The sequence below is a fragment of the Loxodonta africana genome, chromosome 3 (assembly GCF_030014295.1).
Source record: "Loxodonta africana isolate mLoxAfr1 chromosome 3, mLoxAfr1.hap2, whole genome shotgun sequence".
Taxonomy (NCBI): Eukaryota; Metazoa; Chordata; class Mammalia; order Proboscidea; family Elephantidae; genus Loxodonta; species Loxodonta africana.
The window spans coordinates 10,273,781-10,391,917 of NC_087344.1; the positions used below are offsets into that span (position 1 = coordinate 10,273,781).

The 118,137-nt window shown below is 41.9% G+C and overlaps 2 protein-coding genes across 6 annotated transcripts; one reads left to right on the forward strand and one right to left on the reverse strand.

The window, feature by feature from the left end:
• Positions 1 to 6,643: 6,643 nt before the first annotated feature.
• Positions 6,644 to 47,174, reverse strand: LOC100665267 (zinc finger protein 14-like). Its single transcript, XM_064279824.1, has 6 exons — positions 47,026 to 47,174; positions 29,273 to 29,335; positions 28,326 to 28,422; positions 10,198 to 10,324; positions 9,106 to 9,268; positions 6,644 to 8,516 (listed from the first exon to the last, which is right to left on the reverse strand). Exons 1-6 carry the CDS (start codon positions 47,172 to 47,174, stop codon positions 6,644 to 6,646), a joined length of 2,472 nt encoding a protein of 823 aa, XP_064135894.1.
• Positions 47,175 to 58,829: 11,655 nt separating this feature from the next.
• LOC100665551 (zinc finger protein OZF-like) lies at positions 58,830 to 100,129 on the forward strand. 5 transcript variants are annotated; one of them, XM_023540439.2, is made up of 6 exons: positions 58,830 to 58,978; positions 64,087 to 64,335; positions 87,222 to 87,324; positions 87,852 to 87,978; positions 88,930 to 89,080; positions 89,669 to 100,129. In XM_023540439.2, exons 3-6 carry the CDS (start codon positions 87,322 to 87,324, stop codon positions 91,200 to 91,202), a joined length of 1,815 nt encoding a protein of 604 aa, XP_023396207.1. In that variant the 5' UTR covers positions 58,830 to 58,978; positions 64,087 to 64,335; positions 87,222 to 87,321; the 3' UTR covers positions 91,203 to 100,129. The 5 variants fall into 5 exon arrangements, with proteins under 5 accessions (XP_023396207.1, XP_064136495.1, XP_023396208.1 ...); XM_064280425.1 differs by having other exon boundaries at positions 87,222 to 87,273; XM_023540440.2 differs by lacking the exon at positions 87,222 to 87,324 and having other exon boundaries at positions 87,772 to 87,978.
• The last annotated feature ends 18,008 nt before the right edge of the window (positions 100,130 to 118,137 follow it).

The following is a 118,137-nucleotide window of genomic DNA, read 5'->3' on the forward strand; positions in this document are numbered from 1 at the left end:
TTTAAGAAAGAGAAATTTATTATCCCACAGTCCATTTGGTTACAGGTCCAAATTCAGGGTGTCAACTCCAGAGGAAGGCTTTCTCTCTCTGTTGGCTCTGGAGGAAGGTCCTTGTCATCCATCTTCCTTTGGTCTCAGAGCATCTCAGCACAGGAACTGCAGGTCCAAAGGACCTCCGGCATTGTTTCTATCACCAAAGCCATATTTTCCAACTACCAATCCTTCTTGTTTCCAACTTTCGCATTTCAATCACCAGTAATTATTGATGCATCCTAATTGCATGTTAAGTCAATTCAGACTGCAGAAGCTGATAAAAATCTTCAATTTCTTCATCTTTGGCCTTAGGGGTTGGTGCGTGAATTTGAATAATAGTTGTATTAACTGGTCTTCCTTGTAGGTGGATGGATATTATCCTATCTCTGACAGCATTGTACTTCAGGATAGATCTTGAAATAAATGTTCTTTTTCATGATGACTGCAACACTATTCCTCTTCAAGATGTCATTCCCGGCATTGTAGACTATATGACTGTCTGATTCAAAATGGCCAATACCAGTCCATTTCAGCTCACTAATGCCTAGGATATCGATGTTTATACATTCCATTTCATTTTTGATGATTTCCGATTTTCCTAGATTCATACTTTGTACATTCTAGGTTCTGATTATTAATGGATGTTTGCAGCTGTTTCTTCTCATTTTGAGTTGTGCCACTTCAGCAAATGAAGGTCCCGAAAGCTTTGCTCTATCCATATCACTAAGGTTGGCTCTACTTTGAAGAGGCAGCTCTTCCCCAGTCATCTTTTGAGTGTCTTCCAACCTGGGGGGCTCATCTTTCGACACTATATAAGATAATGTTCCACTGCTATTCATAAGGTTTTGACTGGCTAATGCTTTTCAAAAGTAGACTGCCAGGTCCTTCTTCCTAGTCTGTCTTAGTCTGGAAGCTCAGCTGAAACCTGTTCTCCATGGGTGACCCTGCTGGTATCTGAATACTGGTGGCATAGCTTCCACTATCAAAGCAACAAACAAGCCCCCACAGTACAATAAACTGACAGACACAGGGACTAGAATGCTAAGATCATAAAATGGAAAATCAAGAAATATTGATAAGAATGTGGAGAAACTGAACCCTTCATGTATTGCTGGTGGAAATGCAAAATGATAGAGGCATTATGTAAAACAGTTAGATGGCTGAAAAAATGGTGCGAGGGTGACATTTGACCTCCTCTAACTTCACAAGTGAGAGAAGCACCTTCATCAGCCCCTCATGCTTGGTATTGAGAAGGATTGACACAGTAGCTGCAACAATGGGTTCAAGCATAACTGCCATCATTAGGATGGCACAGGACCAGGCAGTGTTTCCCTCTGTTGTACATAGGGTTGCTATGAGTCGGAACTGACTCAAAGCACCTCACATCAGTGCAAAACTGACTCCTGTGAACCTCCTCTCTGCAACCTTTTTAGCAATTCTCATACCAGGAACCCTACCACGGCACTCTTTACTTCTCTGCTGGGTTCTATAATTCATTGCAATGGCCACACAGAACACACAGACAATACTCATAATTATGGCATTTATTAGGGAAGTAGCAGGTTACAACTGAAGATCAGAAACGACTCAGGATACAGTTCTTCCATCAGGACAGTCAGTGTCTTCTCCAGCCTGGCCTTTGGCCAAGCCTCTGCCCTGCTTGGCCAAGTGTTACAAAGGTCTTTAGCTCCTCTAGAGGCACCCCACCCTGCCAGCTAGCCTTCTTCCTGAAGGTACTCAGCTTTCTCCCTCCATGGGCCAAGGAGCTCACTTCACCACCTCCTGCTGGACTCCTGGTTCTGCTACCTCTTCTATTGCTCAATCTCTGCCACTGCTTCCTGTTGTCTTGCCATCATCAGTGTTACAGCTGTCTCCTGGGTCTAGTAAGATCTCAGTGCAGGCATCCTAGGTCCATAGGATGTGCTCTACACCCATCTCTTCTGGGTGGTAGTCAGGTCCTCCTCTGCTCTGGGATTGGCTCCTTTTAAGCCTAGTGGGATGGCAAAACTAACCAACCTTCTTGTTAGGGTTCCATTCATTGTATTTGCATGGTCCCATTTCCACAGGATTCCATGCACCTTATCTGCATTAGCAGCAAGCTGTCCAATCCCCTTGGTGGGCCACAGCACCTTATTTCCATATTTCCACCCAATCACTCTATGGGGGTCACAAAGACCATGGCTGTAAGGGTCACATTAAGTAATTCACTGCACTGCAGGACTTCCTCAAGAAGTTAAACATAGACATCCTACATAATTCTACTACTAATTATATTAAAAAAAAATATTCAAGAGACTTGAAAAAAGCAGTGCAACCAGACATGTGTATACTAATGTTCACTGCAACACTATTCACAATAGCAGAAAAAGTAGGAACAGCCTTAATGTCCATCAATGGATTAATGAATAAACAAAATGTACACACCTACAATGGGATACTATTCAACCATAAAGGGAAATAATGTCCTTATACATATTATAACATAGATGAACCTCAGAAAACATTCTGCTCAGTAAGTCAATCATAGAAAGACAAATATTGTGGGATCGCACTTATATGAAATACCTAGAATAGGCAAAGTATAGAGATCAAAGTTCAATAATTGTTACCAGGCATCAAAGGAAGGGGGAAAGGAAGCATCATTGTTAAGAAAGTATTGAGTTTTTCTTTATGGTGATGGAAAGCTGGTAACAGATACGGTGGTGTTTGCACAACGGCATTGATATAATTAGTGCCACTGAATTGTACAGGTGAAACATGCTGAATTGGCAAACAATGTGTTATGTACAGTTTTATCACAACAAAAAGAAAAAAATCTGCAGGTGAATGTTGTACATAAGACAGATTAAGGAGATCAAAAAATAAAAAAGCAAGGTCTAAATCTTTGGCTCCAAGCTTTAAAAAACCCAACAATTCTAACAGATACTTTTGGACAACTGGAGAAATTTTCTTTTCTTGTGTGGGGATAATGGAGTTTGTTTTTAATCATTAACTGTTTCAGTGTAATAATGTATTTATACGTGTAGACAAATGAGACAATATATTAACCGTTCATAGTCTAGATCATGGGTGCTTCTTTAATGGAAGTACAGATTTTATCTAAGAAATTCAAAATAAATACATAGAAGAAATTCCATCTGTCAAAACTCACCTTGTTCATGGTAAATTCAATTTCAACTAATGCTAGTAAAATAAATAAGCACAGAGAGTCTTTCTTCTTAGATAATCCCATATTTTAAAGCTATGTAGGATTATCAGGGCCCTGGAATGGAGCTGAGGTGGAGATGACTTGAGAACAGGTGAGTAGAGCTTTTTTTGTCAAGGGCACAAATGTTGCTTTGAAGAATTTGGGAGGATGGAGCCCAGATGATGAAACAGCACTGCTCACATTTCCCAACACGCTTCCTCTTGCAGATCCAAGCCCAAGGTGGCTATCCTGATCCCAGCAGTTTTGGATGAACTACAGGCTAGGCAGGTGTGGGCAAAAAGAGCCGAATTCTTGGAGGAGCGGCCATAGCTCTGTAACACCCACTAAGGTTGGAGCAATCAGGAACCAGCTAAGGGTTAGCGAACTATGACCCTACATCACTACCTTTGGACCCTCCCAATCCTCTTGCATGGTGGCGTGATGATTCCACCTGCTACAGAGAAGAGAAAACTTACTTCAGTCATGAGGACAGAGGCAGTGAGTGGTAAGAGGGCTGACTAACAACTGACCTGCTAGCTCTGATATGCCTATCTACTTCCAGGTTCCACACCAGGACACGGTATGGCCAGGGCCTCAGGAATTGTAGTGTTGAGTAGCACTGGCTACTTCCCACGTCTGGGACCTGAGGAGAATTGTTATTTTCCTTCTGCAGAAGACTCAGTTGGGCCCTAGGCTCAGAACAAGCTAAGAGTGGTAGTCGTGGTATAGCCAGGAGCCCCATACACATAGGCCTGTGGTCTCCTCAGCAAATGCAGGGCTACCAGTCAGATGAGCCACCCAACTGAACATCCTTCCCTGACAGCAGTGACAAACAGAACTGTACTAGGTTCCTTTAGAAAGCATCGGCTCCAGATCTCAGAAGCAATTGTAATTATACACTGCTGGAGAGAATACAAAATGGCACATTCTCTTTAAAAAACAGATTGGCAGTTTCTTATAAAGGTAAATATACACCTACCATATGATAGCAATTACATTCCTAGGGTATATGCAAGAAAATGAAAACTTCATGTTCACATAAAAGTCTGTGTAAGAAAGTTTATTTCAGCTTTGTTCATAAAAACTGGAAACACAACTGTCCTCCAATGGTCAATACACAATGGTATGTCTACACAACAGAATGCTACACAACAAAAAATACCAAACTATTGACACTCATCAACATGGATGACTCTCAAAGGTATGTTAAGTGAAAGGAGCCAGAATGAAGAATCCACATTGTGAATGATATGTATAAGGACATCTGCCGGGGGTTCTAAAAAAGGGGAAGGTATGACGGGCAGCATGGAGGAGGTACTGGAGGGAAAAATGATACCATTCTGTACCACTGTGCTACAGACTACCACACTTAATGCATTTTTCACCTCATATAACTATATAGGAAGCCCTGATGAAGTAGTGGTTAAGAGCTATGGCTGCTAACCAAAAGGTTGGCAGTTCGAATCCACCAGGCACTCCTTGGAAATCCTACTCTGCCTATAGGGTTGCTATGAGTCGGAATTGAAGACAACAGGTTTCGTTTAACTACACATTTCAAAAGTATTGAATTACTGTTTTCGAATTTAAAAAAAATGTTAAATTTTCTAAGCAATGACAATGAATGTAAAAAAAAAAGTGAAAATTAGGGAAAAGCAAAATGAGAAATTAATCACAACCTCACCTTTACAGAAGAATCCTTGTTAATGTTCTAGGATGGACTGTCTCTATAAACTGGTCTGTAGGCATTTATAAAATGTAAAACATTTATGTGTAAACATTCACATACTGCCATCATGTACATACCCTGTCTTTCATACATTATGCAAAAAAATGCCTCTACTCTAGTCCAAATTTTTGAAGTAAAAACTCATTTAGTGGCAGTTCAATTTTCTAATGTGTGGTCAGGAATTTACTGAACTCCCTTACTGGTAGACACTGACTCTCATGGTATCCACTATATCACTTCTATCAATAAGCACCATCATGGCACCCATGAATTTCATAGGATGATTCTACAAGAGGAACTGTTGCATTAAGGGAAGGTCTAGTTTGAAGGTTTCTGCTACCTGCAGGCTTGGTATAGTAGAGGGTCAGGAAAAAAGAGGAAGACTCTCATTGAGATGGACTGACACAGTGCTCCAACAATGGGCTTAAGTATAAAGATTGTGAGCATGGCACGGGACAGGGTAGTGTTTCTTTCTCTTGTACACAGAGTCACTATGAGTTGGAATCAACTCGATGGCACCTAACAAGAACAGCAGCTACCTGCAGTCACCATTTCCCAGGCTCCTTACATGAGCAATCAGTGAGGCAGATCCCAGTTCAGCATGTGGTAGAGTAGTGCTGGATAAACCTCCAGGACCAACATTCTGTTGTCTATCCCCATTAATACATGAACTCCGAACTTCTCCAGGCCCTGCAGTGGGTGTCTGAACCAGGTGGAGTAGCATCCACTATTCCAGAGCAGCCAAGCAACTGCAGTGTCACATCCTGCCTGGAATACACTCTTGGATTGTCAGAACTACCAAGACTAGAACTCTGTCAATAAGAACAGGCTCAGTGCCCGTGTGGGACAGAAATTCCACTGCAGCTATGTTAGGTTCGGCGCTGTGGAGGCTCACCATGGCCTTGGGACCTCAGAATGATCAATCCTGCCATGCAGACTCTGCTTTTAATACCACCATTTGAGAGAGTAATTTTCTGTGGGTTGACTTGGTTAAAACTTTTCTGTGCAGCTTCCTCATCAGTAAACCAGAGTTCATGATAGTAGCATGGAGAATAAATGGGATGCAATAGAAAATGTGTCCACTACAACACTAAACACACAGTATAATCCTGATTCTGTTAAAAATATTGGTTTTCATAGGAGGACGGGTGAAAGGAAATAATCAAAATATCAAGAGTTGTAAAAAGAGATGAAACCTGTTCAACATCATGGTATATACAATGAACATTGTTTCTCTCCAGTATACTTACCCATACGTGTTCCAACGGATTAAGGACATCTGAAAACTTCCCCATATTCCTTACAATCATAAGGACTTCACTGTGAGTTAGTTGTTTACACAGGAAGGAATAATAACGAAAGACTTTTTCACATTCCTTACATTCACAAGCCCTCTCTCCACTGTGAGTTCTTAGACATGTAACAAGGGATGAAGAGTGACTAGAGTCACACAATCCTTCCATTCATATCTCTGCACTGTGAGTACTGTGTGTTTAGTGAGCTTTGAGGACTGACTAAAGGCTTTAAACTCATAAGTTCTCTCTCTACTGTGGGTTGTTGAAAGATTAGTGAGGTGTGCCAACTGACTAAATGCTTTCCCACATTCATGACATTCATAAGGCTTCTGTCCACTGTGTGTTCCTATATGGCTAGTTAGGGATGAGGAATGACTAAAGGCTTTCCCACGTTGCTTATATTCATGAAGGCTTCTCTCCACAGCAAGTTCTTCTGTGTTTACTGAAGGATGAGGACTGACCAAAGACTTTCCCAGATTCCTGACATTCGTAAGGTTTCTCTCCACTGTGAGTTCTCATATGATTAGTGAAGGATGAGGAATAACTAAAGTCTTTCCCACATTCCTGACATTCATAAGGTTTTTCTCTACTGTGAGTTCTTATATGGCTAGTGAAGGATGAGGACTGACTAAAGGTTTTCCTACAATGCTTACATTCATAAGACTTCTCTCCGCTGTGCATTTTTATATGGCTAGTGAGCGAGAAAGAATAACGAAAGACTTTTCCACATTCTTTACATTCATAAGGCTTCTCTCCAGTGTGAATTCTTAAATGTTTAGTGAGTGATGTGGAACAAGTAAAGACTTTCTCACATTCCTTACATTCATAAGGCTTCTCTCCAGTGTGAGTTCTGGTATGTATAGCGAGGGACGAGGCCCAGCTAAAGGCTTTCCCACATTCCTTACATTCAAATGGCCAATCTCCACTGTGAGTTCTTGTATGTACAGTGAAGGAAACAGAATGATTAAAGGATTTCCCACATTCCTTACATTCATAGGGCTTTTCTCCACTGTGAATTCTTACATGTTTAATGAGGGATGAGGACTGACTAAAAGATTTCCCACATTCCTTACATTCATAAGGCTTCTGTCCACTGTGAGTTCTTATGTGTCCAGTGAGGTGTGAGGATATACTGAAGACCTTCCCACATTGCTTACAATCATATAACTTCTCTCCACTGTGAGTTCTTACATGCGTAGTGAGGGAGGAGGCCCAACTAAAGGCTTTCCCACATTCCTTACATTCAAAAGGCCTCTCTCCACTGTGAGTTCTTATATGTATAGCAAGAGATGAGGCCTTACTAAAGGTTTTTCCACATTTTTTACATTCAAATGGCCTCTTTCCATTGTGAGTTACTTTATGTATAGTGAGGCATGAGGCGTCACTAAATGCTTTCCTGCATTTCTTACATTCAAATGGCCTCTCTCCGCTGTGAGTCCTTACATGTCTAGTGAGAGTGGAAAATTGACTAAAGGTTTTTCCACATGCCTTACATTCATAAGGCTTTTCTCCACTGTGAGTTCTTATATGTCTGGTGAGATATGAGGGTTGACTAAAGACTTTCCCACACTGTTTACATTCATATGACCACTCTCCATCATGAGTTTTTATTTGATTACTGATGTTTGGGGACTGGTGAAAAAATTCTGCACATTCTGAATGTTCACAAGGTTTCTCTCCAGTGCAAGTTCTTATGTGTTCGGCGAGGGATGCTGCATGACCAAAGGCTTCCACACGTTCTTTACATTCATAAGAGCACTCTCCACTATGAAATTTTTGATGTAAAGTGATCAATGAGGGACGAGTACTGGTTTTCCAACTTTCTTTACATTCACACTTATGACCTCTTACGTGTGTCCTAAAGGATGAGAAACTACAGAAATCTTCCCCACGTTCATTACACTCACAGAGTTTCTCTCCAGTGAGTGTTGTCACATGATTCTTAAGAGTTGAGCTACAAATGAAACTTTTCCCACATTCCTTATATTTACAGGGTTTCTCTCCATTAAGAGTTCTCATAGGAGTGCATACATAAGAGACAGAACTGTAGGGTTCTTCACATTCCTTACACTGATAGGCACTGCATCCGGTGTGAGATCTGACATGCTGCTTAAGTGACAAATGATCCATGAAGGCCTTTCCATACTCACGGCTTTCAAAAGGACTTAATTCAGGAGTAGTTGTTCTGAGCACAGTAAGAGCTGGAATCTGGCTGAAAGTATTCCCACACTGCCTGCCTTTGCTACTTTCACAAAGGTTCTTTATTGCATGTTGTCTGTTAAAAAGAAGGGCAATATGCTACTGGGAATAAGTTTGCTGCTATTTCACCATTACAAAAACAGCAAATGTGTATGTTTGGTGCCCTGAGATGTCTCATGCTTCATAGGATAAATTACCTAATAGAGATGCTACCCTTAATGACAGTGGTTTAAAAATATGAGGCTTTCTGACAACTGTGTACAAGTACAATATGTTCTGAATACTCAGTATCTGACTCACATTTATGATAACAGTATATTGTAAAAATTCTCTGAACACACGATATTAGAGATGTCTCTATCTAAACAGACAGACAAGACAGATATAGATATCTATCTATACGGTGAAATTGTGAGAGCCGGAACTCAACAGGACTGCCTTTTTTCCGGGTCTTCCAAGTTTCTGCCTTTGGCAGGGTGCAGTCTTACATTTGTAAGACTACTCTTCAGTAGTTTTAGTAGATATTCACGTTTTCCTTCTCTGACAGTTTTCTCTCTTACAGAGATTCTGGTTTTCACAGGTTTTACTCTATTTTTTTTTTTAATGTAATGATACTTAAGACTGTCTCCTGAGGTACTGCTCTCTCTTGTGTGAATGACACTCACCTTGTATGTCTCCTTTGGTTTTTATGCTGATCTTCAATGCTTTGCGACTCACAGATTTCTCCTAACATGGATAACCAGGTGGTTTTCTTCATGATTTCCTCTGTAATATGCTCACTAGATAATTTTTCTCCATCATTAAGATCCCGAGAAACTGATGCAATGACTGAAGTGGAGGTTCACAATATGAGACAAAAAAGAAGGGAATTATTAGCAGGAAAAACAAAGCTGTGAATAAAGAAGGACTGAGGCATTTGGATGTCTGGCAATGGGCAGAAAGTAATTTACTAGGAAATACATCCACAAAGACACATGTAACATGAAAATGCACAATGTACAAGTATGAGGACAAGGGAACGGTCTTTCTCTATAAACACAGGTATGAGAAGACTGAAGAATGTCAGAAAAGTAAGCTCAGGTATCTGTGAAGGTCACTCTCCTCAATCCAAAAAGACATTTTCTAACTGATTTATTCAAATCTAATTGTTTCCATACAGGGCTAGTCTTTCAAAGGATTTTGGACTTCCTGCTGCTTCCCAACATGGTAACCATGAATGAGTCCTATCTCAACTCTCCTGGGACCTTCCTCTTGCTTATCTGGTAGAAAAAATGTGTATAGCTGACAGGTGCTCATGGAGAGAAATATATCATTGAAAAAGACAGTGAAGAACAATGAACATTTCATTTACACTGAGTAAATGCTTTGGTCTTCAGTCTCCTGAGATGAGTGGTATAAGTTTATTTTCAGGAAAATAACCATGTGAAACTTGTAATAAAAACAGTAAAACAATCTTCAAGGTTCCAAATGACAAATCTTTTCTCAGTGCCCAAGGTGCCATGGAGCCATTTCTCATACTTATGACACTTAAAAGTGCCTCAAGGCTTTTAACCACAAGATAAATAAAAAGTCATTTTAATAGTTTTATACATTTATTAAGAAGCCAGAATATGTAAGCTCCACAGAGCAAATGACCATTCCTGCATTATTTATCAATGTATTTCCATTCCTCAGCCCAAGTGCTACTAGCACAGGGTCAATGAGTATGATACACTTGTCGACTAAAAGCATAAATAAAAAAAAAATGCCATCCTTACCAACTGTGGCTAGGTTTCTCAAGGTTTCCATCATCACACCTCTGTAGAGTTTCCTCTGAGCAAGATTCACCAAAGCCCACTCTTCCTGAGTAAAGTCCAGAGCCACATCCTCAATGACAAGTGAGTCCTAAAACATCCCACAAATTCTGGATCAGCAAGATACCATATACTCCAATGTGTGCAAAAGGAAGGGTGAGGCTGACAGTCCTGGGAAACTAAGAATTCATAAGGCAGTCAAGTTATGAATCTTTCTATGTTTGTCACCTATTTTTCAGTAACTGAACAATTGTATCATTCTCTCTGTTCCTTACATGGAAACAGGCAAGGTACTGAAAAATTAAACTAAGCTCAATTGAGAGAGAGAGAAAACATGAAAGGGTTGTCCTCTTTTTCGCTCACCCTCTACTTTACCAAGCATGAAATCCTTCTCCAGGGACTAGTCCTTCTCAATAACATGTCCAAATTATGTGAGACAAAGTCATGGGACTTTTGCTTCTAAGGAGCATTCTGGCAGTAGTTCTTTGAAGAGATTTGCTCAATCTTCTGGCAGTCCGTGGTATATACAATATTCTTTGCCAGCACCATAATTTGAAGGCATTGATTCTTTGATCATCCTTATTCATTGCCCAGCTTTGGCATGCATATGAAGCGATTGAAAATACCAAGCTTTGGGTTAAGTGCACCTTAGTTCTCAAAGTGTCACTTCACTTTTTAACACTTTATGTAGAGGTCTTTTGCAGATTTGCCCAAAGCAATGTGTTGTTTGATTTCTTGAATGCTGCTTCCTTGGGTGTTGACTGTGGATCCAAGTAAAAAGAAATCATTGACAATGCCAATCTTTTCTCCATTTATCATGATGTTGCTTACTCGCTGAGTTGTGAGGATTTTGTTTTATGTTGAGGTGCACTCCACACTGAAGAAGGCCGTAGTCTTTGAACTTCATCAATAAGTGCTTCAATTCCTCTTTAGTTTCAGCAAGCAAGGTTGTGTCATCTGCAAATCACAGGCTATTAATGACTCTACATCCAATCTTGATGCCCCCTTCTTCATATAGTCCAGTTTCTTGAATTATTTGCCAAGTATATAGATTGAATAAGTATAGTGAAAGAATACAAAAAATGCTAAGTATATAGATTAAGTATAGTGAAAGAATGCACACCTTTCCTCATTTTAAATCACACAGTATCCCCTTGTTCTTTTGGAACGAATGCCTATTAGTTTATGCACAGGTTCCTCATGGATACAATCAAGTGTTCTGGAATTCTCATTCTTCACAACGTTATCCGTAATTTGTTATGATCCACACAGTTGAATGCTTTGCATAAAACAGAGCTAAACATACTCCTCACATTCTTTGCTTTCAGACAAGATCCATCTGACATCAGTAATGATACCCCTTGTTCCATGTCTTCTTCCAAATCCAGCTTGACCTTCTGGCAATTCCCTTTTGATGTACTGCTGCAAGCTCTTTTGAATGATCTTCAGCGGAATTTTACTTGTGATATTAATGATATTGTTTGATAATTTCCTCATTCTCTTAGATAATGTTTCTTTGGAATGGGCAAAAATATGGATCTCTTCCAGTCAGTTGACCAGGAAGCTGTCTCCCAAGTTTCTTGGCATAGATGAATGAGCATTTTTAGCACTGCATCCATTTCCTGAAACATCTTAATCAGTACTTCATCGATTCCTTGAGCTTTGTTTTTCGCCATTCCCTTCAGTGCAGCTTGGACTTCTTTCTTCATTACCATTAGTTTTTAGTCATATGCTACCTTCTGAAATGGTTGAATGTTGACCAATTCTTTTTGGAACAGTGGCTTTATTTTTATTTTTGATGCTTCCGGTGTCGTTCAATATTTTTCCCACAGAACCCTTCAATACAGTAACTCAAAGAATGAATTTTCTGTTCAGTTCTTTTAGCTTGACAAAAGCCGAGCGTGTTCTTATCTTTTGGTTTTCTATATCCAGGTCTTTGCACATTTTATTGTAATATTTTACTTTGTCTTCTCAAGCTGCCCTTTGGAATCTTCTGTTCAGCTCTTTTACTTCATCACTTTTTCTGTTCACTTTAGGTACTCAACGTTCAAGACAAGTTTCAGAGTCTCATCTGGCATCCATTTTTGCCTTCTCTTTCTTTCCTGTCTTTTTAATGACCTCTTGCTTTCTTTTGCTTTCTTTATGTATGATGTTGTCGATGTCATTCCACAACTGAATACTTCAAATCTTTTCTTAAGATGGTCTCTAAATTCAGGTGGGATATACTCAAGTTGTATTTTGGCTCTAGTAGACTTGCTCTAATTTTCCTCAGTTTTAACTTAAACTTGAATATGACCAACTGATGGTTGGTTCCACAGTTGGCCCCTGGCCTCTTTCTGACTGTTGATACTGAGTTTCTCCATCATCTCCTTCCACAGATGTAGTTCATTTGATTCTTGTGTTTTTCATCTGGTGAGTTCCATGTGTGTAGGTGCTACTTATGTTGTTGAAAAAAATGTATTTGCAATAAGGAAGCCACTGGCCCTGCAAAATTCTATCATGTGATCTCCAGCATTGTTTCTATCACCAAGGCCCTATTTCCCAATAATCCAATCTTCTTCTTTGTTTCCAACTTTCCCATTACAATCACCAGTAATTATCTATGCATCTTGATTGCATGTTTGATCAATTTCAGTTTGCAGAAGTTGGTAAACTTCAATTTCCTCATTTTTGGCATGAGTGGTTAGTACATAAATTTGAGTAACAGTCATATTAACTGGTCCTCCTTGCAAGCGTATGGATATTATTCCATTACTGACAGTGTTGTACTTCAGAACAGATCTTGAAATTTTCTCTTTGACAATGAATGCAATGCCATTGTCATTCTGAACAGAGTAGACTATATAACTTATTTAAAAAATGGCCAATACTGGCCCATTTCAGCTCCCTATTGCCTAGAATATTGATCTTTATGTGTTCCATGTCATTTTGGCAATTTCCAATTTTCCTAGATTCATACTTTGTCCTTTCCATTTTCCACTTATTAATGCATGTTTTCAGAGGTTTCTTCTCATTTTGAGTCATGCCACATCGGCAAATGAAGGTTCCAAAAGCTTCAGTCACCCATGTCATTAAGGTCGACTCTACTTTGAGGGGGCAGCTCTTTGCTAGTCATATTTTGAGTACCTTTCAACCAGAGAATCTCATCTTTCAACACTATACTAGACAATGTTCCACTGTTATTCATAAGGTTTTCACTGGCCATTTTTTTTTTTCAGTGGACTGCCAGGTCCTTCTTCCTAGTCTGTCTTAGTCTGGAAGCTCTGGTGAAACCTGTCCACCATGGGTGACCCTGTTGATATTTGAATACAGGTGGCATAGTTCAGACTTCAGGACCCTTTCTGGTAATTTACTGACTCAGCAGGTAGAAAATCAGTAAGGATGTAGTTGAACTAACAACACCTTCAATCTACTGGATCTAATTGACATTTTTAGAATATGGCATTTAGACATGGCAGAATACACAATCTTCTCAATCTCACAGGGAACGTTCACCAAAATAAACCGCAGTCTGGGCCACAAAACACATCTTAACATATTTAAATGATCAGAAATACAAATTATGCTCTCAGACCACAAAGGAATTAAACTAGATATCAGTAACAGAAAATAGCTACAAAATTTCAAAATGCTTGGAGATTAAACAACCCCCTTCAAAATAACACATGGGACAAAGAAGAAGTCTCAACAGAATGTATTTTAAACGAAGTGAAAATGAAACTACAACTTATTAAAATTTGCTGAATGCAGAGAAAGGAGTGCTTTGAGAAAATTTATAGCATTCAATTCACATATTAGAAAAGAAGAAAGATATAATATCAATAACCTAATCTTCCACCTTAGGAAACTAGAAAAATTGGAGCAAATTAAATTCCAAGTAAGCAGAAGAAATAAGAAAATTAGAGAACAAATCAGTGAAAATGAAAACAGGAAACCAATACAGAAAGTTAACAAAACAAAAAGCTGGTCCTTTGTGAAAATATCCATAAAATCGACAAACCTCTAGTCAGGCTAAGAAAAAGAGAGAGATGACACATGTGACTAATATCAGAAATAAAAGAGGGGTTATTACTACTGATTTCATAGACATTAAAAGAATAAAGTAGTATCATAATCAACTCTATGCCCACAAACTTAATAACCTAGATGAAAAAGATGAATTCCTTGGACGTTACATCTCATGTAAGCATACATAAGGAGAAAGAGATAATCTGAATAGGCCTATTATCTGCTAAATAATGAAATCAGTAACTTAACACCTTCCAAAACAGAAGGCACTGGGCTGAGGTGGGTTCAATGATGAGTTCTACCAAACATGAAGAAGACCCCCAAAGAGATGGATTGACACAGTGGCTTCAACAATGGGCAGAAACATAGCAAGGAGTGTCAGGATGGCACAGGACCAGGCAGTGTTTTGCTCTGTTGTATACAGGGTTACTGTAAGTTGGAACTGACTCGATGGCTCCTAACATCACCACCACCAAACACGTAATGAAGAAAGTATACCAATTCTCTGATATGTATTCCAAAAAATAGAAGCAGAGGAAATACTTCCAAACTAATTTTATGAGGCCAGCATTACCCAAACACAAAACCAGACAAAGATATTACAAAAAACAAAAACTACAGACCAATATCTCTCATCAACATAGATGTAAGACTCCTCAAAAAATGTTAGGAAATCAAATCCAAATAGGTTTAAGAAAAATCATATGCTACAACTACGTAGGATTTATTCCATGTGAGCAAAGCTGATTCAACATTAGAAAATAAACTAATGTAACTCATTCCATCAACAGGTTAAAGAAGAAAAATCACACAAACGTATCAATACAAAAAAAAGCTCCTGACAAAACTCAACACACACTCATGATAAGACCTCTCAGCAAACTGGGAAAAGGAAGGAAAGGTCCTCAACTTGATAAAGAACATTTACAAAAAACTTGCAACTAACACATAATTGTTGTTGAGAAACTAGATTATTTCTGCTAAGATTGAGAACAAGGTAAGGATGTCTCCACTCACGACTCCTATTCAACATTGTAGTAGATGTCCTAGGTAACACAATAAGACAAAATTAAATAAAGAAAAGGTATTCAGACTGGTAAAAGGCTGCAGTATGATGAACTACTTAGTATGGCCTTTCTCATCATGGTCCAGTAACTCCCACCGAGGTGATTGGGAGGGGCTATGTAAATAAGATAATTGTGGCCCACCAAGGGAATTGGTCAGTTTTGTCTTAAAAGAGAGCCAATTCCAGAGCAGAGAGGAGAGCCCACTGCCACCGAAGAAGGAGAGACCCACAGGACAGAAATGCAGGAGAGACTCACAGGAGACATTTGGGCAGAGATGGAGGCCAGGAAGAAGCATATGCCTTACCCAGGAATCTGGGGCTTGCCAGCCTCCACAACTGCGTGAGTGAGCCATTTCCTTTATACAGTTCATGAGGGCTGTAAGACACCGCAACGAATTAGGGAACCCAAAGATGGGAGGGAGAGTACTGAGGGGAGAGGGAGTAGTTGATGTTAGAGATGTTGGAGTGGTGCAGCAGCTTGGAAAAGTTGGACATTTGGAGCATCTTTAACCTCTGCCTCACAGGAACCATCTTTGTACTAATCCTTGTAAAAGAAACTGTTTAAGGGTATTCAGTTTTTGTTAACAGATGAAATGACTGACTATGCAGACAATCCCAAAGACTCAACAAAAAATTCCTAAAACTTGGAGGTGGTGCCAAGATGGCTAACTAGGTAGAAGCTACCTTGGATCCCTCTTGCAACAAAGACTTGGAAAAACAAGTGAATCGATCACATACATGACAATCTATGAACACTGACCATCAAACACAGATCTAAAGAGTTGACCTGAGTGACAGAGACTGAGAACAAACAACCACGGGGAAGCAGCGACTGTTTTCGGAGCCTGGAGCCAGAGTCCCAGTTAGGAAACCTTGGCGCCAGGCTTTGGACTGGGCGCATGAGAGCTGAGCACTGCATCCTGAGACGGCGCAAACACAGGACGCAGCCCTAGCCCCCAGAAGTGACCTCGGGGGAAGCCCAGCCAGTGCACGCAGACAGCGCAGCGACGCGGCTGACAGGAGGAGAAGTCATCAGGAGGCAGCGACTGGTTTTGGAGCCAGGAGTGCGGCATCCCAGCTGGGGAACCCTGGTGCTGGGCTTTCGACTGGGAGCAGAGGAACTAACCACGGCTTCTGAGACAGCGCAAGCACGGGACGCAGGTCTGACCCTCGGGGGCAATCTCTACCCAGCCAGCCCAAACAGTTGATGCGCCCCTCGGGAATCTCAGATAAAACAGTCATCCCAAGCAAGATAAGTAACTTTGTCTATATTCCGGGGTGCTACTCTCTCCTATTTATCTGAACCCTTACCAGGTAGCTTCATTAACATTGGAATTTTCTGAGCCAGAGAGTGAAGTGCTCTGTGGTTTTTCTTTCTTTTCTGGTCTTTTCCTAACCTATTCTCCTGGCCTGAGAGAAGCAGCTAAAAAAACCCAGGGACCAAAAATCCTTCCCTAATTGGACTAAAAATACAGAACCAGCTCCAGCCAAACATATGTGATCCACAGTCTTGGGCCTTCATCCCTACAGGGAACAAGGTGGCTATTATAATGCAAAGGCAATTCTGATACGGATCTGACTGTAATTGTTTTAGCAGATTACTGGAAAGACAAGTTTCCCAGGTCTGATATCTCTGCGTATTCAACAGAGCCCTCACTGACCCACAACAGGGAACTGAGGGCTGAAGCTCCCCCCAGACCACCTAGCCTCCTGCCTTAGGGGTCTAAGGAGAGTGACACCTACCAATCTGCAGAGGTACTTGCATTGGGGGCCTAAGGTAAAGCTGCAGAGCCCACCCACCACGGTGCTTTAGGAATAGAGACACACCTACCTCACTGGCACTTGGGGGAAGCCTGTCAGTATCCTGACCCCCCTGGAGTGTGAAACCCTGCTGCTACTAGAATCTGGTGCACACAACTATCACCACTACTTCTCTAGGTGGATAGGTGACAGTCTGCACCACACAGTTGATGAGCCAAAATCAGATTCTACTCAAGAATAGTGAATGGACTCTTAGACTTATATATCTGGTAATAGCCCAAACCAGCTGGTAATAGGACATAAGTGATTCAAGGGCTAAAACAATCGAGACAGCGCAATCTAGTAGCCCATCTACGTATATTGAAAGAAAACAAAACAAGATAAGACTCAGTGAGCAAATATAGAATAAATCACTACAATATCTTAGAGATGGCTCAGAGACAGCAGTCGATATCAAACCACATAAAGAAGCAGACCATGATTGCTTCTACAACTCCCCAAACTAAAGAATCAAAATCTTTCCCAAATGAAGATACAATCCTAGAATTGCCAGATGCAGAATATAAAAAACTAATTTACAGAATGCTTCAAGACATCAGGGATGACCTCAGAAATGAAATAAGGCAATCTACCACAGAAAAAGCCAAGGAACACACTGATAAAGCAGTTGAAGAAATCAAAAAGACTATTCAAGAACATAGTGGAAAAATTAATAAGCTACAAGAATCCATAGAGAGACAGCATTCAGAAATCCAAAAGATTAATAGTAAAATTACAGAGACAACGCAAAAGGAAGTCAGAGGAGCAGACTCGACCAATTGGAATGCAGGGTGGGGGATCTGGAGGACGAGGGAATTGACACCAATAAAAAATAATAATAATAATAATAATAATAATAATAATAATAATAATAATAATAATAATAATAATAGCTGAAGAAAAATCAGATAAAAGAATTAAAAAAAAATGAAGAAACCCTAAGGATCATGTGGGACTCTATCAAGAAGAATAACTTGCATGTGATTGGAGTCCCAGAACAGGGAGGGAAAACAGAAAATACAGAGAGAATAGTTGAAGATCTGTTGGCCGAAAACTTCCCTGACATCATTAAAGACTAAGGTGCACCTGACCCAAGCCATGGTGTTTTCAGCTGCTTCATATGCATGTGAAAGCTGGACAATGAATAAGGAAAACCAAAGAAGAAATGTTTATCATAAAAAAGGATAACCAATTACCGGTCTTAGTGAAGAATTTTGAATATACTATGTACTGCCAAAAGAACAAACAAACCTGTCTTGCAAGAAGTATAGCCAAAATGCTCCTTAGAATCAAGGATGGCGAGACAATGTCTCGCATACTTTGGACTTGTTATCAGGAGGGATCAGTCTCCGGAGAAGAACATCATGCTTGGTAGAGGGTCAACAAAAAACAGGAAGACCCTCATCGAGATGGACTGACACAGTGACTGCAACAATGGGCCCAAGCATAACAATGATTGTGAGGATGGGGCAGGACCAGGCCCTGTTTTTTTCTGTTATACGTGGGGCCACTATAAGTCACAACTGACTCAAAGGCATCTAACAATAACAGCAACATAGAGACAGTGAAAAGATCAGAGTTTGCCAGGGGGTCAGGGGAGAGATGGATAAGGGGAACACAGGGCATCTTTAGGGCAGTGAACCAATTCTGTACATGTCATGGTGGACACACGATATTTTATGTTTGTCAAAACCTATAGGACTAAACAATACCAAGTGTAAACCCTCATGTGAACTATGGACTATCAACATGAGGAGGTGACTAAAAGGATGGTCCCCGAAAGGAAATCAGTGGTTAATTCTGGATAGTAAGCTACAGCATAATTTCTGCTTTTATTTTCATCTGCATGCTATTCTCTAATCACTGGAATTTTTACAGTGACCAAGATTCATTTTCATGATCATAAAAAAGAAGGATAAACAACACGTAATACACACACCCAATGGAATATTACTCAGCCATTCAGGGAAATGAAGTCCTGATTAATGCCACAATATGGATGAACCTTGAAAGCCATGCAGAGTGAAAGAAGCCAGACACAAAAGGACAAACGCTATATGATCTCAGTCATATGAAATAAGCAAATATATAAAAATCGAAGCTTGTTAGCGGTTACCAGGGGTAAGGAGGGATGGGAGCAAGGGGGAGTTTTTGCTTAGGGGGCACTGAGTTTATGTCAATGGTGGTGGACTAATTTGAAAAATGGTAGCCAGGATGGTTGCACAACTGGAAGAATGTAGTCATTGTCACTGCATTGTACGTGGAGAAATTGCTGAATGAGTGTGTTTTTCTGTGTATGTTTTCACCACAATAAAAAGAAAACTAATTAAAAAAGAAAAAAATCATATGTGGGGGGGAAAAAAAAGAAATATCGACATCCGACTACCCAGCCATCTTCCACCTGACTTCCTTTCCAAACTCTGGAGGTTTGTGAAGGGGTTTGGACTCACCTATACAGTCCACCCCTGGGCCCCTGAAGTTGGTTTGTCCATTGCTGGGCAAGAAGCCCCATTTGCAAATGCAGTAGTGCCTGTCCCAGGTGCTGGTGCAGGTAGTGTAAGCTGGGCACGTGGTAGAGTCGGCATACTCGTTCACATCTGCACAGCATGGAAGGAAGAGTTGGGGCAAGGTTAGGGTGATGCAAACAGTTAAGCACTCAAATACTAGCTGAAAGGCTGGCTGTTCAAACCCACCTAAAAGTGCCTAGGAAGAAAGGCCTGGCAATCTACTTCTAAAAAATCAGCCACTGAAAACTCATGGAGTATGAAAACCCTACTCTCCAATACATGGGGTCATCATGAGTTGGCTTCAACTCAGTGGCAACTAACAACGACAACAGTAACAACAGTGCACCAGAGAGGAGCTGCAAGGGAACCTGAAGGGTGGGGGCGGCCTTGCTACTCAAAGGGTGGTTCATGGACCAGCAGAATCAACATCACCAGGGAGTTTGATGGACATGCAAATGCTGGAGGCCCGCCTCAGAGTCTCTGGGTGGCACCAATGGTTAGGTGCTCAACTACTAACCTAGAGGTTGGTGGTTTGAACCCATTCAGAGGTGCCTTGAAAGAAAGGCCTGGTGATCTGTCTTTTAAAGGTTGTACCCTTGAAACCCTACGGAGGGTCACCATGAGTTGGAGTCACCCTGACAGCAGCTAACACAACATGACCACGGTAAGACTTTGGCTTTTTGTTAGAGAGAGATGGGAGCCACGGGAGGGTTTTGAGCAGAGGAGGGACACAGCAGAAGCTAGGTTGTAACAGAATCCACTGTCTGGAGAATGAGCTAGAGAGGGGCTGAGGCAGGATGGCCAGGGAGCAGGTTACCGCAGGTGTCCAGGGGAGCAATGATGCTGGATGCCACCCGGTTCCCTGGACAGCACTAATGGTTTGTACTCAACTACTGATCTAAAATTTCGAGGTTTGAACCCACCCAGCAGTGCTGTGGAAGAAAGGACTGGCAATGTGCTTCCGTAAAGATTACAGCCTTGAAAACCCTATGGAGTGGTTCTACACTGCAACACATGGGGTCGCCATGAGTCAGAACTGACTCAGTGGCAACAGGTTTTTCTTTCTTTCTTTTTTACTTTGAGAGCCATAGGGAGGATGAAAAGTGTTGGATTCTGGGTTATTTCGAAGGCAGTGCTCATAGGATTTGTCAATGGATTGGGTGTGGGTTGTAAAGGAGGGGAGTCAATGATAATGCAAACTTTTTTGGCAGAAGCAATGGGTAGGATGGAAAAGCATGAGAAAGCTCTTTAGAAAGTCACCCAAAAACGTGAACAATGATTATCATTGTGATTTTTATCAATTCTCACTCCTGTTTTTGTCTGTTGGTCTTGAGAACCAGGCTCTTCCCTTGGCCAGGTGCCTTGTTGATTTCCGTTCTCTGCACCCGACCCCAGAGCCTATCTCTCTTCTCATTTCCAGGTTCCTCTTTTATCTGCAGAGAGGTCACTTCTCTTTGCAGATTTCCGGCATTTTACCACTTGTGGCCTCTCTACTCTGTGTTTCCCAGCACCCTCTTCCTCTAACTCAATCCCCCACAATTCAGACCCACCCCAAACCAGAAAAGCAGCCCAGCCTGTGTGACCTGGCCCCTGTCAACCTCTCCAGCCCAGCTCCTACCTGTCCCATCGGCCACATTCACCTTCACTCAGTTCCTCAAGCTCCTTCCAGCCCCAGGGCCTTTGCGCCTGCTTTTCCTGCTACTGGGTATGCTCTCTCCACCCCACTCCATTGCCTGGGTGACCTTGATTCATCTTTCTGTGTCCACTGAAATGTCACTTTCCAGGGAAGCCTTCCAAACAATCTCAGTAGAGTTATTATTACTATTGTTTTAACCCTACAAGGCATAGCTCTTGTCTTAAAACAAAGCAAAAAAAAATGGTTAACTTTTAGAACAAGAAAAATAAGTTGGGATAAGTTTAAAGCTTGACATAAAAATAAGTTGGAATAAGTTTAAAGTTTAATGTAAAGAAAACAATTTTACCAAATGCAAGAATGAGTGATAAAAGGAAAAAAAACATACAGGTCTGGGGGTATACCAAAAAAAACCCCAAACCAGTTGCTGTTGAGTCGATTCTGACTCATAGCAACCCTATAGGATATGGAGGAACTGCCCCATAGAGTCCAAGGAGCAGCTGATGGATTCGAACTGCTGACTTTTTGGTTAGCAGCCATGGCTTTTAACCACCACACCGCTAGGGCTCCTCTAGGGGTATAGGAAGATGAAGTTACCCAAATTTTCCTGTATTTTTGTTTACCATGCATTATATGTGTTCTCTGTTCTTATCTAGATTAAATAAGGCATTTGGATTTTATTATCAAAGGCAAAAAGAAAGAACATTTCCCAGATCCTTGCCTGGGTTTAGACTCACTCACTGCTATTACCGGGTCCCCTGTTGCTGTTCGCTGCCAGCTCGTCGGCCCCACCGCATGGCGACACCATGTGCAATGGGATTGGGCCATTGTGCTCTATGGGGTTTTCATTGCCTAGTTTTCAGAAGTCGATTGTCAAGCCTTTCTTCCTAGTCTGTCTTAGTCTGGAAGCTCTGTTGAAACCTGTTCAGTATCCTAGCAACACATAAGCTTCCACTGACAGATGGGTGGTAGCCGTGCGTGAGGTGCATTGGGCGGGAATGGAACCCTGGTCTCCCACATGAAAGACGAGAATTCCACCACTGAACCACCACTCCCCCAACCCACGCCATAATCTTCCTTAAGAATCCTAAAGAAATTGAAATTCTACAGCTGGGTAATTTTTTTTCTTATTTTCTCTCTCTCCCATTAGAATGTAGGCTCCCTGGGGACAGGACCAAGGTCAGTCTTAGATAAAAGCCCACCCCCAGTGCCTAACACTCTGCCTGGGGCACATGAGACACCCAACAGATATTTCTGAAGGAATTAACCAGTCACTCCCTTAACCCAAGCACATGTGTGAACATGCATATACACATACGAACACACACGTACACACACTCACATAATCACACACATATACACGTGCATGCGCATATACATATACACTCACATGATCACATATACATACACACACGTACACCTATACACACACACTTACTCAATGCACATACACACAAACATACACATAATCATACACACGCACTTGTTGTTCTTGCTGGGTGCCATGGAGTCGACTCACAATGACCCCATGTGGCAAAGTAGAACTGCCCCATAGGGTTTCCTATGCTGTTTTTTTTTTTATCTTTAAACAGGAGAGTATCTCCAGCTTTCTCCCAAGGAGCCACTGGGTGGGTTCAAACCACCAACATTTTGGTTACCATAGAGTGCTTAACCATTGCACCACTAGGACTCCTTACACACACACATACACATATAACACACGCACAATCTTGTGCCCTATTTGGAGCAGGCTGCAACACTGAGGTTGGGTGTAAAGAGAACCCAGGCCCCAGTGCCCAGGACGTCCCAGCATCTGTCCTCCTGCCTTGAGACAAACATTCCCACCTACCATTTTTTCCACATCTTACGGCTGGCTGTTCACTCTTTGCCCAATATTTGAAAGGCTCCATAGCATGTTGTTGTGAGTTGCCACTGAGTTCACTCTGACTCATGGTGACCCTATGGGTGCAGAGTAGACTGCACTCCAAAGGGTTTTCAAGGCTGTGACCTTTCAGAAGCAGTTGGCCAGACTTTTCTTCCAAGGAGCCTTGGGATGCGTTTGAACTGCCAACCTTTTGGCTAGTATAGGCATACTTCAGGGATACTGCGAGTTTGGTTTCAGGCCACCCCAATAAAGCAAATATTGCAATGACGAGAGTCACATGAATTATTTTGGTTTTCCAGTGCATATAAATGTTATGTTTACACTATGTTGTTGCTAGGTGCCATTGAGTTGGTTCCAACTCATAGTGACCCAATGTGCAACATACTGAAACACTGCCTGGTCCTGCACCATCCTCAATCGTTGTTATACTTGAGCCCATTGTTGCAGCCACCACATCAATCCATCCCATTTAGGGTCTTCCTCTTTTTTGCTGACCCTCTACTTTGCCAAGCATCATGTCTCTGTCCAGGGACTGATTCCTCCTGACAACATGTCCAAAGTATGTGAGATGCAGTCTCCCCATCCTTGCTTCCAAGGAACATTCTGGTTGTATTTCTTCCAAGACAAATTTGTTCTTTTGGCAGTCCATGGCATATTCAATATTCTTTGCCAACATCACAATTCGAAGGCGTCAATTCTTCGGCCTTCCTTCGTTGTCCAGCTTTCACGTGCATATGAGGCGATTGAAAACACCATGGCTTGGGTCAGGCACACCTTAGTCTTCAAGGTGACATCTTTAGTTTTTAACACTTTAAGGAGGCCTTTTATTTTTCTTTTTTACAGCAGATTTGCCCAATGCAATGCGTTGTTTGATTTCTTGACTGCTGCTTCCAGGAGATTTTCGATTTACTTTGCTCAGAACCATCAGAGGAATCACTGCCTTTGGCAACTGTGTTGGTTTTGTTGTTAGGTGCTGTCAAGTCAGTTCTGACTCATAGCGACCCTAATGCTATAGCCTTATGAAATGTATTTCTTAAGTAATAGGACTTGAAAGTTGAAATTATTCCTTGATTCATGGGCTGCAGAATGGATGTTGTGTTAGAAGGCATGAGAACAACGTTAATCTCCTTGTCCATCTCCATCACAGCTCTTGGGTGACCAGGTGCACTGTCAGTGAGCAGTAATATTTTGAAAGGAATCTTCTTCTTGAGCAGTAAGTCTCAATAGTGGGCTTAAAATATTCAGTAAACCATGTTATAAACCGATGTGCTGTCATCCAGGCTTTGTTGTTCCATTTATAGAGCACGCGCAGAGTAGAGTCAGCGTAATTCTTACAGGCCCTAGGATTTTCAAAATGGTAAATGAGCACTGGCTCAACGTAAAGTCAAAAGCTGCATTATCCCCTAAAAGAAGAGTCAGCCTGTCCTTTGAAGCTTTGAAGCCAGGCATTGACTTCTCCTTCCTAGCTATCGAAGTCTTAGATGGCGTCTTTTTCCAATATAAGGCTGTTTCATCTACATTGAAAATCAGTTTTTTAGTGTGTCCCCCTTCATCAATTAGCTAGATTTTCTGGATAACTTGCTGCGGCTTCTACATCAGCCCTTGCTGCCTCACCTTGTACTTTTATGTTATGGAGAAGGCTTCTTTCCTTAAACTTCATGAACCAACCTCTGCTCGCTTCACACTTTTCTTCTGCAGCTTCCTCACCTCACTCAGCCTTGCTCTGGATTAGGCTGTGGCTTAAAGGAATGTTGTGGCTGGTTTGATCTTCTATCCAGACCACTCAAACTTTCTCCGTATCGGCAATAAGGCTGCTTCACTTTCTTATCATTCATGTGTTCACTGGAGTAGCACTTAATTTCCTTCAAGAACTTTTCCTTTGCATTCACAGCTTGGCTAACTGTCTGGTGCAAGAGGCCTAGCTTTCAGCCTATCTCCTCTTTCAACATACCTATCCTCCCTAAGCTTAATCATTTCTAACTTTTTATTTAAAGTGAAAGGCTTGTGACTCTTCCTTCTACTTGAACGCTAAGAGGCCATTGTAGGGTTATTAATTGGCCTAATTTCAATATTGTTGTGTCTCAGGGAATAGGGAGGCCCTAGGAGAGGGAGAGAGACAGAGGAACGGCGGGTAGGTGGTGCAGTCAGAACACACAACATTTATCGATGAAGTTCACTGTCTTATATGGGCTTGGTTTGTGGTGCCCCAAAACAATTACAACAGTAACATCAAAGATCAGTGATCACAGATCACCATAACAGATATAATAATGAAAATTTGAAATATTGTGAGAATTACGAAAATGTGATAGAGAGACACAAAGTGAGCACATGCTGTTGGAAAAATGGCTTCAATAGACTCGCTCCATGAGGGGTTGCCACAAAACTTCAATTTGTAAAAAATGCAATATCTTCGAAGCGCAATAAAGTAAAGCACAATAAAACAAGATATGCCTGTAGTTGAGAGCTTAACACTTAGCGCCAAAGGCCAACGATACCAGATGGGTGGAGATGTGACACTTGCTCTAGTGTTGTAGTCTAGGGCATGCTGCCTCCCCTCTTTGAGCCACTTTTCTCCTCTGCAATATTCAGACAGAAATAGTACCATCATCACAGGGTTGCCGAGATGCTGTTTGAGAGTTTAGTATAGTGTCTGCACGAAAAGGGAGTTTAACAGCATGGAGCTGATTATTAGCCCTCCGGCTCCCCAGGTGATGCAGATGGGTAAGTGCTGAGCTACTAACTGAAAGCTTGGCAGGTTGAATCCACTCAGAGGTGCCTCGGAACAAAGGCCTAGTGATGGTCTTCCAAAAGATCACAGCCATTGAAACTATGGAAAAGAGAGCTGGGAATAGGAAGAGGATATGGAATGTGTGGCTAGTTGCCTCCAAGAACAACTGCCTCCTCTGCCATTAGACCATAAGAACTGGATGGTGCCCAGCTACCATTACTGAACATTTTGATCAAAAATTCCAGAGAAGAATCTAGATCAAAAGAGGGAAAATGGAGAACATAATTTCAAATTCTCATGGACTCTAGACTTTCTGGAGCCATGAAGGGTGGATGAACCCCTGAAACTATTGCCCTGAGATAATCTTTAAGCCTTAAACTGAAAATATCCCCTGAAGGCATCTTAAAACCTAACAACAGTTTAGCTTAGCTAGTAAAAAAGGTCTGCCTTGAGTATTATGCTCTTTTAAGAACTGCCTACATGAAGTCAAATTGACAATAGCACCTGGAAAGATTAGATAGGAAATTTAGGGATCTGTGAGTTTATGTTAAATAGAAGAGGAGTGACTCAGAAAAGGAGGGCGAGAATGGTTACACAACTCGAAGAATGTAATCAATGTCACTAAATTGTATATGTGGAAACTCTTGAATTGGTTTATGTTTTGCTGTGTATATTCTCAACAACAACAACAAAATAAATAAAATTTAGAAAAAAAAATCCATTTCAGAGTCAATCACAAAAGGACAAACATTGTATGAGACCACTACTATAAAAAGGTTTACACACAGAAACAATCTCTGACGCTTATGAGGGAGGGGAGGTGTGGGAGAAAAAAACACTAAACAATAGTTAAGTGGTAACTTTGGTGAAGGGGAAAACAGTACACAACACTGGGGAAGCCATCATAACTTGTTTGAGGCAAGGTCATGGAAGCTCCATAGACACATCCAAACTCCCTGAGGGACCAAATTAATGGGCTGAGGGCTGTGGGGACCATGATCTCAGGAAACATCCTGCTCAATTGGCAAAACATAGTTTCTAAAGAAAATGTTGTACATTCTACTTTGGTGAGTAGTGTCTGGGTTCTTAAAATCCTGTGAGCGGCCATCTAAGATACTCCACTGGTCTTACCCCTTCGGGAGCAAGGGAGAATAAAGAAAACTAAAGGTACAAGGGAAAGATTAGCCCAAAGGACTAATGGACCACTACTACAATGGCCTTCATCAGACTGAATCCAACACAACTAGATGGTGCCTGGCTTTGACAGAGTTCACAACAGAGGATCCCGAACAGAGCTGGAGAAAAATGTACAACAAAATTGTGACTCACACACTCAAAAAAAAGACCAGATTTACCGGTCTGACAGAGACTGGAGAAACCCCAGTCTTGAGTGTGGCCCACGGACAGCCTTATAGCTCAGTAATGAAGTCATTCCTGAGGTTCACCCTTCAGCCAAAGATTAAACAGGCCCATAAAACAAAATGAGACCAAATGGGGACACCAGCCCAGGGGCAAGGACGAGGAGACAGGAGGGGACAGGAAAGCTGGTAATAAAAAAAAAAAAAAATAGGGAACCCAAAATCGAGAAGCAGAGAGTGTTGACATGTCATGGGGTTGGCAACCAATGTTACAAAACAATATGTGTATTAATTGTCTAATGAGAAACTAGTTTGCTCTGCAAGACTTCATCTAAAAAAAAAAAAAACTAAAGTACTATGTATATTATCAGTTTCGTTTAAGTTGTCAAATTTGCTTGCAGAGGGTTGTGCAATTATTCTCATGGTTTTTAGATTTTTTTCCCCCGTGTTTATGGTATTTCCCCTTTGTCATTTCTAATTTTGCATAGTTGTGCCTTTTTCACATTTGGGGAAGTCTGTCATTTTGTTGACATTTTCAAAGAACTATTGTTTGGATTTATTTATTCTAAAAAAGAAAGAATAAGAAAAACCCTATGGAACATTGTTCTACTCTGACACACATGAGGTCACCAGGAGTTGAAACTGACTCAACCACAACTAACAAAGGAGCCCTGGTGGTGCAATTGTTAAGCGCTTGGTTACTAACCAAAAGATTGATGTTTCTAACCCACCCTGTGGCTCTGCAGGAGAAAGAGCTGGCAATTTGCTCGTGTGAAGATTACAGCCAAGAAAATGCTGCGGGACAGTACTACTCTGTCCTATAGGATTGCTATGAGTCTAAATGGACTGGCCAGCAACTGGTTTAGGTTTCTTTTTTGGTGTTGAGTCCTCTGGGATATGCATATAAAGAATTAAATTCAAGTCAACGGAGATTCAGTCCAAACTTCACACAGCATGCAACACGCCAAGACGCCCACGTTTAAAACAACCACTCGCTCACTCAGCAATTCATTCTTTTATGCAACAAACATTTCCTAAGCACCTACTATGTGCTGTTCTAGGCACTGTGGATTCATCAGTGGAACAAGACAGACAAAATCTCACCCTCATGGAGCTGATAATGTGGAGGTTGGGGGTGGGGGAGACAATGTTAAAAAGAGTAATCACTGAGAAGATGATAATCAGATGAGAAAAAGGAGAGCTGGAATATTTAAAAGATGAGGAGGGAAACCTGAGGATATACAGAGGAAGAACATTCCAGGTTGAGGGAGCAGCCAGTGGCCCTGAGGCAAGTCTGTGCCTGGCATGTTGGAGGAGCAGTTAAGTGGCCTGTGAGGAGTTCCCATGGAGCCAATTCTGACTCCTGGCAGCCCCATATGTGTCAGAGTACAACCATGCGCCACAGGGTTTGCAAAGGCTATGATTTTCCAAAAGTGGATCGACAGGGCTTTCTTTCAAGGCACCTCTGGGTAGATTTAAACTGTCAACCGTTCGTACTACCCAGGGACTCTGGGAGGGGCATAGTCAGCAGATGAATGCTGAAAGGGAGTCCAGGGGGGCCTGGTCATTGTCCTTGCTGTATTCCTCACTGGCTACTAGCTTTGGCCCAGCTGCAACCAATATGAACTGAACAATTTGTGTTTCTGCTCCACAGAGAAGGAGAATAGGAGAAGAAGGAAGAAGGAAAGAAGGAGGAGAGAAGAGGAATAGGAGCAGGGAGAGAAAGAACAACAACTAACATTATTGGGTGCTTACTATGTTCCGAGCACCCTTAGAAGCACTTCCTGTGTTTTATCTAATCCTCATGGAAAACCTATGAGATTTGTACTCCTCTAACCCCCACTTTCATGGACACAGAGGTCCTGGGGAGTTTACACAAATACTTGAGGTTGCCATGGTAATGAGTACCTGAACCAAGATTCGAACCCAGGAAGTGTGAGTCTGGAACCTGTGTTCCCCACCGTTCCACATGGAGTTGAACCCTCACTACTATCCATTGTGGGCATCCCAATGCCCATTAACCAGATGAGAAAATGGAGAGTTTGAGGTACTTGTTCAAGGTTTGATTCTTTTCAGCCCTGGGGATTCTCTCCATGCTGACCACCACATCCCATCTGCAAGTAAAGGAAAGAGAAATCATCAGGTCCCTTCTAGATCAGGCCATGAGCTATCCTCTCACCTAGCCAAGCCCTGTGTTTCCCCCAAATTCTTGTCTCCTCAGAATCTCAGAATGTGACCTTATTTGGAAATAGGGTCTTTGCAGATGAAATTACTTAAAGATCTCAAGATGAAATCATCCTAGATTTAGGACAGGCTCTAAATCCAATGACTGTTGTCCCTATAAGAAGACAGGACATAAAGAGACACACAGAGAGAAGATGGCCACTTGAAGACAGAGCCAGAGATTGGAGTGAAGCTAACGCAAGGCATGGACATGAAGAGCCAGAAGCTGGAAAAGACAAGGAAGCTTTGTTTCCCAGAGCCCTTGGAGAGAGGTCCTCATAAGGTTAAACATAGAATTACCATATGACCCAGTAATTCCACTTATAGGTATATACCCAAAAGACTTGAAAGCAAAGACTCAACCAGATACGTGCACACCAATGTTCATTGCAACACTATTAAATTTGTCAAAAGGTGGAAACAACCCAAGCGTCCATCAACAGATGAATGAATGGATAAACAAAATGTGATAGTTACATACAATGGAATATTATTCAGCCGTAAAGAGAAATGATGTTCTGATACATGCTACACCAAGGATGAGCCTTGAAAACATTACATTGTGCGAAATAAGTCAAATACAAAATGACAAATATTGTGTGTCTTACTTATATGAAATATCATATAGATATTTCCTAGAGACAAACAGTAATTAGTGGTTGCCAGGGTCTGAGGGAAAGAGAGAATGGTATACTGGGTTTCTGCTTAAGGGATACTGAGCTTCTGCTTAAGGTGATGAGAAACATGTATTAATGGATAGCCGTGGTGGCTCTGCAACACTATTGTTGTTGTTAGGTGCCCTAGAGTTGTTTCTGACTCGTAATGACTCTATGTACAACAGAACAAAATGATGCCCAGTCCTGCACCATCCTCACAATTGTTGCTATGTTGAAGCCCATTGTTGCAGCCACTGTGTCAATCCATCTTGTTGAGGGTCTTCCTCTTTTTTGCTGACTCTCTACTTTACCAAGCATGATATCCCCCTCTAGGAACTGTTTCTCCTGATAACATGCCCAAAATACATGAGACGAAATCTTGCCATTCTTGTTTCTAAGGAACATTCTGGCTATACTTCTTCTAAGACAGATTTGTTCATTCTTCTGGAAGTCCATAGTATATTCAATATTCTTCACTAACACCATAATTCAAAGACATAAATTCTTCTGTCTTCCTTATTCATTGTTCAGATTTTGCATGCATGTGAGGTGATTGAAAACACCATGGCTTGGGTCAGGTGCACCTTAGTCTTCGAAGTGACATCTTTGCTTTTCAACACTTTAAAAAGGCCTTTTGCAGCAAAGTTGCCAAGTTCACAACATGGTGAGTGTAATTGTTGTCACTGAACTGTACATGTAGAAATGGATAAAATGGAAAATGTTTTGCTACTTGTATTTTACCACAATAAATACACGTCACCTTGAAGACTAAGGTGCACCTGACCCAAGCCATGAGTTTTCAATTGCCTCATATGCATGTGAAAGCTGGACGATGAATAAGGAAGACCAAAGAATTGACACCTTTGAATTGTGGTGTTGGCAAAGAATATTGAATATACCATGGACTGCCAAAGAAAGAACAACTCTGTCTTGGGAGAAATACAACCAGAATATTCCTTGGAAGCAAGGATGATGAGACTACATCTCACATACTTTGGACATGTTATCAGGAGGAATCGGTCCTTGGAGAAGGATATCATGCTTGGTAAAGTAGAGGGTCTGTGAAAAAGAGGAAGACCCTCAATGAGATGGATTGACACAGTGGTTGCAACAACGGGCTCAAGCATAACGATTGTGAGGATGGTGCAGGACCAGGCAGTGTTTCAGTCTGTTGTACATAGGGTCGCTATGAGTCAGAACTGACTTGAGGGTACCTAACAACACTGACTTTTTTTTTTAATTCAGGCAATGTAGATGTATACAAAGCTAAAAATAAACATCTCACCTCCCCAATCTTAATACTCAGAGGTTGTTGTTGTTGGGTGCCATTGAGTCAACTTTGATCATAGTGGCCCCATGTGCTACAGAGTAGGACTGCCCATAGGGTTTTCTTGGCTGTAATCTTTACAGCAGCAGATCACCAGATCTCTCTCCCACAGAGTCCCTGGAAGAGTTTGAACCACCAACCTTTCTTTTAGCAGTCAAGCACTTAACCATACTCAGAGGTAAACGCTGCCAAAAGCATAGAGCAAATTTTTCAAGTTGGCATTCTAATCATAAACTCAAGTATGTAAATGTATTATTAAATGTAAATACATTTACAGATCCACACAATTTTCTTAACATAAATGGGATCATACAATATATGCTGTCTTCCAAAAATGAGGAAAAAAGAGACAAATTTATGGAAAAGGCAGACAAATTCATGGAAAATACAGACAAAAAAAGGAATAATTCAGGAAAATAATACAGGAACAAAATGCCAAAATTGATTCACAACCAGAAATCATACAAAAACAACAATTAGAATTCCAAAAGGTAAACAACAAGATTTCAGAAATGGACAGTGTCATAGAAGGGCTGAGGAGAAGATATGAAATGATGGAAGACAGGATCAGTGAAATTGAAGACAAAACTTGGATACAACCCTGTCTGAGGAAAAATCAGAAAAAAGAACAAAGAAAAATGAGGAAACCCTGAGATTTATGTGGGATACAATCAAAAGCAAAAATTTGCAAGTGATTGGAGTTCCGGAACAGGGAGGGAAAACAGAAAACACAGAGAGGACCATTGAAGAATTCCTGACAGAAAAATTCCCTAATATCATGAATGATGAAAAGCTGACCTTCCAAGAAGTTCAATGAACACCGTATAGCATAGACCCCAAAGGAAAAACACCAAGGCATATCGTAATCACACTCGCTAAAACCAAAGATAAAGAAAAAATCCTGTGAGCAGCTTGAGAAAAACAAAAAGTCACGTACAGAGGAGAAACAATAAGGCTGAGCTCTGATTATTTGGCAGAAACCATGAAGGCAAGAAGGTAATGGGGTGATATATATATAAAACCTTGAAAGAAAAACATTGCCAACCACCAATAATATATCCTGCAAAACTTCGTTCAAATATGATGGTGAAATTAGGACATTTCCAGATAAACAGAAATTAAGGGAATATGTAAAAGCCAAACCAAACCTACAAGAATTGTTAAAGAGAGTCCTTTGGTTTGAGAACAAACAACATCAGACCACAGCCTGAATCTAGGACGGAAGATTGTACCAGCCAGGTACCAATCTAGGAAATGAACTCACAAGGACTATCCAAAACCAAAAGAATTGCAACAGTGAACCAGAGAGGTTATTCTGTAAACGACAACAAATTCAGAACAATAAAAGAGGGAATAAAGGGTGTAGGTGTAGAACTTTCTAATGGAGAGGAAGGCAAGGTGATATCAAGAAATAATAGACTGGTTCAAACCTAGGAAGATAAGGGTAAATTTCAAGGTAACCACAAAGAAAGTTAACAAACCTACTCATCAAAATAAAGAAGAAAAACATAAAGTCTCTATAAAAACAAAATCTACAAAAACAAAAGAAATGAAGAAGAAATCCACAAACAAAAGGAACTCAGAATAGGTGAGTAAGCGGAACAAAGAAAATGTTAGCACCACAAAAACAAAAAAACACTACAAAATGACAGCAATAAACTCATTTTTTTTTTATCAATAACTACACTGAATGTAAATGGCCTAAATGCACCCATAAAGAGACACAGAGTGATAGAATGGATTAAAAAAATAGGATCCATCAATATGCTGTCTACAAGAGACACACCTTAGAACAAAGATGTAAATTTATTAAAAAATCAAATGATGGAAAAAAATATATCAAGCAAATAACTACCAAAAAAGAGCGGGAATGGCAATACTAACCTCAGATAAAAGCAACTTTAAAACAAAATCCACCATAAAAGACAAAGAAGGGCCCTATATAATGATTAAAGGGACAATCCATCACGTAGACTTAACCATAACAAACATCTACGCACCCAATGACAGGGCTCCAAAGTACATAGAACAAGCTCTAACATCACTGAAAAGAGAAATTGACAGTTCCACAATAATAGAAGGAGATTTCAACACACCACTCTCAGTAAAGGACAGAACATCCAGAAAGGAACTCAACAAAGATACAGAAGAGCTAAAGGGCACAATCAGCCAACTTGACCTCATAGACCTATATAGAACACTCCACCCAGCAGCTGCAAAGTGCACATTCTTTTCCGATGCACACGGAATGTTCTCCAGAATAGACCACATCTCACGTCACAGAGCAACCCTCAACAAAATCCAAAACACTGAGATAATACAAAGTATCCTCTCTAACCATAATGCCATCAAAGTAGAAATTAACAACAGAAAGAGTAAGGGAACAAACAAACAAAACAATTACATATAAACTGAATAACACCTTGCCTAAAAATCACTGGGTAATAGAGGAAATCAGAGATGGAATAAAAAAATTCCTAGAATCAAATGAGAATGAAAACACATGATACCAAAACCTTTGGGACACAGCAAAGGCAGTCGTCAGAAGTCAATTTATAGGAATAGATGCACACATCGAAAAAGAAGAAAGGGACAAAATCAAAGCATTAGCTATACAACTTGAACAAACAGAAAGAGAACAGCAAAAGAAGCCCGCAGCCACCAGAAGAAAGGAAATAATCAAGATCAGAGCAGAAATAAATGAAATAGAGAAGAGAAAAGCAATAGAAAGAATCAACAAAACCAAAAGTTGGTTCTTTGAAAGGATCAACAAAATTGACAAACCACTGGCCATATTGACAAAAGAAAAACAGGAAAGGAAACAAATAACCCAAATAAGAAATGAAATGGGGGCCATTACAACAGACCCAACTGAAATAAAAAAGATCATAACTTATATTATGAAAAATTATACTCCAACAAATTTGAAAACCTAGAGGAAATGGACAAATTTCTAGAAACACACTGGCCCAGATGGCTTTCCTGGAGAATTCTACCAAACATTCAGAGAAGAGCTTATACCAGTATCACTCAAACTATTTCAGAACATAGAAAAGGAAGCAATACTGCTGAATTCATTCTATGAAGCCAGCATAACCCTGATACAAAAACCAGCCAAAGACACCACAAAAACAAGAAAATTACAGAGCAATATCTCTCATGAATATAGACGCAAAAAATCTCAACAAAATTCTAGCCAATAGAATTCAGCATCACATCAAAAAAATAATACACCACGACCAAGTAGCATTTATACCAGGTATGCAAGGATGGTTCAACATTAGAAAATCAATCAATGTAGTCCACCGCATAAAGAAAAAGAAAGAAAAGAATCACATGACCATCTCAATCGATGCAGAAAAGGTATTCGACAAAGTCCAACACCCACTCCTGATAAAAAAACTCTCAATAAAATAGGTATAGAAGGAAAATTTCTCCACATAATCTGAAATCAAGAAAAAAAATTTTTAATCCATTTTCCAATTGTTAATTATATTTCAAACCAGTCCTTCCTTAAGCCTGAATTCACTTTTCTCTTAGAAATCCCTAGAGCGATGGTTTTCAGCATCTTTGGAGTTGGATCCAAATTAGTTTTGATAATTTGGTGAAAGCAAGAGCCTCTTTCCCCAGACAAGCATAAACAAACAAACAAAAAACCCAAATCCTTTGTGGTTGGGGTGATGCCAGCTCATGACAATCTCATATGTTACAAAGTAGAACTGAACACCAGAGGTTTCTCTTGGCTATAATTTTTAGGAAAGGAGCCCAGGTGGCACCGCAGTTAAGCACATGGCTGCTAACCAAAAGTTTGGTGGTTCAAACCCACCTACTTGCCCCAGTCCAGGAAAAAGATTCACTAAATTTAGGTCCCAGGCATAGTACCTGTATTTTAAAAACTTTGCCTCTAGCAAGAATGCAAATAGATACTTGTATACCAATGCTCACGGCAACATTATTCACATGAGCCAAAAGGTGGGAACAACCGAAATGTCTATCAATGGATAAATGGAAAAGCAAAACGTGGTACACACATCCAACGGAGTACTACTAGCCATCAAGAGAGGGTTTCCAAGCAGTGCCTGGTAAATTTAAACCGCTGACCTTTTGGTTAGCAGCCATAGCTCTTAACCACTATGCCACCAGGGTTTCCAAACTTCTGGCAGTCCATGGAATAGTCGGTGTTCTTCATAATTCAAAGTCATCAATTCTTCAGTCTTCCTTATTCATTGTCCAGATTTCACCTACATATGAGGCAATTTAAAATACTATGGTTTGGGTCAGGGCACCTTAGTTCTCAAAGCGACACTTTTGTTTTTCAACACTTTAGAGAGGCTTTTGCAGATTTACTCAATGCAAAATGTCATTTGATTTCTTGACTGTTGCTTCCATGGATGGTGATTGTGGATCCCAGTAAAATGGAATCCTTGACAACTTCAATCTTTTCTCCGTTTATTGTGATGTTGCCGGTTGGTCCACTTGTGAGAATTCTTCTTTGCTGGTATGTTGAGATGTAATCCATACTGAAGGCTGCGGTCTCTGTTCTTCATCAGTAAGTGCTTCAAGTCCTCTTCACTTTCAGCAAGCAAGGTTGTGTTAACTGCATAAAGTAGGTGTTAATGAGTGTTCCTCCAATCTCTTCACGTAGTCCAGCCTCTTGGGTTATTTGCTCAGCATTCATATTGAATAACCCTGATGCACACCTTTCCTGACTTTAAACCACGCAGCATCCCTGTGTTCTGTTTGAAAGACTGCCTCTTGGTCTCTGTATAGGTTCCGCATTAGTACGACTAAGTGTTCTAGAATTCCCATTCTTTGAAATATTGTCCATAATTTGGTATGATTCACACAGTTGAATGACTTTGTGTAGTCAATAGATCACAGGTAAACATCTTTCTGGTATTTTCTGCTTTCAGCCAAGATTCATTTAACAGCAGCAACGATATCCCTCATTCCACCTACTTGTCTGACTCCAGCTTGACTTTCTGGCAGTTCCGTGTCAGAGTACTAAATTATCATCCGCAAAATTTTACTTGCATGTGATATTAATGACGTTGTTCGATTATTTCTGCATCCTGTTGGATCACCTTTCATTGGAATGGGCACAAATATGGATCTCTTCCAGTCGACTGGCCAGGTAGTTTTCTTCCAGATGTCTTGGTATAGATGAGTGAGACCCTCCAGTGCTGTATCCGTTTGCTGAAACATCTCAGCTGGAATTCCATCAATTCCTGGAGCCTTGTTTTTCACCCGTGCCTTCAGTGCAACTTGCACTTCTTTCGTCAATACCGTCAGTTCTTGATCATGTGATACTACCTGAAATAATTGAACATTGACCCATTCTTTTCAGTACAGTGACTCTGTGTATTCCTTCGATCTTTTGATGCTTCCTACACCATTCAATAGTTTGCCATTAAAAAAAAAAAAATACCACTGCCATCAAGTTGATTCCGACTCATAGCCACCTATAGGACAGAGTAGAACTGCCCCATAGAGTTTTCAAGGAGCGACTGGTGGATTCAAACTGCAGAACATTTGCTTAGCAGCTCCAGGCTTAACCACTGCACCACCAGGGCTCCGTTTTGTCCTTAAAATCCTTCAAAATTGTAACTCGAGGCTTTAATTTCTCCTTCAGTTCTTTCAACTTGAGAAATGCTGAGTGTGTTCTTCCCTTTTCGTTTTCCGACTCCAGGTCTTTGTATATATCTTTATAATATTTTACTTTGTCTTTACTTTGAAATCTTCTGTTTAGTTCTTTTACTTCTTCATTTCTTCTATTCGCTTCAGCTACTCTCCATTCAAGACAAAGTTTCAGAGTCACTTCTGACATCCATTTTGGTCTCTTCTTTCTGTCCTGTCTTTTTAATGACCTTTTGCTTTGTTCATGTAAGATGTCCTTAATATTGTTCCATGACTAGTCTGGTTTTCAGTCATTAGTGTTCAGTGTGTCAAATCTATTCTTGAGATGGTTTCTAAATTCAGGTTGAGTATACTGAAGGCTGTATTTTTGTTTTTGTGGACTTGTTTTAATTTTCTTCAGCTTCAACTTAAACTTGCATAAGAGCAATTGATGGAATGTTCCCAAGTCAGCCCCTGGCCTTGTTCTGATTATTGATATTGAGCTTTTCTACAGTCTTTCTACATGTAGTCAATTTGATTCCTGTGTTTTATATCTGGTGAGGTCCATGTGTATAGTCAGCGTTTACATTGTTAAGAAAAGGTATTTTCAATGAATAAATCTTTGATCTTGCAAAATTCTATCATGCAATCTCTGGCATCATTTCTATCACTAAGGCCATATGTGTGTGTATGTATATATATAAAAAAAACACATATATATTTAATATTAAGATATGGTGACATCACCATATCTTTATGTTTAAAATATATATATATATATACACATATATATAATGGTTAACTCCAGAATGTAATAATATACAATGGCTCTGAGTGCTTACTATATGCTAGGCACTATTTTAAGGTCTTTATGTCTATTAACTTTCACATGCATATGAGTAATAGAAAAGGCCATAGCTTAGATCAGGAGCACCTTAGTCATCAAAGTAATATCTTTGCTCTTGAATTGTGATGTTGGCAAGAATATTAAATATACCGTGGACTGCCAGAAGAACGAATAAAATCTGTCTCGGAGGAAGTACAACCAAAATGCTCCTTAGAAGCAAGGACGGTGAGATTTCGTCTTCCTTACTTTGGACCTGTTATCAGGAGGCATTTATCCCTGGAGAAAGACACCATGTTTGGTAAAGTAGAGGGTAAGCAAAAAAAGAGGAAGGCCTTCAAGGAGATGGTTTGACACAGTGGCTACAACAATGAGTTTAAACATAGCAATGATTGTGAGGATGGTAGAGGACTGGGTACCATTTTGTTCTGTTATACATGGGGTCACTGTGTGTCAACTTGATGGTACCTAACAATGTCTCTTGGCTCATTTAACTATCACATCAACAAGGCACATTAGTGTTATCAGCAGTAGCAGCTCAACTTGTTTGGCTGCTACACCAAAGTTTGGGTAACTTGCCTAACTAGTGGGTGGGAGGGAAGCTGGGATTTGAACTCAGATTCTTTCGCATCAGAGGCTATATGGAACCTACTCGATGTCAAGTTGTAACCCTTCAACTCTCCCGAGGAATAGGCAGCTAATGCTTTTCATTCTCTCTCTCAACAGCTGTTGGCTGAAGCTTGATAAGAGCTTTATCTGGAGCTTCATGGGGCCGGTGGCCGTCATCATCTTGGTAGGTTCACAGGGGCAGGTATATTGGTGTGCTGGTGCTAGGTTAAGGAGCTCTTGGGGCACAAACAGTTCAGCACGTTGGTTGTGAACTGAAAGGTAGGCGGTTTGAGTCCACCCAATGGATCCACCAGAGAAAGACCTGGAGATCTGCTCCCATAAAGATCATAGGCCATGAAACCCTTTGGGGCTGTTCTACCCTCTCACATGGGGTGGCTAGGAGTCAGAACCAAATCAATGGCACAAAACAACAATGGAGCTGCATTGATCAGGCACAGACAATGTTATTTCTTACCTGTTAAAATGGATATGACTTGAAGATAAGGAAATTTACTCTAACGTGATTCATCCCTCGTCTTTAAGGTGCTGTCTTTCCTAGGCTTTGCCTAGCAAGAGTTCAGTTTTGAACATGCTACGTTTAAGATACATACGAAATACTCAAATTTAGATGTCAGGTTGTTGTCGTCTTTTGCCTTTGAGTTAATTCTGACTCATAGTGACCCCATGTGTCACAGAGTAGAACTGCTCCACAAGGCTTTCATGGCGATAATCTTTATGGGAAGCAGATCACCAGGCCTTTTCTTCCATGGCGTCAGTGAGTGGGTTCAAAGCTCCAACCTTTCGGTTACCAGCTAAGCGCAAACTGTTTGTGCCACCCAGGGCTTTAGATGTCAGGTGGCCAAGTCAATATGTAAGTACATTTTAGGTCAATATGATAGCAGCCACAGACCACATGCAAATGAATGGGTGGGGCTTTGTTCCAATAAAACTTTATTTACAAAAACAAGCAATGGAATGAATACTGGATTTACCCCCATGGGCCCTATATTGTTGACTGCTCCTGCTCAGCCACCTGCATGGATTCCTCCTGTCAATACTGAAGCTCTCAGGGCTGATGCATAAACTTCCTCTCTTCTGTGCCTATACTCACTCCCTTGTGATCTCCTCCAGCCCATGGCTTTCGATGATTACCTTATCCTGACAACTCCCAAATTTATGTACCCAGCCTGGACCTCTCTTCTCAACTCTAGACTTTCAAATCCAACCTGACTCTCTGACATCTAAAGGGGGCATTGGTGGCTCAGTGGTAGAATTATCTGCTTCCATGTGGGAGACCCTGGTTCTATTCCTGCCTAGTGCACCTCATGTGCAGCCACCACCCATCTGTCAGTAGAGGCTTGTGTGTTGCTATTCCAGGCTAAGATGAACTAGGAAGAAAGGCCTGACCATCTACTTCCAGAAATCAGCCAACAAAAGCTCTGTGGATCACAACAGTCCAATCTGCAACCAATTATGGGGATGGTGCGGGACTTAGCAGCATTGTGTCCCATTGTTCATAGGGTTGCCATGAGCTTTGGGCCGACTGGACAGCAGCCAACAACAGCAACAACAACCTGACATCTAAACTTGAGTATTTTATAGGCATCTTAGTGTGTTGACAACCAAACGGTTGATTTCAACTATTCTTCCAAGTTGCTCCTTTCCCAACCCAGTCAATGGAACCTTCTTCCTCCTGAGTCCTTATTTTCTTAACCCTGGAGTCACCTTGACACCACTCCTTTTCTCACGTGCCACATGCAATTCATTGGCATATCCTGTACCATTTTCATGGTTGTCGATATGCTTGAGTCCACTGTCGAAGTCGCTGTGTATTTTGAGTGTCTTCCAGTCTGAGGGGCTCAAGTTCCAGCACTATATCAGACATTCTTCTGTTGTTATCCATAGACTTTTCATTGGCTAATTTCCAAAAGTAGATCACCAGGTCTTTCTTCCTAGTCTGTTTTAGTCTGGAAGCTCCACTAAAACCTGTCCAACCTGAAATACCAGTGGCATAGCTTCCAGCAATACAGCAGCACACAAGCCACCATGCAAACTGCAGATAGGAGGTGATCATGTCAAGTCACATGGCAAGTAATGGCCTCAAAAGAAAATTCTAAGTTGATTTTTCATGCTGTTTCCACAGATAAACTTGGTGTTCTACTTCATAATTCTGTGGATTTTGAAAATCAAAATTTCTTCCCTCGATGAAGAAGTTTCCACCGTTGAGAATACGAGGTAAGAATGAAACAGGCACAGTAGTATCCACAGAGTTGTCCTTACTGTAAGTTTCTGCAGGACCGCTCTGCCTGGGAAAAAAAACCCCTGTAGAAAATACAAGGTAGATTTTCCTGGTACTAGAGGAAGAGTTTGTGAGGGAGAACTTTTAGAAGATGTAAAAAACTATGATTTTCAGGTGAATTCTTGCACTGCCTCATTTATTTGTACAGGAGACGTCTATCGAGTGTCTCCTTTGTGTGACACAATCTTCATACGAAATTAGTGCCAAGATTGTCAACATATCCATTTTTCTCCCAAGAGTCCAACCATTTCTGGACTCCGTTCTCCTTGGTTGTGGCAACTCTGTTCTCATTTGTACTAACCAAACTATTAAAATAATGATTAAAAAATAAAGAAAAAAATGAGTTGGAATCGACTCGATGGCAATGGGTTATATATAGTACAGGCATACCTCCTTTTATTGCACGTCACTTTATTGTGCTTTGCAGATATTGCGTTTTTTTACAAATTGAAGGTTTGGGGGAACCCTGCATTCAGCAAGTCTGTTGGCGCCATTTTCCCAACAGCATGTGCTCACTTCTTGTCTCTGTGTCACATGTTGGTAATTCTTGCAATATTTCCAACTTTTTCATTACTACTCTATCTGTTATGGTGATCTGTGATAAGTGATCTTTGATGTTACTATCGAAATTGTTTTGGGGTGCCATGAACCACCCCCATATAAGACAGTGATAAATGTTGTGTGTTCTGACTTCTCCTTACCAGCCATTTCCTCATCACTGTCCCTCACTTAGGGTCTCCCTGTTCCCTGAGACATGACAATAATGAAATTAGGCCAATTAATAACCTCACAATTAAAAAAAAAAAATAGCCTCTAAGTATTCAAGTAAAAGGAAGAGATTCAGGTCTCTCACTTTAAATCAAAAGCTAGAGATGATTGAGCTTAGTGAGGAAGGCATGATGAAAGCCAAGACAGGCCAAAAGCTAGGCCTCTTGTGTAAAACAGTTAGCCAATTTGTAGATTTAAAGGAAAAGTCCTTGAAGGAAATTGAAAGTGCTGCTCCAGTGAACACATGAATGATAAGAAAGCAAAACAACCTTATTGCTGATATGGAGAAAGTTTTAGCGGTCTGGATAGAAGATCAAACCAGCCACAACACTCCCTTAAGCCAAAGCCTAATCAAGAGCAAAGTCCTAACTTTCTTCAATTCTATGAAGGCTGAGAGAGGTGAGGAAGCTGCAGAAGAGGTTTCGAAGCTAGCAGACTTGGTTCATGACGTTTAAGGAAAGAAGCCTTCTCCATAACATAAAAGTGCAAGGTGAGGCAGCAAGGGCTGATGTAGAAGTTGCAGCAAGTTATCCAGAAGACCTAGCTAAGATAATTGATGAAGGGGGCTACAGTCAACAGCAGATTTTCAATGTAAACAAAACAGCTTCATATTGGAAGAAGATGCCGTCTAGGACTTCCATAGCTACATGAGGAGAAGTCAATGCCTGGCTTTAAAGATAAGAAGGACAAGGTGACTTTTTTTTAGGGGCTAATGCAGCTAGTGACTTTAAGTTGAAGCCAATGGTCATTTACCATTCTGAAAATCCTAGGACCCTTAAGAATTATGCTAAATCTGCTCTGCCTGTGCTCTATAAATGGAACAGCAAAGCCCAGATGACAGTACATCTGTTTAAAACATGGCAACAGACTATTCTAAGCCCACTGTTGAGACCTACTGGCCAGAAAAAAAGATTCCTGTCAGAACTTTACTGCTCACTGACAATGCACCTGGTCTCCCAAGAGCTCTGATGAAGGTGTACAAGGAGATTAATGCAGTTTTCATGCCTTCTAACACAGCATCCATTCTGCAGTCCACGCATCAAGGAATAATTTCAAATTTCAAATCTTATAACTTACAAAAATACATTTTGTAAGGCTGTAGCTGCCATAGATAGGGATTTCTCTGATGAATCTGGGCAAAGTAAATTGAAAACCTCCTGGAAAGAATTCACCATTCTAAATACCATTGAGAACATTCATGATTCATGGGAGGAGGTAAAAATGTCAACATTAACAGGTGTTTGGAAGTAGTTGATTCCAACCCTCATGGATGACTGTGAGGTGCTCGAGACTTCAGTGGAGGAAGTAACCATAGATGTGGCAGAAATAGCAAGGGAGCTAGAATTAGAAGTGAAACCTGAACATGTGACAGAGTTGCTGCAATCTCATGCTAAAACTTTAATAGAGGAAGAGTTGTTTCTTATGGACGAGCAAAGAAAGTGGTTTCTTGAGATGAAATCTACTGGTGAAGATGCTGTGAATATTGTTGAAATGACAACAAAGGTTTTAGTATTACATAAGCTTAGTTGATAAAGCACCATCAGGATTTGAGAGGGTTGACTCTGATTTTTAAGAAGCTCTACTGTGGGTAAAATGCTATCCAACAGCATCGCATGCTACAGAGAAAACTTTGGTGAAAGGAAGAGTCGATCGATGCAGCATACTTCATTGTCTTATTTTAAGAAATTGCGACAGCCACCCCAGCCTTCAGTAACCACCACCCTGATCAGTCAGCAGCCATCAGTTTTGAGACAGACACTCCACCTGCAAAAAGATTATGACTCACTGAAGGCTCTGATGATGATTAGCACTTTTTAGAAAAAGGTATTTTTTAATTAAGGTATGAAAAAAGATTTTTTTTAAGACATAATGCTATAAAAAAAAAAAGACATAGTGCTATACACACTTAATAAACCAAAAACCAAAGCCATTGCCCTCGAGTCGATTCCAACTTGTAGCAACCTATAGGGACAGAGTAGAACTGCCCCACAGGCTTTGCAAGGAGTGGCTAGTGGATTCCAACTGCCAGCCTTTTGGTTAGCAGTCAGAGCTTGCTGTAGCTCTTAACCACTGTGCCACCAGGGCTTCTAACAGACTACCAAAACCTAAACCAAACCCATTACCGTTGAGTCGATTCCGACTCGTAGCAACCCGATAGGACAGAGTAGACTGCCCCATAGGATTTCCAAGGAGTGCCTGGTGGATTCGAACTGCCGATGTTTTGGTTAGCAGCCGTAGCTCTTAACCACTACACCACCTGGGTTTCTTAATAGACTACAGTGTAGTATAAACATCTTGTATGTACTGGGAAAACCCAAAAATTTGTGTGACTCACTTTATTGTGATATTCACTTTATTGTGGTGGTCTGGAACCAAACCCGCAATGTATCTGAGACATGCTTGTATAAGGAGTCCCTGAGTGGTGCAAACAGTTAAGCGCTCAGCTACTAACCAAAAGGTTGGCAGTTCCAACCCACTGAGAGGCACCTCGGAAGACAGGCCTGCTTCTGAAAGGTCACAGCCTTGGAAACCCTACAGGGCAGTTCTACTCTGCTCACATGGGGTCGCCATGTGTCTGAATTGACTTGACAGCAACTAACAACACCAACAACTTGTATAATGTATTGGTATAAATTTTATATTATATTTAATATATTTACAATGATTAAATCTTATTATAATAATGCTATTTTATTTTCATGTAAATATTTCTATTATATGCCATAGAATATAAAATAGTATTGATTATATACTACATATAAGAGAATAAAAAGAAGATATAAAGATATTCTAAATAAATAATAAATATATTATAATAATAAAATATATTTTAAAAAATTTGCCATCCAATTGATTCTAACTCATGGTAACTCCGTGTGTGTCAGAGTAGAACGGTGCTACATAGGGTTTTTAATGGCCATGACCTTTCAGAAGTAGATTGCCAGACAATTCTTCTGAGGCACCTCTGAGTGGGTTTGAACCACCAACCTTTTTTTTTGGTTAGTCGCTGAGCACTTAACTGTTTGCACCACCCAAGAATTTCTTAAGTGTCTGATAAATGGTGGCTATTATTTTTTTCCAGAGTCATGACATTTAAAGCCGTTGCTCAGCTATTTATCCTGGGCTGTTCTTGGATCTTTGGTTTTTTTTTATGGTTGAAGCAGTAGGGAAGACAGCTAGATTAGTCATCGCCTACATATTCACCATCATCAATGTCCTGCAGGGAGTTTTGCTCTTTGTGGTACACTGTCTCCTTAATTGCAAGGTAAGGCTAATTATTTTCTCCCTTGCGAGATAGCTCCAAAATATTATTGAATGGCTGCTCACATTCTTACCCTTCCCTGACCCTTTATTTTGTGTTTATGGGTTGCCCGGATTCTGGGAAGAGCGTTTGGATGCTGCTTGGATCTGCCATGTGCTCTGGGTCTCATCTTTTTAACATCCTAACATGTCTTTTAAGAGTACTGTAACAGCCAGAAAAAGGTCAGTTAATGCTGCAGTAACAAATAGCCTTCCTCTGTTGATCAAAAAGGGGGAAATGGGGAGCAGAATTTAAAATTATGATGGAATCCAGACTTTCGGGAGTCACTGAGGTTAGATGACCCCCTGAAACTATTGCCCTGAGAAAATATTTAAACCTTAAACTAAAACTATCCCCTGAAATCATCTTTAAACCAAAAAATAAAAAAAAAATTTTTTTTTGAACAATAGTTTACCTTAATTAGTAAACAGTGTTTGTCTTCAGCGTTGTGCTCTTTTAAAGTATTATCCACCTATGTCTATATGTGATCAAATTGACAAAAGCAACTCAAAATGTTAGATGAGCTTAGAGGGCAGTGAGTTATATTAATGATGGTGGAATAAATTGGAAAAGGATAACAAGAATGGTTGTACAACTTGAAGAATGTAGCCAAAGTCACTGAATTGTACATGTAGAAATTGTTGAATTTGTGTGTTTTGATGTGTAAATTTTTGCCAAAAACAAAACAAAACAACAACAAAAAACGAATAGCCCTTCCCCAATCTCAGTGGTTTACAACAGTAAAGGTTAATTTCCTGCTGGTGCCACATACCTGTGGCTTGATACTCATTGCATTCGCTCTGGGATCTAGGCTGAGGAGACAGCCCTGGTGTAGAACACGAGTGACCTCATGGCCAAGGAAAAATAGATCAAGGCAAAGCACAGCTTCACTCTCTTGAAGCTTCTGCTTAGAACTGACACACATCAATTCCACCCACATTCCATTGGCCAAAGCAAGTCATCAGCCATACCTGAATTCACCTTGAGAAGAATCATAATTATTCTGTAGAAAAAAAAATTTCTGTAGAGAGGTGCGCTGTTGGGAGGGACACTGGACTTTTGACACAATTTACCCCAAACTTATAGAGACTAGCTCTAATCCAAATTCTTCCCCTGAGTATGTTGCTGTATGACATTGAGTGGGCTGCCTACCTTCTCTGAGCCTCAGTTTTTTCATCTGCAAATGTGGCAATACCTACTTTATAGTGTTGAGGATTAAAGGAGATAATGCAATATAAATCTCCCACCGCAGTCCTTGGCAGGCATTAGTTCTCATTGAAGGTCATTATTATAATTTTAATCTTCACATAAATTTGGAATAACTTTCCTGGATTTGTCCTTTGAGATCGTGTGGAATTAACAGCAGCTGAGATGATAGTTACAAAGAGACCAGCTTACTGCTTCATTAATTCCTTTCCACTCTTTTAGTGCCTTTGGAATGCTTGGTACTCCTCAAACATAGCAGAAGTAAAATACAGCTTACGTGTATTGGCAAAATAATGCTGAGCATTAATTACTTAACAGACATTTTTAACATGTTAAGGAGATTCAAGTCAGGCAATTCCTGGGATCACAATGGATGGTTTAGTGCAGTGGTTAGTGATAGAGTTCTGCAGTAAGAATGACAAGATTTTGAATGCTGGATGTGTGACCATGGACAAGCCAATTTACCTCCAAGATCCTCAACTTCATCGTTAACTGAGAGTGAAAGGAACACCTTCCTCATCAGATTAAATGGCACAGTGCATGTGAAGTGCCTGGAACATAGCTCGTTGTTGTTGGGTGCAGCTGAGTCAATTCCAACTCATGGCAATGCCACGTGACAGAGTAGAACTGCAGCACAGGGTTTCCTAGGTTGTAATCTTTACAGGAGCAGATCTCCAGGTCTTTCTTCTGTGGAGCTGCTGGTTGGGTTTGCACCAATGGGTGGGCTTGCATCATTGGGTGGGTTTGCAGCTTTTGGTTAGCAGCTGAGCACTTAACTGTTGCACCACCAGGGCTCCTTGGAAGATTGCTACTGTTCAATAAACGGTGGTCTTCATCATCATCGTCATCACCACCACCACTCTCATCATCATCTTCATCAACATATTTCACCATAATCGTTTTCATTATCATCATCTTCATCACCATAATCACCTTTATCATCATCACGACTTACATCATCATCTTCATCACCATCATATCATCACTGCCATCGTCACCAAGATCACTTTCATTATCACCGTCACCGTAATCACCTTCATCATCTCCATCGTCATCACCACCTACATCATCACCATCATCATCATCATCATTATCCGTCAGCATTACCCTATATAGAGCCCTTATAGTGCCTGGCATTTTAGTAAGCACCTTTTCCATAACTGAGAAAGTTTTATTTAAATAACATGAATCAGCTTGGGCATGGCCAGATTGTACACAAAATCCCTGAAAGAGTAGTAGAAGGTAGGCCTTGGCATCTGTATCTGTAGTCTCACAGTTTAGGGCCCTTTCTTTTGCACAAGCTCTGGATGTAATGCAGCCTCTATATTCTTTAAACTTCCAGGTGCGAATGGAATATAAGAAATGGTTTCATGGAAAGTGGAAAGGGGTTGAAGTGGAAAGCACTGAGCTGTCTCGCTCTACTACCCACACCAAAATGGTAAGATCCTCCTCTCTGCAATGCCATGGACTTGTCTGAACCCAACATCTTGTGCTACCAGGAACTTACTGGATCCTTCACCCAAAAAATAAAAGAGATTGCATTAGGTTCCTGCCATTATGCAGCTGAAATTTCTGTTTTTTGAGACCACAACCCCTTCCTTCCTTCCTTCCTTCCTTCCTTCCTTCCTTCCTTCCTTCCTTCCTTCCTTCCTTCCTTCCTTCCTTCCTTCCTTCCTTCCTTCCTTCCTTCCTTCCTTCCTTCCTTCCTTCCTTCCTTCCTTCCTTCCTCCCTTCCTCCCTTCCTCCCTTCCTCCCTTCCTCCCTCCCTCCCTCCCTCCCTTCATCCCTCTTTCCTTCCCTTCATCCCTCTTTCCTTCCCTCACTCCTCTCCTTCCTTCCTTCCTCCCTCACTCCTCTCCTTCCTTTCTTCCCTCCCTCCCTCCTTCTTTCCTTTTTTCTTCCTTCTTTCTTTCTACCTTTCCTTCCTCCCTCTCTCTCCTTCCCCCCTTTGTTTCTTCCTCCCTTCCTTCTTCCTTCCTTCCCTCCCTCCCTCCTTTCTTCCCCCTTTTCTTTCTTCCCTCCTTCCTACAGTCTTTCCGCAAATATCATTTGATTGTCATCATTTATTTAACAAATATTTACTGAGTGTCTAGTGTGTCCAGGCACTGTTTCAGGTACAGAGGAAACAACCTTACAATCATTATTGATCCTCACAGCTGCCATCACTGTAGTGTTTAAGTGGAGTCTGTGTTCAAATCCCAGATCCTCCACTTTCAGGTTGTCTAACCTTGAGCAAGTGATTTAACTTCTCTGTGCCTCAGTTTCCTCATCTGTAAAATGGGAGTAATAATACTACCTATCTCATTATGATGATTGAATGAGGTCGTATAAGTGCTTAGAATTCTCCTGGCACACAGGTAGCATGTTGTGTTTGTGAAAAGATAAAACGATAACATAAACTAAAAAAGAACCATCATCCTTGGTGTTCTGTGGGAAAAGTCAGATATTGGGGCATCTTTCCGAGCATTGGAACTTACAGAAATTTTAGCCGTCATCTGTAGGCATGTTAGAAGTTTTAGTTAATTTTTGAGGGGTTAATTTCTCTTTAGACCCCTGGGCAGTGCAGTTAACACCCTCGACTGCTAAATGAAAAGTTAGAGGGGAGAGTCCATCCAAGGGAACCTCGGAAAAAAGACCTGGTGACCTACTTCTGAAAAATGAGTCATTGAAAACCCCATGGAGCATAGTTCTACTGTGATACACATGGGATCACTAGAGAGGTGGAGTTGACTTGAGCTACTGGTTTGGTTTGGTAATTTCTCTTCAGCTTTGTCCATATTATCCTGCCCGATTAGGAGGAACCTGGGAAGTCGTCAGAGTCTGTACAAAAAAGAGACACCAAAAACACCATCTTCACCCAACCACAGCTGCCGACTCATCTTGTTGCTGTATCCTAAGACAGAGAAATGATCTGCTTATCGATGACGCCCCCTTGTGGTTACACATGGATTGGACAAGTTCCACCACGTGCATCTCTTTCCTGTAAAAAGTCTTGATTTGTTCCCTTATTTTGGGCTATGTCTCCTTAGAAAGAATGGGACAAATGGAGAGTTCTTAAAGCCAGTGTCTGGTAGTGGGTTGTGAGCCATTAAGCACATAAGTGATTTTTTTTTCCTGGCATCTCATTTTTTTTTTTAATTGTTGTTGAAAGTATACATAGCAAAACATATGCCAATACCACAGTTTCTACATGTACAATTCAGTGACATTGGTTACATTCTTCACACTGTACAACCATTTTCACCCTTCTTTTCCAAATTGTTCCTCCTCCATTAACATGAGCTCACTGCCCCCTAAGCGTCCTATGTGACCTTTGGAGTTGCTGTTGTCAGTTTGATCCCACAGTGATAGTTCTTCCAAAGAGCAAGATGCTCAAGGCAGACATTCGTCACTGAATAAACTAACTTATTGTTTGGTTTAAAGAGGACTTTCAGAGATATTTTTGGTTTAAAGTTTTAAGATTTCCTCAGTGCAACAATTTCAGGGGTTCATCCAGCCTTAACGGCTCTAGGAAGTCTGGATTCATGAGAATTTGAAATTCTGTCCTACATTTTCCCTCTTTGATCAGGATTCTTCTACAGAGTCTTTGATCAAAATCTTCAGTAATGGTAGCCAGGCACCATCCAGTTCTTCTCGTCTCACGGCGAAGGAGGCAGTTGTTGACAGAGACCATTATCCACACATTCCATGTCCTCCTCCTATTCCTGGCTCTCCTTCCTCTGCTGCTCCAGGTGAATAGAGACCAACTGTTGTGCCTTGGATGGCTTGCAAACTTTTAAGACCCCAGGCACTATGCTAAGAGCCAGGAGGTAGAACAGAAGCACTAAAAATGATACTAGGTCAGTTACCTGGGATGTCTCAAGGGGTGCTTTTTAATAATGAGAGAAATGAGGTTGAGTTTCTGACCCCCTCTGCTAACACCAGGGTTTAGTTCACAGAGCCCTCTCTGGCCTCCCGCTCCCCATTTCTCTCCCTGACTTGTATACTGTTGCATTTTATGTTCCCAAGGATCTTTCACAACTCAACATTTGCATAACTCAATAATCTCCATGTGAATAAATACAGAAAGGGGTGGTTGCATTATTGGAATGCAAAAATATACCATCACTCATGCTTAGGAACTTGTAGCCAACCTACCAGCAATTTCCCCATTTTTTTTTTCCCAATGATATGCTTAAACTTATATGTAAAAAAAAAAAAAAAATTTTTTTTTTTTTAAATCTGTAGGCCTAGGTTAAAGATAATTTTGTTTTTTTTTTTTTAGTGTCTTCTTGAATAAATGCTCCAAACAGCATGGCATATCACAGTGCAGGTTTGGCTTTATTCATTTAGTTTATTATTTTTAATTTCTTTGCCAAAGTTATTGATTTTTAGGTGTGTTTTTCTCAGCACTGGAATTAACAAGTACATGGGTGACTTAGTTATCAAATGATTTTTTAAAAAAGACTTACAATTACAATGACAGTAAATTTTAAAATTAGAGTCCTTGGGTGGTGCAAATGATGAAGAGGCTCATCTGCTACCCAAAAGTTTGGAGGTTCAAGTGCACCCAGAGGCACCCTGGAAGAAAGGCCTGGCAATCTGATTCTAAAGACTCAGCCTACAGAGCATAGTTCTACTCTGACACACATGGGGTCACCATGACTCAGAATTGACTTGATGGCAACTGGAATGGGAATTTAGTACCAGGTACTAAGCAGAGAAGGCTTCCTGAAAGAAACACAATAGAGTACATAGAAGATCCAGATCTTGGGGTCAGACATACGAAAACATCCAGTCCCAGCTATAAAACTTATGCTATGTGACTTAGGGCTAGTGACTTTGCATTTCTGATCTTTAGTTTCCTGACCTACTAAACAGAGCTGATAACTTAATGGGTGATCTCTGTTTGCCTTCAAGATCCACTCTTTGGCCTTCTCTGCCCTGCATTGTGCCCCAGCAGGCTGGGCTGGGTGGGCCAGCACTCCAGAATGTGTCTGGGTGGATATGACCAATGGAGTGTGCTGGCAAGAGACTGAAAGAAGGGAGAGTGAGGCGGAGATATTTCTTTCTCTATGTCCCTTCTTGTGAGGCCATGGGTTGGTTGTATCCTTCCATTGAAGGCTCCCACAGATTTCTCCAGATCTTTGGTAATTTCTGTCTCCCTTTGCCTCTCACAGGCCTGGAGGTTGTTAAGAGCTCTCCATGTTGCTACCCCTGGAGTGCAACATCATCCCTGGTTGCTTTGCCCCAACCCTGCCTTTACCTTTGTAATAAACTCACCTCATTCCTCCATTTGACTGTGTGTGTGTGTTTCCTGGCAGGACCTTGACACAATAATTACCCCATGTAGAAATAGCCCCAACAACACTGGTTAAGCACTTGGTTGCTAACCAAGGTCAGAGGTTCGACCCTACCCAGTGGCTCCATGGGAGAAAGTCATGACAACCTAGTCCCTTAAAGATCAAAGTCTAGAAAACGCTATAGGGTACTTCTACTGTCACATGGGATCACTGTGAGTCTGAATCCTTTCGACGACACACAACAACAACATCTCATAGAGTTCATTGTGAAGATACCATGATACAATGCGTGTGAGTGCTTGGCATGATCCCTGGCACATAATGAACATGTAGACCACCTGTCTGTCTATTTGTTGTACAGTGGTGGCTTGCATGTTGTTAGGATGCTGGAAGCTATGCCACTGGCATTTCACATACCAACAGGGTCGCCCATGGTGGACAGGTTTCGGCAGAAATTCCAGACCAAGACCCTATGGGTCACAACAGAACATTGTCCAATATGGTGCTGGAAGATGAACAGCCCAGGATGGAAGCCTGCAACAATGGACTCAAACATACCAGTGATGACGGGTGTGGCACACGATCAGGCAATGTTGCCTTCTGTTGTACCAACAAAAGCAAGTAATTACAACAAATACATACATACATAAACATATATGTTGTTGCTGTTGGGTGCCATCGAGTGAGTTTCCACTCATAGCAATGCTATGTACACTGCCTGGTCCTGTGCCATCCTCACAATCGTTGTGCTTGAGTCCATTGTTACAGCCACTGTGTCAATCCATCTCATCGAGGGTCTTCCTTTTTTTCACTGACCCTCTACTTTACCAAGCATGATGTCCCTCACCAAGGACTGATCCCTCCTGATAACATGTCCAAAGTATGTGAGATGTAGTCTTGCCATCCTTGATTCTAAGAGCATTCTGGCTGTTCTTCTTCTAAGACAGTTCTTCCAAGTTCGTTCCCTTGGCAGTTCATGGTGTATTCAACGGTCTTCGCCAACCACAATTCAAAGGCATCAATTCTTCAGTCTTCCGTATTCGTTGTCCAGCTTTGCATGCATATGAGGTGACCGAAAACACCACGGCTTGGGTCAGGCGCATCTTATTCCTCAAAGTGACACCTTTGTTTCTTAATACTTTAAAGAGGTCTTTTGCAGCAGATTTGCCCAATGCAATGCATCTTTTGATTACTTGACTACTGCTTCCATGGGTGTTGATTGTGGATCCAAGTAAAATGAAATCCTTGACAAATAACTTCAATCTACTCACCATTTATCATAATGTGCTTTATTGGTCCAGTTGTGAGGATTTTTGCTTCTTTGTCTTAAGGTCTAATCCATAGTGAAGACTGGTCTTTGATCTTCATCAATAAGTGCTTCAAGTCCTCTTCACTTTCAGCAAGCAAGATTGTGTCATCTGCATAACACAGGTTGTTAATGAGGGTTCCTCCAATCCTGATGTCTGTCCTTCATATAGTCCAGCTTCTCGGATTATTTGCTCAGCATACAGATTGCATAGCTATGGTGAAAGGATACAACCCTGACACACACCTTTCCTGACTTCAAATCACACAGTATCCCCTTGTTCTGTCTTAACGACTGCTTGTTGATCTATGTACAGGTTCCTAATGAGCACAATTGAGTGTTCTGAAATTCCCATTCTTCACAATGTTATCCATAATTTGTTATGACCCACACAGTCGAATGCCTTTGTATAGTCAATAAAACACAGGTAAACATCCTTCTGGTATTCTCTGCTTTCAGCCAGGATCCATTTGACGTGAGCGATGATATACCTCGTTCCATGTCTTTTTCTGAATCCGGCTTGAATTTCTGTTGGTTTCTTGTTGATATACTTCTACAGCTGCTTTTGAATGATCTTCAGCAAAATTTTACTCCTGTATGATATTAATCCCCCCATTTGTCAGTTTGTTTGTATTAATGATATTTGATAATTTCCACTTTCGGTTGGATCACCTTTCTTGGGAATAGGCATAAATATTGATCTCTTCCAGTTGATTGGCTAGGTAGCTGTCTCCCAAATTTCCTTGGCGTAGAAAAATGAGTACCTCGAGCACTGCATCCGTTTGTTGAAACATCTCAATTGGTATTCGTCAGTTCCTGGAGACTTGTTTTTCACCAACGACTTCAGGGCAGCTTAAGCTTCTTCCTTCAGTATCATCGGTTCCTGATCGTATGCTTCCTCCTCAAATGGTTGATCCACCGACCAATTCTTTGGTATAGTGACTCTGTGCATTCGTTCCATCTTCTTTTGATGTCTCCTGCGTCATTTAATATTTATACTATATATAATATATATACTCACCACAATTTAAAAAAAGAAAGAAAACAAATGAGCCCTTAGAGACTAAGGAATTGAGAAATAAGAAAATCTGATACCCACATGTTTGTTTGCAACAGGCAGAGTTAGGGCAAGGGTCAGGTGTTAGGGTTATAGTTAGGGTTAGAAAACCTGTTCCTAAGTAACTTCTGAATGGCAGACAGTGAAAAGGGGAAGAAAAACAACTTACTCCTGAGCAGACCAAGTCATAAAAGTGGGAAATCTGGAATTGAAATGCTCATATTTTACTTTTATTGGTTACTCTTCCCTCATTGGCTTTACCAGTGAGCTGCACATGTTAATAGTCACTATTTCATTCTCTGGTTTCGATGTGGCTTACTCATTAAAAATTTTTTCCAAGCAAGTATTGACCACATGGTTGCAGGTGTGGTTTGTCAGGACCTCAATGTTAGCAATGTTCTATTTGTCTGGTCCTAACCTGGAAACCATGTGAAATTAAGTGACAGAACATTCCATGAAGGGGCGATGAACTGCTGCTGGTGACCTGCAGCATTTTGTGTTTATGGTACTGTTTTTTATTAGATCTTGTGCTGAACTATGGAACTTACACCCACAAATAGTGGCTCTCTCAAAACCCCCAAGACTCCTTGAGAAATAGGAAATGAAAAACTCTGTTATTCCTCCTCTGTTATCAGTGAAAATTAGGGGGAGCTCAAGATCTACCCTAAAGTACAATGCTGTCAGTGATAGGAAAGTCTCCATACACCTACAAGGAAGACCAGTTAATAGGACTATTATTCAAATTTATGCACCAACCACTAAGGCTGAAGGTGAAGAAACTGAAGATTTTTACTAACTTCTGGAGTCAGATATTAATCGAACATGCAACCAGCATGCATTGATAATTACTGATGATTGAAATGTGAAATTTGGAAACAAAGAAGAAGAATCAGTAGTTGGAAAACGTTGCCTTGGTGGTAGAAATGATGCTAGAGATTGCATGATATAATTTTGCAAGACAATGACTTATTCATTGAAAATATCTTTTTTCAGCAACATAAACAGCGACTATTCGTGTGGACCTTACCAGATGGCATACACAGGAATCAAGTAAACTACACCTGTGGAAAGAGATGATGGAGAAGCTCAATATCATTAGTCAGAACAAGTCCAGGTGCTGACTACAGAACAGACCATCAATTGCGCATATGCAAGTTCAAGTTGAAGTTGAAGAAATTTAGAACAAGTCCACCAGCGCCAAAATGTGACCTTGAAAATATCTCGCCTGAATTTAGAGATCATTTCAAGAATATTTTTGATGCGTTGAACACTAATGACCAAAGACCAGATGAGTTGTGGAATGACATCAAGGACATCATACATGAAGAAAGCAAGAGGTCATTAAAAAGGCAGGAATGAAAGACAAGACCAAAATGGATGTCAGAAGAGACTTTGAAACTTGCTGTTGAATGTCGAGTAGCTAAAGTGAACGAAGAAATGATGAAGGAAAAGAGCAGAACAGAAGATTTCAAAGGGCAGCTCAAGAAGACAAAGTAAAGTATTATAACGACATGTGCAAAGACCTGGAGTTAGACAACCAAAAGGGAAGAATACGCTCAGCATTGTTCAAGCTGGAAGAACTGAAGAAAAAAATCAAGCCTCATGTTGCAACACTGAAGGAGTCTATGGGAAAAATAATGAAGGTCACAGGAAGCATCAAAAGAAGATGGAAGGAACACACAGAGTCCACCAAAAAGAACTGGTAAACATTCAACCATTTCATGAGGCAGCATATGATCAAGAACCAAAGGTACTGAAGGAAAAAGTCCAAGCTGCACTGAAAACAAGGTTCCAGGAATTGACAGAATACCAGCTGAGGTGTTTCAACAAATGGGTGCAGTGCTAGAAGTGCTCACTCGTCTAATCAAGAAAGACACTAGCAAAGTCACAGCTTGATTTGTTTAAGGTTAATTATCCATGTAAATGCAAATGGAATGCAATTAGCTGTGATTCCTTGAGGTCTCATTGGTTAGAATGGGAATTGCTCAGAGGTTTTTATCATTTGGATTCTGGTAATGCAGCAATTAGTAAGACTGGGGGCAGTGGCTATTGTTTGAGATAATCTAAGAATGGCATTAGAATGAGTATGTTCGGACCTACCAATCATAATGACGAGGAAAGTAACGAGAAAAGGGGTCATTACGGGTGGATGATAATATAGAAAATTATCGGAAGAGTAATCATAAGTGTGATGGTTAAGGTTGTGTGTCGAGTTGGCTGGGCCATGATTCTCAGTGGTTTGGCAGTTATGATGTAGTTTGGTTGCTTTTTAATGATGCAATCACCTCCATGATGAGATCTGATATAATGTGATCACCTCCATGAGGAGATCTGTTGTGAGCCAGCCCATCAGTTGAAAGGGTGTTTCCTTGGGGGTGTGGCCTGCATCCAATATAGGTGGGCTTTCTGGCAAGGCTTGCTGGCTTTTGCTCATTCTGGATCCTGCAGCTGGCTTCTGCTCATCTGACCTCTGGTTCTTGGGATTTGAGCCAGCAGCTTACCTGCAACTTACCTGTCAATCTTGAGATTAGTTGGCCACCATAGCCTGTGAGGCAGAGGCCTGCTGTCTGACCTTCTGATCTTGGATTTGCCAGCTCCTGTGGCTATGTGAGTCAGGAGAAGCCTCCCAGCCCACAGACTTGGGATGTTACAGCCTTTACAATCACATAAGCCATTTTCTTGATATAAGTCACTCACTATATATATTTGGAAACCCTGGTGGCATAGTGGCTAAGAGCTACAGCTGCTAACCAAAAGGTTGGCGGTTCGAATCTACCAGGCGTTCCTTGGAAACCCTATGGGGCAGTTCTGCTCTCTCTCTACATTTACACGCTGCACTGATTTTGCTTCTGTAGAGAACCCAGTCTAAGACAATAAGCTAGCAGATAAAAAACAAAGCAGGAATTAAACAGGGGTCTTGGGCTAATGTCTTGGGCAGATCAGAGTTTTGAAGGAGTGAGGGAGGGAGGGGGGTTGACTACCAAGGTGCAATACAGGGCATTTTTAAAGTGATGGACCTGTTCCATATGGTACTATCTTGTTGTTTACATGACTCTAAGCAATTGTCAAAACCATGGATTTATACATTACAAAGAATGAACTATATTAAATGCAAATTTTAAAAAATCCAGAATATTTGCGAATCCTAGAATGGAAAGCAGAGTGTGACAGTTGAATCTAACTGTATTACAAATGTATGCCATTGTTTCACTGACACTGGTGAGAAAAAAGGGGCTGACCTGAAGAACTTTGGAAAGCATGTTTTTAATGACAACTGTAAGACTAAATACAAAGGGAACTGTACAGAAATGCTATGCTTTAGTTGGTAAATTTATTTTTCAGAGTGGTGTGTATTACCACTCTATAAACAAATACATAGAGAAATTGTTTATAATGGGAAGCAGGTTTCTCACCCTTAGAAAAAGACATAATTAGCAAAGGAAGAAGGCTAGAATAAAGATTACCGGAGATAATGAGTGACATTACATGATGATAAAAGAATGAATTCAACAAGAAGACATAATCTAAAATGTGTATACTCTTAACAGCAGAGCTTCAACATATATGAAAGAAAAAATGATAGAACCGAAAGATGAAATATAAAGAAAAAAGTTACAAGAGTGTGGAAGTCAGCAAACATATAGAAGACCTGAACATCAACCAATCTGACTTAACTGACATTCATTGAATACCCAACAACTGCAGACGACATTATTTCCAAGTGGTCATTAAAGATTCAGCTGTCTGTCTATCCTGTGTATATATAAACCAAAAATGCCGAAGCCACTGCGGTCGAGTCGTCTGACTCATAGCGACCTTATAGGATGGGGTAGAATAGGGCTTCCAAGGAGCGGTTGGTGTAATCAAACTGCCAGCCTTTTGGTTAGCAGCCAAACGCAGCACCACCAGGGCTCATACATATAATTATGTATATAATAGGTTATAATACAAACCTTAAAAACAGGTGATTAATTTAAAAAAATATAGTGGTATTTTCATACAATGCAATACTACATAGCGACAAACTAGGACCAAATTACTGTTTTATGTAACAACATAGAAAAAACATCACAAACATTGAGTAGATGAAATTTAGACACCACAGAGTTCATGCAACATGATTCCAATTATAGGAAAACCAGGAACATACAAAACCTGTCTCTGGGGATAAAGAAGAGTGGTCACTCCCGAGGACAATATCACTTGGGGAAGTGGCAATATCAACTGGAGTTCTCAGAGGTGGTTTTCCGAGTATATATAAGCATTTAAAAACTGCACACTTTAGTTCAGTTACAATTTGCTATATGTGTGTTATATCTGATAAAAAAAAGCAAAAGCTGTTTAAAATTATGTTTTTTAAAAACACTTTACCGTTTACATACTGTTCCTCACAAAGACTGGTATCTGCCTGCCTATTGCGCCAGGAAACTTCTCTCTCCAAGTTTCTCAGCTCTTGGAGAGATCTGACTGGGTTCGCACAGTCGATGCCCTGCTCCTGGGTAAAGATATGTGATATGCAAGAGGAGACATATTATAAAACAGAATCCAACACTTCAGGCTTCCAGGATTCTAAAGACAGGCAAATATTTATGGGGAGCAAACAAACTCTAAAGAACATGGTAAATTTTTTTCAAACTGCCAAATGTGCAAATGCGAACTTTCTCTGCTCCCCAAGTGTATCAGAAATGTTTCGCCGACTGAAATCCTCCTTCAAGTTTGTATAAGCAAGTCAGAAAACGTAAGCTTTCCCCTACAGAGGAAATACAGACTGCAGTGGACAGACCCCAAGTCCAAGGCGAAGCCACTGAACCCCAGGTCACTAGGTGGAGACCGCTAGGTCAGCGCACTGAACCCCTTGGTCACTAGGTGGCGCCCTCTAGGTCAGCGCACGGAACCCCTCCCATTTGGCACCTGGCGGTCAAGAAGCCGGAAGCGGAAGTGCGCGTCCTCGCGCCGGCAGCCTTGTTGGGTCGCGGTCCTGTCAGGTGGATGTCTTGTCTGTCGGCGTCCTTCCTGGTCCGGTGCCCCTGTCCCGGGGTCTGAGGGCGCTGTCCCCGCTCTCCCGCGCAGTGCTGGCCTGTCCGCCCTCCCTGGGCTGCTGCAGAGCCGCGCGACTCCCCGTACCGCGCTGTGCCCGGGCCTCCCGCCGCCGCCGCCGCCTGTCGCCTGTCGGAGAAGCCGGCCCGGGCCGCCCGCGTCCTCCGGGACCGCAGCTGTGCTCTGCGCGGCCTGGGCTGCACCTTGTCCGTCGGTGCACTGACAGGTAGAGTCGTGTCAGTCCTCGCTGAGCAAGTGTGGTTCCCAGACCAGCAGCGTCAGCCTCACTGGGGGGTTGTGAGAAATGCAGAGTCACGGGCCCCACGGAAGCCCCGGGTGGTCAGCCTGAGTCTCAGTGCCCTGCGCCCCCTCCAGCCGCCGCTCACCAGGCTCCCCTCTGATTTCTGTGCTTCATCAAGGCAGCGCTTTTGTTAAGTGCTGCTGGTCATACAGAAGTTAGGTTTATGGGGCGGAATACCCCCATCCCACTTTAATGCTTATAGTGTTTAATAACTGTCACCATGTGTGCAGCCATCACCACTATGAGTTTCCAAGGTTTCCCATCACTCTTAGCAGAAACTCGGAGCCTTTTAAGCATCAACTCCCCTCCTCCCTTCCCATCCGCCCCTAGTAACCCTTGAGCTCTGTGTACATTTGCCTATTCCAGGTATTTCATGTAAGTAGGATGGAACAATATTTGTCCTTTTGTATCTGATTTATTTCACTTAGTGTAGTGTTTTCAAGGTTCCTGCATGTCCTAGCTTTTATGAGAACTTCATGTCTTTTTATAACTGAATAACATTCCATTGTATTTTGTTTTTCCATGCATCTGTTGATGGATGTTTGGGTTGTTTCTCCTTTTTTGCTTTTTGAATAGTGCCGCAGTGAACATTGGTGTAAAAGTACCTGTTTGCATCCCTGTTTTCAAACCTTTTGGGTATATACCTATGAATGGAAATTTATGGATAATTGCATATTTAACTTTCGGAGAATCCCGCATTCTTTTCCACAGAGGCTGCACCATTTTACAATCCCACCACCAATTTCTCCACATTCTCCCCAACTGTTGTTGTTTTCTGGTTTTCTGATGGTATCCATCCTAGTGGCAACCCTGGTGGTATAGTGGTTAAGAGTTTGGCTGCTAACCAAAAGATCGGCAGTTCGAATCCATCAGGTGCTTCTTGGAAACGCTATAGGGCAGTTCAACTCTGACCTGTAGGGTCGCTATGAGTCCAAATCGACTTGACAGCACCAGGTTTATTTTTTTGGTTAGCAATCCCAGTAGGGTTGAGGTGGTATTACTGTGGTTTTGATTAAGAGCTACGGCCGCTAACCAAAAGGTCAGCAGGCAGTTCAGATCCACCAGGTGCTCCTTGGAAACCCTATGGGCAGTTCTGCTCAGTCCTAGAGGGTCGTTGTGAATCGGAATCCACTCAACAGCACTGTGTTTGGTTTTTGGTTTTAGCTGATGACTAATGACACAGAAGATCTTTCCGTGTGTTTATTGGCCATTTTAATATTGTCTGGCGAAATGTCTATTTGTTTTTTGCCCGTTTTAAAAATAGTTCATCTTTTTGTTGTCGAGTGGCAGGAGTTCTTTATATATCCTCGTTATTAAACCCTTACCAGATATATAATTCCCAAATATTTTCTCCCATTCCGTAGGTTGACTCGTCGCTTTGGTGGTAAAATCCTTCGATGCCAGAAATTTTTAATTTGATGATGTCTAATTTCTCTCTCTTGTTGTGTCTTGCCTGTGCGTTTGGCATCATGTCTGAGAACCCATTACTGAAAACTAGTGTGTGGAGAAAATAAATGTTCGTATTTTTAAAATTGTGAAAACTTTGCATGTTTCAAAAATTTCAAAAATGCCTAGGGAAAAAATGACTATTAAACTCCAAGTCTCAGTACCTTTAGAAAGATGTGTTTATTTTTCTCTTCCCATCCTTGGAGATCGATATTCTAGAAGTACCCTGGGTGCACTGGAATTCCCCTTGGAGACTTCATATCAAATCCAAACCTTCAATTCAAAACTACTGAATTCCCCTAGTTCAGAATCTAAGGGTTGCCCCTCAGATAATGCCACAATATCAACTTCCATTTCCCAGAGGCCTCATACAGCCGGAACTATGCTCTTCCATCCCTCCAGCTTGAAGCTTCAGAAGTGGGAATGGATCCCGTTTCAGAGGTCACAGTTTGATTCTTCATGTCCAGGATGACAAGACCTCCGGGTTGAGATATGGGCTCCTGGGTACCAGTGGACTCAGAGACGACCTGGGGCACTAAGGGCTGAATGGCTCTGAAACCTAACACGTGTAATACAGAGCTTTCCAGTCTCACCCCAGCAAATCTGCTTCTCACCTGGCTTTCCCATATCAGTAAATGGCACCAGCATCCATTCACTAGATTGGGAGATACGCTTAGTCCACCACTACCCTCTTTTTCTCTCACCTTCCACCTTCAGGAAAGTACCAAGTCCTGTTGGTTTACAACCAAAATATAACCACTGTCTTCATGGCTGCAACCCTAGTCCAAACTTCTCTGAAGATGTCCATTAGGAAAACAGCCTCTGAGCTTTCTCCTACTTTCGCTCTTGTCACAAGAATGTATAATGTCCACCCAACAGCAAGAGGCATATTTCAAAAATGTAAAGCTAGTAAGCTATCAATCACATATGGAAGAAAATCCATATATTTTTACATTGGCCAATGAGATCCTACATGTTCAGGATTATGTGTAGCTCTCTGACTTAAATTTGTAACACTCACCCTCATGTTAACTAAGCTCTTGGGGACACATTTTTTTAAAACTTTTACAAATTATGTCAAGATCTTCCCTACCTTTCATCCTTTGCACCGGGTATTTCCTATGATTAGAGAAAACTTTTTACCATAGGAATCCCATTATTCTCCTAATTCAGGTCTAACTGCAAATGTCGCCTCCTCAGAGAGTTCACCCTCTGTTCCCTCAGTTATTCTCACTTATTTCTGTGTTTAAGTATTGCACTTTTCAGAATGTGGTAAATCCAATTCAGGTTGACATTAATCTTAACCGTATAAATATAACCAAATTCTTTTGAATGTTGCCTTTGTTTTTATCTACTCTATTTCCCTATGTGACAGGCTTCCAGCAAACAAAAAGCCGAGAAGCTCTGCATTGTGCTAATGGCAGCCCTCTCACCCTCTCTGCTCTGTTGGTCACTTAGGGTTCTGGTGAGTCCACTAGAGCTGTGATGTCCACTAGCCAGATGCGGCTATTTCAGTTAAAATTAGTTAAATCTAAAAAATTCAGTTCGCTATTTGCACTAGTCACATGTTAAGTGCTAAATATCCACATGGGGCTAGGGCTTCCATACCGAACTGTACAGAGACAACCTGTGCCTGTCTTCAAAGAAAGTTCCACTGGATAGTGCCGCTCAACAGTACACACAACAAGTGGTAACCTGTGTGTGATTATTCTGTGTGTGACCCGTGTCATAGTCCTGAAAGAACAAGAAAACAAAACCCAGAGTGTCTGCCCGTAGATTTATACTCTAGCATGGGAGACAGTTTTAAATAAATAATGAAAAACCAGGGACAGCTGATACCTGTAATGAAAGGACCCAACCCAAGAGTCAGGTTAGACTGCTTGAGAGGGAAAATCATTTAAGTGAAGACTTACAAAATGAGTTGGATTTAGGTATATACATGGTTAGTTATACATATGAGCAGGGTTGATAGCATGTGTGGTGGGTGGGCATGGAAAGAGTATTTCAGTTGGGAAAAGTGAGTGTGTAAATCCCATTGTTTGATAAAAGTTAGAGATGATTGGAGCAAAGAAAACAAAGTGTGGGTTGGAGGTTGGGGGTGTTATGTGAGCCAGACTGGAGGGAGCAATGGCAACAGGTCATTTAGAACCATGCTGACCACTCTGGGCTTTTTGAAGGGCAGCGGGCAGCCACTGACGGGCATGAAGCAGGGATGAATGTGAGTATATTTGTGATTTAAAAGGGAACACTCCAGTTCCTGTACTGCAAATAGAATTTGGAAAGACAACCATGAATGAATGATGTCAAGCAGGAGCTTGTTATGAACAAGTTAAGGAAGACTGTGAGGTGGCCTAGACGTGGAGATTGTGGATCAGGAAGGTAGTGGGTGACATGATGTAGATGTAGATGGTTCAAAGGGCACCTCAGTCGGCCGAATGCTCATTCCTTGAGTTACAGGCTATAGAGCTGTGAATGCTTCTCAGAGTTCCATGTGGATGTGGATAACCAGGGCACATTAAAATACAGATTTTTATTTAGCAGGTCTGGGGTGTAGCTTAAGAGTCTGCATATCATATAACAAGCTCCCAGTTTATGCTGAAAGTAATAATTATAGAAATAAAGTTGTGAATTAAAATTAGTGCTGTGAGAGAAAATAATAAAAGGAAAGAATACTTAAAGGGGAGACACCGATGTGATGATTATGCAAAAGAGAACATTTACTCTGAGATCAAGAAGTAAGAGTGGGAGTCAGCTAGGTGGGGAGGCTGGGAGGGGGTCAGCTAGGTGGGGGAGCAAGGGGGGAGGGGGAATGGGAACAGAGGCGAGAGAGGGCTCCGTAGAGAAAACGTAATGACTTTCTGATTTGTTTGTTGACTGATTAATGATAATGTTGAAAGAGGAAGTGTTCAGGAATCCTCCCAGATTTCTTGAAAGCTTGGGGACTGGTGGTTTTATGGTCTGAGAGCAAAGGGAAAACAAAAAGACAAACTCAAGGGGAATAAAGAAATGTTAATTGCAAATCAGCAGGAAAAATACTGATCATACAGTACAGTGGTATATATGAAATGAAACTTAAAAAAAGCAGGAAACAGCTCAATAGAAGAGAGATAACTGCGCATAATTAAAAATCAATGAAGCACGATGATCGCATTGACCAAGCTTGAAGAAAATGTTCCCGCTGAAAGTGCAGCCGTGCCGGTATCCAGTGACAGTGTGTCTCTGGGTCTGCAGGGGGCAGAGTTATGTAGGTGAACGCACAGACTCGTCCTCGCACCCCTGACTCCCTGGAGGAAATCAGGTTCAGGTTTTCCAGCTTTGCTCTGGATGCTTCTTGTGCTCCGGAATGAGTAAATTCCTCCATCTGTGATCTTGTTACCGAAAGGAAGAGGCTGAGTAGCTGTGTGAAGAATGCAGGTGTGTGCTCTGGAAGGCTGGAGCCTGTTCTGCCTTAAACAGCGAATGCCCTCAGGGCGGAGCATTGCCTTGAGACTGGGAGGAAGTCCTGCTCAGGGAAAGAGCTGCAGGCTAAAGACCTGTCACTCCCCACTTGCTCAACACTGTCTCCTCCCCATCTTCTTCTATTTCAGGTCCCAGGTGTGGCACAGGGAGAACTAGTCCAGTCTCAGCAGCTGAGTACCCAGGGTGACCACCTTGCACATCCTTGCTATCACAAGTAAGGTTTCAACTGCTCTGACTGGTGTGTGGACCAAACACCATTCATCAGCCTCTAGTCTGCCCAGTGGCTCTGCTTCCACTCCCATCCCTCTCACTGAAGTGGCTTCTTGAGCTCTGAGAGGACATTCACTTAACTTCCAGAAGCTGCAGCCTGGGAAATGGTGAGTACCACAGAGAACTGGGTAATTCTTAGTGTAAGGGAGGGGGAGGCTAAATCTGATTTGGTGGGGGACCAGCTGTGTGCTCCGTGCTCTGTGTTTCTTTGAGGTAAAAGGTGGCAGAGGAGGCCAAGGGACTTAGTCCAAAGTAGCATCCTAAGGCCCTGTGCCACCTTTACTGGGCCCTTCCTACACTTACATGGTTTTTCAAGTCTTGGATGCCTGGGGTCGCCTTTCATATGTGACTCTCAGAGCTGTCACCATGGAGCCTTACCTCCCCACCCTGGGCCTCAGTGCTCTGTGTTGAATGACAGACTCTCCTGAGCAGAGCCTGAAGATGGAGCAGCTCTGGCTGAGGAGGCTGAGCCCCAGGCCCTGCAGAGCCATCCTGTCTCCTCACTGCAGTGTTTTTGCCTTCCTGCAGGAACTGGAGCCTTTTCTGCAGTTCCAACACTGCAGCTCCACCTCTCACACAGAGTGACGGGGTAAAGAAAGGCAGAGAGTTATTCAGGGAAGAGCCCTGACTCTTTATGGGTCCTGCGTGGGGCTTGGCACCCTCATGACCTCAGCACAGGAATGAGGCAGGAGAGTGAGTCCAGCTGGATCATGTCTGGAGTCTCCAAAACCATCAGTTTTTCCAGTGGGGAATGGTTTTGCTTGAGTCTTTCAGGTGGGTGAGAAGCATGATACCCAGTCCAGGTCCCTGTCCTCCCAGCCTATCTGTGTCTAGGGCTAGTATACATTTCTAAAATTTTTGACTGCTCCCACAGTCTTGGATTAAAATCTAAAATTAAAGTGTGGTTTTTTGCTAAAGCAGCTCAGGATAGGAGATGGTGATTCGTCCTGCCAGGCCAGCAGTGTAACCCAGAGTCATGGGGGAAGACCCACTGCTGAGAAGTCAGTTTCGGCTCATAGTAACCCTACAGGACAGAGTAGAAGTGCCCCATAGGGTTTCCAAGGCAGTAAATATTTACAGAAGCAGACTGGCACATCTTTCTCCCTTAGAGCAGCTGGTGGTTTTGAACGGCTGACCTTTTGGTTAGCAGCTTAGTGCTTTAACCACTGCACAACCAGGGCTTCTTCATAGGGGTAAGACCCAAACCAAAAACCAAACCTGTTGCCATCGAGTCGATTCTGGCTCATAGCTACCCTCTAAGGACAGGGTAGGACTGTCCCTGTAGGGTTTCCAAGGAGCAGCTGATGCACTTGAACTGCTGACCCTTCTGTTAGCAGCCAGACTCTTAACTGCTGTGCCGCCAGGGCTCCACAAAGGGGTAAAGCAACCCCTAAATGCTCTTGGAAAGGCTTGGTTTGGATTCCGAAAAAATAGGCAGCTAAAGTCAGGTTGATCGGACCAGAGGTTTTTAGTTAGGGGACACTAACATACCAAAGGGCAGCATGGAAGCAAAGCACTGGTCGTTAACTTATGTTATGATACTGGTGTGCACCTGGGACCTTTGTTGTAACACTTATGTACTCAAAGACTGGCTAAATTACAACAAAAAGGGAAAGGAATGGGATACCAGCTGGGCAGGAGGAGTGCCACGGGAAGAAGAGAGGGGAAAGTAGAGCCTGAAAACATGGTGGGAAATGAGGAGGGGAGTCTGGTTAAAGTCGTGGTGCAGCTACTGACAGAGTTCCTGTCTGGTCAGCCACTCTCGCTTGGTCCCAGCGTCCTTTGTGGCCAGAATCCATATTTGATATGCCTAACACCCCACTGTCCACCCCTTCCCTCCTGGCTCTTATAACCTTACGTGCCGGGCCCTTCTGCCAGCTTCCCCGAGCCTATAGGGTAGGGGGGAATGAGTGCGGGGCTCTCTTCCCTAGTTTATTAAAACATGCAAACATACACCACACCAGCGAGATAAGCAAGGTCAAAAAATGATTCCACCTATTATGATGCAAAGAAGTCCAAATAGTAGTTTTTTCCACTGTGTTCCCTACCCAGAGAACCACCCCTTGATCTCTGTCCACCAGGTGTCATTGCCCATATGTTCTGTGCAATCTACTTGGGTTCGTAAGTGAACAAGGGAGTGGTTTACGAGGGCTGCATTGCCAGGACTACGTACACAGCATTCAGTTTTTAGTAAAGCACGAGTGCCTGTTTGGTCTCCAGTGTCATGTCCCAAGCCATTCTGTTCTGGAGCGCCACCTTTCTCCAGAAAGCAGGTTCTTCACTGAGAGCAGTAAGCCCGTGTTCAGTGCCATGTAGGGAAGTGGTCACAAGCTTTTGTAACGTCTCAGTTTTAGTCATAATATTGCCAAAACTAGGAGTAAAAATAACAGGTAAGGAATCCCACCAAGAAAATACAGACGGTTTACTCCACCACCCCCTCCAAATGGGTTCATTGTGAGGGTGGGTATAACCTTTGAAATGCAGGAATGGATCCGAGGAAAGCAGAGAGTGCACGTACCCAGCCAGTGGGGGATGGAGTCAGCCACGGCCAGAGATTAGTGCCACATAGCCACGGCATCCCCTCCATTAGGGGCTACCCAGTATCTTCCTGCAGGGAGAAGGAGGGGGGAGTCTAATCAGTGTCCTTGTCCAACTATGGATGGGATTACTGTCCGGTCAGTCACCCTTGCTCAATCCCAGAGTCCTTGCAGGCAGCATCCATATTGGATATGTTTAAAACTCCACAGATGGGTGTATTTAAGTTCTCAGGATCACAGTTTCCACTTGAAGCAAATTTTGAGATCAGTTGTTACGTTCCTACTGATAAGTTTTTAATTTCATGAATAGATTTCTGAAACACAGAGGAATGCCTGTCTTAACTGATGTAGAAGCTACTCCAGAGCTTACTGAAATTTTGAGAAGCATCTGAAGGAATACTATGACATTTACCACGTGACTCCAGAACCCCGAATGTTTGAACTCAGCTAGCCATTTTGGAAACCTTCTGACAAGAGAGAAAATGAACCTACAGACCGATATCCCTAGTTACTGAGTTTCAACACAGAGCTCTGACTTAGTTTTTGATTTGCACGAATGTTTATCAGACCATTTCATAACAATTAGGCCCTATGAGATTAAATCTTGAATGGTTCTATACTTTTGAGTGGGAATTCCTAGGAAACACATTAACTACCACATTTGATTTATATTACTTTTAAAAGGAAAATTATTCTGTTTTTCCAATAGATAAGACCTTTGAAGCTTAAATCTCAATATGAATTAACAGTCCTTATGAAGACTTGTTCCTGCCCTTGTCTTCATCCAGACCACTCTTCCACCAGCTACCTTTAGATAACCAGCTTTTTGTCAACTTAGTTAAGCATCTGGCTAGTATTTCTTTATATAAATCCAAGCAAATAGAATTAAAGATTTTTATTTCCCCTACTTTGTTATACAAAAGATACCTGGAAATTTATACCCACTTTTTTCAGTTAACAGATTATCCTGGAGATCTGTTGCTAACAGTACATAGACAACTTGAGTCTAAAGTTGTATGAAACTCCATAAACTGCAGTTGGTGACTCTGTCTTAGCTTGTTGTTTAATTTTGTTTTTTTACCCTCGCCACCATGAATGGACACTTGGCTAGTTTCCCACATTCTCCTTTTACAGCGCTCACTGCAGTGAATGTAAGTGTAAATTTCAAAAAAGTTGAGGTATAATCAAAATGAAGGGACTGTCAAATTACTTGGGAAAATTAATGTGTAAAACTTGTATTTTCAGTTTTCAATAATGCTTTAAACTTTTTTTTTGTAAAGTACGTTATAAACAAAGCATGAAACTTTTCATGTCAAGTTTTAATAACAGTAATCTAAAAATTTTTTTAAACACCTGATTACAGATAGGACTTGGGGGGTCCTTAGAGCCTCCCGGTCACTATGTCCTGCCCTGATCTCACTAACCTGGAGGTTACCCCTCTCTGGGTATTCCAAATTTGTTTTTATTGTTATTGCTGTTATTACAGCTTTACCACCCAAGTCTTCACTCTTAAATGATATTTTGTTGAATTTTGCATCTTTTGAACTTTCTGCAGATGCACTGACTCTGCGTGGGTTCCTTTGTGACTTGTTTTCCTCCTGATGTTTTTGAGTTTCCTACGTGTCGCCTGTAGTACTAGTCTGCCCACATTGCTGTTTGTCTGTGATCCATTTTATGAATGGGCTACAATTTACCTATCCATTGTCCAGCCTACAAAATTCAGGTTATTTTTAGTTTAGTTTTTCCTCATGTGAATAGTGTTAGTCTGTTCATTCTCTTTCCAGGCTCCAAGTGCTCTTGCCCAATAACCCGCTAGCGAGAGGAAGCTGCCAAGTTGCAGACCATAGCCAGCCAAGGGTAAATTGACTAGGACATGCAGATGTAGTGTACCGGTCTCTCTCCTCCATAGTGCGTGTATGTATTTTATTTGCTTCATTTACTTGGCAACATGAGGTTTATCGAATTAATATTTGCATTGTAGAGGGCATGAAATGTTAACTTTAATTCTGCAATTATCGTAAACTGTACCACTCATCTGTCTGTCTGTTGCACTGTGGTGGCTTGTGTGTTGCTGTGATGCTGGAAGCTATACCACCGGTATTTCAAATACCAGCAGGGTCACCCATGGTAGACGGGTTTCAGCAGAGCCTCCAGACTAAGACAGCCTAGAAAGAAGGACCTGGCGATTGACTTCTAAAAACACTGACCATTGAAACCTTATGAATAGCGGCAAAACATTGTCTGGTATAGTGCCGGAAGATGAGCTTCTCAGGTTGGAAGGCACTCAAAATATGACTGGGGAAGAGCTGCCTCCTCAAAGTAGAGTCGGCCTTAATGACATGGGTGGAGTCAAGCTTTCAGGACCTTCATTCGTGGATGTGGCATGACACAAAACAAGAAGAAACAGCTGCAAACATCTGTTAACAATCGGAACATGGAATGTACGAAGTATGAATCAAGGAAAATTGGAAGTTGTCAAAAATGAAATAGTACACATAAAGATCAATATCCTAGGCAGAAAGGAGCCTGGTGGTGCAGTGGTTAAGCGCTTGGCCGCTATCCAGAAGGTCAGCGGTTTAAACCTACCAGCTGCTCTGCAGGAGAAAAGTGTGGCAGTCTGTGTCCATAGAGATTATAGCCTTGGAAACCCTACGGGGAAGTTCTGCTCTGTCATATAGGATCTCCGTGAGTTGGAATAAACTCTACGGCAGTGGGTTTGGCTTTTTGATTAGTGAGCTGAAATGGACTGGCATTGGCCATTCTGAGTCAGACAATCATATGGTCTACTATGCTAGTGTAAAAATAGTGTGGTGGAGGCGTCTGACCTCCTCTCACTTCAGCCGGGGAGAGAGAGTCATTTTCAGCCTAAACAGCACCAGCTGATTGCTGTGAGGCTGAGGTCAGACATACCTCCTCTCAGTAGCCTTTTTTTTTTTTTTTTTTAACCAATTCTGACACCAACCACCTGTCCCACAACACTCTCTACTTCTCTTCTGGGTTTGGTAATTGATTGCACTGGCCACACACAATTGCAGTGGCCATACTCACAGTCGTGGGGTTTATTAGGGAAGTACCATGTTACAATTCAGGTCAGGAACTGTCAGGGTGTAGTTCTTTGATCAGGACAGCTGCTCCTCAGCTGTGCCTGCAAGTAGGTCTCTCTCTGGCCCTTGGCCCCTCAGCCTGGCCTCTGCCATGCTCGGCAAGTGTTACAAAGCTCTTTCAGCTTTGCCGATAAGTGCTCAGAAGCACCCCACTCTGCCAGGGTCATGGGTTGAATTATGTCCCCCGAGAAATGTGTGTATCAGTTTGGTTGGGCCGTGATTTCCAGTATTGTGTGATTGTCCTCCATTTTGTGGTTGTAATTTTCTGTTAAAGAGGATTAGGGTGGGATTGTAACACCCTTACCCGGGTCACATTCCTGATCCAATGTAAAGGGAATTTTCCCTGGGGAGTGGCCTGCGCCACCTTTTATCTTACAAGAGATAAAAAGGAAAGGGAAGTAAGCAGAGAGTTGGGAACTTCATACGACCAGGAAAGCAGCACCAGGAGCAGAGCCCATCCTTTGGACCTTGGGTTCCAGGGCCTGAGGAGCTACTTGACCAGGGGAAGATTGATGATGAGGAATCTTCCTCCAGAGCTGACAGAAGAAAGCCTTCCCCCGGAGCTGACAGCTGAATTTGGGTGCGTAATCTACTAGACTGTGAGAAAATAAATTTCTCTTTGTTAAAGCCATCCACTTGTGGTATTTGTTACAGCAGCACTAGATGACTAAGACAGCCACTAAGCCTCAGCCTGAAGGCTCAGCTTTCTCACGCTCTGAGCCGGGAAGCCCACTGTGTCATCTCCTGCCTCTGCTGCCTTCATCCCTCTGCTGCAGCTTCTCACTGTCTTTGGTGGTGCAGCTCTCTCTCTCAGTCTCCTGGTCCCAGGAACTTCTCAGCTTGAGGATCCTGGGTCCAAAGGATGAACTTCCCTCTGGGCTCTTCCCTTCTCAGTGGTGATGAGATCCTCCTTTCCCGCCTCTATGATGGCTCACTTTAAGGTTGGTGGTGACAGAACTGGCCGATCACCTTGTTAGGGTTCTGTACACCTTATTTACATGGTCCCACCCCCACCCGGGAGGGATGCACCTCATTTACATTATTAGCAATCTCTGCAATCCCTTTGGTGAGCCACAAGCACCTGATTTGCATCGTCCTTACTCTGTCATTTGGTGGGAGTTACAAAAACTATGGCTAGAAGGGCCATATTAATTAATTCATTGCACTGCCACTGCAGACCACCCCCTAGCTCTTCTATCCATTGGCTCCTTCCTACGTGAAGGATTAACTTCCTCCCCCCAATCATTTTACCAGTTCAAAACAGTCATTAACAGTTAGTGCTTCAGTATGACAAAGAGTCCTCAGCTTGAGGTTACTAAGGTACCAGCCATTCAGGCCTGCTGCAGGTATCCATCTAATCTGGTCAGGTTCTCCAAAAGTCTTGGCTTCACCTTTTCTGGCTTCTGATAAAATTGAACTGAGAGAAGGTTATTAACCTTGCTCTTGAGTCTCTGAGCCTCACAAAGTATCAGCATAACAAAACCTTTAAGGGACTTCAGGTTTGGCCACTGCACTCCAGTCCAGCAGTGCCACCCCCTGTGTCGACTCTTTTAGAGTAGCTCCTTCTACAATGAACAGTTTTAACAGTTACAATTTACCCTGTTAACAGTTAGCACTCACAACTGAATCATATAATCCTATCAGCATCTTCCTCACTACTCTTCCCCAGACCTATCAGGAAATGAGGAAACTATTCAGTGGAGATCCTCCTCTGTCTCCCTCATTTTGAAACTAAGCACAGCCACGAAGACATGTAAGCCAGACACTTCATGCTTTTATCTCCCCCATTTTAGATAGCTGATGTTTAAATGGCTCATCGCTATCAAACCAGCACTCTGAGGAGACAAGCATTTTCCTTGGTGTGAAGAATCTTCTCTTCTTGTTGGAACTTTGAGTATCCGCATCCATAGGCAAAGAAGTCCAGTCCAGAACAAGCCATCAAATCGCAGCGCTTTACACCAGCTCATGGTGTAATATCATTCCCTCCTTTTGGTCAGGCTCTTGTCACCTTATCCCTAGCCATTCAAGTTAGGTCAATGGGTGCCAGATGTAGGCTCAGCAGTTCACACAACCCCCCGCACATCAGACCAACCAGCCCTTTCTCTCTCTCTGAACCCTAGGCTCTGTGGGCTCGGTCAACAGGTGCCAGTGGGCATGTCCAAACTCAGCCCATCTCTTCATTGCTGCACCTCCCCCAATTCCTTTCATTGAGGGGACCCAGGCGGTCACCGCAAATGAGCATACCAGGCTGTCCACTTGCTGGTGCCCTATAACTTTCAGCCCTGGAAGAGCCTTTTTATGGGCACTGACTTTTTCTGCTTCAGTGTACCCAAGGGCAAACCACTGGCAAAAAAATTCAAAAAACAAAATAGTCTTTTTTTTTCTTCTTCTTCTTTTCTGCAAGTCCTTCCTTCAAATGCAAGTCATGGGTTCTCTCAGCAGTTCTGGATAAGTCTGCATGTCTTTTCACATGCCAGTTTCCTGGATAGGGCTTAGTTTTTCCACCTGGGCCTCCAAGACTTTATATACACAGGGCTACTGGCTTAAAACAAAAGGCTGTGTTTCTTTTAGGCAAATCCTAGTTCCCCTTTTAGCTTCTCTTCAGTATTGGCTGCAGGCTGAGTTACAGGCTGCCTGTTGTCTATAATACCTAATAGTCATTTCTAGCATACCATTAGGTCTGTTTTACAACACTAGGTAGGAGGAACATTCAAATAAAACTTATAACCCTTATTGAAACATTCCACTCTTATCTTCTCCACAGTTGATCATCTTCCCATTCATATGCATATGGCCTCAGGCCTCTGGCTGGGTGGAACCTGTAGACCCTGGCCCCCATCTGTCATCTTGTTGATTCAACCTCTGTCTTGCCCCAGGCCACTTCAGATGCTGCTTGTCTCCCCTCAGCTGTAGCGCAACTATCATTTTCCTTTCAGCCATTACAGATAGCAACCAACGTAACCATCTAAGAATCAAAAGTTTTACTTTCCACACCCCCCCCCCTTTTTTTTCTCTTACAAAGTCCCATGCTTCCATGAGTCTGCAGGCATGGAGACGATCCCCGCTTAATGATACTCAATAAAAAAAGGGGCTTATTAAGTAAATTCACTGTGTCGCAGCCAGGAATGACAAACTGAAGGGGAATAGTGTCCCATTCGTGAAAAAGAACATTTCAAGATCTATCTGGAAGTACAGTACTGGCACTGATACAATAATACCTATGCCTACAAGGAAGCCCAGTTAATACTACTATTATTCAAATATATGCACCAACCATTAATACCACAGATACAGAAACTGAAGATTTTTACCAACATCTGCAGTCTTAAATTCATCAAACGTGCACTCAAGATGCATTGATAATATTGGTGATAGGCATGCGAAAGTTGGAAACAAGGAAGGATCAGTAGTTGAAAACTATGGCCTTGGTGATAGAAATGACACCAGATATCACGTGATAGAATTTTACAATTTTTTTTTCAACAACATAAATGGTGACTATACACGTGGATCTCACCAGATGGAATATACAGGAATCAAATTGACTACATCTGTGGAAAGAGACAATGGAGAAACTCAGCATCATTTGAACAAGGCCAAGAGACCGCTGCAGAACAGACCATCAGTTGCTCATATGCACGTTCAAGCCGAAGCTGAAGAAAATTCAAAATTAAAAGCCAAAATACAACCTTGAGTAAATCCCACCTGAATTTAGAGTCTATCTCAAGGATAGACTTGATGCATTGGACGCTAATTACCGAAGACCAGACATGTTGTGGGATGACATCAAGGACATCATGTATGAAGAAAGCAGAAGGTCGTTAGAGACAGGAAAGAAAGAAAGGACCAAAATACATGTCAGAAGAGACTATGAAACTTGTTCTTGAACATAGAGTAGCTGAAGCAAAAGGAAGAAATGATCAAGTAATAGAGCTGAACAGCAGATTTCAAAGGGCAGCTTGAGTAGACAAAGTTTTATAATGAAATGCAAAGAGACCTGAAGTTAGGAAACCAAAAGGGAAGAACACACTAGGCATTTTTCAAGCTGAAGAAACTGAGGAAAATATTCAGCTCTCGAGTTGCAATATTAAAGGATTCTGTGGGCAAAATATTGAATGACGCAGGAAGCATCAAAACAACATGGAAGGGATAGAATACACAGAATCACTGTGCCAAAAACAATTGGTCAGCGTATAACCATTTCAAGAAGTAGAATATGACCAAACTGATGGTTTTGAAAGAAGAAATCCAAACTGCACTTGAAGGAATTGCCGAAAAACAAGGCTGCAGGAATTGATGAAATACCTATGAGATGTTTCAACAGATGGGTGCAGCGCTGGAGGTGTTTACTCATATGCCAAGAAATTTAGAGGACAGCTACCTGGGCAGCTAGAAAAAAAAAGAAGAGATCTGTATTTGTGCCCACTGGAAAGAAAAGTAATCCAATAGAGTGCGGAAATTATTGAAAATATCAATATCGTATCCAAGTAAAATTTTGCTGAAGATAATTCACAAATGATTGCAGCAGTGCGTCAACGGGGTACTGCCAGAAATTCAGGCCGGATCCAGAAGAGGACTTGGAATGAGGGATATCATTGCTGATGTCAGGTACATCTTGGCCGAAAGCAGAGAATACCGGAAAGATGTTTACCTGTGTTTTACTCACTATGCACAGGCACTCAACTGTATGGATCATAACAAATTATGCATAACATTGTGAAGAATGGGAATTCCAGAACACTTAATTGTGCTCATGCAGAACCTGCACCTAGACCAGGATGCAGTTGTTTGAACAGAACAAGGGACACTGCATGGCTTAAAATCAGAAAAGCTTTGAGTCAGGCTTGTATCCTTTTACTATACTTACTCAATCTGTATGCTGAGCAAACAACCTGAGAAACCAGACTATATGAACAAGAACGTGGCATCAGGATTGGAGGAAGACTCATTAACAACTTGCGATATGCAGATGACACAACCTTGCTTGCTGAAAGCGAACAGGAGTTTGAAGCACTTACTGATGAAGATCATAGAGTACAGCCTTCTGTATGGATTACACCTCAACCTGAAGAAAACAAATCCTCACAACCGGACCAGTGAGCAACATCATGATAAGTGGGGAAAAGATAGAAGTTGTCAAGGGTTTCATTTTACTTGGATCCGCAAGCAACGCCCAAGGAAGCAGCAGTCAAGAAATCAAAGGATGTTTTGGATTGGTCAAATCTGTTGCAGAAAACCTCTTTAAAGTGTTAAAAAGTAAAGATGTCACCTTGAAGACTTACGATAAGCCTGACTTAATCCATAGTATTGTCAGTCATCTCATTTGCATGTGAAAGCTGCATGATGAATTAGGAAACACAAAGAAGAGCTGATGCCTTTGAATTACGGCATTGGCAAATAATATTGAATATACCATTGGCTGCCAGAAGAACAAATAAATCAATACGGAAGAAGTGCAGCCAGAGTGCTCCTTGGAAGTGAGGATGGTGAGACTTCATCTTGTATACTTTAGACATATTATCAGGAGGGGTCAGTCCCTGGAGAAGGACATCATGCTTGGTAAGGTAGAGGTCAGTGAAGAAGAGGAAGACCCTCAAAGAGATGGTTTAATACAGTGGGTGTAACAATGGGCTGAAACATAGCAGTGATTGTGAGGATGGCGCAGGCCCTGCTCGGTGTTTGGTTTTGTTGTACATGGGGTAGCTGTGAGTTAGAACCAACTCAATGGTACCTAACAACAACGCCTCAGTGCTGAGAAGGCTGTGCATATTTTCATACTGTTCTGTCGTTCATCTTTCTCTGAGCTTTTAGAGATTTTTTATAACTTTTGGAAATACATTTTTCATTTATTTATATTTAGAAACTTTTCCTAGTATGTAGTTCATATACTCACTCACTTTTTGCTGTCCATGATGAATAGAGCTGAATTTTAATTTTAATTTTAGTTGAGCATGTCAGCCTGTTCCCTTCTGCCTTTTCTTATTTCAGAGCCCTGGTGATGCAGTGGTTAAGAGCTTGGCTGATAACCAAAAGGTCTGTAGTTCGCATCCACCAGCCGCTCCCTAGAAACCCTGCGGGGTAGTTTTACTCTGTGCCGTAGGCTGCTATGAACTGGAATCAGCTCGATGGTGATGGATTTGGTTTTGGTTTTTTCTTGTTTCAGAATTTTTTCTCTATTCTGATGGCATAAAATCATTTGTTTATAACTTCTGACACGGTTATAATTTTACATTTTCACATTTAAAATTAATCTATTTGGAACTTATTTTTGCATATGGAGTAGGTAGGTGTCTTAGGCTTGGTTCTCAAAACCAGTGAAGCATACACACACACACACCCACCCATATATATGTGTACATATATATGTTTGTATATATGCACGTCATTGTATGTGCGTACATATATATGTATATGTACATGTACACACCCATTGGAGTTGAGTCGATTCTGACTCATAGGGACTCTATAGGACAGAGTAGAACTGCCCCATAGAGTTTCCAAGGAGCTCCTGATGGATTTGAACTGCCGACCTTTTGGTTAGCAGTCGTAGCTCTTAGCCAGTATGCCACTAGGGTTTCCATGTACATGTACATATATATGTATATACATGGAATGTCATGGACTGAATTGTGTCCCCCAGAAATATGTGTCAACTTGGGTAGGCCATGATTCCCAGTATTGTGTGGTTGTCCTCCACTTTGTGATTGTAAAGAGTATTAGGTGGGATTGTAATGCCCTTACTAAGGTCACATCCCTGATCCATTGTAAAGGGAGTTTCCCTGGGGTATGGCCTGCACCCACTTTTATCTTACAAGAGATAAAGGAAAGGGAAGCAAGCAGAGAGTCAGGGACCTCCTACTGCTAAGAAAATAGTGCTGGGAGCAGATCATGTCATTTGGACCCGGGGTTCCTGCACAGAGAAGCTTCTAGTCCAGCGGAAGATTGATGACAAGGACCTTCCTCCAGGGCCAACAGAGAGAAAAAGCCCTCCCCTGGAGGTGACACCCTGAATTTGGACTTCTAGCCTACTACACTGTGAGAGAATAAATTTCTCTTTATTAAAGCCATCCACTTGTGGTATTTCTGTTATAGCAGCACTAGATGACTAAGACTATATATACATATATTTTTGTGTATATATATATACACACACACACAGGCCCACACACACAAATATGTATGTATATACAGAGAGAGAGACTTATCTCAAGGAAATGGCTCACATGGTTGTAGAGGCTGGCAAGTCCCAAATCTGTGGGTCAGATGTTAGATTGTAGGCTTCTCCTGACTTGCATAGCTGCAGGGGCTGACAAACCAACAATCGGAGATTGCTAGGTTAGATGGCAGGCTGATGGCTCTTGAGCTGAGAGGCTGACAAATCCATGATCAGCAGATAGGATGGCAGGCTGTTGGCTCACAGGCTGTGGAGACTGACAGATCCCAAGGTCGGCTGACAATAAGTCAGGCTGCTCCCTAAAGTCCCAGTAACCAGAGGTCAGAGATAATGAGCTGGATGCAGGATCCAGAGTGAGTAAAAGCCAGTGAGCTTTGCCAGAACATTCATATATATTGGATGCAGGCTACGCTCCTGAAGAAACTCCCTTTATAACCAATTGGCTTTTCACATCAGATCACATCATGGAGGTGATTACATTATATAACCAAATTGAAGATAACTACATCACTACATAAATACCAAACTACATCATTATATAACTGCCAAACCACTGAGAATCGTGGCCCAGCCAAATTGACATACGACCTTAACCATCATAGTCCGCCACTTGTTAACTTGGCACCTGTACACATCTCCTTCAGCCAAAAGCCAATTAAAAAGTCATACTTGGGCCTAACATGCATGCGTATGACTGAAAACACACTAACTCACTTTACATGTTATGTTTTATTATTTAAAAAAGCAAAAATATTAGATGCACACTTACAGGGAAGGGTTCTCATAACAATAGTCCTCGTTTCTGCAGTTGGTAATGTGGTCATAACTGGTATTTACAACTACCTTTTTCTAGCACCCATTCTGTGTTTTCTTTGCCCTCAGCAAGCACTTCTGCTGTTGGTTCCTTGCCTGGTAGAGTGACCCAGATCTTCACTGCTGAAGTGTCTAGGCCATTAGTCATATCGGAATTTGGTTGCTATAATTTTCCACTGACTTTAATCACAGCATGGTAGTAACAAGAGATGCCTTAAGGGATCTCCTGTATTCTAGACATTTACCTCCATTATGTAAAATCAGTCCAATTTCCCCTTGGAAATCAGGATCAGTCATACCAGCCAATACAGGGACTCTCTTTGCCTGTTGATCTAGAGGTATGAAGAGCCCAAAGTGGCTGGGTGACATTTTTCTCTTCCAGTTCAGTAGAACTATTGTCGTGTCTCCTGGTGAGAGCATTCCTCCTTTTGGAACTAAGACCTCTAGACCCGCAGAGCATAGGGTCGCGGGGACAGGAGGCAAAATTTATGGACTGCACCACTTGGGGGAATAGTGGTGCCACTCCCATTTCTACCCCTTTATTGCTGGACCCATGAATCCTGGCTGTAACAACACTATAATATATATCGGATGCGTACACATATATCCTGGAAAACGTTGCCCCAACCCTCCAAGATATGCCTCCTTGCTGGTACCGTAATTGAGTCACCATTCCAGCTGCTTCAGAATGATGGGGAACGTTGTTGTTAGATGCCACAGAGTTGGTTCAATACTCATGGTGACCCTAGATACAACGGAAGGAAACAGTGCCTGGTCCTATTCCATCCTCACAATTATTGTGCCCGATGCCATTGTTGCAGCCAGTATGTCATTACACTCGTTGAGGGTCTTCCTCTTTTTTTGCTGACCCTCTACCTTACCAAGCATGATGTTCTTCTCTAATGACTGGTCCCTCCTGATAACACAACTGATATATGTGAGACAGAGTCTCACTGTCCTTGCTTCTAAGCAGCATTCTGGCTATACTTCCTCCAACAGAGGTTTGTTTGTTCGTCTGGCAGGCCTACCACACACCTTTCCTGATTTTGAACCACTCAGTAGCCCATTGTTCTGTTCAAACGATGCCCTCTTGGTTTTAAGTCAAAGTCATACACTCAACACAATGTTATTGACAGCATGATCTGGCTTAAAATGGCGGAAGGTGTTCTCCCTCTTGAAGCCGCATGGTCACAAAGTAGTGTGTGTGTTTGTTGTTACAAAGTGTTATATTTAACCCAAATTTTTAATATAATTGGCTTTACGGCAGACCATTCTCAAGTACGAGTTGTACGTAAGTTCAACATTTGTAACCCAGGGACTTATTGTACATTGTTTTCCTTTAGTTCTTTGTGCATGTTTTCTTTTAGCTCTTTCCCTCTAGCCTGCTTTGAGACTGTGGGCCTCCACCTCTACAAGACTGCCACTTAACCAGGGAGCAGTTGCAGCATGGGCAAGTAGAAAATTCTACAAAGCTCTCCTACCATTTTGAAGCCTACCTTTTTCTTGAGTCTGTGTTTGCTCGGTTTCAGTAAACCTTTGACTGGTTCTAAAGTTTTTACAGAGTTGAACATTTTCTGCTTGTTTGTATATTGTGTGTGTATGTGTGTGTGTGTGTGTGCGTGCATGTATGTTTCCTGGTGGATAGAGCTTGGAACTACTTATGTCTCCATCTTTCTGACCTATGTCCAATTTCTCTCCGTCCCTTTACTTTTAATATGTCTGTCTTTATATGTAATGTGGATTTCTTGTAGACCAAATACTTTTTATGTTTTAATTAGATAAGGTGATTATTGTTATAGTTTTATTAATATCTACCTTATTTGTTATATTTTTTGCCCTTTGTTTCTTTTTTATCTTTTGCCCTTTTCTCCTTCTGTTTTAATTGAGCATTTTATGTGATTCCATTTTCTCTCTGCACTTAACATAGATGTTCTATGCTAAATGTGCTTCCGGTGATGCTATAAAACGAAATGGTTAACAAATGATTGAATACCAGAGGGAAGGTAATTCATTTTATGCAGTGACAAAGAACTTGCGTGAATTATGTTTGAATGTTTGGTGGAAGGTAAAACTTGTGACTGTGCGTTCTGTCTCTGCCCTACAGTGCTTGTGGTGTATTTTTCCAGAGCTGTTTATTGTTTTTTTCATCATTGATCTCTTTGGGGCCGTGGTGGCACAGTGGTTAAGAGCTTGGCTGGTAACCAGTAGGTCGGCAGTTCGAATCCACCAGCTGCCCCTTAGAAACCCTATGGGGCAGTTCTACTCTGTCCTGTAGGGTCCCTACAAGTCAGAATTGACTCGACGGCAATGGATATACTAATACTATACTGTCCAGTATAACCCAGAAAATATTATAGTTTAATTAAAAAAATGAACATATAAAAATACTATTTTATATATCATACACTCCCATATACATTTTTGAAGTTGTGTGTGTGTGAGAAAGAGAGAGAGAGAAATTATACAGTGAAATTTGTGAGAGCTGGAATTCAACGGGACTGCCTTGTTTTTTTGGGTTTTGCAAGTTTTCCACCTTTGAAAGAGTGCGGTCTTAGCACTTTTCTCTCTCTCGTTTTAGTGGAAAATATTTGAGTTTTCCTTCTCTGACAGGTTTCTGCCCTTACACAGGTTTCAGGTTTCTTACGTTTTCCTGTATAAAAAATAAAATTAGTTAGAATGTTATGGAAATCCATTGGAAATAATGATATATTAATATTTGTGGAAAACAGTTTTCTAAGAGCATGCTCTATCTTTTATATCAGTTCCTTTGGATGTCATTTGATAAGTTTCATAATTTTTTCATTGTTGTTGTGTGCCACTGAGTCAATTCTGACTCCTAGTGACTCTGTATGACATAGCAGAGCTACCCCAGAGGGTTTCCTACGCTGCAGTCTTTACGGGAGCAGATCAGCAGGCCTTTTCTTCCACAGAGCCGAACTACTGACCTTTCAGTTAGCAGCCGAGTGTTAACCATTGTACCGTTATTCACTTTATTACACTCCTTTTTGGTACCTTTTATTTTTACTAAAATATATGTTTTTGAAATTAATTTCTCAACTCAGCTGCTGTGTCTATAAATGAAATACTTAGAATAAACTTTGATATTTATTTTGTTATCTGAATACTTGCTTAAATCTCTCAGTTCTATAATCATCTGTACAATCTTTTGGGGTTCTACATACACAGTTGTTCAATGTATAAAATGAATTGGGATGGGGTTTTTTTTGTTTCCCTCTTTAACATTTTATTTCTTTACCTTTTTTGGTATGTACTGGCAACAACCTCTAGGATAATGTTGAATAAGAATGGAATAATGAGTATCCCTGTTTTTTATCTGCGTTTATTGGGAAAGTGTTAAATTTTTCAGTACGTATGTTCTTTGGTGCACATGTTTTGTATTTTCCTATTGAGCGTGTTTCTTTTCCTTTCTAAATTTAATAAATGTTTTTGACATACACGCAGAAAAATGTATAATAAATATACCAAAACAAAAACCCATTGCCTTCACTCTGTCCTCTTGATACAGTATCTTGTCATTATGATCATATAAATGATGGTGATCATAAATGAGCTGCACAGTTGGTCTCATGTATCTGATTGAACTAAGAAGCACACTCCTCAAGTGTATTATTTTTTGTTTTTTATAGTCCTGTCTAATTTATGTCTGAAGAGTGGGCTTCAGTAATGGTTTTAGTTTTGGGTTAACAAAGCGCCTGGGGGCTATAGTTTCGGGTGTTCCTCCAGTCTCTGTCAGACCATAAAGTCTGATCTTTTTATGTGAATTTGTGTTCTGCTCCACACTTTTCTCCCAGTCCATCCAGGACCCTCTGTTTTGTTCCCTGTCAGGGCGGCCATTGGTGGTAGCCGGGCGCCATCTAGTTCTTCTGGTCTCAGGCTGGTGGAGTCTCTGGTTCATGTGGTCCTTTAGTCTCTTGGGCTGATATTTTCCTTCATTCTCCTTTGCTTCATATGGAATGGAACCAACTGATGCATCTTAGATGGCCACTTGCAAGTTTTTAAGACCCCACATTGCCACTTACCAAAGTGGGATGCAGAACATTTTCTTAATAAACTTTGTTATGCCATTTGACCTAGATGTCCCCAGAAACTGTGATCCCCAGGCGCCAGCCCCAGCTACTCTGTTCCTTAAAGTGCTTGAATGTGTCTAGGAAACTTCTGTGCTTTTGCTTTGGTCCAGTTGTGCTGACTTCCCCTGTATTGTGTGTTGTCCTTCACTGAAGTTGAACCTTGTCTATCTAGTTTGATTTCCCCTCCCTCTCCCTTGCCACTCTTGTAACCATCGAGAATGCTTTTTTTTGTGTTTAAACCTTTTTTTGAGTTCTTATAGTAGTGGTCTCATACAATATTTGTGCTTTTGTGATGGAATAATTTCACTCAGTGTAATCCTCTCCAGATTCATGCATGTTGTGAGATGTTTTGCGGATTCATCATTGTTCTTTATGGTTGCATAGTATTCCATCGTGTGTATGTATGTACTGTAATTTGTTTATCCATTCATTTGTTGATGGGCACCTCAGTTGTTCCCATCTTTTGCTATTGTGAATAACGCTGCAGTGAACCTGGGTGTGCATATGTCTATTTGTGTGATGGCCCTTATTTCTCTCGGGTGTATTCCTAGGAGTGGGATTGCTGGCTCGTATGGTATTTCTTTTTTTAGCTTTTTAAGGAAGCGGCAAATCATTTTCCAAAGTGGTTGTGCCATTTTATATTCCCACCAGCAGTGCATAAGTGTTCTAGTATTTTCACAGCCTATCGTTTATTATTTTGTGTTTTTTGGATTAGAGCTAGCTTTGTTGGGTGAGATGGTATTTCATTGTAGTTTTGATTTGCATTTCTCTAATAGCTAATGATCCTGAGCATTTTGTCCTGTGTCTGTTAGCTGCCTGAACATCTAGATTGTTGAAGTGTCTGTTCATATCCTCTGCTCATTTTCTTTTAAGTTTTTTTTTTTGTACTTTTGATGAAGGCTTACAGAACAATCTAGTTTCTCATTAAAGTTAGTACACATATTATTTTATGACATTGGTTAACAACCCCATGGAATGTCAACACTCTCCCTTCTCTGCCTTGGGTTCCCTATTACCAGCTTTCCTGTCCCCTCCTGCCTGTTAGTCCTTGCCCCTGGGCTGTTGCGGCCCTTCAGTCTCGTTTTATGTCCTCTACCCTTTTTTAAATTGGATTGTTTGTCTTTTTGTCATTGAGGTATTGCAGTATCTTGTTGATTTTAGAGATTACACCCTTATGGGATATGTCATAGCCAATTTTTTTGTCCGAGTCCCTAGGTTTCTTTTTACTCTTTTGGTGAAGTGTTTTGATGAGCATAAGTGGTTTTTAGGAGCTGCCAGTTATCTAGTTTCTCTTCTGGAGTTTGCGCATTGTTAGTAACGTTCCGTATACCGTTTATGCTTTGTATTAGGGCTCCTAGGGTTGTTCTGCTTCACTTTTGAAGGATAATTGAGCTGGATGCAGAGTCTAGGTTGGTAGTTTTTGGGTTTGTTTTCCCTCTCAACACTAAACATTTCACTCCCGTCTCTTCTTGCTTGTGTGATTTCTTAAGAGAAATGTTACGTAATTCTTCGTGTGCTCTTCTTTAGGGAGTTATTTTCTTTTCCTCCTCTGTTTTCATTCAGTATTTTTCTCTCTGATTTTCTGTAATGTGAATATCATATGCCTAGGTATAACTTTTTTGGTGTTTATCCAGCTTGGTGTTCTCTGAACTTAGTGAATCTGTGGGTTGGTGTCTGTCATTAATTTTGTAAAATCCTTAGCCATTATTACCTCAAATATTTCTCTTGTTCATTCCTACTTTCTTTCATTTGTGATATTAACCAATACCTGTATGTTCCACCTTTTGTAATTATCCCACAGCTTTTGGATATTTTCTTCCATCCATTTCATTCTTATTTGTATTTCAGTTTGGAAGTTTTTACTGGCATATATTCCACTTGATTCTTTCCTTGGATTTCCGGTTATTTGAGGAACTTCTTAAAGGCATTCTTCATTTTGTTTACAGTGTTTCTGATTTCTAGCATTTTCTTTGGATTCTTACCATTTCCCTGTCTCTGCCCCACATTACCCATCTGTTCTTGCATGTTATTTCCCTTATTTATTAGAGCTCCTAGCATGTTAATTCTGCTATAAAAGATCTCTTTAAACTGTTAAAAAGCAAAGATGTCACTGTGAGGGCTAAGGTAAGATGTCACTTTGAGGGCTAAGGTACTCCTGACCCAAACTGTACTATTTTTAACTGCCTCATATGCATATGAAAGCTGGACAATGAATAAGGAAGACTGAAGAAGAATTGATGCATTTGAATTACGGTGTTGGAGAAGAATATTGAATATACCATGGACTGCCAGAAGAAAGAACAGATCTATCTTGGAAAAAGCACAGCTAGAATGCTCCTTGGAAGGGAGGATGGTGAGACTCCACCTCAAGTACTTTGGGCATGTTAGCAAGGGGACCAGTTCCTGCATGCTTGCTAAAGTGGAGGGTCAACAAAAAAGTGGAAGACCCTCAATGAGATGGACTGACACAGTGGCTGCAACAATGGGCTCAAACACAGCAGTTCAAATCCACCAGGCGCTCCTTGGAAACTCTACGGAGCAGTTCTACTCTGTCCTATAGGGTCGCTATGAGTCGGAATCGACTTGACTGCACTGGGTTTGGTTTTTTGGGTTTGGCGCCCCTGAGCAGTGAACTCACATGTTCTTGTCTCCTTATTTCCTACCTCCCTTGGGTGTAATAGGAAGCCTTGTTGGGTCTGGAGTTAGGTGTTTCACTTTTGCAGATCAGTTAGACTCTGGTAGAATAGTTTCCCTTGATGGCAGGCTTTGTTAATTACAGAATGTGCTAGATGACTTTCGAAAGGCCCCTCTTCCTCTTCTCCCGACTGCAAGCACGAGGTGATTTTTCTCTGATTGTCACAAGAGGAACGGGTAGGGCTCCTAGAGTTAAACTCAAAAAGCTGTGTGAATCTCTCTAAGATTCAGCTTCGCTGGCGTTATTAACCCTCAAGCGTGTCCACACAACCTTCAAGCGATTTGTCAGTTACAGTTCCAGGCTTCCTACCCCATACGGCTTCTGGCTGTGGTTTCTGCGCCTGGGCTTCAGCTCGGGTACGGTTCTCTGTCTCTGCATGTGTACCTCCAGTTTCGGGGGCAGCAGTTTGCCCTGTGACCTCAGTTCTCTGTGTTCAGCTTTTTTTGTTGTTGTGAGGACAGGACAGGTGTGGCGACTTCCAAACTCATGTATCAGACCAGAAGCTAGAAGACTTTGGTCGTGTTTCGTATCGTTACTATTGTCTTTATTTTCATATTACTTACTTTATACTATTTATTTATGTTGCTTTTATTTTTCCAGTGTCCCAAATTTATGTATTTAGCCTATTACTAATGACCTTTCCCTCTCTGGGAATAAGCAATGTATATTTTCTTTCCTGGGAATGAAGGTCAGTGGAGGGCTTTGACTCTTGTGCTTTTGCGCTGGGACATGTTGAAATTGATGAGCATGTGAAATCTGTATGAGTATTTGCGAAATTATCATAATATGCTTTCAAGTTTTTAGAACTGAAAGCGTGGCTTTTTTTCCTATACCAAGCCAGGTTTCACTGGTGTACCCTGAAATGCTCGGTTTGCTTTGCCTTGCACTAACAGTAAAGATAAAGATGCTCATGCTACTTGCTGAGCACCCCCTTCTTGTGCCACATTTTCCTTAGAACTGACCGCCCCTTGACATTATATCCTATCGTTTACTTACTTTCCATACCCGAAGAATTTATGGTTCGTGTGCATCTGGATGTGTCTGTTTTGTTCACTTATGTACCTGCTTTGGCACACGAAGTAGGCTCTGCGTCAGTATTACCTAAATGGATTTTAATAAATGAAGAAACCAGAGGTTAGGACCTGAAGGGAAGCCGTCTTGACTGAGACACGGCACTTTGCCATTAGAAGGACCTCCAGGTTGTCTGAATGGAATGGGATGTTTCACTTGTCTCCTCTCCCTAGGACCCAGCAGGGCTCTAGATCATACATGGTGTTTAGGAGAATAACAGCAAGAATAATAATAAAACTATTTGTATATGAACAGAAATGTTGTTTTCAGCAATTTAGGCCTCAAAGACAAATTGACTTGCATTCTAACATTCTAACTGAGCAACATTGAGGATGTGACTAATTAATCGTTTCCAACAGGTATTTCAGCTTTTGAAATAATACCTGCTTAGGAGACTCATGGAAACCCTGGTGGCGTAATGGTTAAGTGCTACAGCTGCTAACCAAAGGGTCGGCAGTTTGAATCTGCCAGGCGCTCCTTGGAAACTCTGTGGGGCAGTTCTACTCTGTCCTGTAGGGTTGCTATGAGTCGGAATCGACTCGACGGCACTGGGTTTGGTTTTGGTAGGAGAGTCATTACGAGATATTAATGGGCTAGTGTGTAAAGCTGCCTGCAAAACTTTTCACGCATCATAGTTGCTCAGTAAACTTTTTCATGGCTTTAATCTGTGTAACCTGGCCCACCACAGTGGAAGAGACTTTTGAATTTGGGCTGTTGGTTGACATTCCTGTGATACCATCATACCAGGAGTAATGAGAGATGACGTAGGCAGCTTACCTGACCCCCTGCCCTGACAAGAAGAGCCATCCTATTCTGTAGCTGCTCTGCCGTTCAGCCCTATTTTAGCATCATTAGTGCAGTAGAACAACCTTTTCTCTCCTCACTACATGGGGAAGCTAGTGGGTTACGGATATTTCACAGAGACCACTCTTACAGCCCAGGGCATTACAGTGGTCAGGGTTTAGGTAGTCACACTTACGTGCGTTCCAGGGGCTGCAAAAATGAGAAATTTTTGGAGTGGGACTTCGAGAGGGCTGATGTGTGTTTGTTTCTGGGAATCACCGGCATTTTAACAGCTAAACTCTCTGTACTTCAATTAACTTACTGAGAAAATTAACTTATTTACAAAATGAGAATCTTAACCCCTTCTTCTCAGTCGGAAAACACAAGGGCATGCTACGATGGGTTTTTCAGAGAGAGGGCTTTTTATCAGAACTTTAGAGTGTTGTTGTTTTTTTTTTTTTGTGGGCACCTGGATGTGTGTTGAGGGGGAACAGTCACTGATAATTGGTGTACAGTACCATTGGATGTGGAAAATTTGATGATTTTGTAGAACTCTGAATTCTCATGTTTCCTGTCTCTCAATTAAGCTTCGTTTAATTTTTCAGTACCTTGCCTGTTTCCATGTATGGAACAGAAAGCGTGATAGCAGAACTGCTCAGTTACTGAAAAATTGGTGACAAACATATCAAGATTCATAATTCTTGAAAAGAATATTTTCTTTTCTGCAGGTGCTCCTGTCACTTCCTGATCATCTGGGGTTTTTCAAGAAAATACAGTCAGGTCAGGCCCTTGATTGCCAGTTTCCTTGTGTGGGCCTATGGGCCTCCCATGGTGAGGGGCAAAAGGAGAAACTGCCAGTCCTTAAGTGTTTCCCCATTGTAAATATCTCATTCTGCTATTTCCCTGTGCTTCGTGTCTTGTTGTGTGTTCTGGTCGATCATTTCGAAAAAGGTGAAATTATTTTTCACAAGGAAGTAGTGATCTAAATGCAGAAATAATACTTTCACTTGTAGAGCCTTTCTCTAATTACTGCTATGTGGTCTGACTGTCCTAGTACATAAATACAGAGTGGAATGACACTGGAATTGGCCACAATCAAACTGTGGAGAGATAATTTCCTTGTGTTGGGAGTATTGTTAAGTCTGTTGAGACAGGATGCAATCACTGAGGAAGTGAATGTGGAGAGTGAAGGGAAGAGGCCAATAGCTAATCCCTAGAGTAGACCTTGGTAGAATATAGACCCTTGTGTCAAATCCTCGTGAATTCTTGGTTTCCCAGGACTGTCAGCCTCACGCTTCCCTTTGCACACGTTGGAGTACATAATACCTTGCTGATCCAGAATGTGTGGGATATTTTAGGACTCACTTGTCATTGAGGATGTGGCTGTGGACTTTACTCCAGAAGAGTGGACTTTGTTGAATCTTCCTCAGAGGAAACTCTATAGAGATGTGATGATGGAAACCTTGAGAAACCTGGCCTCAGTCGGTAAGGATGGCATCATTTTTTTCTTTTCTTTAAATTTTCTCCTCTAGTGGACAGATGTATCGTACTCATTGAACCTGCACCAGCATTTGGGCTGAGGAGTGGAAATAATGGTGATAAATAATACAGGCATGGTCATTTGCTCTATGGAGCTTATATATGCTGGCTTCCCTGTAAACATATAAAACTATGTATTAAAATGACTATTTCTCTTGTGGTTAAAAGCCTTGAGGCACTTTTAAGTGTTCTAAGTGTGAGAATTAGCTCCATGGGACACTTGGGCACTGAGAGATTTGTGGTTGGGGACCTCGTGAATTCTATTACTGTGTTCATTACAAGTTTCACATGATTATTTTGCTGAAAATAAACTCAATAAACTCCTGACTTCAGGAGACTCCGAAGACCAAAATACCGTCTCAGTGTAAATGAAATGTTCATTGCTCCTCACTCTCATTTCCTGTGATCTGTCTTTCTCCATTAGTACTATGTCAGGTACACATATTTGTCCTCCCAGATAACCAAGAGAAAGATCTGAGGAGAGTAGAGATAGGACTCTTTCAGTGCCACCGTACTGGGGAGAAAGCAGGAAGTCAGAAATCTTTTGAAGGACCAGCCCTGTGTGGAGGGAATTAGATTTGAATGAATCAGTTAGAAAAAGTCTCTTTTGGGTTGAGGAGAGTGACCTTTACGGATATATGAGGTTACTTTTTTGATTTTTCCCAGTCTTCTTACACCTGTGTTCATGGAGAAAGACCTTCCCCTTTCCCTCTTGCGTTTACATTGTACATTTTCACGTTACATACGTCTTCATATGTTTCCTAGTAAATTACTTTCTGACCTTTGCCAGACATCTGCATGCTTCAGAGTCCTTTGCTCACAACTGTCTTTTTCCTCCTAATAATTTCCTTCTTTTTTGTTTCATATTGTGAACCTCTACTTTGATCATTGCATTAGTTTCTGAAGACCTTGATGGTGGAGAAAAATTATCTAGTGAACATATTACAGAGGAAGTCTTGAAGAGAAACACCTGGTTATCCGTGTTAGGAGAAACCGGTGAATTGCATGGCTTTGAAGATCAACGTAAAAACCAGGGGAGACATATAAGGTGAGTGTTATTCACACAAGAGAGAGCAGCACCTCAGAAAACAGTCTTAAGGTATCATGACATTAAATATATATACAGTAAAACCTGTGAAAGCTGGAACCTGTGTAAGGTGGAAAACTGCCAGAGAAGAAGAACTCAAAAATCCACCAAAACGAGTGCAGAGTAGTGAATGTAAGACTGTAATATCAAAGGCAGAAAACTTGCAAGACCCAGAAAAATGAGACAGTCCTATAAAGTTCTGGCTTTCACAAGTTTCACTGTATATAGACACAGATAGATATAGAGATCTGTCTATATGTGTATAGCTAGATAGATAGCTCTAAATTATGTTCAGAGAATTTTTACAATATTATAATTTTATAAATGTGAGTCAGATACTGAATATTTGTAATATATTTCACTTGCTCAGAATTATCAGAAAGCCATATATTTTAGAAACTCCGTGTCAGGGATGATAGCATCTCTACTAGATAATTTAACCTAGGAAATGAGGCAACTCAGGGCAGTAATATACACATTCACTGTGTTTGTAATGGTGAAATGGCAGCAAATTTATTCCCAACAACATGTTGCCCTTTTCTTTAACAGACGGCATGCAGTAGAGAACCTTTGTGAAAGTAACAAAGTCAGTCAGTGTGGAAAAACGAGCCAGATTACAGCTCTTAGTATCCTCAAAACAACTCCCGAATTAAATCCTTTTGAATGCCATGAGTATGAAAAAGCCTTCACAGATCGTTCTTCACTTAAACATCATGTCAAATTTCACAATGGATGCAGTGCCTGTCAATGTAAGGAATGTGGAGAAGCCTGCAGTTGTCCCTCTTACCTACGCAATCCTGTGAGAACTCTTAATGATGAGAAACCTTGTGAAGAATGTGGAAAGGGTTTCATTTGTATCTCAACTCCTAAGAATCATGGGACAACACTCACTGGAAAGAAACCCTATGAATATAATGAATGTGGGGAAGATCGCTGGAGTTTCTCATCCTTTAGGACACATGTGAGAGGTCATAAGCATAATCGTAAGAAGTATCGGAAAACCTGTACTCATCCCTCAGCCATCATTTTACGTCAAAAAATTCATAGTGGAGAGTGGTCTTACGAATGTAAAGAATGTCTGAAAGCTTTTAGTTGTGCTGCATCACTCACTGAACACATAAGAAATCACACTGGAGAAAAACCTTTTGAACATACAGAATTTGGGAAATCTTTCAGTCAGTCCCCAAAACTCACTGATCAAATAAGAGCTCACAGTGGAAAAAAGTCATATGAATGTAAGCAGTGTGAGAAAGTCTTTAGTCAGTCCTCACACCTCACTAGACATATAAGAATTCACAGTGGAGAGAAGCCTTATGAATGTAGGGAATGTGGGAAATCCTTCAGTCAGTCCTCATCCCTCACTAAACATGTAAGAACCCACAGTGGAGAGAGGCCATTTGAATGTAAGGAATGTGGGAAAACCTTTAATCGTTCTGCATCCCTCACTGTACATACAAGAACTCACAGTGGAGAGAAGCCTTATGAATGTAAGGAATGTGGAAGAGCCTTTAGTCGATCCTCAAACCTCATTAAACATATAAGAATTCACACTGGAGATAAGCCTTATGAATGTAAAGAATGTGAGAAAGTCTTTACCTGTTCCACATCCCTCACTAAACATTTAAGAATTCACACTGGAGAGAAGCCTTACGAATGTAAAGAATGTGGGAAAGTCTTTCGTTATTCCTTTTCCCTCACTAGCCATAAAAAAACACACAGTGGAGAGAAGTCTTATGAATGTAAGCATTGTGGGAAAGCCTTTAGTCAGTCCTCATCCCTCACTAGCCATATAAGAACTCACAGTGGAGAGAAACCTTATGAATGTCAGGAATGTGGGAAAGCCTTTAGTCATTCCTCATCCCTCACTAACCATATAAGAACTCACAGAGGAGAGAAGCCTTATGAATGTCAGAAATGTGGGAAGGCCTTTGGTCAGCCCTCATCCCTCACTACACATATAAGAACTCACAGTAGAGAGAAGCCTTATGAATATCAGGAATATGGGAAAGCATTTAGTAAGTTGGCACACCTCACTAACCATGTAACAACCCACAGTGGAGAGAGGCCTTTTGAGGGCAAGTAATGTGGTAAAGCCTTTAGTCAGCCCTCAAAGCTCACTAAACATACAGAACTCACATTGCAGAGATACCTTATGAATGTAAGGTTGTGTGACTCAAGTCATTCTTTACCCCTCGCTTCATGTCTAAGAACTCACAGTGGAGAGAGGGCTTTTATGAATGTAAGGAATATGGAAAAGTCTAGTTATTGTTCCTTCCTCTGTAAACATACTAACAGTGGAGCCTTTATGAAGTTTTCAGATGTCCCTCATCCTTTGGAACACATACGAGTAAGGGTATTAGACACGATGTATATTTAAGTGATGTTCAATAGGCTTCAGCCCTTATCTTTTTACAAGATATCTTACCTTGGTATTTTATTTCCTTGCACCTTTCCTCTTATGAAAACCGATATTTTTAACAGAATCAGGATTATACTGTATGTTTAGTGTTGTAGTGGACATGTTTTCTATTAAAAAAAAAAAAAAACAAAAAAACCTCTTGCCTTCAAGTTGATTCCAAGTCATAGCAGCCCGGTAGGTCAGAGTAGAACTGCCCTATATGGCTTCCAAGGAGTGCCTGGTGGATTCAAACTGCTGGCCTTTTGGTTAGCAGCCATAGCTCTTAACCACTGCACCACCAGGGTTTCCTACTACATCTCATTTATTCTCCCTGCTACTATCATGATCCCTGGTTTACTGACAAAGGAATTGCGCAGAAAGTTTTAACCAAAAATTAACCCGCGGAGGTGCCACTCTTTCAAGTGGTGGTATGAAAAGCAGGGTTTACGTGGAAGGATGGATCCCTCTGAGGGCTGAAGGCGATGGTGTGCTCCCACAGAGCCCAACCTGACATAGCTGCAGTGGAGTTTCCATTATGTACATGCACAGAGCCTATTCTTATTGACTCAGTCCTGGTTTTGGTAATTCTGACAATCCAAGAGTGTACGCTGGGCTAGGATGTGAAGCTGCAGTTGCTGGGCTGAGCTGGAATAGTGGCTGCTGCTCCACCTGGTGTACACACCCACTGCAGGCCTGGTCCAGCTAGGGCCCCTGTATTAGTGGGGACATATGAGGGACTGTTAGTCCTGGAGGTTTATCCAGCAGCACTCTGCACCATGCTGAACTGGGAGCTGCCTCACTGACTCCTCATGTAAGGGGCCTGGGAAATGGTGACTGCAGGTAGTAGCAGCTTTCAAATTAGACCTTCCCTTGACCCAGCACCTCTTCTTATAGAATTATCCCATGGAAATCCCTGGGTACCATTATGGCGCCTGTTGATAGTAGTGATAGACAGTGGGTACCATGAGAATCATTGTCCACCGGTCAGGGAATTTGGTCAGTCCTTGCACACACATTAGAATATTGAACTGCCACTAAATGAATTTTTATTTCCAGGAAAGTTTGAACCATAGGAGAGGTACTCTTAGCTTAATATTGTGTGAAAAATAGGGTGTAAAATAGTATGTACATGGTGACAGTTTGTAAACATTTACACAGAAATGTTTTATGTTTTATAAATGCCTATAAACCGGCTTGTAGAGACAGTCCATCCTAGAACATTAATAAGGGTTCTCCTCCAAAGGTGAGATTGTGATTAATTTCTCATTTTGCATCTCCCTAATTTTCACATTCATTGTTCATTGCTTATAAGATCTTTAGCCTTATTTTTTAAAATTTGAAAACAGTAGTTCACTTTTGAAATGTATAGTTATAAGAGGTGAAAAATGCATTAAGTCTGGTAGTCTGTAGCACAGTGATACAGAACAGTAATGTTCTTCCTTCCAAAGCCTTCCTCATGCTGCCCTTTGTTAGTCAGACCACCCCCTTTCTGGGAACCCCTTGCAACTGCCCCTATACATATTCACTATGTAAATTTTGTATTCTTTGAGAGTCATTCTTATTGGTGAGTGTATCAATAGTTTGTTCCTTTTATTTATTTATTTTTTTGTAGTTTTCTGTTGTGTAGACATACCAGAGTTTGTGTATTCACCACTGGAGGACAGTTGTGTTTCCAGCTTTTATTAATAAAGCTGAAATAAACTGTTCTGAACAGGTTTTTATGTGAACATAAAGTTTTCATTTTTCTCGCATATATACCTGGGAGTGGGATTGCTGTCATATGGTAGGTGTATGTTTAACTTTATAAGAAACTGCCAATCTGTTTTTTAAAGGGTCTGTGCCATTTCATATTCTCTCCAGCAACATGTAATTATGGTTGCTTCTGAGATCTCGAGTGGCTGCTTTCTGAAGGAAGCTACCACACTACTGTTTGGTACTGGTGCCAGGGAAGGACATTCAGGTGGCTCATCTGACAGGCAGCCTCACGTTTGCTGAGTGACCACAGGCTCCTGTGTATAGGGTTCCTGGCTATGCTACCACTACCACTGCCATCCTTGTCAGAGCCTAGGCCCCACCCAAGTCCTTTGCAGAAGGAAAATAATTCTCTTCAGCTCCCAGCCCCAGGAAGTGGCCGTTGCTCCTCATCACCACAATTCCTGAGGTCCTGACCATACTCTGTCCTGGTGTGGAACCCAGAAGTAGATGTGCACATCCGAGCTAGCGAATCAGTTGGTAGTCAGCCCTCTTACCACTCAGTCCCTCCAATCTCATGTCCTCTATGTAGCGGACAGAGTCAACATGTCATCATGCAAGAGGACAGGGAAGGTCCAAGAGTGGTGATGCAGAGTCACAGTTCGCTGGTCCTTAGCCAGTTCCTGGTTACTCCAACCTCAGTAGGTGCTCTGGAGCTGTGGGCTCTCCTCCAAGGGCTCAACTCTTGCCCACACCCACCCAGCCTGCAGCTCATTGCAACGTGCTGGGATCAGGGTAGCTGTCTTAGGCTTGGGTCTCCAAGAGAAGGTGTGTTGAGAAGGGCAGACAGCGCTTTTTTATCTGCTGGGTGACATCCCCAAAGCCTTCAAAGCAACATTTGTGTCCTTTCTCCAGGAGGAAAAGCCGTCTCTGCCTTTTGTGTCAAGGAGGCTCTGGCCCCAATCTCATCCTGTCTTCTTGCACCTGGTGATTCTAGAGTGTTCCAGTCAAAACTGGGTGTAATCTCTCTGGCTTTAGTTACTGTTTATTGAAGTTCGATAAATTATATCGAGGTGGAAAGATAAACTTTTTCAGCTTATTAGGAAGCCTCTGTGTTGTTGTAGGAAACCCTGGTGGCGAAGTGGTTAAGTGCTACGGCTGCTAACCAAAGGGTTGGCAGTTCGAATCCACCAGGTGCTCCTTGGAAACTCTATGGGGCAGTTCTACTCTGTCCTATAAGGTCGCTATGAGTCAGAATTGACTCGACAGCACTGGGTTTGGTTTTTGGTTTGGTGGTGTTGTAGGTGCTGTTGAGGCGATTCCTATTCATAGCGATCCTGTGTACAACAGAACGAAACACTTCCCAGTCCTGTGCCATCCTCAGAATTGTTGCTTTGTTTCTATGTTTGAGCCTGTGTATGTAATGTAAATAAGTCCATAAGTGTATAAAAAGAAACAAAAGTGTATAAATGAAGTGTATAAATGAAGATAAATACAAATTTACCATGAAGAAAAGCTCTACTCATCGCTGTTCTCAAGTCATCTCTACCTCAGCCCAGTTCAAGAGCCCTGATCATCCTGTTGTTGTTAGGTGCCGTCGAGTCAGTTCCGACCCATAGCGACCCTATGCAAAACAGAACGAAACACTGCCCAGTCCTGTGCCATCCTTAAAGTCGTTGTTATACTGGAGCTCATTGTTGCAGCCACTGTGTCAGTCCACCTCGTTGAGGGCCTTCCTCCTTTCTGCTGACCCTGTACTCTGCCAAGTGTGATGTCCTCCAGGGACTGATCCCTCCTAACAACATGTCCAAAGTATGTAAGACGCAGTCTTGCCATGCTTACTTCTAAGGAGCATTCTGGTTGTACTTCTTCTAAGACAGATTTGTTCGTTCTTGTGGCAGTCCGTGGTATGTTCAACGTTCTTCGCCAACACCACAATTCAAAGGAATCAACTCTTCTTTGGTCTTCCTTATTCATTGTCCAGCTTTCACATGCATATGGTGCGATTGAAAATACCATGGCTTGGGTCAGGTGCACCTTAGTCTTCAAGGTGACATCTTTGTTCTTCAACACTTTGAAGAGGTCCTTTGCAGCAGATTTACCCAATGCAATGTGTCTTTTGATTTCTTGACTGCTGCTTCCATGGCTGTTGATTGTGGATCCAAGTAAAATGAAATCCTTGACAACTTCAGTCTTTTCTCCGTTTATCATGATGTTCCTCATTGGTCCAGTTGTGAGGATTTTTGTTTTCTTTATGCTGAGGTGTAATCCATACTGAAGACTGTGGTCTTTGATCTTCATTAGTAAGTGCTTCAAGTCCTCTTCACTTTCAGCAAGCAAGGTTGTGTCATCTGCATAACGCAGGTTGTTAATGAGTCTTCCTCCAATCCCCATGCCCCTTCTTCCTCATATAATCCAGCTTCTTGGATTATTTGCTCAGCACACAGATTGAATAGGTATGGTGAAAGTATAAAACCCTAACTCACACCTTTCCTGACTTTAAACCACTCAGCCTCCTCTTGCTCTGTCTGCAGAACTGCCTCTTGATCTATGTACAGGTTTGTCAGGAGCAGAATTAAGTGCTCTGGAATTCCCATCCTTCACAGTGTTATCCATAATTCGTTATGATCCACACAGTTGAATGCCTTGGCATAGTCAATAAAACACAGGTAAACATCCTTCTGGTATTCTCTGCTTTCAGCCTGGATCCATCTGACATCAGCAATGATATCCCTGGTTCCACGTCCTCTTCTGAAACTGGCCTGAATTTCTGGCAGTTCCCTGTCGATAATTTTGCTTGCCTGTGATATTAATGCAATGGGTTAATGGGTTTACGGTGATATTAATGATATTGTCCTATAATTTCCACATTCAGTTGGATCACCTTTCTTGGGAATAGGCATAAATATTGGTCTCTTCCAGTCAGTTGGCCAGGAAGCTGTCTTCCATATTTCCTGGCATAGACGAGTGGCCACCTCCAGCACTGCTTCTGTTTGTTGAACCATCTCAATTGATATTCCATCAATTCCTGGAGCCTTGTTTTTCGCCAGTGCCTTCAGAGCGGCTTGGACTTCTTCCTTCAGTACCATCGGTTCCTGATCATATGCCACCTCTTGAAATGGTTGAACATCGACTAATTCCTTCTGGTGTAATAACTCTGTGTATTCCTTCCATTCCTTCCATCTCCTTTTGATGTTTCCTGTGTCGTTTAATATTTTCCCCATGGAATCCTTCACTATTGCAACTCGAGGCTTGAATTTTTTCTTCAGTTCTTTCAGCTTGAGAAACACTGAGCGTGTTCTTCTCTTTTGGCTTTCCATCTCTGGCTCTTTGCACGTGTCATTATAATACTTTACTTTGTCTTCTCGAGACGCCTTTTGAAATCTTCCATTCAGTTCTTTTACTTCATCAATTCTTCCTTTTGCTTTAGCTGCTCGACATTCAAGAGCAAGTTTCAGAGTCTCCTCTGACATCCATCTTGGTCTTTTCTTTCTTCCCTGTCTTTTCAATGACCTCTTGCTTTCTTCATGGATGATGTCCTTGATGTCATTCCACAACTTGTCTTCGGTCACTAGTGTTCAATGCATCAAATCTGTTCTTCACATGGTCTCTAAATTCAGGTGGGATATACTCAAGGTCATATTTTGGCTGTCGTGGACTTGCTCTGATTTTCTTCAGTTTCCGCTTTAACTTGCATATGAAGAATTGATGGTCTGTTCCACAGTCAGCCCCTGACCTTGTTCTGACTGATGATATTGAGCTTTTCCATTGTCTTTCCACAGATGTAGTCAATTTGATTTCTGTGTGTTCCATCTGGCAAAGTCCATGTGTATAGTCGCCGTTTATGTTGGTGAAAGAAGGTATTTGCAATGAAGAAGTCGTTGGTCTTGCAAAATTCTGTCATTCGATCTCCGGCATTGTTTCTATCACCAAGGCCATATTTTCCAAGTACTGATCCTTCTTTGTTTCCAGCTTTCGCATTCCAATCACCAGTAATTATCAATGCATCTTGATTGTGTGTTTGATCAATTTCAGACTGCAGCCTCTGATAAAAATCTTCTGTTTCTTCATCTTTGGCCCTGGTGGTTGGTGCATAAATTTGAATAACAGTCGTGTTAACGGGTCTTCCTTGTAGGCGTATGGATATTATCCTATCACTGACAGCGTTGTACTTCAGGATACATCTTGAAACATTCTTTTTGATGATGAATGCAACACCATTCCTACATAGCTTTATAATCTGGGAGCCTCTAAGAAGAAAGACCTTGTGGGCTCATTTATTTTACTAGCATTAATTGAAATTGAATTTACCATAAACAAATTGAGTTCTCCTAGATGGAATTTCTTCCATATATATTTTTTTAATTTCTTAGCCCAAGAAAATCTGTACTTCCAGTAAAAGGAGCATCCATAACACATGACCTAGACTCACCAACTGTTAGGATATCGCCTCATTTGTCCATTTATATAAATACATGATTACAGTGAAACATTCAATAGTCAAAAACCAGTAAACAAAAAGAATCTCCATTGTCCCACAAAAGAAAAAAAAAAACCCAGTTGTCCAAAAATATCTGTTATAGTTGTTGGGTTTTTTAAAGCTAGGATCCAAACAAGATTTTGATGTTGCCTTTTTATTGTTTTTATTGTTATGAAACCATATATAACACAATGTTTGCCAATTCAACATTTTCACCAGTACAGTTCAGTGACACAAATTATATCAATCCTGTTGTGCAAACATGACCATATCCATTGCCAAATTTCCATCACCATAAACAAAATCTCAATGCATTATAAACAGTGATGTTCCCTTTCCCCCTTATTGTGACCCCTGGTAACCGTTACTGAACGTTGATCTCTATACTTTGCCTATTCTAGGTATTTCATATGAGTGAGATTATACAATTTTTGTCCTTTTGTGATTGACTTATCTCACCGAGCAGAATGTTTTCTAAGGTTCATCCATGTTAATAATGTACAAGGACATCATTTCTCTTTATGGCTGAGTAGTGTCCCATTTTATGTATGTACATTTTGTTCATTCATTCATTGATGGACATTTAGGTTGTTCCCACCTTTTTGCTATTGTGAACAGTGTTGCAGTGAACATTGGTATACATGTGTCCATTTGCATGGTTTCTTTCAAGTCTCCTGAGTGTATACCTAGTAGTGTAATTGCTGGGTCATGTGATACATCTACGCTTAACTTTTTCAGGTAAGCCTGCTGTGCAGTGAATTACGTAATATTCCCCTTCTATTCATAGTCTTTGTGACTCCCACACAATGATTGGGTGGAACTATGCAAATAAGGTGCTTGTGGCCCTCCAAGGGGATTGAGCGGCTTCCTGCTAACGCAAATAAGGTGCATGGAAACCTGTGGGGGTGGGACCATGAACATAAGGCATCTGGAACCCTAATGAGGGGATTGGTCATTTTGCCATCCCGCTAGGCTTAAAAGAAAGCCAATCCCAGAGCAGAGGGGGACCTGACTACCACCAAGAAAAAAAGACGAGCAGAGCACGTCCTTTGGACCCTGGACCCCTGAGCTGAGACCCTGCTAGACCCAGGAGACAGCTGTAACACTGAAGACGGTGAGGAACAGCAGCAGGGAAATGGCAGCAGCAGGGGGAGTAGAACCAGGAGACCAGCAGGAGATGGTGCAGTGAGCTCCCCAGCCTACGGAGTGAGAGCTGAGCACCTTCATGTAGGAGGCTGGCTTGCTGGCAGAGTGGGGTGCCACTGGGTACTTGGTGGAGCTAGGCTCACTGACCCACGGAGCGAGAGAGCTGAGCTTCGGGCAGAAGGCTAGCTGGTGGGGTTGGGTGCCTTCAGGCACTTGGTGGAGCTAGGCTCCCCAACTCAGTTAGCGACCTGAGTGCTTTCGGGCAGGAACCTTCCAGCAGAATGGGGTGCTTCTGGCACTTACTGACATTGCTAAAGAGCTTTGTAACACTTTTCTGAGCAGGGCAGAGGCTGGGCCAAGGGGCCAAGGGCTAGAGAGAGGCCTGCTTGCCGGCATGGCTGAGAAAAAGCTGTTCTGATTGAAGAACTGTTATCCTGAATCATTTCTGATCCTGCATTGTGACCTAATACCTCCCTAATAAACCCCATAATCATGAGTACTGTCTGTAAGTTCTGTGTGGCCACTGGAATGAATTAATGAACCCAGCAGAGAAGGAGAGAGTGCCATGGGATGGCGGCTGGTGTCAGAATTGGTAAAAAGGTTGGAGACAGGAGATATGTCTGACCTATGCTTCATAGAAATAAGCTTTAGGCTGATGGTGATGGTGATTCTCTCTCCCCCTTGTGAAGCTAGAGCAGATCGGATGCCACCCCCGTGCCATTTTTACAACCACCTAACTTTTCCTTGGTGCCTTTACTGTTTTGCATTTTCGCTAGCAATAGACAAGAGCTCCAGTTTCTCCACATACTGACCAACTGTTCTTGTTTTTCCATTTTTATAATCCTAGCCTCTTAGTGGAGACAAAGTGGTATCTCCCTTTGTTTTTGTTTTGTTTTCTTTTTTGAGGTTGGCTTTTCTGTTTTTATTGTTTAAATATATATATGACACAACATATGCCAATTCGTCATTTTTTCAGATGTACCATTTAGTACTATAAATTACATGAATCATGTTGTGCAAACATTAACCATAATCGTTGATAAATTTCCCATCACCATAAACAGAAACTCACTGCTTCCTAAATAATAACTCCTCTTTGCCCTGTCCCTCCTGCCCCGGGTAACCAATAATAAACTTTGGTCTCAATGTATTTGCCTATTCTTGTTATTTCCCATAAGTGAGATCATATAATATTTTCCTTTTGTGATTGACTTATTTCACTCAGCATAATGTTTTCAAGGTCCATCAGTGTTGCAGCATGTATCAGGTTTTCTCTTTCTGGCTGAATAGTATTCCATTGTATGTATACACCACACTTTGTTTATCCATTCGTCTATTGATGGACATTTAGGTTGTTCTCACCTTTTTGCTATTTTGAATGGTGCTGCAGTGATCAGTGGTGTATGCATGTCTGCGTTACTGCTTTTCAAGTCTCTTAGGTATATACCTAGGAGTGGAATAGCTGGGTTATGTGGTAGTTCTGTGTTTAACTTTTTGAGGAACTGCCAAACTGTTTCCCACAGCAGCTATACCATTTTGCATCCCACCAGCACTGGATAAATGTTCATATTTTCCCACATCCTCACCAATATTAGTTGTTTTCCTTTTTATCTTAGCCAACCTAGTAGAAGTGGAGTCGTATCTCTTTGTGGTTTTGATTTGCACTTCTTTTCATGTGCTTGTCGATCATTGAATATTCTCATTTGTGAAATGTCTGTTCAAATCCTTTGTCCATTTTTTTGATTAGGTTATTTATCTTTTTTTGTTAACTTACGGAAGTTTTACATATATTTTGGATACTAGACCCATATCAAATATATGGTTCATTAACATTTTCTCCCAAATTGTCTTATCTGTTGTTCTGTGTCTGTTATTGTACCAGTACCAGACTGTTTTGACTGTTGTAGAGTACATTTTGAAATCAAATGTGAATCACCCTTCTTTGATCCTCAAAATTTCAGGGCTTCGGACTGGACAATGGGTTGGAGAGAGATGCTGATGAAGAGTGAGCTACTTATATCAGGTGGACACTTGAGACTGTGTTGGCATCTCCTGTCTGGAGGGGAGATAGGAGGGTAGAGAGGGTTAGAAACTGGCAAAATTGACACGAAAGGAGAGACTGGAAGGGCTGACTCATTAGGGGGAGAGTAAATGGGAGTATGGAGTAAGGTGTATATAAGCTTATATGTGACAGACTGACTTGATTTGTAAATGTTCACTTAAAGCTCAATAAAAATTATTTAAAAAAAATTTCAGGGATTCTTGCCATTCCTTATAAAATTGAAGATTTTTTTCCCATTTCTTTAAAAAAGGCTGTTGGAATTTTGAACAGATTGCATTGAATCTATAGATTGCTTTGAGTAGTATTGCCATCTTAACAATATTAAATCTTCCAATCCATGAACATGGAGTGCCTTTCCATTTATTAAGGTTTTCTATAATCTCTTTCATCAGTGTTTTATAATTTTCCTTGTATAAGCCTTTCACATCACTGGTCAAATTCTTAGATATTTTATTCTTTTAAATGCTGTTGTAAATGGAATTGTTTTCTTGATTTCCTTTTCACATTGTTCATTGCTGTTGTATAGAGCCCACTTGGTTTTTGTGTGTTGACCTTGTACACTGCAACTTTGCTGAATTCTATTACATCTAGAAACTTTCTTGTGAACTCTTGAAGATTTTCTATATATAACATAATGTCATCTGAGAATAGGAAAGGATTTACTAGTTCCTTTTCTATTTGGATCCCTTTTGTTTCTTTTTTATGTTTATTGCTCTGGCTAAGATTTCCAGTACAATATAGAATAACAACTGTGGGAGCAGGCATCCTTGTCTTGTTTCTGAACTTAAGGGAAAACGTCTCAGCCTTTCTCCCCTGAATATGATACTTGCAATATAATGTTTCCCCCACATATCTGTCAGTTTGTTGTACTGTGGGGGCTTGAGTGTTGCTGTAATGCTGGAAGCTATGCCACCGGTGTTCAGATACCAGCAGGGTCACCCATGGTGGACAGGTTTCAGCTGAGCTTCCAGACTAAGACAGACTAGGAAGAAGGATCCGGCAGTCTACTTCAGAAAAGAATTAGCCAGTGAAAGCCTTACAAATAGCAGCAGAACACTGCCTGATACAGTGCTGGTAGATGAGCACTCCTAGGTTGGAGGGCACTTGAAAGACGATTAGGGAAGAGCTGCCTCCTCAAGGTAGAGTTGACCTTAATAATGTGGATGGAGTCAAGCTTTCAGGACCTTCATTTGCTGATGTGGCAGACTCAAAATTAGAAGAAACAGCTGCAAACATCCATTAATAATTGGAATGTGGAATGTACAAAAGTATGAGTCTAGGAAAATCAGAAATCATCAAAAAAGTGGAATGCAAAAAGAGTGATATCCTAGGCATTAGTCAGCTGAAATGGATTGGTATTGGTCATTTTGAATCAGATAATCATATGGTCTACTATGCCAGGAATGACAACTTGAAGAGGAATGGTGTTGCATTCATTGTCAAGAAGAATGTTTCAATATCTATCCCGAAGTACAGTGCTGTCAGTGATAGGATAATATCCCTATGCCTACAAGGAAGAACAGTTAATAAGACTCATTCAAATTTACGCACCAACCATTAAGGCCAAAGATGAAGAAATTGAAGATTTTTAACAGCTTCTGCTGTCTGAAATTGATCAAATGTGCAATCAGGATGCATTGATAATTACTCGTGATTGGAATGCAAAAGTTGGAAACAAAGAAAAATCAGTAGTTGGAAAATATGGCCTTGGTGATAGAAACGATGCCGGAGATTGCATGATAGAATTTTGCAAGACTAATGACTTTGTCATTGCAAATACTTGTTTTCACCAACATAAATGGCGACTATACACATGGACCCCGGCAGTTGGAATACACAGGAATCTAATCAACATCTGTGGAAAGGGACGATGGAAAACCTCAATATCATCAGTCAAAACAAGGCCAGAGCCCAACTGTGGAAAAGACCATCACTTGCTTCTACGCAAGTTCAAGTTGAAACTGAAGAAAACTGGAACAAGTCCATGAGAGCCAAGGTACGGCCTTGAGTATATCCCACCTGAATTTAGAGACCATCTCAAGAATAAATTTGATGCATTAAACACTCATGACTGAAGACAGATGAGTTGTGGAATGATATCAAGGACATCATCCATGAAGAAAGCAAGAGGTCATTAAAAAGACAGGAAGGAAAGAAAAGACCAAAATGGATGTCGAAAAAGACTCTGAAACTTGCCCTTGAACATCAAGTAGCTAAAACAAAAGGAAGAAATGATGAAGTAAAAGCTGAACAGAAGATTTCAAAGGGCGGCTCGAGAAGACAAAGTAAAGTATTATAATGACAGGTGCAAAATGCTGGAGATAGAAAACCAAAAGGGAAGAACATGCTCGGTGTTTCTCAAGCTGAAAGAACTGAGGAAAAAATTCAAGCCTCAAGTTGCAATAGTGAAGGATTCTATGGGGAAAATATTAAACGATGCAGGAAACATCAAAAGAAGATGAAAGGAATACACAGAGTCACTATACCAAAAAGAATTAGTCGATGTTCAACCATTTCAAGAGGTAGCATATGATCAGGGACTGATGGTACTGAAGGAAGAAGTCCAAGCTGCATTGAAGGCATTACCGGAAAACAAGCCTTCAGGAATTGATGGAATATCAGCTGAAATGTTTCAACAAAGAGGTGCAGCGCTGGAAGTGCTCTCTTGTCTGTGCCAAGAAATTTGGAAGACAGCTACCTGGCCAACCAACTGGAAGAGATCCATATTTATGCCTATTCCCAAGAACAATGTCATTAATATCACAAGCAAAATTTTGCTGACGATCATTCAAAAGCGGCTGCAGCAGTATATCCACAGGGAACTGCCAGAAGTTCAGGCCAGATTCAGAAGAGGTCGCGGAACCAGGGATATCATTGCTGATGTCAGATGGATCCTGGCTGAAAGCAGAGAAGACCAGAAGGATGTTTACCTGTGTTTTATTGACTATGCAAAGGCATTCGATTGTGTGGATCATAATGAATTACGGATAACATTGGGAAGAATGGCAATTCCAGACATTTAATTATACTTATGAGGAACCTGTACATAAATCAAGACACAGTTGTTCAGGCAGAACAAGGGGATACTGTGTGGTTTAAAATCAGGAAAGGTGTGCATCAGAGTTGTATCCTTTCACCATACCTATTTAATCTGTGGAAACCCTGGTAGCATAGTGGTTAAGTGCTACGGTTGCTAACCAAAAGGTCAGGAGTTTGAATCTGCCAGGTGCTCCTTGGAAACCCTGTGGAGCAGTTCTACTCTGCCGTGTAGGGTTGCTATGAGTCAGAATTGACTCGACGGCAGTGGGTTTTTTTTTTCGTTTGTTTGTTTTATTCAATCTGTGTGCTGAGAAAATAATCCAAGAAGATGGACTATATGAAGAACGGGGCATCAGGATTGGAGGAAGACTCATTAACAACCTGAGACAGGCAGATGACACAACCTTGCTTGCTGAAAGTGAAGAGGACTTGAAGCACTTGCTGATGATCAAAGACCACAGGCTTCAGTATGGATTACACCTTGGCATAAAGAAAACAAAAATCCTCACAACTAGACCAATAAGCAACATCATGATAAACAGAGAAAAAGATTGAAGTCGTCAAGGGTTTCATTTTACTTGGATCCACAATCAACACCCATGGAAACCGCAGTCAAGAAATCAAACAATGCATTGCATTGGACAAATCTGCTGCAAAGGACTTCTTTAAAGTGTTAAAAAGCAAAGATGTCACTTTGAGGACTAAGGTGCACCTGACCCAAGCCATTGTATTTTCAGTCCTCTCATATGCCTGAGAAAACTGGACAATGAATAAGGAAGACCGAAGAAGAGTTGATGCTTTTGAATCATGGTGTTGGTGAAGAATATTGAATATATGATGAACTGCCAAAAGAAGGAACAAATCTGTCTTGGAAGAAGTACAGCCAGAATGCTCTTTAGAAGTGAGAATGGTGAGACTTTGTCTCACGTACTTTTTATCAGGAGGGATCAGTCCCTGAAGAAGGATATCATGGTGGTAAAAAAGCAAAAAAAGATGAAGACCCGCAATGAGATGGATTGACACAGTGGCTACAATGGGTTCAAACATAGCAAGGATTGTGAGGATGGTGCAGAACCAGGCAGTGTTTCTTTCTGTTGTACATAGGGTTGCTATGAGTTGGAACCGACTCGATGGCACCTAACAACAACAACAGGAGTTGGAATTAACTGGACATCAATAGATTTGGGTTAGCTTTTTGGTTCTGTTGCCTCTCCTGGAAGTGTTTGAACACATATGTGGTTGGCACAACTTGGGGGGCTGTGCTAATGGCATCGAGCGAGTAGAGACCAGGGGAGCTGCGTAACATCCTACAATGCACAGGACGGCCCCCACCAGATAGAAGGGTCCATCCCTAGATGTCAACCGTGCTGTGGTTGAGAAACCCTGGGCTGGGAGTCAGAGAGCCTGGTTGAATCTTTCAGACATTTATCGTTGGGTTAAATAATACCTTCCCATGATTCAAATATTAAGAAAAACATACAAAGGTGTCCAGGGAAACTTTTAAATCTGTGCTGTCCTTCAGCTACCTAATCCCCACCTTTCCCACAGTTAATCCTTTTTTTTAGAAAATATAATTTTCTGTATGTGCTTCCAGAGTTTGTTTTTGCAAACATAAGAAAATAGAAATATAAGCTTTCTCGTACTCTTCCTCACTCCCTTAGTATAAAAGATAGCATACACTACCCCACTTTGCTCACTTGATAATCATATTGGAAATCTTTCCAAATCAATATGTAGAAACCACCTTCATTCTTTAAAAAAAAAAAAAAAAAGAGCTTCATGATAATCCATTTATTTATCAAACACTTATATCATGCCCACTGTGTGACAGTCTAACCCATGGGCCAGCAAACTGCAAGGGCCATATCTGGCCCTCTGCCTGTTTTTATAAATAAAGTTTTATTGGAACACAGCCATGCCTGTTCATTTATGTATTTCTATGGCAGCTTGCACAGTCCAACTGCAGAGTTGAGTAGTTGTTACATAGACATGTCTGGCCTGTGAAACAGAAAATATTTATTATCTGGGTCTTTGTAGAAAAATTTTGCTGATTACACGCTTTCTGTACATTAGCTTGTTTAATTCCTATAACAGCCTATGAGATAGATGATACTATCATTACTCCCATTTTTCACGTGGGTCACCTGGGGAACAGAGAAGTTAACTAACTTGTCCCAGGTAACCCAGCTCAAAAGTGGCAGAGTCGGGATTTGAACTCAGGCATCATGGTTCCAGGGTCTGTGCTCTTAACAATTAAACTGCCTTCATTCCATTGTATGACTGAACCATCATTTATTTTGTTGTTGTTGTTGTTAGGTGCTAATTTCGACTCATAGGGACTCCATGTGACAGAGTAGAACTGCTCTGTAGAGTTTCCTACACTATAATTGTTATGGGAGCAGATAGGCCTTTCTCCCTTGGAGCTGCTAGGTGGGTTCGAACTATCAACCACTTGGTTAGCAGCCGAGTGCTTAACTGTTGTGCCACCAGGGCTCCTTATTACTTATTTTACCACCTCCTTTTTTATCGATGGACAGGAGCCCTGGTGGCACAGTGGTTAAGAGCTCGGCTGCTAACCAAAATGTCAGCAATTCAAGTCCACCAGCCGCTCTTTGGGAACTCTATGGGGCAGTTGTACTCTGTCTTATAGAGTCGCTATGAGTTGAAATCTGCTTGAGGTCAGTGGGTTTTTTTTTTTTTAATTGATGGACAAAAGTGATTGGTTTAAGACACTTTGTACACTGATATGGCCTCATGAGCACAATAAAGAAAACCCTATTCCCAGATGGGATCGCATCCATAGATATAAAAAAATCTCATTGCCGTCGAGTGGCTTCAGACTCATAGTGACCCTACTGGATGAGTAGAACCACCCCCATAGGGTTTCCAAGGCTTTAAATCTTTATGGAAGCAAACTGCCACATCTTTCTCCCTTGGAGCAGCTGGTGGGTTCGAATCATCAACCTTCTGGTTAGCAGCTGAATGCTTACCCACTGGGCCACTAGGGGATTTATGACACATATTTTTGGGAGACACAATTCAATTCATAACAGCATCTTTCGTTCCTTATTTCCCTGGGGGAGATATGGTGATTTGAGCTCTAGGAAGAACACGCACAGCTTCAGGGTCTGTCTGTGTCCCTCCCCACTACCACTTAGCCAGAGCACCTACCTCCAGCCCCACCCCATTCTCCCCCCCCCGCCCCCACTCCCAGGAGTGTTCTCAGAGAGCAAACAATGGGAGGTTCACCTTGCGGGACCTGCTGATGGTGCCCATGCAGCGAGTGCTTAAGTACCACCTCCTCCAGGTGTGGTGCACGGGTTTGGATGGGGGAGGGGTTGGTGCTCTAAGATCCTCTGGGACCAGTTGTTTGGGTCATCCCTGCCTCCAGGGAGAGGGGGAAAAAGGAGAACAAGCTGATGGGCCAGGAGGGGGCTGTCTGGGTGACATCGGACTCCCTGGGTCTGGCAAGGAGCTGGTGAAACACATCCAGGAAGCCATGGAGAAGAAGAACCTGCGTTTGGCCCTGGACACCAAGTGGGTGAGTGGGAAGGAGGTGATGCTTGAAATTCTCTGGAAGACGTTGGGTAACCGTCACACCGAGGTACACACACAGAGATGCCAGGAGACTCCAGAGTTCCAGGGGCCCACACATACCTTCAAGGAGCCCTGGTGGTGCAAAGGTTAAGCAATCGAAAGGTTAGTAGTTTAAATCCATCCAGCGTCTCCTAGGGAGAAAGACCTGGCAATCTCCTCCCATAAAGATTACAGTCTAGAAAACCCTGTGGGGCACTTCTACTCTGTTACAATGGGTCACTGAGTCGGAATCGACTGGACGGCACCCAACAACAAACAATAATGAAATCCTAGTCCTCTCTTCATTTATCTCCCTCCTCCGCTCCCCCCCCCCCCGCAGCTCCAATATCTACCCTGAGAACTCTACCGTGAACTGTGTGACCTCCAGATGTTCTCCTTCGAGGAAACCACTTCCTGCTTGGCCTGCCAGATGTTGCTGAGGTGGGAGGCTGGGGGATGGCCCTGGGTCCTGGGCTTAGTCGGTCCTTTCCCTCTGTAGGGGCTCCCGCAGCAGACAGCCCTCTGAGCTGGGAGGTGTGAGACCCTGCTTTTGTCTTCAGCTTCTCCATCTCTCTCCTGCTCCAAAGAGAGCTCAAGGGGGCCCCTTATGCTGGGGGTGCTTAGCACGTGGTTGGCGGTGTCAGCGAAGATCACTGACTCCTCTTCATCTTTCCCCGCATCCCAGAGGCACCTTCTATCAGGGCTACTGCTGTCATCGATGCTGTGCACTTGCACACAAGGAGTGTCTGGGAAGGGCCCCTCTGTGTGATTGACATGGGCAAGGTACCATTGGGAGAGAAGGTGGGATGTGGGCTTGAATCTCCATGGGGTACCTGTTGGGAGAGAAGGTAGAAGGTGGGCTTGGCTTTCCATGGGGTTCCCGTTGGGAGAGAAAGTGGGAGGTGGGCTTGGCTCTCCATGGGGTCTCAGTTGGGAGAGAAGGTGGGATGTGGACTTGGCTCTCCATCAGGTTCTCACTGGGAGAGAAATTGAGAGGTAGGAAATGGGCTTGTCTCTTCATAGGATTCTCTGCTTAGGTGTCTCCTCAAAGAGACCAGGCAGAAAGAGTGTGTGATTGGCTTCTGGAAGATTCCTTGCTGGGAGCCATTTCGTGCTGGCAAGGTAGTGGGGGTGAATGGGTCAGCACTGAGGGGCCACAGGTGTGCCCAGGAGTGACCTGCTGAGGGTTAGGACATTGAGCTCGAGGGGACAACTGGTGCCCCCATATGCTGGCCTAGAAAGGTTCAAAGGAACATGTGGCAGCCCCCTCGTGTGCTGACTCAGAGACCTGACGCTGACAGTCACTTCTGGCTGCCTGCGACAGACCTCACTGCCTGGGGCAGGCACACACACACACAATGTATACAACCAAACCAAACCAAACCCATTGGCCATCGAGCCAATTCTGAATCATGGCAACCACATCTGTTTATAGAGTAGAACTGAGATTCATGTTTTTTTTGTTTGTTTGTTTGTTTTGTTGTTATTTTTTTTCATGGAAGCAGATCACCAGGCTTTCCTTCCATGACACCACAGAGTGGGTTCGCTTCACCAACCTTTTGGTTAGTAGCCGAGAGCAAACCATTTGTGCCACCCAGGGACCTAATGTATACACAGACTCTCATAAAGATACAAACAAGAGACACACAGATGGCCATGAAGAAACAGCCACCAAAGACGTACAGTCAAATAAAGCAAAGAGGGACTTGCAAGTATGGATTCCCCACCCTTCCTGCATGACTGGCAAGCAGACACACGGATGACTGTGGAGACAGACAGACAAAAAATACAACAGACAAATACAGCAGACAGCTGTGGAGACACAGAGACACAAAAACAGTCCCCCGTCACCACAGGCCGACAGACCACAGACTCAAATGTCAGGTTGTGGTTAGATGTCGTCAAGTCGGCCCCGACTCATGCACGAAGAAACGAAACACTGCTCGGTCCTGTGCCATCCCCGTGATCAGTTGGGGATTGGACCGCTGTGATCCATAAGTTTTTGCTGGCTGATTTTTGGAAGCCAATCGCCAGGTCTTTCTTCCTAGTCTGTCTTAGTCTGGAAGCTCTGCTGGAACCTGTTCAGCACCATAGCCACACGCAGGCCTCCACCGACAGACTGATGGTGGCTGCATGTGAGGTACATTGGGCGGGAATCACACCCGGGTCTCCCACATGGAAGGTGAGAATTCTACCACGGAACCAGCACTGCCTCATTACAGACCCATGCACCCCCCTTCAAAACCAGAAAAACATACTGAATAAAAACACACACACTGATGCAAAAATACTCACACCCCTCTCAACATGTTCATGCACACACACACCCATACACACACACATGGGCCTACATGTAAAGATGGCAGATGTAGACATGGAGACACACCCACTCAGCTAGACAACGCGCACCGCAGAAACTTGTCCACACAATACACTCAGTGTCACCTGTGTGCACAGCTGCAGACCGCAGTGTAGCCAGGCAGACAGACACAAAAACACACACATCCTCAAACAGTTCCACTCATATGCCACCTCCGTGGGTAGTGCAAACAGTTAACGTGCTCGAATGCAAACCGAAAGACTTGCAGTTCAAGTCCACCCAGAGGTGCCTCGAAAGAAAGGCTTGGTGATCTACTTGTGAAAAAATAAGCTGTTGACAACCCTACGGAGCAAAGTTCTACACTGACACACATGGGGTCCTCATTAGTCGAAATTGACTCAGCAGGCACTTTTTTTTTTTTGCAGGGGGTGCATATGATATCCGTGAAGACGTCCACACGTGAAATTGGTGGATACAGACTGGTAAAACCCTGCAAAAACAGACAGACAGACACCCACTGGATCAAACAGAGGCATTTGTAAACACAAACACTAATAAAGACCTACACCCGGGCAGACAGAGCTTCCTACCACCTGGACAGCTCCACAGTAAAGCCAAGCTTGCCCCTGGTGGACAAGAGCAGCACTGGCCCAGCTTCTGATAACCTGGGTCCCTGCTTGGGGAAGGAAGGAGGGAGAGTGTGCACGTGCGCGTGTGTGCACGCATGTGCATGTGTGCACGCATGTGCATGTGCACGTTTACAAGCTCGTCCATGTGATCCCTGTTTTGGCACCAAAAAGGGCTCCTGAGGCTTTTGGCTTCCCAGTTATCAGCATCATCACACTGCTCAATTTTACCCCCATGCATTCACCCAACAAACACTTCCTGACGTCCTCTCTGTGCCCAGAGTGACCCACAGAGGTCTCACCCCATGTCCTGCTGGACACAGGTTTTCCCAGCCTCATGCGGCCAGGGCCAGGAGGAGGAAGACACAGAGCTGAAGGAGCACTGAGGGATGAGAGGTTTTCTGGAAGGAGGTGTTGGATCTGGGACTTTGAAAGATAAGTATGTGTTTATACTGTTGAGAACAGTCCCTGGTGGTGCGAACAGTTAACACGCTCTGCTCCTAACCAAAACATTGGAGGTTCAAGTTTACCTAGAGGCACCTTGGGAGAAAGGCCTGGCGATCTACTTCCAAAAAACCAGCCACTGAAAACCCTCTGGAGCACAGTTCTACTCTGACACACATGAGGTGACTGTGAGTGAGAGTCAATGGCAATAGGCATTTTATAGTTTAGATTAGAGTTCACTCTTTGTGTTGTATGGTTTTGATGAGGAAACTGAGGCACAGGGTGGTTAAGTGACTTGCCCAAAGTCACACAGCTGGTAAGTAGCAGGGCTAGGATTTGAATGCAAGAAGGCTGGTTCCATAGTCCATGCTCTTACCGCTATACACTCCTATAGTCTGCACTATAGACTTTTCTAGGTGAGAGTGGAAAAGCACACATGTCCCCCAACCCTAAGGATATGTCTCGAGCTAGCATATCACATATCAGTGGTCTCCAAGGCTTCCCTGACTAGGCTTGAGGTTAGCGGGGAGCTTGCCCCCCAGCTCTCCAACCCTTCCTCAGCGGACTCCGCAGCTGACTACCTTCACCAAAGACACCCTCCAATTTCCAGCCTCAACTCTTTATGCCTTGAGCATGGGTGTTGAGCTCTGCCAGTGGTCAGCGAACTACAACCCGTGGGCCACATCTGGCTCACTGCAGTTTTATATAACAGTGCTTTTTACATTTCTAAATGGTTGAAGAAAATAAAAAGGAGAATAATATGACAGATGGAAATGATGTAAAATTCAGATTTCAGGGTTCATAAATAAAGTTTTATTGCAACACAGCCATGCCCATTCATATCATCGATGGCTGTTTTCACACCATAACCATAGGGTTGCAACAGAGACTGTATGGCTTACAAAGCTGAAAATATTTACTATCTGGCTCTTTACAAAAGTTCTTGGAAATTCAAACAATTTTCACTTGGCTGCTATCCTAAAGGTTGGTGGTTTGAACCCACCAGCGGCTCCTCAGGAGAAAGGTCTGGGAATCTGCTCCCGTAAAGATTAGAGCCAAGGAAATCTTATGGGGCAGTTCTACTCTGTCACATGGGGCCACCATGAGTCACAGTCAATCCGATAGCAGGGGTTTTGATTATTTTGTGGCTTGGCCCTTTACACAAAAAGTTTGCCAACCCTTGAGTAGAGAAGCCACAAGGGTGGTTTGTTGTATCTCCTTTGCAAGTCCTCGTGGGGGACATGATAAAGCTCCCTTGTTGCCTTCTATTGTTCTGTCCTTGACATTTTGGGGGGCTGCAGCCATAATTGAGAGAGATCCCCATTGTTATACCCTGTTGTAGTAATAATATATAATAATGATGATAAATCAAAACCCATTGTCATCAAGTTGATTCTGAGTCATAGCGACCCATGTGTATTGGTGTAGAACCGCTCCGTAGAGTTTTCGTGACTGTTATCTTACAGAAGGAGATCACCAGGTCTCTCTTCTGAGGCACCACTAGGTAGATTCTAACAGCCAACATTTTGGTCAGTCATCAAGCAAGTTAACTGTTTGCACCACCCAGGGACTCCTTTTTAATAATAACATATAATAATAATAAACCCATTGCGACTGAGTCGATTCCAACTCATGGTGACCACATGTGTTTCAGAGTAAAGCTGTGCTCCATAGTGCTTTCAGTGGCTGTGATCTCATGGAAGTAGATTGCCCGGACTTTCTTCCCTGGTGCCACTGGGTGGGTTCAAACCAATAACCTTTCAGTTAGTAGTTGAGCACATCAACCATTTGCAACATTCAAGGACTCCTGTGATAATAATATGTAATAATAATAAAGCCAAACCCATTGCCATGGGGTTGCTTCTGACTCATGAAGATCTCACGTGTTTCAGAGTAGAACTTGAGTTTTCAATGCAATGTTTTTTTCTGCAGTGTCACTGGGTGAATTCGAACCTCCAATGTTTCGGTTAGCAGCTAAATTCAAACTGTGCCTCCCAGGGACCCGACTAAGAATTAGAGCTGGTATATACTTGCTGTACTTCAGTTACTTGGCAAAGCACTTTCCACGGGTTGCCTCATTAAACCTCGTGAGAACTGTGTGACATAGATAGATACATTTTTGTTCAAAGAGATCCAGTCATGTATCAAGGTCACATGTGGGTGGCTGGTGGAGCTGGGATGTGAAATGAGTCTAGTTTGTCAGAAAAACCAATGCTTTAAACCCCAAAAGAGAATAATGTTGTTGTTGTTAGCTGCTGTCAAGTCCCACTGATGGTAACCCCGTGTGTGAAAGAATGAAACCTTGCCTGGTCCTGCACCATCCTCATGATTGTTGCTTGAGTCCATTGTTGTGACCACTGTGTTTTTTGAGTGCTTTCCAACCTAGGGGGCTCATCTTCCAGTACTGCATTGGACAAGGTTCTGTTGTGTTTCAAGTAGATTGCCAGGCATTTCTTCCTAGTCTTAGTCTAGAAGCTCTGCTGAAACCTGCCCACCATGGGTACCTTCTGGTACTTTGAAATACTGGTGGAATAGCTTCCAGCGTCACAGCAACACACAAGCCATCACAGTATGACAAACTGACAGACGGGGGTAGGAAAACAGAATAATATTGCCCTTTACTTGAGTTGTACCATTCTGAGTTTCCCCTCACCAGAACCTTCTCTCTCTGAGTCTCTGGCTGGAAGTCCATTTCCTCACTTCTCTTGACTCTTTCAGGCCCACTCTCCTCAAATTGAGGCCCTTGTCTGCCTGGGCTCAGGGGCCCTGCCTTGGAGATCATGATACGATGATTTATTACTTTTCTTTCCAGGCTCTTGCACTTTTACATCCTCTTCTGGTTCTTTTACAAGTGTCTGAATGAGGTCAAGAAGACCATTTCCTCTAGATGCTTCCTCTGCCTCATATGAGACAGGACGATAAGTAAAACCATTCCAGGAACTGCCATGTTTCCTCTGCCCTGTGTGACATAGGATGATAAGTAAAACCATTCCAGGAACTGGCTTGGTGCTCAGCCAGAAATATTTGCACAAATTTGCAAATAGCATATGTACACAGCAATGCTAGCAAACCCCAGATGTTCACTCCAAGGGGAAGTGGATAAACAAATTAATACACAGCCACACAGTGGGACACTATGTCATTGTTGGCTTCCGTTGAGTCAGCTCCTGACTCATGGTAAACCTGTGTACAACAGAAAAAAATACTGCCTGGTCCTGTGCCATCCCCAGGATCTGTTGGGGATCGGACCATACTGATCCATAGGGTTTTCACTGGCTAATTTTTGGAAGTAGATTGCCAGGCCTTTCTTCCTGGGACATCTTAGTCTGGAAGCTCCGTTGAAACCTATTCAGCATCGTAGCAGATCGAGAGCCTCCACTGACAGATGGGTTCTGGCTGCACAGGAGGTGCATTGGCCAGAATCAAACCAGGATCCCCTATATGGGAAGCGGGAATTCTACCACTGAATTCTCTTGTGGCTTGCTATGTAGGTATGAATGCCCCCATGGTATACTACGTAGGTATTTTTAAAAAATATGGTCAACCTCTAAATATCAAGAAGGAAGAATTTCCTAGGAAAAAAGGAACTGTACCACTTATTATTTTGTTTTGTTTCCCTTTATTTTAATTTTTAAAGGAAGCATATATTTAGCATGTTGCTGAGCTTCTTAACCCCCACATGTCTGTCAGTTTGTTGTACTGTGGGGGCTTGCGTGTTGCTGTGATGCTGGAAGCTATGCCATCAGTATTCAAATATCAGCAGGCCACCAGTTGTTCAAGTGCAAGTTCAACGCACGTGTCTGTCAGTTTATTCCGTTGTACATAGGGTCGCTATGAGTAAAAATTGACTCAAGGCACCTAACAGCAACAAGTTCAAGTTGAAGCTGAAGAAAATTAAAACAAGCCCGTGACAGCCAAAATACGACCTTGAGTATATCCCACCTGAATTTAGAGAGCCTCTCAAGAATAGATTTGAAGCATTGAACACTAATGACTGAAGACCAGACCAGTTGTGGGATGACATCAAGGACCTCATACTTGAAGAAAGCAAGAGATCATTAAAAAGACAGAAGAGAAAGAAAAGATCTAAATGGATGTCGGAAGAGACTCTGAAACTTCCTTCTGAACTTGAGTAGCTAAAGTGAAAGGAAGAAATGATGAACTAAAAGAGCTGAGCAGAAGATTTCAGAGGGCAGCTGAAGAAGGCAAAGTGAAGTATTATAATGACACATGCAAAGACCTGGAGTTAGAAAACAAAACGGAAGAACACGCTTGGCGTTTCTCAAGCTGAAAGAACTGAAGAAAAAATCCAAGCCTCAAGTTGCAACAGTGGAGGATTCTATGGGGAAAACACCGAACGACACAGGAAGGATCAAAAGAAGATGGAAGGACTATACAGTCACCATACCAAAAAGAATTGGTCAACATTCAGTTACTTCAGGAGGTAGCATATGATCAAGAACCGATGGATGGTACTGAAGGAAGAAGTCCAAGCTGCCCTGAAGGCATTGGCGAAAAGCAAAAGGCTGCAAGAATTGTCAGAATGCTAATTGAGACGTTTCAACAAAGGGATGCAGCACTGGTGGTGCTCACTCGCTTATGCCAAGAAATTTGGAGGACAGCTACCTGGCCAACTGACTGGAAGGGATCCATATTTATGCCTATTCCAAAGAAAGGTGATCCAACTGAATGCAGAAATTATCAAACAATATCATTGATATCACAAACAAGTAAAATTCTGCTAAAGATCATTCAAAAGCCGTTGCAGCAGTGTATCAACAGGGAACTGCCAGATATTCAAGCCACATTCAGAAGAAGATGTGGAAACAGGGATATCATTGCTGATGTCAGATGGATCCTGGCTGAAAGCAGAAAATACCAGAAAGACATTTACTTGTTTCTTATTGACTTTGCAAAGGCATTCAGCTGTTTGGCTCATAACAAATTATGGATAACATTTCAAAGAATGGGAATTCCAGAACACTTAATTGTGCTCATGAGGAGCCTGTACATGGATCAAAAGGAAGTCATTCGACCAGAACAAGGGGGTACTATGTGGTTTAAAGTTAGGAAGGGTGTGTGTCAGGGCCGTATCCTTTCACCACACCTATTCAATCTGTATGCTGAACAAATAATCCGAGAAACTGGACTATATGAAGAAGAACGTAGTTTCAGGATTGTGCAGATAACAAAACCTTGTTTGCTGAAAGTGAAGAGTACCTGAAGCACTTAGTGATGAAGATCAAAGACTACAGCCCTCAGTATGGATTACACCTTGGCATAAAGAAAACAAAAATCCTCAAAACCAGTAAGAAACATCACGATAAACAGAGAAAATATTGAAATTGTCAAGGACTTCATTTTACTTGGATCCACAATTAATGCCCAAGGAAGCAACAGTCAAGAAATCAAATGACATATTGCGTCGGACAAATCTGCTGCAAAAGATGTTTTTAAGGTGTTAGAAAGCAAAAATGTCACTTCTAAGACTAAGGTGCGCCTGACCCAAGCCATGGTGTTTTCAATTACCTCATGCATGCAAAAGCTGGGCAATGAATAAGGAAGATCAAAGAATTGACGCCTTTGAATTACAATGATGGTGAAGAATATTTAATATACCATGGACTGCCAAAAGTACAAATAAATCTGTCTTTGAAGAAGCATGGCCAGAATGCTCCTTAGAAGGGAAGACTTCGTCTCACATACTTTTGACATGTTGTCAGGCGGGGTCAGTCCCTGAAGAAGGATATCAAGATTGGTAAAGTAGAGGGTCATCGAAAAAGTGGAAGACCCTCAATGAGAAGAACTGACACAGTGGCTGCAACAATGGGCTCAAGCATAACAATGATCATGAGGATGGCACAGGACTGGGTATTATTGTCTCACAATTCTGGCCCCCACGTGTCTGTCAGTTTGTCGTACTGTGGGGGCTTGTGTGTTACCGTGATGCTGGAAACTATACCACCGGTATTCAGATACCAGCAGGGTCGCCCATGAAGGACAGGTTTCAGCTGAGCTTCCAGACAAAGACAGACTAGGAAGAAGGACCTGGCAGTCTACTTCTGAAGAGAGTTAGCCAGTGAGAACCTTAGAAATAGCAGCAGAACGTTGTCTGATATAGTGCCGGAAGATGAGCCCCCCCAGGTTGGAAGGCACTCAAAAGATGACTAGGGAAGAGCTGCCTTCTCAAAGTAGAGTCGACCTTCTGATGTGGCACGACTCAAAATGAGAAGAAATGGCTGCAAACATCCATTATGGATTGACACAGTGGCTGCAACAATGGGCTCAAGCATAATAAGGATTGTAGGATGGCACAGGACCGGGCAGTGTTTTGTTCTGTGGTACACAGAGTCACTATAAGTTGGAACTGACTTGATGGCACTTAACAACAACACAGTTCTGGAGGATAAATGTCTAAAATCAGGGTCTCGGCTGTGTTGATTCCTTTTTTGTAGGTAGTACCCAGAGTTCCTTAGAGTTGCTTGGCTTGTAGACAATCCTCACATGGTATCTGTTTTTCCCTGTGTGTGTGTGTGTTTATTCTCTTTCTATAAGTCAGAAGTGATTAGGCACCTAACAACAACAAATTTTCATTGCTATAATGAGAGCAACCATTTAGGGCATATACCTGACCCATGCAAACCCTCTGATGAGTCTCCCCCCAACTCAGGATAAAATCCGAACCCCTCTTTAGAACGTACAAAGCCCTGAGAATCTGGTTCCAGCTAAGCTTGCCCACCTTTTTTTTTACTGCTAATCCCTTCACGCTTTATGACCGAGCCACATTGATGACCCTTGCGTCCATGAAGACTCATCCTCTTTTGCCTCTGGTCTGTCAGCCTTGAACTGTCTTATTCCCCTCTTTCCCTAATGAGTCTTAACTCATCGCCAAACCATCACTATACTATTAGAAATAATGATGTTGTTGTTGTTAGGTGCCATCAAGTTGGTTCCGATTCATAGTGAACCTTGCACAACAGAATGAAACACTGACCAATCCTGTGCCATCCTCACAATCGTTGCTATGCATAATGGAAAAACTTACCATGCTTATGCATAGTTAGACTCAGCATTGTGAAAATATCAAATCCAACCAAAGCAATCTACAAGCACAATGCAATCCCAGTCCAAATACAAAATAATCCTTTAACGAGATGGAAAAACTAATCATTAACTTTATATGGAAAGGCAAGAGGCCCTGGATAATTAAACCAGTATTGAGGAAAAGGAATAAA

What these genes read in the sequence shown, in the direction of transcription:
- LOC100665267 (XM_064279824.1), bottom strand. Translation starts at nt 47,174, where the DNA reads ATGCTGACGGATAATGATGATGATGATGATGGTGATGATGTAGGTGGT. An exon ending in AAGAATCAAACCTTGAACAA is followed by an intron (nt 28,423 to 29,272) that starts GTACCTCAAACT and finishes TAAATATTCCAG; the next exon opens with CTCTCCTTTTTCTCATCTGA. An exon ending in AACCAAAGGAGACATACAAG is followed by an intron (nt 8,517 to 9,105) that starts GTGAGTGTCATT and finishes TCTTTTTAACAG; the next exon opens with ACAACATGCAATAAAGAACC.
- LOC100665551 (XM_023540438.2), top strand. An exon ending in GAGAAACCTGGCCTCAGTCG is followed by an intron (nt 87,979 to 88,929) that starts GTAAGGATGGCA and finishes TCATTGCATTAG; the next exon opens with TTTCTGAAGACCTTGATGGT. An exon ending in AACCAGGGGAGACATATAAG is followed by an intron (nt 89,081 to 89,668) that starts GTGAGTGTTATT and finishes TTTCTTTAACAG; the next exon opens with ACGGCATGCAGTAGAGAACC.